Here is a 141,195-nt window from a genome sequence, read left to right as displayed (position 1 = left end):
GGTACAGGGTTTCCTATATTTAAAAAAAAAAAGGATCTTCAGATATTTGTGAACTCCGATTCCCATCAGCCCTAGCCAGAATGAATGATACTGAGCATTGATGCTCACCTTATCTCAAAGACACACTCTCTTATTTATAAACTCTACCTTAATTCTATAATCCTGTCATCTGTAGCAGCTGGATCAGATTTCCAATAGCTGTCATTTAATTTAATTGATTCCAGTGGAATTATATTGACTCATATCCTAAAGATTTATTTCTGACTAGGAAACATGTAGAACTATCACAGAAAATGTCTTCTTTTCTTTTTCTTTTTGCAAAATTGCTGTTTTTGTAGGACTCAGATAAAATAACTAGTACAGTAATGTGATACTTTATGACTGAATTAAAAAAGGCCAGAAATGGACTGAAATATCAACTTAGCTACCTCCATTGTCTATTCAGATTGTAATATATCACAGGCTTACTTAAATAATATAGCATGTAGAAAAGAAGAAATTGAAATATAATTATGCATAATTCTCCAGGTTACCTAACTACTCTGAAGTCAAATCTGAAACCCAAGAACAAAAAGAGAATCCATTGACTGCTGAAATGAATAAAAATGTTGTGATCTCCTTAAATGCAGCGGTACAGGCAAATCAAATCATCAGGAAACATTCTAGAAAGGCTTTTACTGTAAAAATGCTAAGTCTCTGGAAAGTAGGACATTCTTCATCATTTTCTTGACATCTTGACATTTCCCCACTGACACTTCATTACCTCTATGGGAATAAACTAGTTGTTTTTCACTATTGCATAATGAATACATCCTGGATAATTGGGGTTCCTGACATTAATTTAATGCATTGTGATATACTGTTCAGTGTTGGGCCACATTGTGCTCCGGAAGCCCAATGAATAGAATGAGGTGGAGTTAGGACACCAGATCTTGGCTTCTGTTTAATTGCTGATTTATGCCAAACACAAATTCAAACCTTATTTTTTTATTCCACCACTTAGAAAAGACTTGGTAAAGTTAAGATATGTTGTATATTCAAAGTAGGATAAAAATCAGCCTTAACTGATGGTGACAGGCATCAATACTCTGAAAATGTCATAAGTATTATCCACTGACCAATCATCTTTTTAATTTCTCATAATGCCCCAGACACAACTTTAAAGGTATTATTGGTGATTAATATTCCAGCAGATTCAGGCTCTCAATAATGTTCAAAGCGTAAGATTTTTCTTTTTTGTTCTTTTTGTTTACTCCTAGAGAATTGTGCATAACGTTAGTCTCAGAAACTAACAAAACAGCTGGCCATAGAGAGGTAATCCCAGTAATCACATTTAAAGTGGCCTCTATAAATCTTTTATACCATTGCAGACATCTCCTGAAGATCTAGCCACTCAACTCTCTGCACATGAACTCTTAAAGCATCTTCTGCAAATGATTTACAGCTGCAACATATTCCTCCCTATATGTATTATTTTCTACTTTTAAAAAAATCAGACTTCGTGGTACTTCAGTCCACAAATTGCAATCAGGGGAATATTTAAATAGCAAAACTAGAGGAGGACAAAATGAAAAGGGAAGGGGGAGGTTGTTTAAAATGTTCATTAATTATATGGTTTACCCGAACAACTTTGTAAAGACTTATAACAGTTAAACTCTCACATATAAATTGTACAATTTTGGAGGAAGAGAATGTTTTAAAATTGGTTTTAAAAATTGGCACTGCTTGTTTGAATGACTAACTGAATGTGACTAAGTGGGAGGCAAGAACTCTGCCACTAGACTTTAGTAATTTTATCAATTCTATCAATATCCGATACTGTGATTGATATATGTGCAGTTATCTTCCTCACTGCGGTTAAAGAAACAGAGGTAACAGTTTGAAGAAAACATTTAAATTATCTTAGGTATATAATATAAAACATTGTTTAGAAAGTTTGATAATCCCACCACACTAATCCTGGCTGGGGGACATAATTCACATGTGCTATGTTGAAGGAAATGTGCTATCAATGTTTTTAATGTGCTTGTCATTCCTTCCCAAATTATAATATAGGAAGATCCTTCCATGTATTTAGTGTGTGCCCACGTAACAGGAGTAGAGAACTTGAAGCCCTTCAGATGTTGTTGCACTGCAGTTCCCTGCATTCCTTATCATTAGCCCTCCTAGCTGATGCCAATGAAATCTAACAGCCTGGAGAGCTACTGATTCTCTCCATCTCTATTGTAGAAAAGAGCTGCTACTAGAATAGTTCTTACTATGTCCTATATTTCATAAAACATTTAATGTCCGCATTTAATTAGAGTTCTGTAAATAATATCATGAATACATCATGAATTCTAGAAAACTACACTGATAGAGCTATGTTTTGGTTCTGACTGACACACATGGCACAAATCTGAATTTGTGATACAGGAACACTGTATATCTCAGCAGCATGCATACCACGGCCAGCTTCACTTAAACAAAAATCTTTCAGGTTCTTTTTATCATCTTCAGCAATAACATCACCAATCTCACATAATGCAACAGCAAGCATTCTAATGTGCTGTGTACATAAAATGTATCTTAGTGAAGAGTTGTAAGAACTCTTCACTAAGACTGTGCAACTTGGATATGGTCCTGGTAGAATACATATAGGGCTTTTTAAATCTTGTGCTATGAATAGTGGTAATTATTCAGCAAATGGGACAAAAACCTCTTCTCCTAACTAAAAGTAAGGGATGGAGAAAGAGAGAGAGAGTCAGGGAACCAGCCGCTTCTTGTTTTGTTTGTTTGTTTGTTTGTTTTGTTGTTGTTGTTTTGGCTGTTTCCTTATTCCATCTCTCTCCCTCAATCTTAGATTTCTTGAAACAGGTTATCTGTGTTTTTCAATACCAATTAGCTAAAATTTCCCTTTTGCCCATAAGATTTATTGCAATGTCCTACCACTACTATTATTCACTGAGGAAAATTCTGGTATTTCATTTGGAGAGCACCAGAAGAAAAGCAACTTTCCTTCTCGACCTTTTACACTTGATATCATCTACCTCTGGTTGCTATGCATGATGGGAAGCTTTTTTTTAAAGAACAGATGTCCTCCTTCAGGACTATCTTCTCTTTCACCCAGGAAGTAGGGGAAGGCTACTGGTTGATGGTCACAGTTCAGATTCAGGAGTGGTATCCATGAGGTACCCACTGCTGTAGCGTCCATTGGCAACATTGCTCATTTCCATTGGGGAGGTGCTCCCAGGGCCCAGGTAAGAGCGATGTGCAGGCATTGGAGAAGGAGTTTCACTAGGAACTTTGCTCAAGATGAAACGGGTCTCATCATTGTCTTCTAAGTTGGATATGTCCTTCATCATACGCCCCTTTTTGTATGTGACCGACAGAGCATTAGAACCATCTGACAGCAGATGGAATTGGCGGAGGACAAAGACCACCGGCAGAGGAAGGGTGGCCAAGATGATCAGAGACACAAGTATGCCCATTGCCCATTTGGGGTAATAGAGAAATTTCTCCGCCGCCTGGAAGGAAAAGGAAAAAGTAATTTGGTATATATTATAGGTATTATGCATACATTAAGTTAATTAGCTTAGTAGTTCTTTGGAACTAAGGCAAGCATAAAACCATTCTTCATCCATCACCTTTTAGAGAAGGAACACTCTTTGAAAGGAGATGTTTACAAGAATGAAACTGCTACCAGTAAACAATATTCTTTTCTCTTCATTTTATATAGGTAAATTCTTCCTTTTCTGTGTCAAACTTCTGTCTGCTTCCTATTTACTATTCACTTTGGGCAGCTTACACCTCCAAGTATATAAAAATACAATTCTAGTAGTCTAAAGTCAGCTATCACTGGCAGAGTAAAAGCCGCAGGGATTCCTTTACCTTACCTTTATTCTCTCACTAATATATGTACAATCCTTCCCTATTGTTGACTAGTGAGGATTTATTTTATTACTATAGCCACCCAACTCAACCAAGTCTCTTTTGTTTGAAAAGTGATATGGAAAAAGTGGCTTTCATAATCTAGGACCATGTTCATAATCTAGGAAATTCCTGCCAAAAGAATAAATGCTTAAATCATTTTTCAGTCAGAGTCTTTGTAGTGCCCTGCCAAAACATAATTTTGGACTACTTTATTTTAAAGCGTATGAAACTGTGATATGTAAAAATGGTGCCATCTTGAAGGATTACATGAAGGGGGAGGAAAATATCACAGTGCTTTGGACCTCTAATATACAATCAGCATACTGTTGTCAGAACAAGAGTTCTTTTGGCTTAATGTACATGGGCCCTGATCTAGTATTTACATAATTTCATCTGCACTGAGGATTCAGTGGCTTTATTACATATTGTCACACTGTTTATGGTCAACTGATATGCAGCAGCCTATGCAAATAAAATGGATCGGTTTCATGCTGATGCACAGTTTATGGATTTGAAAATGTTGACGTATAATTTATGCAGACTCACCTCTTCTCTTATCCAGGCACTATAACCTGGTGGATTGACTGCTAGCTGAATTATACTGGCTGTCATCAGGCCAGCCATACAGATTGGTGAAATGTACTTCCATGTATAAAAATAATAGGCGGAAGGCCGGAAACCCAGCATTTCTGTTAATTCCTGCATGAATCTAAAAAGGGAGAAGGAAGAAAGCGAACAGGTGAAGCACAAATCCCAGATTTCTGTTTTTTTATTTCATACTGGATGGAGAAACTCAGAAATCAAGAAACTTTGCTAGCATTAGAAAACTAAAGAAGAATCAAGAAATCTGAGGATTAAGCTCATTATATAAAAATTGGTTTTAGAAGCAAAAGAAGGAAGAAATATAAGAACATCAGTTCCACTGATTCCTTTTAAAAGAACTCTTACTTTTTGGTTCCATAAATCCAAGCCACAGTAATGTTCTCCAGGATTACCACAAGAGTGAGTGGCAGCGTTGCAGAGTAATCATCAAACATGGTGACGAAATAGTTGCCTGAGCGTTGCACAAAGATCAGCCCCACGAAGAAAGCGAAAATGCAACAGCCAACTGTAAGGAGCAGATGACAATTGTTAACACACATAATTTTCTCTTAGATGCAAGGGCTGTTGGTCCGGTTAACATATTTTGTTATGTTTGTCCTATGGCTATAATTATACTGCCTAAAAAAATAGCGCACAAAATAATAAGTCCTAAATAGAAGTTCACAAATCATGAATATTGTCCATACTGCGGAATAAATGAATGCACTTCTATTGTATGTTTAGGCATGACAGAATTGGCACGTGCATTCAGTGGCAAAACAGGCAAATGAATGTAACAGACCAAATGCAGGATCCAGCTGAACTTCTTATATGTACAGTAAGAACTATCCTCTTATGCTAAGCAGTCCCTCTTCATCCCTATAGGGAAGCTAACTAAAGGCAGAACAGAGCATAGCATTTAGTCTTCCTGTGTTTAAAAACATGATTTCAGTGTGCATGTTTCCCTGAGAGTAAGTAGCCATTGCAGAAAATGGGGATTACTTCCATAGGAATTGCTTCTATGTAAACATGCAAAAGCTTGCAAACTATCATGGGACAAACAGTATAACTTATCTTTAGAAAAAGGTAAAACAAATTTTGCTATAAATAAGTCTGGGAGAAACTTGACTTAACGATGTGATGTATTGCAGAGAAAGCTCTTTAATTTTACCTGAGCAAATCAGCAGATGGCACATATCACAACACTTACAGATTAGAGATGCTTCCAGTTAAGAATGTGCAGATTGGGTGAACTCAAGATCAGGTTTAGCCCATAGACAATTCTCCCATTTATATGCTACATTTGGGCTGCAATTACATATATTATTTTATCACAGTACATTTCACTGAAACCAGGAAGATTTACTTCTAGTAACAATACATAAAATATGAGGCAGTCAGAAAATCACTTTCCAAACACAGCTCAGACCTACTCACCACAAACTGTTCTGTAAACCAATATTTAGTCCATTTGTTTCCTAATAACATTAACTCATGATCATAAGATTAACTTCCCAGATGCTGAAAGGAAAAAGCTATTCTTTTTAAAGTAACAGTGTTGATGGCAACATTGATTAAACATCTGAATTAGGATGTTGGAGGAAGAGAAAGGATACCTGCAGTTTAATGGGCCCAGAGTGATCAGCTCTAATATATCTCTTGAAGCCACAGGTTTTACAACTGCTCTATTACTCACACTGCAGTTTTCTCCATGAGACTCTTTGTATTTCCCTGAGAAGGGCCTTACCTGTTAATGCTTCTTTGCGCACTTTGAACATGTCAATGATGGGTGTGGTGATGCCAGCCATGGTCCCAATCATGCTCCCCAAACCCAGGTTTATCAGCATCAGGAAGAACATCACTGACCAGAAAGGAGAAGCTGGGAAGTGGGTCATTGCTTCTGTGAAAGCTATGAATGCGAGGCCAGTTCCCTGCACTGACTGTACACAGCCAAAAGAAGATGCTTAGGTTATTCTTGACAACAGAAAGAGTGTTATAAAAGCAGATGTGTGTATGTGTGTGTATTCTTGTCAATAGATTTCTGTCTGTAAAACTACAAGCTTTCAGAGCCAAACAGCCAATCACATATTACCCTCAGGTCCAATGAGGGAAATTTCCTATGTGGATAAGTAGAGGCAAAAGCAAGCATGTACTGAGGATTGCACAAGCATCTGCTGCTTTCTATATATACATGCTCTGCAAGAGAGAAAATAAACTCTGGCTTTATATTGCATGTATATCATAGATATGATGGGATGAGTATTTATTCCTCAAGTTTTCCCAACATCAGTAACTTCAAATGATCCAAGCACATTTATTCACCCATGGTCCGTAAGTCCTGAACCTCTTTCTTTCAATAGCTGTGGAGAAAGGAAACCCACGACTTCAATAAGTTATGGCCAACACATTGGGAAAAACTACTACACAGTGAGAAAATTCATGAACTTCCTTTCACATCAGGTTTGACATCCAATGGCATTTTCTTATCATAGATGTTTCCACTCAGTACCCTTGAAATGGATGCTAACTGGCAATAGATTTCAGAAACCTCAGAACATTAAAAACCAGTGACATATTTGTGGGTGGTGGCATTTGCTGTTGTAATTCTGTTACAATAAATTACATTAACAACAAAAACAAAAGGTATCTGAGCCATTCTGGATCTATGTATCATGTCTCTATGATAAACTAGCAAAAGGATCCCTGCTCTGCTATACCCTATATCAGGGGTGTCAAACTTGTGGGCTGTGGGCACAATGGACAGGTGATAAGATTACAGCTTCAGAGTGCTCTAGAGAAAGCAGATTAATCTAGAATTCTTTCAGTTAGGGTCAGACTTGGATATAGTACTAAGACTGCATTGGTTGATTACCTGTGGAGGGACTGGGTGGAGGTGCATCTAACCTAGCCCTCAGTCTCTAGTAGAACAAAGTGATGACCATGTCAAAAACAAACCACATTAAGAACTTATCATTATTTACAAACCAAACCAATATCTACAGTCAATTTATATAAGGGATTTGACATCTGGGCAATATTTGATCATGTCTTCATTCCGGAAGAGATATTGCCTCGGAAGAACTATAATGTTCATCTCCTGTAGTTCATCTCTTTCTTTTCAAAGGAATTAAAATGGCCCAAAATGCCAATCTTTAAACATACCTTGTTAAGCTCATCTTCCAACAGGCAGGGATCCAATCCCAGCTTCTCAAATTGATCCTTCTTCACTGTCTTTATCACAGCATACATTTCAGTGTAATCCTTGGCTGTGAGATGGGAGAAGTTCACTTGGGGTGGTATCAGGGCATGGCTGAGCATATCTGTGTTCAGATAACCCAGGATCTTCTCAGCATTCCTATGATAGAAAAATAGATGTACTTACAGAGACATTCTCCGGGTTTCAACATACAATGAATCTACCTACTCTCAGCAAAATAAACCATCATTTTTAGACTGATGTAGAAGAATTAGTTTTATTACTCCTAGCAATTTCTTCAGAAACTAAATAATGAAAAGATCTCTATGTCCTGTAAACTTGAGATAGCAATCCACTTGGACGAGAATGATAGATTACTGAAATTGCAGATCAGAATAAAGCTGCACCTCAGAAATGATAACTGTGTGTGCTGGAGTTCCCTGCCAAAATCACCTGGACAGAGAAAGAAGGGGGTACTTACTCAACAACACACTTTTCATTCATAACATTGGCTTTGAAGCCCAGTACAGCAAAAACAACCAATGTGGCCAAGATGGAAGTGAAGAAATTGATAAAGGAGACAAGGGCTGCGTCAAAGTGGCAGTTATTATCCTGCTTGTTGTAACTGGAAAAGGCAATAACTCCACCAAAACCTAGACCAAGAGCAAAGAAGACCTGAGTGGCAGCTTCTCGCCATACTTGGAGATCCAACATTTTATCAAGCTGCAAAAAAGAGAGACAGAAAGGTCAAGTCATCCCTGTATCTTTATTGGTGAGCAGGGAAACACCTACAGTATCACAACTTATAAACAAGGAGAAACAAACATTGTAGGTATACTTTTTGTATATATGCTGGCAAGTGTCCAATAACATTCTCCTCTGCCAATCGAATTATGGATGATAATGGGCAAATCCAAAGAAGGTGGGGCACTTTTAAGATCTATTTAAATGAGGCAATTATTTGTTTGGAGTGTTTATATATTAATGTTGCCCAATAAATTATATTTTCTGGGCAGTTTACAGTCATAAAACATACATCGTTTTTATATGATCTTTACTTGATGAATTACAATTTTGCTGTTTGATTAGTATTCTACTGTTACTCATTGGAACACTATAACTATAAGTAGCCATCAAATTACAAATTGTAAAATAAATTTGTCAATGGAGCAGCATCACAACTAAACTAAAAATAAGGATTACACAAAGAGTACTGTAGTGAATAAATTAAAGATAATGTAGGAAGGCTGACTTCAGATTCAATTCACCAAAGGTGCTCAATTTCAAAATTCCACTCAGGGGTGCAAATTTAGCACCTAGTTTGTCCTTTCTCAAAATTGCGTCTTTGCCAAGATCATGCAACTGCCCTCCACAGCTGGCACATAGTTCCAGATAAGGATGATATCTGCTTTGGGAGTTGCAGATGGCATCTGCCTGACAATCCAGGCATTCCAAAGCATTTTTGAAAACATCCCCAAGCAATATAAAAAAAACCTCACCCAATGATGCAGAAATTTTCATAAGGAAGATACTAACATTCTGGGATAATATCCAACAATTGGATTATTATTCCTACATATTTGACATGTACCAAAATTTGGGGGGGGGAAGTGCCTTAAGGCACAACTAAGAGTAGAGACAGAAAATCTCCCTTAAGTTTTAACTACAGGTAGTCCTTGACTTACAACCACAATTGAGCCCAAAATTTGTGTTGATAAATGAGACAGTTATTAAGTGAATTTTGCCCCATTTTATGACCTTTTTTGCCACAGTTGTTAATGATTGCAGTTGAATCACTGCAGTCATTAAGTTAATAACAGGGTTGTTAACTGAATCTGGTTTCCCTGTTGACGTTTTCAGAAGATCACAAAAGGTGATCAAGTGATCCTGGACACTGCAACTGTCATAAATATGAATGAATTGCCCTGCATCCAAATTTTGATCACATGACTATGGGGATGCTGCAATGGTCGTAAGTATAAAAAATGGTCACGTCACTTTTTCCAATGACTTTGAATGGTCACTGAACGAACTGTTGTAAGTCGAGGACTATCTGTACATTTAGTGACCCTCTGAAGACTCTTCTCCCTCAGCCTAATCTACCATATCTCTCAGGATGAATGTAGAGTGGAGAAACCTGGAGATCCACCTTAATAGGCACAAAGCCAACTAGGTGACTCTCAGTTCTAGGAAGGAGGTGAAAGCAAACCACTTCTGAAATCTTTCCAAAAAACTGCTGGCACCTGTCTGAACAATTGCTATGAACTAACAATAATGTCAAGGTATTTTAAAAAGTCTTTACCTTAGGAGTGAGCATATGTAGAATCCCATCAACTGCCCCTCTCAAAAGCAAACCTCGTATCAGGAAGCAGATCAGCACCACATATGGAAAGAGAGAGCTGAAATACATCACCTGAGGGAGAGGATGTGAGGTAAATCAGCAGTGGCATCGATAGGCATCAACCCTAATCAGTGTTTTTAATGTTTCACACTTTTCTATAAAAATGTTGGGAATTGCAATTTGATGAGATGAGAAAACTTATCTTCTGGATATTCCTAGCCTTCCTTGTAAACAACTATGATTTCCAGAAGGGCAGTCCACTAGACTCAGAAAAAGATGAAAAACATCTTGGAAGAAGATGATCACAACCCCTTCCACACATTGCCAAAAAATCAACATGGACATGGCCATACATTCACCAGTAAACAAGTTTGTGAGCCTCTGTTGAAATAAGAGTTATGGTGTCTTACGGCATTTTTAATAGGAATAAATGTATCAGATCCCTACATTGGTGAAGTAGCCACAGTCCATAAAAATTGTGACAATAAATTTGTTCAATCATCTTGTAGTGTGTGTGTGTGTGTGTGTGTGTGTGTGTGTGTGTGTGTGTGTGTGTGTGTAGAGAGAGAGAGAGAGAGAGAGAGATCCCTGAAAGAGCTGGATAATGGTGAATATCAGTGGTGTGATTCAAATTTTTTTACTACCGGTTCTGTGGGCGTGGCTTGGTGGCGTGGAGTGGCGTGGCATGGCGTGGCATGGCTTGGTGGGCATGGTAGGGGAAGGATACTGCAAAATCTCCATTTCCTCCCCACTCCAGGGGAAGGACAGTGTAAAATTTCCATTTCCACCCCACTCCAGGGGAAGGATAGTGTAAAGTCTCCATTTCCACCCCACTCCAGGGGAAGGATAGTGTAAAGTCTCCATTTCCTCCCCATTCCAGGGGAAGGATACTGTAAAGTCTCCATTTCCACCCCACTCCAGGGGAAAGGATACTGTAGAGTCTCCATTTCCTCCCCACTCCAGGGGAAGGATACTGTAAAGTCTCCATTTCCACCCCACTCCATGGGAAAGGATACTGTAAAATCTCCATTTCCACCCCACTCCAGGGGACGCTTATTGTAAAATCTCCATTTCCACCCCACTCTAGGAGAAGGATACTGTAAAGTCTCCATTCCCTCCCCACCCCACTAACCTGCTTTCCAGCTCCCTGTGCAGGGCAACAAAAGAAGACCCAGCCGATCAGCTGGGACTCGATCAGCTGGGACTTAGGAGGCAGCGAATAGATGAGGGCGGGGCCAGTCAGAGGTGGTATTTGCTGGTTCTCTGAACTACTCAAAATTTCCACTACCAGTTCTCCAGAACCGGTCTGAACCAGCTGAATACCATCTCTGGTGAATATAATCCTCATGGTTGCCATGGGCCTGTTCACATGCTTGTCTTTTAAATAACTACCAAAAAGCACAGGACCATGGAACATGGAACAGGCTTACTTGGCAAGTGTTGAGACAAAATCTTCATGTTTTCAGCATTCACTTGAACACTTTGGATGACTACTGATTTTAAAAGAAGGGCTATCAATCAATTCTAAAAGTCCTGTTATTCTCTGTTTCAACCCATCACCCGTGATATTTACCTTTCCTGAGGATTGGATTCCTTTGATCATAGCCAAGCCTACAATGCTCCAAGCTATCAGCAGGCATAAGGTCATTCTCCAGTTAAGTCCACCACTCTCTGAAATGGAGTTGGAAATGTCCAGGGCATCACGATACCAGAAGAAAGTAGTTGCAGAGCTTTTGTCACATTCCGGTTCTATGACTGCAGAGGATAAGAACTTGGGTTGAATAGATTTCCTACAGATCTTTGAGTTGGCATTTGATAGTGGCATGCCTCAGGTGTAGCTAAGTGAGGTAGAATTTATTTAGAACCAATCCGTAAGGACACATCAGGAAATAAGCCTAGAGGTCTTTTTCAGAAATGGACGTGGGGAGAATGTTGCTATCCAAAATTAAAGATTAAATAAATGGGGTGATTTATATTCACTATAAAAGATTCATCTATGTGCTGGGAGATGTTCAAAGTCTATTAAATGCTCCATTAACTTCCAAAGTATCTCGGTTGCATCCTTTGGGCAAAACTATTTCTTACCAGCTAATACAATCTTTTATTCTAGCAGGATGAAACAGACCTAAGCTATTGTCTTTTTCTTGGAATGGAAGCCTGGGCTGCGCTACACTCTTAACATCACAGAAAAAGAGAGCAACATGATTACTTTCAGATACAGGCAAATGAATACTTTGTGCTGCTCACAGAAGGAAGAAAAAAGGTGAGCATATCCCACTGTTCTAAATGGGATTAGCAGGAAGCAGCATTAAGTACTATTTCAACAATTATCTTTATGGCTTTTATTATTCTAATAAAAAGTAGACAATTAGAATGGAAATTTGCCTCATCTTCTTTCCCCTATACAGAGAGTTGCAAAAACTGGCTACTCACTTGCCGCTGAGCCATTTTTTAAAACAGGACATTCACTCCAAGGTAAAGGATACTGGAAGGATTTGAAAAAGTAGAAGATGCTCCATCCAATGATCACATTATAATAGAGTCCAACAAACAAGGAGACCTGGCAAAAGGAAATTGAAATTATGTCTAGCTATTACATAATAATATTTCATTCAAACAAAGGAAGAGGAACTTCTAAAGTGAACCCCAGAAAATGGCACATTGCCATTTATTTATTTATTTGTTTAGCATATCGCATACCTGGACTTTCATTATGAATAGTTTTGTGAACATATTTAATCTCTAAATTGCCATGGATCTGGGAGCATTTATATGCCAACAGAATGCTCCTGAAGAGCCAGTCTAATTCAGGGACTGTAAATCATGTTTTCACTCAGTTGATGGCATAGATCTGTTTCACCCATTGAAATGAATAGAGCAGTGTGCATGAGCAAGAAATGTGAGTATACATTAAATGTGACGCAGAAGCCTATCTGGGTGTTGATGTATTTTCTCCTTTGAATATGTGGATAATTTTGAATCAGAAGCAAATATGGAATAAGCTCAGTGCAGATAAGTTATATGAGTACTACAATAATATACATGTCATAGAATCCCTTTGTTTATAGAAGTTTAACCCACTGTATGGATCTTTAACCAGCATTTGTTGAGTTTAATATGGTCATAGAACAATCTGATTGAAAGATTGTGTTATTTTCCCATTTGCCAGCTGCTCACTGATTTTCAAAAAGGAGTAATCCAGCAGGGGATGTTCTGCCTTATGATCCTCCTATGGAACATTGATTGAAAAGATGGCAACTGTCAAACTATATAAGAGCTCTTGAGCTAAATGTAAAATGTTTATCAGGCAAAAAAAAATTTAAAAACCAAGCTGAAACAGAAATTTATCTTAATTAAAATTTGATGACCTTGACCTATTGCCATTAGATCAAAAGAGAAATCTGATGTTGAATAAAACAGAAAAAAAAAATAATTTGAAAAGATGAATCATTCTGTTTTGTATTGAATTTTGACTTCATGTTTTTTCAATTAAGTTGAATTTAATAATAATAGCAAGAAAGTGTAGTATGGAGATAAAATGCTGATAAAATGGTTACATTCTTCTGATAATTCTCAAATAACTGGTCAGTGGAACTTTTATGGAAGAGATTTTTGCTGGAAATTGATGGTGTTAAATTAAGAAACTCATGTACAACTTCACAAGTTGCCATCTTTTCCATTGAAAAATGGTTGCTCTCCACCAGTGCCATTCTCCTAATGAGTTAAATTCCAGCATTAACTACAATTTATATAATATTGTAAAATCCAGTAGGAGAATATGCAAAATAAACTCAATATTCTTCACTTCATCATAACTCCCCTAGTTTTCAGCATTATTTATTCCTTTTTAGATCTTCCAGCAAGATCATGTTTCTTTTGCCTCCATTAGACTGCTTGACATTTTAGGCATTTCACTTAGAAATAAATACTGAAAAGGATGACTTGTAATATTTCTCCAATACTGAATTAATTTTTTTGCAGTGGTAATGTACTGTCGCACAGTTGTTTAGAAGTTAGAAGTCAGCACATTTTATAAAATGTCTCCAACCTAAATGGCTCTTTTTTTTTCTTATGCTAACAGCCTGATTATTTCCTAAATTCTTAATCAGAAAAAAAATGGAGTTTTAGGAGAAGGCAATGAATGTTGATACACACAAGTAGAACATATAACGCATTTAACTTTGATGACATTCCCTTTATGACATTGTGCAGATTTTTGGTTGTTTTTTTTAAAGCTGTCCTAAACATTAATTTCAGATCCCTCATTGACTCCACATATCAACATATTTTTATTCTATTATTTCATAATTAGTCACCCTTAGCTATAAGTAATGACTTTATTTAAGATTATTGATGGCCAGTCAATATCTTCTTTTTTTCTCTGTTAGAACTTTGGCATGAATCAACAGGCAGATCTGTATAAAGCTGTATACAAAAGCTTTATTTTATGAACCAGTATAGAATGGAGTTGCAAAAAAACAAACAAACTTCCTAAATTTTAGAAGAATTTATTGAGCTAATCATCCCAGGTTTTTTCCTTTCCTTTTTAGCTGTTTCCGTTAGATAACTGGGAGTTATGAATTTTGGTCCACCTTCTGTAAATCATGCACAAATTTACTACTGCATCCGGATTTTTTTTCCTACATAATATTATCCACCCATTTATAGCCTGTATAAGACATATAAACTCATCCAATCACTCACTAAGAGGCTGGAAAATCCAATGCCACCTAATCGAGGGCAAACGTAATTCCACACTCCTATGCTGCCCCGGCGGATTCTCTGCCCTACGGCCAGTTCCAGGAAAAAGAGAGGGACTCCAATAAGGATGAGCAGGATGAGATAGGGGACTAGATAAGCACCTGAAAGGGAAAAGAATGTTTAATTAGAGACATTTCTTTTTCTGCTATAGATCACAAGAAAAAAATCATCTGGCCCTAAACACTTGTAGGCAGACCGAACAGCATGCATGAGGCAAAGGTTTAAAAACCTATTTGGGGTTTCAGACAGCAAGTGGCTTTGGTTAGCTCTTCAGAATGAGGCCACATTTTTATTCAGCTCTGAAGCAAAAACCTTGCTTTATCACATTGCTTCATGGCTTTATATGTTTCCCCAATGGGAAATAAACAAATGGCCATATCATCTTCTCTTTTAAAATTGCTTCTGTTTTAAAATTGCTTCTGTTTTAAAATTGCAGTGTTGGATCATTAAAGTCTCTCTGAGGAAATGACATCTACCACATTTCGGATAAATACAGGCAGTAGGATGTAGATTTTCTGCAAAGAGAAAGACATTTACATCAAGGCTAAAAGAAAAAGTAAGAGGGGCTTCTGGGTGTGGTGAGATGGCTGGTTAGTTTTCTCCACCAGGGCCTCCACAAGCAGAAACAGCACAGCACACCAGGAGACAGTTTTGAGAGGAAATTCTCTGTAGGAAGGAGAAATCAGGTGATCGCCCACTTTTTTCTTTTAAAAGCCTCTGCCAATCAGGCAACTCAGCTTGGATCATCAGAGGCATTTAAAAGAAAAAAAGCCTCTGCTGATTAGGCAACTCAGCTTGGATCGTCAGAGGCTTTTAAAAGAAAAAAAACCTCTGCCGATCAGGCAACTCAGCTTGGATCGTCAGAGGCTTTTAAAAGAAACAAAACCTCTGCTGATCAGGCAACTCAGCTTGGATCATCAGAGGCATTTAAAAGAAAAAAAACCTCTGCCGATCAAGCAACTCAGCTGGGATCATCAGCGGACGATCCCTTTGATGATCCCAGCTGAGCTGCGTGATCATCAGAGGCTTTTTTTTTACTTTTAAAAGCATTTTTTCAGCCGAAGAGGTTGTAGAAAAAATGCTTTTAAAAATTAAAAGAAAAAGCCTCTGATGATTGTGCGGCTCAGCTGGGCATGGGGGGGGCAGGGATTTTTGCTACTGGTTCTCCGAACCACCCACCTCCATCACTACTGGATCGGGTGATCCAGTCCGAACCGGGAGCATTTCACCCCTGCTCTGGAAGAACTGTTCCCCATGAGAGGAGCACAGGAACTGAGTTACTTGTGACCAATTGCCAGTTGAGCATCTTGGGAGCCAACAGCCAAGCGATTACAATGTGCCCTTAAGTGCTGTTCAGCCTTATAGACATAAGAGAGATAACCTAAATGGCAGTGAAGATTTTGGTGAATGGCTTACTTTTCAAATTAAGATAGGGGGTTGGGTAGATGCTATTTTAAGGCATTTCATTTTAAAAGTCAAAAGTTTAAGAAGATTGTGATCTAGGAAAGTTTCAAGCAGACAAAGGGGACAGAGATTTTTAAAAATAGAAGGGTTTTTTTTCTGACAAAAGTACCTTTGAAAATAGTAAAATTAATTAGATCACACCTTCCTGGGAATATTGTTTATTTTTAAGGACAGTAGTAGTTGGAAGATTTTACAAAACAAGAAGAAAAGAATAATATGAGCTATGTTGTGGGACTGTAACCATAGAGAGATAATTGGGACTAAAGTGTTAAGGATAGAAGCAAAACAGAAAAAAGGAAATGCCTGCCTTTTACTTTCAGCACAGTAATTGACACACTTTCATTTTTTCACCATGGCAACTATAAAGAAAGTTGCCAAACTGGGAGAAGGATGCAGGAGTTTATTAGAACAACTTACAGATAAGGGCATTTCACCAGATTGATTGCAGAAAATATAACATTAATGCCTTAAGAGGGACAAGATTTGACTTGAACAAAGAACAATCAACTAATATCTTTACTGAAGAAGGATTACAAACAGCTTGCCGTAATTTTAGTTGAAAGGTTGAAAGTAATTTTACATGAGTTTGTTAATGAAGACCAATATGGGTTTTTATTTAAAAAACATTGATGCAAAGAAGGCCTTTAACTGGCTTTTAATTGGATTATTTTGTTTAAAATTCTGAAACATATTGTATGAACCTTGGAGATAATTTTATTAAATGGGTGAGATCTAGCTGTACTTTTCAGAAAGAACAAATAATTGTTAATGGAGAACTAACAAAACTTTGGGTAATTCAAAATGGATGACAAGGATGTCCACTGCCTCCACTTTTGTTCATTTTGGTTTTTCAGGTACTGAATAGAGACATAAGATCAGAGACTTATGGGGGTTAATGTTATTTGTTAAGTTAATAGTTAAGGGTATTTGTAGATGATTCGGTGTTAGTTTTAGAAATTGCATTAGTGAGAGTAGAAACATTGGAACGTTACATAATCTTTGTATATTAGCAGGAATTGTACAAGCATAGAAAACTGATGGCAGAAAAAGACCTAGAGGTCTATTGAATCTGCCCTTTGAGTTTATTGTTTTTTGTTTTCTTTTTAATTAAATTATTATTTTATATTTAATTAGTTTTATTTATTTATTTTGTCAGATGAGTTTTTAATGTTAGAAATGGATATCGGATACATAAACCACTCAAGGGCTACAGTGATTTCAGCAGCAATTAAATTGATGGGTGGATGGATGAGTAAGCTTTTTACAATAAATATATGTGCATATTTGTAAAATTATCATCCGTTTCATTTTCAGATAGACATTCAATGATTGTGCTAAGCCATCATAAGCCTTGTCTGGTTCTGATTCAGTGCAATGTACATTTTATACATATTTTGTAGCACAGCATGTGATGTGAGCCCAGCCAGATGTGATTTATTTATTTAATAAATAATGGTTAAGCAAAATATTGCTCAGCAAGCTATCCGAGCCAATCAATGTCCTCATCAACCTCACATCTACCATAATCATATGCTGCCTTTTGCATTTATTGTCCCCCACAGCAGCTCTGCGCTGAAAAAGAATAATTCCTGGAAATGCTAAATGAAACTTCTTCATAAAAGATTCTTAAAATAGCAGCACTATAATTCTTAGGTTAAATGGACAGAAAAGAATTAACTGGGTAGATTGAGAAATATAAATAGCTGATCAGAAAATCTAAAAATATGAACGCTTAGAAGTTGCCCACTAACATAAAGTGAGCCCTCCCTCCTCCTATTAATATTCCAAGCACATTCAGCATCAGCAGGATTTTAAAAATCTCCCTCACATTCAGAATAGCTGGATAAGCAGTTTGAGGGGAGGAAAAAATAAGGCACCCACACAATACTATTGGTGCAATAATTGCCACAACTCTGCCCCTACCCCAAATCTTTCTCACCCCTGTGAATGCTCCAAACAAGTTGCATCTGATTAAAAGCATGTTTTCTCCCATGGTCACAAGAAAACAATATAACCCTGAAATAACTCTAAAGCATAAACCTTTACATCACTGAGGGACGCGATAGCTCAGTGGCTAAGACGCTGAGCTTGTCAATCGAAAGGTCAGCAGTTCAGCAGTTCGAATCCCTAGTGCCGTGTAACGGGGAAAGCTCCCGTTACTTTTTCCAGCTTCTGCCAACCTAGCAGTTCAAAAGCACGTAAAAAATGCAAGTAGAAAAACAGAATGGCAAGGTAACAGCGTTCCGTGTGCCTTTGGCCAATCCATGCCAGCCACATGACCACGGAGACATCTTCGAACAGCGCTGGCTCTTCAGCTTTGAAACGGAGATGAGCACCGCCCCCTAGAGTCGGGAACGACTAGCACATATGTGCGAGGGGAACCTTTACCTTTACCTTACATCACTATCTTAAGTGAATCTCCATAACATTCCCTACAGCAATAGGACCATCATTCATTGCTAAACTGCTTCTGAATGAAAGGATCAGTCAAATTTCTATGCAGGTGTGCACATATATATAATATATAAATCCTCTTTCTCAAAACTGTGCTTGGAAAACAAATATATGGTAAGCTTCCTTCTTAATACAACAGCACTCTCTGGTGGCCCACCAATGAGCAGGCAGCTAGAAATGTGGACAACCGTGAGGAAGGGCTGTGTGGCCAAGGTGAGCTTCATAGCGGTTGCTTAGGACTGCACACAATCAGTGACCCATAGGCTGAAAACACCTGCATAAACATATTTTAAAAATGATTTTACAGATGAAGCTTTGGGATGGCCTGATGTTCAGCACAAAAGGCTGAAGCACAACATTCAAGACAATGGCAGCACAATTTTATTGAGGTATACTCAATACAAGTGCTGTCAGATAACTGCAGTATGTTTGCATTTTGTATTATTTATGTAGAGACCAGACTCTCAGCTTTTAAATATTAAATCTTAGGGTAGCTAATAATAAACATGGTTTAAAATCAAAATGCTTAAAAATAGAACGAGAAACAAACGATTCACAGCAAATTAACAATATAATTCCATGCATCTTCTATTATTAGTGGAGCATAGTCTGCTGGACTGAAATTCAAAAGAATGAAATGAGCATCAGAAATGCAGGTGATTGAGTGCAAGTTTTTAAAAAAGGAGAGGAAACTGCAGATATATTATCGACATACAAACACACCATAATCATTCATTTAAAAAATCTGATATTAAAAAAGAAGTCTGTATCTGAGTTTAAAAGTTAATAAGGAAGATGCCAGGTGAACTCACCCGGGAGGTAGATTTCATAAAGCTTCAAATATACATGACATAGTAACCTTTTATTTTTTATTTATTTTATTTATTTGTCAAGAACTTATTAGGTAATATATATAAGTATAAGCATGAATTGAATACATAAAATAAATACAAATAGAGGAAACATTAGGACAGGGACAGTAGGCACGCTGGTGCTCTTATGCATGCCCCTTACAGACCTCTTAGGAATGGGGTGACATCAACAGTAGACAGTCTTAGGTTAACATTTTGGGGGTTTTGGGATGAAACCACAAGAGTCAGGTAGTGCATTCCAGGCATTGACCACTCCATTGCTGAAGTCATATTTTCTGTAATCGAGTTTGGAGCAGTTCTGTTAAGTTTGTATCTATTGTGTGCTCATGTATAGTTGTGGTTAAAGATGAAGTAGTCATTAACAGGTAGGACATTGTAGCAGATAATTTTATGAGCTACGCTTAGGTCATACCGAAGACGGCGTAGTTCTAAGTTTTCGAGGCCCAGAATTTCCAGTCTGGTGGCATTTTGTTGCGAGCACAGGAGTGGAGGACTCTTCTTATGAAATATTTCAGGACACGTTCAATTGTATTAATGTTCAATATGCAGTGCGGGTTCCAGACAGATGAGCTGTATTCGAGAATTGGTCTAGCAAATGTTTTGTATGCTCTGGTTAGTAGTGTGATATTATTGGAGAAGAAGCTATGCAAGATTAGGTTTACAACTCTTAATGCCTTTTTGGCGATGTTGTTACAGTTGGCTTTGGCACTTAGATCATTAGATATGAGTACTCCAAGGTCTTTGACAGAGTGAGGGTCGTCTACAAGGTTGTGTTCACTCAGCTTGTATTTTGTGTTCTGATTCTTTTTGCCAATGTGTAAGATTGGTTGAGATTTGGAGTTGCCAATTGTTTGACCATTCCGACACAAACTCAACGTCTTTTTGAAGGGTAGCAGCATTGTCAGTAGTGTTAAATATTTTTACATCATTGGCAAAGAGAACGCAGTTGCTTATGATATGATCGCAAAGGTCATTTATGTATAGTATGAAGAATGTTGGTCCTAGAACGCTGCCTTGGGGGACACCGCTATTAACAGGTGCAGGATTTGATAGGGTGCTCCCTATTTTGACCACTTGTTGTCTGATTGACAGGAACACAGCTATCCAATTATGTAGGGGTCCAGAGATGCCATAGGATTTTAGTTTTAGAAGTAGTTTGTCACTGAACCAAAGGCTTTACAGAAGTCTATATAAATTGCGTCTATTGCTTTGTCCTGATCGAGATTTGTAGTCCATATATTTTTGCAGTGTAGAAGTTGTAGATTACAGGATAATTTTTTTCTGAAACCAAATTGTTTATTAGAGAGTAGGATGTTTGTTTCTAGGTGGAGGGTAATGGATTGGTTAATGATTGATTCCATGATTTTGCAGGTGATGCAGCATAAAGAGATTGGTCTGTAATTTTCAACTAGGCTGGGGTCTCCTTTTTTGAAGATAGGGATGACCGTGGCTAGTGACCATAGGTTGGGTAGGGAGCTGGTCCTGAAGGATTTTTCAAAGATTATGCTTCAGGGTTCTGCTAAAGCAGTGGAAAGCTTTTTTAAGAAGTATGCACATAGTCCATCAGGTCCGATAGATAGAGATGGTTTTAGTCTGTGTAGTGCCTTTTCAACATTATCTTCTGTGAAATCTATTTGTGTTAGATTGTTGTAATTATTAGTGGTACGACTAGGGAATGTTGGGCATGAGCCATTGCTGTTTACAAAGACTTAGCCAAAGAATGTGTTGAAGAGGTTTGCTTTAACTGCTTCATCATTGCATTCTTTACCGTTAGGTCCTTTTAGGGGTGGGATGGATCTCGAGTCTTTAAGTTTGTTGTTTACAAAATTATAGAAGGCACGGTTGGATCTCATGCACAGGAGGTTCTCTTCTTGTTTAGTGTGGTAATTGGTGCTTTCAGTCTTTATTTGGTGGCATATATTTTTGTAGCGGCTTTTAAAGTTAATTTTAAAGTTAATGAAGACTCTGAAGGTGCTCAGGGACCAGATGGCAAACTACCCTATATCTATCTTCTTCAAGTCCATTATGGGGGAAAAATCATATAAATGCAGGAATAATTTTCCAACAAACAGAAATTCTCTATTCAAGAACATTCTGGTGGCACACTATGCTAAGATGGTCAGAATTAGATCAAAGAAATTCTAAGAAATCAGCAAGCAGATAAACTCTAGAAATAGATGCAAGTACCAAGGCATATACAAAAGAGGTAGAGGATCAGCAGCTACAACTAGCAGATATAATTTGGGTTGCACATTCAGCTGAACAATTGAGGTACTTCATTTCATGGAAATGTCCAACAAATGCAGCATCATTTTGTCAGCTCCTGAGCACAGTGTTCTAAAATAAAAAAAAGAACTGGCGACACACTTTCAGTAGAAAACTGTTCTCTCTATGCAGCATACGTATGTTGGATTATGCATGAAAACAATTTGAATGTTTTAGAAAAAAAGATGATATTATCTACCAAAATTAAATGTATTAATTACAAAAATAATGAACATTATTTTTATAACGTAAATTGCAAAATACAATGCACCAACATTTTTTGATAAAAATTATCTTGTCCTACATTTCTCTCCAGCTAATAAAATGCATTTGCTCTGAAGTTTTTTATTTATTTATCCAACTTCTATAGTTGCCCATCTCAGCCAAATGACTCTGGGCAGCTTACAATTCTTATGTTTAAAACACTCTCCCAATTTGCAAGATGTGTGTGTCTGTGTGTGCGCGCGCACACACACGCATATGGTTAATTTAATATTTATTTATTTGTTTATTTATTTATTTTGTTTGTTAACCATCTCGCACAAGAGTAAAAACAATAAAGCCATATAGACTCCCATATATCTAACTGAAAAAAAATATACAAATTTCAAATTATGACTAAAATTTGTGGAGAGAAGGCGTACAATGAGCAGGTGGGAGTGGAATCAGCTATTGGTCCATCAACCACCTCCAATGTGATGCATTAATATGTGTTAATTATGTCAATTATAATAACCACTCAGAGTACTTAACCAGAGTAGACAGGAAGGTTACAATTCAAAGAAATGAAGCACACACAGTCACATACATAAACACAATTCAAATGATTCCCACTGTATTAGCATTTTGAGAAGCCCTAAAGAGTAGGCTCTTTGCCCATGCCACTAGCAATACAACCAATGCCCTTTTCTTCCTTTTTGTTACCCTCCAAGTTTGAAAGTTGGACCACAAGGAAGGCTGAGCGCCAAAGAATTGAGGCCTTTGAACTATGGTGGTGGAGAAGACTCCTGCGAGTCCCTTGGACTGCAAGGCAATCAAACCGGTCAGTCCTAGAGGAGATCAACCCTGACTGCTCTTTAGAAGGCCAGATCCCAAAGATGAAACTCAAATACTTTGGCCACCTAATGAGAAGGAAGGACTCACTGGAGAAGTGCCTAATGCTGGGAAAGATTGAGGGCAAAAGAAGAAGGGGACACAGAGAATGAGGTGGCTGGATGGAATCACTGAAGCAGTAGGCATGATGTTAAATGGATTCCAGAGGATGGTAGAGGACAGGAAGGCCTGAAGGAATGTTGTCCATGGGGTCGCGATGCGTCAGACACAACTTCACAACTAACAACAAGAAGTTTGGTTTTTTTTCTTGTGCTGTTTTTGTGGGGTTTTTTTTACTTGTTTCTCATTCTTTACTTTTTTTAATCAATTATAAACTTTCCAGAGTTGTTGGGAGTGTGGGGGAGGCCATATAAATGTAATAATGGTTATAGTTGGTTACACAGCCAGATATTTAGATTGTGCTGTCCAAGATTTTTTGGTATGACATCCAATGTACATCTAACAAACAAGCCTTCAGTTTTTTTTTTTTTTAATGTTCGAGCTGTAAGTCATTGCCAGTTTTTATCTTTATCCACGTTCCCCTCAATCTTTTGTAAAAATTGACCATGTAATGCTTTTCCTTCATAGTTATATCATATCATATCATATCATTATATTATATTATATTTTATCATATATTATATCATATCATATATCATATCATATTATATTATTATATTTTTGATAGCCACTTTTCCTGTACATTTACCAAGTTCCAATTTTGAATTTGTATCAATGCTTGTTCTGGACTGTTTTTTACAAAATCAGCCAATGCACACTTTTCTTCTTCAACAATTTGTTTGACTTGAAGTAAACCTCTGCTTTTCCAATTCTGCAGGACAAGTATAATCTATCAATATCACCATAGGGATGTTATGTATATTGAATTGTCATCAGTTTTCTTGTTTTTTTGGTCCAAACTGTCCGGTTTAGCTTGTGCCCCATTAATAATTCTAGCAGTTTAGTGTATCACAGGTATGGTCCAGTTATTGATGACTTTGATGGTGGTTCCACCATTCAATTTTGTCTTTAGCAATTTTCTTGCTCTTTAGATGTATTCTTTAGTAATCACATTTTTAGCTTGTCCATGTTTGATGTTATTCAACTATAAAATGCCCAAGCCAACTTTTTGGGCACTAGGGACCAGTTCCATGGAAAAAAGCATGGGGCATCACACATGTCCTGATACATTACACAAACCATGTATTTAGATGTCATTTGCGTAATGATACATGATATTATAATAAACTTGTGTCATTTGTGAGATGACATGATGTGTGTGGCATCTTTGGGGATTCTAGTGGGTGCCTATTTATTTAACTCTTGTAAACCTACTAGCCTTAACTAGACTGTAAAATACACCAAAATAAGGGGGAAATGTCAAAATTAAAAGTAATGTTCATCTTTATATTTCTGATAAAGTATAGCATGAAAATATAAGCAATCACTTTTTTTCTTTCTGCTCCCCTGCTGGAAAATTAATGTTTTCTTTGCTCTCAGACATACATTAATAGATTACTAGGGGACCCCCCCCAAAAAAACAAGGTAGCAACAGAGTACTAAGCATGAGTTCTTAAATTCCATCCTCTCACTGACAGTAGGCAGAACCCATATTTTCTTTGTGTAGAATCTATGGATCATATTAACAGGATGCAGCCCATTTTCAAACTTGATCTTTCTTTTGCTAGCTTCTCCCTCCAATAATTTTGGAGAGTTTCAGAGAATTATCCTCCTGACAGATTCCCGAGCCATAATTTATTTCCAACTATCCAGTGGGTTGGAGAGTATAAAAAAGAACCACATAATATAAAATACATTAATTAAAAGATGACAAATTATAAATTATTATATATCTGAAATATAAATTAAACAGTTAAATGAATATTGTGCATCACAACTAACATGACAAATTTCAATCATAGAAGGCTGAACTGGGTTAATGTATCTAAAATTATTACTAGTTTAGAGGTTTTTAATAAAGAGGGCTTATTTAATATTTCTGAAATAATCATGGTTTGATTTTTTTTCACCATGGATTTGCTAGCATAATCAAGGAATCACCAATAAATCAAGCAAAATGTCCTTTGTGGATTCAGATGCTGTTTTTTTATCTAAACAAGTAAAACAAGTAAACAAGTTCATGATGGAATTACAAAATAATCTAGGGAAATAATCTGTGCTAACACATGAAAAGTTTGATTTTATAGATATTGGTTTTATTATTGTGAGCCAACCCAGAGTTGTGGGTTTGTTTGTTTGTTTTTAAATTTCTATGGTGTTAATCTCCCCTACAAGGTGATTCTGGGTGTTTATGATGGGTGGCAGGGACGGGTTTCAAACCCGTCACTACCGGTTTGCTCATGGTCATGGGCGCGCTCGCTTGTGTCGCTTCTGCGCATGCACAGAAGCATCCAGGTGGGTGGACGGAGCCTCCCACCGCCGCCACTACCAGTTTGCCCAATCAGTAGCAACCAGTAGCAACCCACCACTGATGGGAGGCAATAAACAGACTAAATACAAGCTAAATAGAAGGGAAAAAAAATACTTGAGCATACACTTAAAAGTAATGTGCTTTACCATACAGTCAAGGGAATAGTTGTTGCTCAGTAGTAGGTTATAAATGTTATCTGCTTTACAGAGAAAGTTGGAAAAGATTCTCCTCTGAAACTGAAGAGTCCCTCTGGGTTACCTAAGGATGGACAACTTCTGCCTTTCAAACCAGAAAATCTGGTCAGCCCAGCTAATAATGGAGGATGAAGGATGTACATGTGTAGTTAATATAACATGCGAATCATGGCTTTCAAGACAAAATAGCCTCCTTTCCTCTACATTAGAACAGAGAAGCAGAGCAGATGCCTTCTCTGCTGAGCAGTCACTTACCTCCGCCATTCTTTTGGCACAAATATGGAAACCGCCACACATTCCCCAGGCCAACAGAGTAGCCTATTTGAGCCAAAATGTACTGTAGCTTGTTGTTCCATGCTGGCCTGTCATCATCTGCTTCTTCCCCAACCTGCTGTTTGTTCCAGTTTTCTGAAGCCACATTTAAGACACTGTTTCTGTAGTCCACAGGTTCCTCCAGAGCCAGTAGATCAGCCACTGATTCTGTGACAGGCTCATTGCTCTGTTCTCGCTGAGTTACTTTGCTGCTCTTAGGCATTGAGATGGTCTGGTGTAGCCCCTTATAGATTAAGTACAGATTTATTCCAAGGCCCGGTGGAATAAAACTTTAAAAGGGCAAGTGCTGGCTTTGGGGATAACACGTCAGATCTGAGTCATTTGTGTGAGACCTGCAAAATAGTACAAAAAGGAAACCAAATTAAAATATGGTAGGGTGCATTACCACTTTCTCCACTGCTGACCCATCCGTGTGTGCTTCATCATTCTTCAATCACACAGTGCAGATGTGGACATTGGCTACAAGAGTCAATTGTCCATAAGTCTTAGTTTTCATTCTTAAAGAACAATTCCTAGTCCATAATGCTTGAAAAGATTTTTATTTATTTTTTTTGCTTTAATTTATATGCCGCCCTTCTCCGGAGACTCAGGGCGGCTTACAATGCGTTAAGCAATAGCCTTCATACTTTTGTATATTTATACAAAGTCAGCTTATTGCCCCCATAATCTGGGTCCTCATTTCACCTACCTTAGAAAGGATGGAAGGCTGAGTCAACCTTGAGCCTGGTGAGATTCGAACTTGCAGTAATTGCAAGCAGCAGTTCTTAATAACAGTGCTTAGTCCACTGTACTACAGGCAATTCTTGGTGGAACCATAAAAGATAGGGCTGGAGAGGGTATACAGGAGACATAGAATTTTTTGATAGAAGCCATTCCATTATATACAATATGCTAATGTATTTTCACAATAAGGACAGGTAGTAGCTTTTCTTGGTACGGTTATTGGGATAATTGGTTATTCCAATAGCGGTATCAAGTATTTTATTAATTTTTGAGAACATTCACTGTCTTGGGCATATTAAGTAAAAAGAGTATGAAAATTTCATTTCATTTCAAGCCCAAAGAAAGATCGTGCACCTGTTTTTCATTATTTCCAAGAAAACCTTGGATAGTTGTTTCAGTTTCTTACTGGTTTAGTACTGAAATTCAGTACGTGTGGGCTGGTGGGTGGGTTACAAAAAATAGGGTTTGAGGTCATACATGATCCAGTTCCCCCTCTCAGCTATAAAGCAACTTCATAACCATCCACTCTTTATTTTGATGCCTCCTTTTCCAATCAATGAAAATCTGAGGATTTACAGTAGTTTTTAATCTAACGTTTTTTTCCCCAAGTGCGTGCAATGCCAACAATGTGTCAGAAGCTATTTAGGTTAAAATACTGCAGCAGTAAAGAGCAGACCAAGCTTTGGCAGTTCTCGTGTAAGAGCAGCCAACATTAAAGTTATCTTTTTGTTGCTGACATTATCAGAGTAACTAGAATGGCCAGAAATCTTCTGTTAAACTGCCCGTGACGCTTGTACTACAGATAATATCTGTGAAGTGTTTGGCATTGCATGTGAAGCCATTGATTACTTGGCTCTGCCATTCAAGAACTATCATCTCTCAATAGAAAACCCTCCCCCAACTGAATAGAGCACAGAACTCTGCCTTTCAATGTATGCACAGAGTTCCTGATTCTGAACTATTTCAAAACGAATGCAGTTTCATTTCCCTGAAAACATATTTTAAAATGAGATTTTTAAAAAGCTGTTTTCACTAGCACTTTCCTGCTTGCGTATAGTTTGGAGCAACTGAGGCTGTTCCTCAATATAACATTCACTTTATTCTATAAAATCATAACCAGTAGGTCCCCATGAGTGTCAGTGGGCCCACCATCAGCCTCTTTGGTGCCCACAAGGCTTTCTGCTCCATCTGATATTCTACATATATATTTTTAAAACTATTTTTAAAATACAAAATTAACATTTCATATATAAACCCAAGAGGCATTGTTAGGAGTCTAGCTAGGGAATGATAAGGAGGAACCTACTACAGGTAGTCCTCAACTCATGACCACATTTGAGCCCAAGATTTCTGTTGCTAAGCGAGACATTTGTTAAGTGAATTTTGCCCCATTTAACAAACTTTCTTGCCACAATTGTTAAGTGAATCACTGCAGTAGTTAAATTAATAACAGGGTTGTTAAGTGAATCTGGCTCCCCCATTGACTTTCCTCGTCAGAAGGTCACGAAAGGGGGATCATGTGACCCCTGGGAAACTGCGACGGTCATAAATATGAGTCAGTTGTCAAGTGTCTGAATTTTGATCACATGATGCTGGAAATGCTGTAGCAGTCATAAGTATGAAAAATTGTCATAAGTCACTTTTTTCAGTGCCATTGTAACTCTGAACGGTCACTAAGTGAACTGTTGTAAGTCGAGGACTCCATGTAGTTAGCCTTCTAATAGACAGATATTTTGTCAGTGCCCACACTTACCTTTTTGTGAGAGTCCCCACAACCTGCTTTCAAAATTTCAAATGTATCCATCAAAGAAAAAATATGGTGCTTCTAATATAGGATAGGCAATTCAGAGAATCCAGGAATTGAATGAAAGTTTTGCATCTGAGAGAAATAGGAATGGATCTATGGAATGAACTGAACTTATTCCCATAGAAGCCCTGTGTTTTGGTTTTAATAAATCAGTCTTAATTTATTTCACCAGCTTCTCACCAAAAAGAACAACTAATATACACCATCTTCAATCAAAATCCAAGCAAATGTACTCAAAATATATGTGAAAAAGAGACCTATCCAGGATCAGAGAACTGAAAAACTATTGATTAGATTCCTTGTCCTCCTTAATGAAGAATTGCAGGAAAACAGAATACAAACAGGATTCCATGTTTAGTTGAAGTTACATCTGATTTTTAGCAAGTTTATTGGCCATATTTTGTAATAATTAAATGAACTTGATATTGATCACTGCAAGATCAAGGTAATGAAGACTAAAGCCTGTTTTACACTAATTTAACTGATTCTTCAGTGTTACATATGAATGAATTAAAGAATTAAAGAAACAATCTAATTTCCTTATAGTTTTGAATAATCTTTGGTGCTGCTATGGTACTATATTATGGCAATTATTGTGATATTAATTAAAACATTTTCATGAAATAGGACCTACTATAATATTCACTGCATATTTTTTCACCTTTTTAAAATATTCTGTGGTCTGAAAGACTTCATAATCTATTATAAAACCTGTAGAAACTTTACCAGTAATGCAAAAGACTGTTGAACATATTAACGTATATCTCATCTTTTACAAGTACATCAGGTTATTTCTTTTTAAATAATAGGAACATAGACAAGTTGCTTAACCTGGTTGCCTAATCTGTGGTTATATGCAGTTCTAGGCTGCACAAACAGAGGGATAGAAATTAGAATCAAGATCACTTAAAGTGTTAATACCACTTTATAATGCCTTGGTAAGGCCACACTTGGAATACTGCATTCAGTTTTGGTCGCCACGATGTAAAAAAGATGTTGAGACTCTAGAAAGAGTGCAGAGAAGAGCAACAAAGATGATTAGGGGACTGGAGGCTAAAACATATAAAGAATGGTTGCTGGAACTGGGTATGTCTAGTCTGATGAAAAGAAGGACTAGGGGTAACATGATAGCAGTTTTCCAATATCTTAGGGGCTGCCACAAAGAAGAGGGAGCCAAGCTATTCTCAAAAGCACCTGAGGATAGGACAAGAAGTAATGAATGGAAACTAATCAAGGAGAGAAGCAACTTAGAAGAAGAAATTTCCTGGCAGTTAGAACAATTAATCAGTGGAACAACTTGCCTCCAGAAGTTGTGAATGCTCCAACACTGGAAGTTTTTAAGAAGAGATTGGTGGGTTTCAGCACGTTCTGACCAGAACCGGTAGCAGAAATTTTGAGTAGTTCAGAGAACCAGTAGTAAAAATTCTGACTGGCCCCATCCCCATCTATTCTCTGCCTCCCAAGTCCCAGCTGATCGGGAGGAAATGGGGATTTTGCAGTAACCTTCTCCTGGAGTGGGATGAGAATGGAGATTTTACAGTATCCTTCCCATGCCACGCCCACCAAGCCATGTCACACCCACCAAGCCACACCCACAGAACTGGTAGTAAAAACTTTTGAAACCCACCATTGGTGCTCCAGCTTAATTTATTATACAATAGATCCTGCTCATTCTAATGGCTTGGCCGTTAGATAAAGTTTTAACATTATTAAGGATACAAAGCTGGTAACCAAGATTTTCTTGACCTTAGTAAACCGAAAGGTAATCTTGCATTAGTTAGGTTATTTGAGCACATACGAAAAGATGGATTTTCATGATGGAATTCCAATTAAACTAATCTTAAACAGGAAGAAAAAGTATGCTCTTCTTGTGGATTTATTTTCCTTTAATAATTTAGCTGCAATAGCAGTGACAGTAATGATCCAGTTTACTGTTTTCCCTGTAATGTGTTTTTTGTGCTTTGCAGATGGGAAGGTGACTGTTCAGTTGTTCCTAACACTGTGAAATAAGAAAAGGGAAACTGCTATTATTTATGCCAAAATATTCTTCTCATTGAGTGTGTGACATGGAAGCATCAATACTGTGTAACATTTTAAATCAATATCAGCATTCAGCAATAAGAGGAGAGAATTTTCTATCTGTTTCCTGGGATTAATGTTCCTAAATATCATAGCTATGGAGAGTTCTTAATTCTTTAGTTGTTCTTGTTCTGCTTTAGAGACTGCATGGCTTAAATATTACATCACACTAAGCAAAAGCTGTGCACCCCTGTAATGAATGCCACAAGCACTGAGAGAATCTAAACCTTTACCAAATTAAATTCTAGTGCACATTTTAATTTAATTTGGGGAAATTACTGCAATTGATTATATGTATCAGTCCCAGGTACTACTGATACAGCAAGTTCAAAGAATTGTTAATGTATCTTAGCAACCAGCGGCCTAAAATAGCATGGACCTGGATGCGAAAATGTGAGTTCTCAAAAGGAATGAAATAATGAGGTGACGAAGCAAAACAGCTAAATATTTTATTGCTAAGCTTTTTTATTCCCTTGTGAGGCCACAGAAATCCACTGGCACTTCACTTCTGGAAGTCATTGTTATTTGAGCTGGTTTTCACAAATACAACCAATCAAAATTGGTTATAGACTTATGCACAAAATTGCTAGACTTATTTGTCCCTTTTCTTTTAATAGATTCTTATATTTTTTTAATAACTCACATAAACCTATGAAACAATCTCAGACTATGCATTTGAAGATTTTGATCTGATTTTTGAAAATTCTGTACAAATATGTTCACTTTTCTGTTCATTATCCCAACAATATATAATGGGTTTTTTTCTCATCTTACATACATTCATATTTATTCCATATTTTATCAGAGCATATCATTTAAAAAAAAAATTTGCTGTAAAATTGTTGAACATTCCTGCATATATCTGTTTTTTTTTAAGATGTCCCCTCTCTGAATGTTTGAGAGGGGACATCTTATACTGCCTCTTCAAAATATTCCAAGGTTCTGTGATAAAGTCATTATATTATTCAAAAAGATATAAAATTTAGCTTTAAATTTCCCTTGGTCTGAATATCTCACTCAAGAATCATCTCAATGCACAGAGCAGATAGAAGATATAAAACAGCTGATAGTAAAAATGGTAATTATATTATTAATGCATGTTGTTTGTTACTGATATTCAGGAAACATATAATGTTTGGCATTCACAATAACATCCAGATGATCAATGACCTCAGCTGAAGGACAATTATTAGAAAGTGTTGCTTAAATTGTTTCTTACAGTTGGGTTGTCAAATGTTAAATAAATTTAACATTACAGCAAACATCTGATAATGTCAGGTATTCATATAAGTAGTTGGTTATTGTCCCCTCTAATGAAAATCTGAAAAATATATTTCACATTTTTACAGGTTTTCATTAGAGGGGTCAATAACCAACTACTTACATGGACACCAGACATTATCAGCTGTTTATTATTGACTACTAATAGCAGACTACTATAGCTTAACTGGCAAGAATCACTTATTCATAGACAGAGTAAAAAGTTGTTATAATTTGATTGTTTGCCACTTAAGAGTCACATTCATGGGATGGGCAGCTATGTAAAATAAATAAATAATCCATTCTTTCAGCCACATAGAAAATGCATTTGAGACTTGAGATAAGAAAAATATAGCAGATTCACACTAATCAATAAAGTTTTCTGATCAGAATGGAGCTGTCCTTGGTACTGATTCTTCTAGTAAAAGCTATTATTGCAGTAAAGAAATAATCTGTAATAAAAAGAATAATCAGTAGTGTGGCAATTAAAAGAATAACAAATGTATTATTGCGTAAATTTTCATGGATCATAGTTCACATTACCATAGTGAATCTGGTAAAAGTGGCAGTAATCCACAATATAAATTGTACACTCTTATTTTTGCTGCAAAACTATTATAGTAATCATTCTAGGAACCATCCTTTGGGACTAGTCTCCCTGTATTTCTCTTGCAATACACCATTTAAATAATCACTGGTTCCAATTTTTCTCTATATTATCCTATTTCTCTCTTTAATCAAATCCTTCTTGATGGTATATCTATTCAAATGCTTAATTATTGCAATTTAAATGACTTCTTAAAGCACATAATGTGCTCTTTTCTGTAATCATGGTAAAAATGCACTATTCAGAATCACACAATGCAAAAATAATGCTAGCATATCACAACAAAACTAACTTCAGTATCTCATTAGACTCATCCCCAGAAAAATACTGTATGTTCAGCATGTACTGATCATGCCTTATCCGCCAGTTGCGGCCCTTTCTGGACCGCGACGCCTTGCACACAGTCACTCACGCCCTTGTCACCTCCCAACTGGACTACTGCAATGCTCTCTACATGGGGCTCCCCTTGAAAAGCACCCGGAGGCTCCAACTGGTTCAGAATGCGGCCGCGCGGGTGGTTATGGGCGCAACTCATTGTGCCCATGTGACACCCCTCCTGCGCGAGCTGCACTGGCTCCCAGTGGTCTTCTGGATGTGATTCAAGGTGTTGGTTACCACCTTTAAAGCGCTCCATGGCATTGGACCTGGATACCTTTGAGACCGTCTTCTGCCACCAGTAACCTCCCACCAGCCAGTTCGCTCCCACAGAGAGGGTTTCCTCAGGGTGCCATCGGCCAAATTATGTCAGCTGGCGATACCCAGGGGGAGGGCCTTCTCTGTGGGAGCCCCTGCCCTTTGGAATTAACTGCTCCCAGAAATGCGTAAGATCTCTGATCTCCGTGTGCCCTCAAAACCATGTTGTTCCGCCAGGCTGGGCTATCAATTAAAGATTTTAATTGGTTTTAAATGGGATTTTAAATTGGGGTTTTATAAATTGGGCCTATTATTTAATAATTTTAATTATTTTTAAATTTTGTCTGTCTTTGTGTTTTTAATTAGGCTGTACACCGCCCTGAGTCCTTCGGGAGAAGGGCGGTATAGAAATTAAATAAATAAATAAATAAATAAATAATAAATGCAGAAGGAACAAAGTGTGGTAGTTCTTAAATAGTTAAAGATAAATCATTAGGGAGCAAGATGGAATTGGCTTCTTTGAATCACCACTTGCAACAGGTGTTTCCTGGCTTCAGACCTTGGCCATATTTTATTTACCTTCACTGAGCTTTGATTATTACTTTTGTCTAGTATCACTAGAAGCCTTTATATCTATTTCCCCCCTAATTCTATAAAGCTATTCATATACCATGGTGCAAATTACTTCAGTGTTATTCAACTTTAAAATGACAGCTTTTCTTCATAAGAACAAGATTGTATTTCTCTCCAAATAATAATGCAGGAATTCTAAGCATGTTATTGTAATTAGTAGGTACTGTTAGTATGACTAAAGCAATCTAATTTTCCCCCTTTCCCCATGAGTGTATCTATGCTGCGTGTAGGTTTTTATGTAACTATTGTCTTCTGAATAATTCCACTGCAATCATGTAGAGCAAATATACACGAGGAACCTCTTTCTACATGCTTTGTACCTACTTCTATATCCTAGCATATAGTATCAATCCAATTTGCTGCAAGAGCACAACTTTGAGGACTACCCTGCTTCCCTGAAAATAAGACATCCCCTGATAATAAGCCCAATCGGACTTTTGAGTGCATGAGGTAAAATAAGCCCCCCTGAAAATAAGCCCTCCCCAAAAATATTTAAACGTATGTGCAGCCGGTCCCCACCATTTCCTCTGGTTTCCTCCACGTGCCCCCCTGAATAAGACCTCCCTGAAAATAAGGCCAAACGCTTATTTCGGGGTTCAAAAAAATATAAGACAGGATCTGATTTTCGGGAAAACACGGTAGTTTCTAACACTGAGGTAATTGCAGTCATAATTCCTCTTATTTTTTAATGCAACTTTTCTTAACTTTATACTCTCCCGTTATGCTGGATTTCAACTTGCAGTCAAAACAGCTCATGGTCCTGTTTGATTGGAGATTGGGGGTGCTCAACATATTTTAAAGCCACCAAGTTAGAAAAAACTATTAAACAAATGTTTGCTAATGGTACTGACTGTAAAACAGCCACAGTAATATTAATATATCCGCCAGGAATGGAACAAAAAAACAAAAGTATTGACATAACAAATGAAGCTGAACAGTGAAAGAAAATTAGGCTGCTTTCCAATTTATTTATTTCAGCAACAATCCAGTTGGAGATCCACAATCAGATTTAGATAAGTGAGAGCTGTTCAAGAAAACACCCCATATAGAACTGCCATAAAGTCCTTTTATAGATGGAGATTATCATAAACCTACCATTATAGCTACATTTTGCATGTTAAGATGTACTCACAAGTTCATGTTTTAGGATGTATTGCCTGTGAAATGTCTGCTTTACAGCAAATGTACACAAAAGGCTATTTATTGAATGAATGTTGTACCTGCAGTTCTTAAATGCATGAGTAGGAATTGGCATGGAATTTGCCATAGTAATACATCTCAGCTGTCAGTGGAGGAAAGGTTTTGCTAGCCTTTTAAGATTAAAAAGATAACTTTAAAAACAATCCTTGATCAAATATCCAGGAGCACGTTTCACAGCAGTGAGTGATGGTTTTTCAATTATATGGTTTGTTTTTGCCTCTTCAGCATCATTAGATTAGAATAAATTATGCAGTTATGAAAATACAGGGTGTATCGAAAGTCAAGCCCTATACACAATTTATTATATAAATTACATTAAATATACAAATTGGTTGCATTTTCTTCTAAACACTTCCTTACTTGTTCAACACATGACCTTGGAATATTCCTAAGTGCTGTAATATTTTCTCTAAAAATATTAATAAAATGTATTGTGATTGACATATGGGTCTCGCTTTTATTATCCATATATATTAAATCTGTCTGCTTTGCAAACTTAAATGGATTGTGATATCCAAGTCTTTCTCATAATGTATTTAATTGATGCAATTTTTAAAAGCATAGTGTCTACACAGTTCCTTGATCTCACTATCAGTTTCACAGAATATCTTTCAAAGAAGGAACAATAATATTCTTCCACTCGCTGATGATGGAAATATCACCTTCAGAATTCCCAGCTAGTATGGTTCACAATTATGTTGATCTGGAACTAGAGGGATGTATTCTTAGCATATCTGATGGGCACCAGTTTGGGGAAATTGTTGAGAACCTAGAACCTTGAAGATCAGAGGGAAAGTCCTTCCTTAGTCATTAATTCAAGTAATCATGAGAACATAATTTCCCAACCCTACTTCTCTATGTAAAACATTAATAGTAATTACCTATCCCGCAAGTTTGTTGTAAGTATAAACACACTTTTTATAAAGTACTCATTTACATGCTAAATGCACATTTTTTATTAATCATTGTACTACTAAAAATAGAAAGTATCACAGTTTACACAACTCCACTGCTACTCTATTTTATTGATTACAGCCAATGCCTAATTAATAATGTAAAATATGTTCAGCTGGGAAACAATGAGTTAATTGAATTGGAAAAATATATTTGAATGCTTTCAATCCCCACTCAGAAGCTTTTATAAAAGTCTTTCCTTCCTCTCTCATTTAAAAGGAGAAGGGAGAAAATTCCACAGGAACATCAATGGTCTAAAAAAGAATAAGTGAGACAATTCATCTAACACAATCTATATTTATTTCTTAGGGGTATTATAGAGAGCATTCATGAGCTCCAACAATATGAGCCTGTTATTTGAAGGCAGTGAAAGCCACTCATCATATAACTTACTAAATGCTATGATTATATTTATAAAATGATACTTTTGACTTGAAGCCAAAGAACAAATTGGCATTCTGATGTATAAGACCATATGGCTCTTTCTATGGAAAACTGTCACAGGGATTAAGTGTTAAAATCAGGACATTTAACAGGAAAATAGCATCATCATTATTAATTATAGTAAATTTTAAAATTCCAGTGCTTTAGATCTATTAGCTATTACTTCCCAACTGTGCTAACATTGTTTCATATTTAAAATTAAGTACCATCTTTGTGATATAAAAACTAGCATTGTATTTTATTGTCCTTCTATTATAGGTAACTTATGAATTTTATTTAAGGCTGAAAACAGGATTGGATACTGTAATTATATACTTTCAGACAGAAGCAATTAGCTTATTTGATGTGTACTATTTTCCCTAGAGGTATAGCCTTCATAGTACCTGGGAAGGTATACTCCAGCTAAGTCTACATCCTTCTTTTCCCCAAGTTCATCCTAAACCTTATACCATCACTGATTTTGTATCTTTATCACAAAGACACTTTCCCCTTTACCCCCATCTCTACCCCATGAAAAGCTGTAGAGAATTCATAAATTTGTCTGTAGTGACATTTTAGCTGATCCTGAAATTCCACTGCAGACTTTGGAAACTATGTTATATAAAAGAAAGATTGTGTATGTATTAATATTCCCAGGATTAGTATTTTTTTTTCTACATGCCCCAGCTCATATTCCATAATTAGCACTATCCTGAGATAGAATTCCTGAAGGCCAAAATGTTCTGCTGCAAATACAAGACATGCAGTCACCAAAAGAAAAAAGGACACTTGTGTGGCAGGACAAGATAAGACAGGCAGATGGAGATGGTTCTGCTGAATTACGTGATGATTCCCACAGGCCCCCAGCAATGCTTCTGTATGTTTAATAATGTATTGGGCACTTTTAACTAAGCAAAATGCTGTGCCGTTTTTAGCTCACCCTCATCCCACTCTTGCCAGCAAAGAACCTTCCTTGTGTGATCCATCATTGTGGATCATTTTAGAAATTGGATCAAAACAGGATCAGTTCAAGCACACTGAGTGAATTGCTGAACCAATCCCAGAATTCATAGACCCTGTAAATATTGACTCTCACATTAAAGAATGGGCTCTTTGAAAGATATGCTGACCCAGTCACATGAAAGCTCTATTATTTCCTTGAGGGCATTGAACTGGACAGAGAAATCTTTTTAAAAGAGTATTTATCAACAGCTAAAATAGATTTCAGGCTAATAAGATATTTGGACTATGCAGCAAAACAGATCTAACTGAATAATTATAGGGAGGTTTATCTACCTTTACAATCTGCAATTTAAGTATGTAAATCATCAGTGTTGTTAATTCATAGTAATATGTTGCCCTGAAATTCATTTGTTCAGAGGGCTGTATTACCTGGATGCCTTAATGATGAACTTTTTTAAAATAGCCTTTCCAAACTCAGTACCCTCTGCCTAGGTTAGGAAAGGCTGTTTTCTGAATGAGAAAGAGGCATTTTGTATTCCTGATACATAAGTTTTCACTGTCCAGGCAAATCAAGGCATGAATAATATATAATTTTTAATGTTATGGAGTGAGAAATGGGAAATGTTGGTGTGAAGGATATATAATTGAGTAGCCACAAGGACACCAGAATCTGACACACATTCAGGGGAGAATGGAAGTGTCCATATATGGAGAGAATGGAAAATGTCCATATATCATTGGAAGAGGAGGGATATGTAAGGAACATTGGTAGCCTAAGGACACCTGGGTTTCAGAAGATACCATTTAAATAAGTCATCCAGGTCACAAAAGTACACAAGAACAAGTCCACAATAACATTTGATTCTGGCTCAGAGCCAATTCTGTTTAGACACAATGAAACAATCACCCTAGACAGTATATACTGGAGTATGGCATGCAACAATAAATGGAGGACGGAAGTATAGATACTACATGGCCTACTACATTTTCCCCAACCTAGCTTGATATTTTGAAATGCAGGTGAAAGTGCTATCTTGTCATCAATACTGAAGCCGTATTTAGTTGCCCATCTTGCATAGGGAATAGCAAGGAAGTACAGAGGCTTTCCATATTAATTTCAGACAAACATGTGATAGGACTTCATACATACCATTCCAACGGAATGTTTGTGTTCACATGATTCAGAAGACAAACAGAACCATAAACTAACCACACAAGTAACATTTCCACATATTAGTTACCATATATATATAATTGGCTAGACAGTTAAATCTGTGGTGTTGTATGACATTATTAGCCTATAGTAGAAGTAAAAGCAGTGACCTATATTTTAGAAAATTACTATTTTTTTAACTCTGTTTCTAAAAAGAAAAGACATTAAGGCCTGTAATTCCTAAGGCTGCAGTATATTTTATTAGAATTCACAACGTTTTAACTTTCAGCCTCTTAAATTGTTCTGCATCAGATTAAATGTAAAATACCTGCAGGTCTCTTTTCCTTCGATGGCTTCAGAACTGGATCAAATCATTTTACTGGATCAACAAATCATTTTACAAATGCACATTTTTTTTAAAAAAAAGAGTAAACCAAATATGTTAATACTCCCCCTCCTCCCCCATTCCAGTCCCTATTTAAGCTCCTCAATTGATTGCACTTGAATTGATTGGACTTCTGCTATGAATCACCAATAGGGAGGAAGGCAGAACTTGAGGCACAGGGTTTGAGCTCCATCAGTTTTAATTCAAGAGGGTGGACCGGTTTCTCCTTCCCTTCTCAATGTTAAGATCAAGGTCAAATACACCTCTGACAGCAGAGATGATCTTTGCACTCTTTCCTTCCTCCGTTTTTCAAATCTGGGTTTTCATCACAGGGACGGAGCGCTTCCGAGGAAACCGGAGACCTTTCCTCAGGCTTCAAGGAAGGGCCGTTTGCTCTCCGATACCTCCCTCCTGCTTTACTCCCGCGGCGTAAGGATGCGCGCCAAGGCCCGGGTCCTTCGGTTCCGCATCGCTTGTTATTTTTAGGCTTCAGGTGATGCGCACCTCCCCCCTTCCTTCCCTCCCTCCCTCCCCTCCCCGAGGGACTTGTGCCATTTTCCACCGGCAACCCGTCGGTTCTCCCCAGAAGATCTTCTTTTGCGCTCTCGCCTAGCAACTAAGAAGAGTTCCGTCGTCTATCTCCCGGGAGAAGCATGCGTGGAATATGCCGGAGGAGCCTGCCTGCCTGCCTGCCTGTGCTGGGGAAGAGAATCATCTGTGGAAGGCGAAAGAGGAAAGAAGCGAGGGATCGCGGAGCAGAAATCTGCCCCTACCTACCTGGGGAAAGGCGAAGACACCAGACGCCCCGTTTCCCTCGCTGGCGGACAGCCAGCTGCTCGTCCGCAGATCCGTCCGTCGCCCCCTATGCCACAACCAACTTCTCCGCGACGAGGGGAAAATAAACAAACAAACAAACACACAAACGCCCGGAGCGAGGGAGGGAAGGAGCTGAGGGGCTCCGCCGAGCACCTGCTTAGCGACTGGCCCAGGGACGGAGCGGAGTTGGGGCTTCGAAAGCGAGCGGCGTCAAGGCTCCAGGGGTTCTGACGCGCGCATCAGCTGCTCAGGTCTGCGCACCGCGCCGCGCCGCGTTTGCCCGACCCCCCCTTCTCTTTCTCCTCCGGCGGCTCCCCGCTCGCGTCCTTCTGGCCCGCTTGTGCGGTTCTCGCAGGTCCAGCCAAGCCCTTTCTGGTAGCGGTGGGCGGCGGGAGCAGCCGGCCCGGTTCCGCCTCTCCGGTTGGCTCGGTGGCTGGCTAGCCTGGAGCGCCTGGGTCGTGAGGAGAGAGCGCTTCGGAGAGGCTTTCTTCACGCGGGGAGGGGCGCAACGTCTTTTGCCTGGGCGGGGGTGACGTAGGTTTGAGTCACTTAGCGATGCGCGTCAGTGGGCACAGCGCGGGGCTTTTCTTGGCAACATCAGCCAGGCGTCCCTATGGGACGGAGCGCCAAAAAAAGAAAAAAAGGAAGAAAGAAAGGGGGGGCGGGAGCGCTGAGGCGCTATTCCCCAAAACCCAAATCAGCTGGCTGAGCAGGTGGCCGCTCGCACTAACGAGACCGTCGGCGTCCCCACACCTGATGCTTCGAGGGGGGGAAAAAAAGGCGGGATTTTCCCAGAATGCCTTGGGACTCTTTGGCACACTGCGGGAAAGGGTCCCCGATAGCAATTAGCCCGAGAGCTAACGTTGCCTCCTCAAGCGAGTGCGGGAATTGTGATGGCCGTTCAAATCGGACTTTTACTTAATCGTTCCTGCGAATAAGGAGGAGCTTTTTGGCAAACGTCTGTAGGGATTTTCTGTGTCATCCAGGTCATGGTTGTCCCGAAGGTGCTTTTTCAAGAGGCAACTGAACTTTCTGGTTTTTCTTTGAAGATCCTTCGCTTCTCATCCAAGAAGCTTCTTCAGCTCTGACTGGATGGTGGGGAATGGAAAGATTTATACTGCTTGCAGACAGCTGGTCATTTGCATTTTTTTTAGAGACTCATTGAGGCCATTGGAGGTTTGTTGTGGCCTCAGGGTCACCTGAATATTGCAAATGGGTATAGAACATTATTAGAACTGCTGGAAGTGTTCTGGTAGTCTGCAATTTTTCTGGAAAACTGTGTATACTCCTGCAACATTTGAAGGTGTTCATCCCAAAGTCTAAATAGCTAAATGTCTATGGGGATTCTCAGTCATCCAGGTCACAGTTGTCCCAAAGGTGCTTTTTTCAGGAGGCAACTGAACTTTCTGGTTTTTCTTTGAAGACCTTTCGCTTCTCATCCAAGAAGCTTCTTCAGCTCTGACTGGATGGTGGGGAATGGAAAGATTTATACTGCTTGCAGACAGCTGGTCATTTGCATTCTTTTTAGAGACTCATTGAGGCCACCTGAGGGTTTTATCTGTGACATCAGGCTCACCTGAGTAGTGCAAATGGGTGTGGAGCATGCTTGGAACTGTTGATAGAACAGTGTTGGACCCTGGAGATAGATGATGTCATATCCCTCCCCCTTTGTTGAGAGGGCTGTTCAATTTTGACATAGATGGCCTCTTTGACCCCTCTTTCAAACCAATCCAACCTGGCAAGGTGGATAGGAGGAATTTGAACCCAAGGTGATCCTCAATCCAAGAACCACATCCCATCAAGACTTTGCTGATTGGGGTTGATGGGAGTTGTAACTGAAGCCATTGGGAAGGCTGGCATGAAGCCCCTTCGTTGCCAGTTGGGCACCGTCTACATCTCTACTTTGGTCAAGCAAGCAAACGATCTGAGGGAAGACCACCCAAAGGAGAAGGAACACTACCGATGTAATCAATTCATTCTGATATCCCTTATCTATGATAGGCCAGCGTCTGCCGTAAATTGACCTGTTTGGCTTCATCCCTAGGCTGCTTCTCCGTTCATAGCTGGATTTTCAGGTTCTGCCTTTGCAATCCAAGATTAAACTTTTGGAATCAAAAGTGAATGGCTCTGAATTCTTCAAGAGAGAGTGAAGGAGGGGCTGGGGTTAAAGGGCAAATATGCTGGTAGTAGCATGTAAGTTCAAGAAGATAGTTATGTTCATAAATGGATGGTGCTTAAATGGAAAAAAAATTGCATTCTGTGATTTCTACTGCAAATTTAAAACTTAACACTGACTAGACTTGTCACTTTAGAAACATATCCCCCTCTCTTTGCCTCTTGTAAATAGGTGTCACATTTCAGGCTAAAGCTGAACTGTCAATCTCATTTCTTTACAAGAGAAAAGGCAGTTTTAAAAGCTCTGTGTTAAAAAAGTTTTGGGACACAAAATACTTTATTAGAGATAAAAGTGGCATATTGACTTATACTGCAAAGAGGAAATGCCAAGAAAATGCACAAATTACTGACTCATTGCATAAATCAATAAGCTAAAATCAAATAAACAGATCCTCGACTTACAACAGTTCGTTTAGTGACCATTCAAAGTTACAATGGCACTGATAAAAGTGACTTATGACCATTTTTCACAGTTACGCCCTTTCCAGTATCCCTGCTTCCCCATGGTCATGTGACCAAAATTCAGCCGCTTGGCAACTGGTTTGTATTTATGATGGTTGATGTGTCCAAAGGTCATGTGATCATCACCTTTTGCGACCTTCTGACAAGCAAAGTCAATGGGGAAGCCAGATTCACTTGACAACCGGGTGACTAACTTAACAACTGCAGTGACTCGCTTAACAACTGAAGCAAGAAAGATCATAAAATAGGGCAAAATTCACTTAACAAATGTCTCAACTTAGCAACAGAAATTTTGGGCTGTATTGTGATCATAAATCAAGGACCACCTGTAGTCTTCCACTTACTACCACTACGGGAATCAGAATTTCCATTGCTAAGCAAGTTGGTTATTAAGTGAGTGGTGCCCAATTTTACGTCCTTTTTGCCATGCCACTGCAGTTGCTTGTCAGGAGCCAGATAGGAAGATCACACATGGTGATCACGTAACTCTGGGACACTGCAACTTTTGTAAATACATGCTGGTTGCCAAGTGCCAGAATTTTAATCACATGACCATAGTGATGGTGCAATGGACGTAAACACAAGGACTAGTTGTTAGTCAGTTTTTTCAGTGCCATTGTAGCTTTGAAAGGTTGTTAAATGAACGGTTGTAAGTCGTAAAATATCTGAATAGCCTGGTATCTTGTGGGTATCTAGCCAAAATATCTTACTATAATAGCATCACCAGACAATTTCTTGATTCTGCTTTAAAAACTAAATATTAGTTTCAACATTAATAACATGCAGAAGTGTTAACACCAAAAATGAAGACCATCCAAGGAGAGAATGTAGAGAAGATTATTTACTTGGCAATATTTACTACAATATACATGCGTTCATTTAACTATTTGCCAAATTGTGAGCTTTTTTTTTTTTTTAACCAAAAGAGTGGAGATGGGATAAGATGAAACTATCTGCCTAGCCAGAAAGAGAGCAGACCAGGAATGCTTTATGAGTTGACATTGTCCTTATTGCACACAATGATAATTTTATTTCCCTGTCATATTTGCATGAATTTGGCAAATGCAATATACAAAAATAAATTAAATATATTTTTAGTACGCATGGGAACTACATTTTCCCCATGACGTAACCAAAAACAGTCTCACTCAGAATAGGGAGGAGCCGTGTTAAAGACTGCCACATTTTCAAAATGTGTCTTTCTGAGTGTAAATATACTATCCTTTTTCACTGATCACATGAAAATATGATAATAACTCTGATGGATCAAGCCTAGATACCAAGATTTCAAGTGAGAAGACAAAATCTTAAAAAGATTTGACAGTTCTGGGACAGGATTAGGCTAATTGTCCTAGAGTGCCAAAGCTGAGGGTCTACCAGTGCCACCCCTCCTTCCAAATCATTCTAAAAATTCAGATGATTTTATTAGGTGGAAGTGGTGCCATCAGTCAATGTGGCCTACAGGTGCTATATATCCCTGAGATTTTCAACTATGCACTCAAGTATGTATGTTCTCCCACACACATCTGCTGCCAAATTTTAGGCTTTCCAGCCTTTCTTCTTTCAGTTATTCAGTTTACATGCCTCCCCATTTCTAAAGACTACAGCTGAAGAAGAAGAAAATAGATTGTCATGTAGCTTCTCCTTCCTTCTATTAATAGTTCACACCTTTGCAAATGATGCTTTGGGCCATCTGATTTGAAGAACAATAAATGCTGGTCAACTGTAATGTATGCATTTGCATGGGATACGGGAGCTTGGACCCCACTGATTTCCATGTCAGGTCTCCAAAGTTTCTTCCAACAACTCTCCTGCAGCTCTGGAGAGAGGCAGTCAAGTATGTTGCCACCATCCACTCTATTCCAGAGAACATCTCTTTTGCCACTGATTTACCAGGAAGGAAGTAAATTGCAACCCCTTTCTTTTAGAATGGGGGAGCATGTGCTAAATTAGCAACTTCATAGACCAAGAAGAAAGCTGAAAAGGAAAAGAAAAAAAAAGAACAAATACTTCGTAATCAGGTTGATTCAGTCCATATCGACCCAAGATCAATGCCCTTCTAGTGTCCATCAAGCCTGCACACACCAGAACATGTGCCCAGCTATCAATCCATGAATAAATGGATGCCATACCTTATCAACTATACCAGAGCTGAGCCTAATTGCTGTGAAATCCCCTTAGTCCAGACCTAATTGTGGCTGGCTGGGGACTTTCTTCTGATGAGATTTTTAGGCAGCCTCTGAGGCACAACACAATTCCCTAAAGAAAAAAAGAAAGATGCTATTGTTTCTTTTGAAAAGCCTGCCTGAGGGAGAAATCCCATCCTTCAGATTTGGTCTCTGACATTTAGTTTTCCTAGGTCTCAGCTGTTTCTACCTGTTACCTGATGGACAGATAATATAATTTTGCTTTAGCCCTTTTGCATTTGAACCTGCTAAAGTGGAATTTCCCATTATTCAGTGTATCATGTAATGCATGATAGTTGTTTGCAGGCAGCCTTGAATACACTTGATGGAAATTCAAATGGAAGGGTGCAGTTCTATTAAAAATAGCAAAATATCTTCAAACAATCTTCTGCTACTAGTTTGAGCCTAAAAGGCATGTCTGCAGGATTCTAAGAAGTTGGGCTGAAGAGAAAGGACATTGCTGTGAATCACAACACTGCCTGACCTAGGCATATATTATAATCACCTTCCTGCCACTGTGTTACTGCATAACTTCGAGGATTTGTACATTTGTAAAAATAAGCCTATGCCTTGATCCACCTAAGACAAGGTGACAATTAAACAGAGCACTGAGATGCAGGTTCATAAATTTACAAATAGCAGTTTATAAATAATTTGTAGGATATGTGGCCGCCCTCTTTGTCATCCTGGTTCTTGAATCTTGCAGCTGCCATTTGTCTCCATGGCAATAGAATCATATGACCATCCACCATTCATTCATTGCAATTTTTTACAGAAAGGAGGGGAAGGAGCTAGGGAACAAATAACATCGAAAACTGAACATTGTCAAGAAGAACTTTCAAAACACAAAGAGAAAAGCACTGATCCTTTAATATTCTATATACATACCACTAAGGAAGAAGTGCTGTATGTTTTTACTTTCAGGTAAGAGAAAGAGTAATAATCTCACTCGTTAGAGCGAGGGCTACCAGATCTTAATCCCAACAGCCCCTTATTTGTAAGTGGGAAGAAAAGTGGGGCTTCTCCAGTTTCCTTGCCTGTACCAATCTGAAGCTTTTAAATTATAGAGAGATGCTGAGACAGAGATTGCAATCTAAGGCAATCACTTCTAATATTTGATGACCTTTAATCTTCACTAGTTCTTGCTTATAAGACAACCAAGTTATTAAACATGTTAAAGATACACATGAAGGTCTTTTCCACACCATCCAAGTATTTGGATGGGATGTTATCAGTAGTGTGATGAGCCACTTCCATCCCTGCCTCCAAATTCTTATCAATGCTCTACTTATCTTTCCTGATATTGCTCCAGTCTAGTGTGAGCCTTTTCCTAGTCTAGTGCCTTCATGTTGCTGCAGCTGCCGCAAAGTGACAGGAAATGAGGAAATGCAGAAGGAAAGGAGAGCAGTTCTATATCTCTCAATGGGAACTGCAGAAGCCAAATGAAAACATCCTGATAAATGCCTGGATAACTGCAACTAGTGAGAGAAATGCAGATAGATATGTAGTAAATAAGATCTAATTGGTTGATACATAATGGCAAAATCACTTTGCCAGGTACATTACTGGCCTTGGACTTATATGGCTGCTTGTCCAAATTCCAGTCATTACAATTATGCTATCAAAGAAAATACATTTGTATTTGTTTGAGAATTGCCAAGATTGGATCATCATAGTGTATTATTATTTTATACTGATTATATCTGTAGTTAGTACTGGTCTCAGATTCATTTTCACCAATTGGGGAATATAACTGGAATTGGTTTCATCCTATGGACATATCAGAAAATACATATTCTATCTTTCCTTTATGAAACTGCTTCAAACTGTGCATGTCCTAAATGTTTCCAGATTGATTTGGGAATCCATTTGCTATCCTTGCTTTTAGAGTAGAATCAATTTAAATTAAACATTTTGGCAGATCAAAGAATGTTTAGTGAATTCTCTTATACATAATCTCATCTAAAGCCTCATATGGAGGTTCAATCCACTTTTTACAGACTTTGCAACATGTAAGAAGCTGGTGCTGGTGCATGTATAATAGGAAACATCTCAGTAACAGTTGCTGGGAACTACGTGTAAAAAATTATGCTATTCTCCTCCTTTCTGCCTTTTTGTATTTCTGCTAGATGCCTGGTTGGCTGTCTAAGGAAAAAGAAGGCTGGACTAGATGGGCTTTAGGTCTAACCCCATGCAGCATAGGACTAAATATTTGGTTTTTCAGTTCAGATATCAAAGCATTCACAGGTCCAGTAATTCCAGTAATTCAAACCTGCAAAAGAATCATATCACTTCACCATATACTGTATGCCGCATTCACTCAACCTACTAAACTCTAAAACGGAGTTAAGAAAATGATTCCTGTGTCCACATATCATGCTCAGCCTAAACAAGAGATATTATTTAATGTCATGGCTTTGTTCATACAACATGCTAAGACAATGGCTGTCTTCCTACAATATGTTGGATCACAAACTATCCAACCCCCCCTCCCCCCCAATTTAGCTTAATTCAGTCAGGGTATGATTGTGGGAATAGGCATCAGGAAGTGCAGCAAGCTACCTATAAATATTGCAATGCCTTGTTTGAGCAGGCCAAAGTTCCATTTAAATCACATTTGATCTTTGACAATCACAAGGGTTTGCTACAAAGAAAAGGGGGTCAATCTATTTTCCAAAGCACCAGAAGGCAAGACAAGAAACAATGGATGTAAACTAATCAAGGAGAAAAGCAACCTAGAACTAAGGAGAAATGTGAGAACAATTAACCAGTGGAACAACTTGCCTTAAGAAGTTGTGGGTGCTCCATCACGGGAGGCTTTTACGAAGAGACTGGACAGCAACTTATCTAGAATGGTATAGGGTCTCCTGCTTGAGCAGGGGGTTGGACTAGAAGACCTCCAAGGTCCCTTCTAACTCTGTTATTCTGTTTTGTTCAAATTTACATTGCTAAAGATCATAAGAGGCTATGAGGAATAATTTAGCAGTGATGATGTTAATCTGGTTGAAAGGAAAAGTCCAGAATTAATTCATAGTTAATAAAGAAAGAAGAGATTTGAAGGTCATTATATTAAACTCCAATCATTAACAAGTGAAGGCAATGAAATGTGAACCAGCTTTGTGGCTACTGTTTTATTTTCCAAAAACAGCTCATGGCTTTTTCGTATGTGTTTCTTTTCCTGCCTTTGCTAACTAACTGGCACATTAAGCAAAGCAGATGGGAACTAATGTAGTACTTGTACAGGAGGTCCATACTGAATAAATTATTTCATGCTGGTGATCTAGATGCTGCCAATGTCCTTGGAAAAGGACAAGAAGATGGAGAGTAATCAAGATCTTCCTGTCTGAAAATCTGCAGTTTTCTTTGCCTTCTTTCATCCTGAGGTTTCCTGCTTAGATTATGCTTCAAAAAGGCAGCTCGTGTTTCACACAACCATCATGTGATTTCTTCTCCCCCCCCCCCCACTTAGTATATTTTAAGCTTCTCCCTGACGTCACACTTTTCTCCATCTCAACAGGATTTATTTTGCATTCAGGGATTAGATTGCAACCTTTGAGCTTGCTCTTTCTATTATTCTCATTTCAAGGCACTAAGGATGGATAAACTACAACATAGGCAAAGAGAAAAGTTTACATTTGACTTCCATTTTGTCCTTCTCTCAGCAGGAAAATACATTTCCTTCCTTGATCAGACCCTTTTGTATTCTGAAGGACCACACCAAACTTTCTTATTCTTAGTATGTGGTCAGAGTTGAAGGACAAAAGTTGTTTCAAATAAGACATATGCTTAACAAAATAAGCTAAGCCTTAACCACTTAATGAGCATAAAACAGATTTGTTTTTAATTATCGGGAGACTTCAATCAAACTATTTCTGAGGCAGAATTTTAGAGAGAATTTTTTAAAAAGAGATTTGGAATCTGTGTCCCTCCAGATCTTGCTGCCCCAAATACGATGTACTGTACAATAATAGGTGAAACTCAGAGTTGAAGTAGAGCAATGTCTAAATAATATACTATACTCCTGATTTTGAAGAGGAAAAGAAACATGGACTATTAAGCCATGAGAAAGCAGTGGGGGAAGTGAGAGACTGGGAAAGGAGAACTCAGTAGTAATTTTTATTCATATTGCACCAAAAGACTAACTAGATCTGTATATATTCTAGTACTTTCCAAATATGTTGAAAGTATAGTTCCCAGAATTTCTCAACAAGCATGGACAATGGGCCTGCCACTTACCTCGCTATGCTAAATGTAAAGGTTTCCCCTGTCCAGTCGTATCCGATTCTAGGGGGTGGTGCATTCTCTACTTCTTAGCCAAGGGAGTTTTGTCTGAAAACATTTCTGTGGTCATGTGGCCTGCATGGCTATATGCTGAGGTGCCCAGAACGCTGTTGCCTTCCTACCAAAGCGGTACCTATTTATCTACTTGCACTTGCATGCTTTCAAACCGCTAGGTGGGCAGGAGGTGGGGCAGATAACAGGAATTCACTCCCATTGCAGGGTACTCCAGTCTTGCATCTGGGCTGTCAGCTTTCTAGCTGACAAGCTCAGCCTCTTTAACTGCTGAGTCATTGTGCCCCCCCTTTCTGATATGCTAATGAACAGTAATCTCCAGTGAATAAAATACTTTAAAAAACAATCCTTTACTTGCAAACAAGCTAGGAGGACATTCTTGCAGCTAATCCCAACTCAAACCAGAATTCTTATTTGAGGCAAAAAAACCAACAACAACTAGGCTCAAATTATCCTACTTTGGACATATTATTACCCAACACTCTGGAGAAAGCTTTAATGTTGGGGAAGGAAAGAGAAGAGCATCAAAATGGATGGACTCGGTTATAATGGTAATGGCTGCACCATCGGGAGACCAGAAAGACCAGGCTAGGGACAGACTGTCGTGGAGAAAATCTAAGAGTCTATAATGACTTTATAAGAGATAGACTAAATAATGAGGAGTCAAAAGCACAAATAAGAACATACAGTACAGTTACGATAAACTTGATATATATTTGAATTTTTGTATATATGTGTACATGTTTTGTATGTTTTGTTGTGATTTGTTTTGTTTAGTTTGTACTTTCAAATAAAAATCTATAATAATAAAAAAAAGAGTCTATAATGACTTGATGGCACATCATCAATCAATCAGTTAGTCAATTAATTACCTTCTGAAAGACATCAGATTGAGGAAGAATGATTTCCTGAAATCTAATCAGTCAGGTTAGCCCTCAGCCACCTCTACTAGATCTTCATCATGTGTACAAAGTTAGGTAAAATTTTCCTCCAGGTTTCCCCAGATAATAATCTGAATAATCAGCGGCCAAAATTCTTTTGTGAATTGCACTTCCAAGTGGGCCCACCTCATTGCAGTGTCACGGCTGTACATTTACTTGCTTCCTTTTCTTCTAGATTTAGTTCACAGTAGACTATTTGCCCAACAGGAAAGTGAAGTGAGTTAAGGAGAAGCTGATCCTTCTTCATCAAGTTTTATCCATTTTCTTTTATTCAGTTCAGTCAATATCTTGGAGAAGGTAAGCAAAAGGACAGCAACAGTAAGGAAGAAATGTATAGCCAAGATGGTCTGGAAATCACAACTAAAGTTCTGCTCAGTTCTATCTCCTCTCTCCCTCCCTCCTTCCCCCATCTCTCTACACACACACACACATCCATATCTATCTATCTATCTATCTATCTATCTATCTATCTATCTATCTATCTATCTATCTATCTATCTATCTATCTTTCTTTCTTTCTTTCTTTCTTTTCTTTCTTTTCTTTCTATCTTTCTGTCTATCCATCCATCCATCCACATCTATCTATCTATCCATATCTGTCTGTCTGTCCGTCCGTCTGTCCATCCATCCATCCATCCATCCATCCATCCATCCATCCATCTACATTGCTCTCCAGTTAATAAAATGCATTTGCTCTGAAGTTATTTATTTATTTATCCACCTTCTATAGTTGCCCATCTCAGCCAAATGACTCTGGGCAGCTTACAATTCTTATGTTTAAACCATTCTCCCAATTTGATGTGTGTGTGTGTGTATGTGTGTCTGTCTGTCTGTCTATCTATCTATCTATCTATCTATCTATCTATCTATCTATCTATCTATCTATCTATCTATCTATCTATCTATCTATCTATCTGATTTATTGGCTGCCCTCTTACCACAATGTTAAAAAGATAAAACTACTTAAGTAAAATACTACAAACATATAAAAATACAAAATACAATAGCTAAAAGGCTTTGGATGGTAATTACTGCTGCCTGACCTTGCTTCATCCCAGCTCCAGTTAAATGTGGATAAATGTTGGGAGAAGAAAAGCAAAGAAAAATGTGGGTGGTGAGAGCTGGGATGACAGATTTCTCAATTTGTGTTTCATCCAACTGCCCATCTTTCTTCTTGGAGCTCTTCCTAACTGACAGCTTGATTCTGTTATTCAGTTTTCAGTGAGAAACCCCGCCCCCCCCAATATCGAATGTTAATAGATGGAGTGTTTTTCAGGTGTCAGGTACCCAGCTTCACCACCCACGTCACTTCATAAATCAACAAGGAAGATTGGATTGATCTGGTTTTATTCAAGTGGCTGGCCTTCAGCTAGTACAATCAACAGAAAAATGAAACATTTTGAAGAATGGTGTCTATTGTGAAAGAAAGCCAATCTGTTCTTTGGTTATCACGTTTGTTATTTGTACTCCCTCCAACCCACTAGGGTGTAAGCGGCAAGCAGTAGTAAGAAAGGGAGAGCTGCCCGCCCTCCTAAGCCAGCCTGCTTGCCAGAACTGGAATAAGAGTTACCCGCCAGTCCACACAGTCTCTGAAGGAAGGAAGAGGGAAGTGGTTCTTCCCAGTACCAAATGTCTCAGACCAGTCCTGTTACGGACATACGGACATAGGAATTTGCATGACCGCCGCAGATTGGATGGAATTCGTGGCGGGAAAAATGAAATGCTGTCAGTGGCCAGCCGGCAAGCCGGGGGGGTGGGGGGGGTTAAAAGGCAATCCGCGGCTGTTGCACCGGCAGTTCTGTACAATGAGCAGCTGAATAAATATACTAGAAAGGTTCTGGAGTCCCGTCTCTTCAGTCCCTTTTGTGAATGGTATCCTTGGAATTAAATGGAATAATTGTGTTGGGATTGGGATTGTATTCTTTTGAGTAACTTGCTGATGATATTCCTAGAAATTGAGCTGCCTCCGAAATAGAGCCTAACAACTATTAACAAATCTGAAGATTTGGGCTCATTACAGTACACATCAGCTTTATCTATCCATGATATGTAGCTTCTGAGACAAAGCCAAGGATGCTTGCCATGCTGAGACTTGCATTTAGGTTCTCTTCTCTTGTGCCATTTTGATGCCTGGGTTATGATGCTACAGAAATTAGACCAGCTGCTTCAGAACTTGATTTAAGTTATTGACAATTTTTTTTTCCCAAATACATTTGATTCATTTAAATGGTTTCGGTTTCTACCGTGGCATGTACTCCACTGGATTTGGTGTTTACAAACAGAACTAATGCATGCTAATTAAATACTCAGTTGCTGTTAATTTAATTCTATTCCTAGGGAAAGTTGCATAGTTTGATGGTGTTAAGGAAGGTAGAATACTGCTACCAATGTCTGGAGCTCTGTTATTAGAGCAGAGGCACATAGCAAGCTCAGTTCCTTTGATACCTTAAATCAGCATGCATCCCTTTTTAAGTGTCTAAAGTCAGATCTGGGTTGCTTCTTATATTACCCCAGGTCAGTGGTGGGTTGCTACCGGTTCTCCCCAGTTCTTGCGAACTGGTAGTGGAAATTCTGAGTAGTTCAGAGAATCAGTAAATACCACCTCTGCCTGGCCCCATCCCCAATCTATTTGCTGCCTCCCAAGTCCCAGCTGATCGGCTAGAAGGAAAAAAATCAGGGCTCACTTGACAAAGAAGAGAGAGAAAAAAACAAGACACCTTAGCTTTAAATTGAGAAGCCAAGAAGCCTCCCAACTGATCGGCTAAAACCGATCCGCTCCTTGTAAACCGCTCGGTGATGGTAGATTGGCAATTGAGGCCAAGCTGCCTGAAAGCAGTTTCCGATGCTCTCGGTGGTGGCAGAGCAGCAAAAAACTGTTTAAACTCTTGCCACGGTGCTTCAAAGGGCCGCCCTACAGCTGATCAGTGGTAAAAGGCAGTGTGGTGGTAGACCAGTGCGCTCCAAAAATAAATGGGTAGACCGGTAGGGCTCTGCAAGCAGTTAAAAGTCTGGTAGACCAATACCTCTGCTAAATCCTAAAGAATTGTTTGTCACATGACCCTCAAACCACATCCACAAAATAAGCCACGCCCACAGAACCGGTAGTAAAAATATTTAGAACCCATCCCTGCTTCACGTTATATGAAAATTAAATTGTACAGAGGTGAGGAGCCCTTGATCCTGCAGATATGGTGGAACCATTACTTCCATTCCAACCATATGGCTGAATTATTAATTCCCACTACGTTCAGCTGCGCTTTCGGCCAGGCTAGTCAAGACTGCAAGGGCATTGTACTACAGCTGCTTCTGGTCTGGATGTTCCATAGATCAGCCATTTTACGCACTGTGTTATATAGAGCTACTGTATGTTTCTCAACCTCAGCAACTTTAAGATGTGTGAATTTCAACTCCCAGGATTCTCCAGCCAGCGGGCTCCTTTTTAATATGACAAAGTATATAAATCTTCATGGCATTTATCTTACAAAAGCAAACTGGGCTCACTCATGTTATGGCAAAATGCTGTTTGTAAATGAAGATTTACAATTTGGAGTGTTTAAAAATCCATCCTATTATGGCTTATTCATCCTTGGGTAAGCCATGTGAATGCTGATGCCAAGGAAAGTACATGGTTGTTTTTCCATGGAGCCACCAGGAGTTAACGAGTTTCTTACTTTGTTAGCTGGAGCATATTCAAGGACATAGCAACAATTGGAGTACTTGGGAGAGCAAACTTTGGTGACCCAAGGGGTCATTTCAATGAACAATGTGGGCAACTGCCCAGATATGCACCTCACTCACTCACTCATTTGCACTCATACACCTCTTCCTTGCTATTGACTTCCAGTTACTTTCTGGATGCAGTTCAAGGTTCTGATTATTATCTTTAAGGCCCAGGGGCTGGATCCAGCCCGTGGGGTACTTAGATCTGGCTTGTGGGGCCACCCTGGAAACAGCGAAGGACTGGCCTGCAGTGCTTCTGCCAGTGAAAATGGAGCTTTCACTAGCAGAGGTTGCAGGAGGCCGTGGCAGCTGGAAATGGAGCTCGGGAGCCTGTTTTCTCTGGCAGAGCGCTCGGGCCACCACAAGTGCCCCTGACATGAGTGACGTCAAGCTGGCCACGCCCACCCCAGCTCCCCAGGTCAAACACAACCCTGATGCGGCCCTAAATGAAATCGAGTTTGACATCCTTGCCCTAGATGGCAAAGAGCCACATAATTTGCAGGACCACCTTTGCTTGCAGGTATCAATCTATCCCATTAGGATAGATAGGGTGGATGTGCTTTGGATCTCTTCCCTTAAATGTTGTCATGCGATAGGATCTCAGAGAAGTGCCTTCTTGATAACCAGCTTTTTTGAATAATTTCCCACAAAAGATTCAAGGAATCACTATCTTTTACCCTTTCAGAAGGCTGGGAAGACCTTTTTTATCAATTGTTGTGAGCTGCCTAGGATCATCATGAGGTAGGCACCATGTAAGCTGAATGAATGAATGAATGAACGCCTTCCCTTCCAAAGAGATTTTTAAGCAGGATAATCAAGGAGAAACTTTAGGCAAGGGGTTCCTAAACTTTTATATTTTAGTGTAATCTTAATATAGATACCTCCCCTAAAAGTCCAAACACCAAAATAAACACAGATGAACATTGAGAACAATATGAAGAATTTATTTTTTAATAAAGATGTACAAAATAAAAAAGCAAAGGTTGTTCACACTTCTGCTGGACTCCATTTCCCCCCCCTCTCCAAGGGAGGTACACCTATTTTGGAAAACCTAGTTTAGACTCTTTACTGTTGTAACATTATTAAGGTACTCCTTAACAGGGTCATTGACTCCCCCAAAGCACTAACCTATAGCGCAGGTAGAGTCATTAAAAGTTATACTTTCATTTGTAATCAGAATTGTGGAAACTTGAAAGCTTTGCAAGTTGACATTTGTTGATCTAGATAAATGGTGAAAACTCTTATTTTTTTCCCCCTTCCTACTATCTTGCTTAGCCTCCCAAGCTTCCCCTACCATTAGCAGGAAGGAATTTGCAAACTAATCAGCTTGGTTGACAAAGAGAGTCCCGGAGGTCTATGAGTTGCATTTGGTATAGTGGGGACCAGCTGGGACATCAAGCAAAGGAAGTAACCGAAAACTGGATGCACTTGAGTTGATTGTTAAACTGCAAGTTAATCAGCCAGTCTTACACAAGGTTGTGTTTTGTGTGCTTTTTAAAAAGTGACAGGCTGTAATTATACAAATGTGGTGATATGCAGAATCAACTCAGAGCAATGAGGACTTACTATTGTAAATTCATTATAGATGCCCACTTTGATAAGACTCTGGGCAGCTTACAAATACAACAAAAACTGTTAAAAACAAATAGGTAACCTGGACTAACAGAATCAGATAACATCAAATAGAACCAATGAGGGGCTCCAAAAACACGTGAAACTCAGGCCTGGGACCAAAGCCACGTCTTTAAGGCGTTTTGCAACTCAGAGAGAGGCACTGATGAAATCTTGGGTGGGGGGGGAGCAGGTTATTGTTTCAGAGGATGTGGGCCATGCTTCCTTAGTCCCATCAGATGACAATATTTAATAGAAGGGACTTGGAGTATACCCATTCTTCCAGAATTATTTCTGGAAATAATTAACATTAGTAGACTAATATTGGTAGCATACTAATATTAGTATCAGTATACAGGTAGCCTTCGACTTAAAACTGTTCGCTTAGTGACAGTTCAAAGTTGTGAAAAGTCACAAAAAAGTGACTTTAGCACACAGAATAACCAAAATTAAACTTAATACAGAATTATTAAACTTGAGTTCATATTTCTCATATTTCATATTTCTTAGGATGACCTGATGGCTGAAGCCAGAATCTCCTGCTTCCTTTCATTTTTTTCAACCTGGTGTACATTTTTCTTTTATTGATTGAAGAAATTTGTCTCCTTTCCTCCATCTTCTTGTATTTCATTCCGAGAAACACTGTTTTAAAAGAACAAAGTCTTTTATCTCTTTGGGAAGGGAAGCGGAGGACGGCAATCTCTCTTCTTCTAAGATGACAGATGCTATACCCAGATATATAAGTTGTATATATACTGTGCATATGAGCATCAGAGTAACAGAAAGGCTGAGAGAGTGAGACGCTGCAGCCTGTACATTCCCTATAGCAATCATATAAAATGTTAAATGGAAACAGGAACAAATACTGCATTCTTTGTCAAAAAATATGGATTCTCCTACACCAATGCATTATATATAGAAGAATTAAACTGCCATTATAGAACTGTGTCACACAGCTAACCTATTCTTCTTTTGTGTTCTTCATTTAATATGACAAGATTTATTGGCATATGTTCAGATCTGTTTAGTTACATATGATGAGCTCACCGTAATAGCTGATCCCTCACCAAGAGGATAAGCTTGGAAGAATTGACTTTGAAGTACCTATTGACAGGGAAAACTTAAGAAACATACATGCCTTGGGGAAAAGTATTCAAAGGACACACTGCTTCCTCCAAACAGCTCCCTTTTATAACAAGGCAGTTTACCTATGCATGTAAACATGCTTCATGCTATCAATAGTCCTGGCTCTGTCCTTCTGCATACAGTAAGTTGCTTGCCTTTACTCACCACTCCTCTTAGGAACCTAAAATCAACTTGATAGACCTTGTATCTCTTTTATTTTGAAGATCCTAACCCAGTTTCTTCTAGCAAGACTCCCCACAGCAATTGCAGCACCATCTTCCTTACAGATGTTCCAAAGTATTTCACTAGAACTTGAAAGAGCTCATAAGAGTGGGTTAGGTTGTGATCAGGTTTGCTGATTGGTTCTTTGATACAATGTGCTGTTTTTAAAGTCTCACCAAGTATAGGATGGATTCAGGACCAATAGAATTGTTTGATAATTTGTCTCTCCCTACAGTACTTTGCCTTGAAAAAGCAAGGTTTTCAGGAACATTTATTTCTTTTGAATTCTTATGGTCAAGAGAGATCCTCTCCTTCCAGATATTTGGAGTTGACATCACTCTCCCCCCCCCCCCAGTATAATCAACGGTGCTTTGCTTGATAGGCTCCAGAGACAGTCCTTGAGTAAAAATTAATAGCAAGAAAAGGCACAGAAAAAGCAAATGGTACTGATTTTCCTTAATGGTCATAATTCTAAATTCTAAATTTATAAACTTTACTTGGATTTTCAAAATCCAAGTGGATCATATCCCCCATTAAAGATATAACTGAAGCTACTAAGGATATAATAAAAGAAACCCCGATACCTGACTAAAGCATTACAAAAAGAATAAAGCATAAAATTCTTTAAGCGAATAAACATAAATAATGAATGTATAAGAGAAGGCACAGTAGAAACAATGCTTTTAATTAGTCATAAAATATCCATATTTTTCAGCCTACTGTTTCAACTGCTACATTGAAAGAGAAGAATCTCATTTCCTGTTCAAAGGTACAAAAAAGTAGGGCCAAAGTAAACAGAATAAAGTTATTGTAGCAATGTTCTGTCTGTGTACAAGACTGTTTTCTTTTAGTTCCCATAGGCTCCCTGTCTAATGTAACTTTAGCTCTATCATTGACAATTTCAGAAAAGCAAAACACAACAGGTACCCCTACACACTGCTAAATCAGCAGAGTTTGTGTTCAGCTGAGAGCAGGATTCACAACTTCTTTTGAGCTGTTACATAGTTTTGGGTGCATAACAAATAAAAAAAACTACTACATTGACTTAGATTTTGAGTGTTAGGATAGAGTTATGCACCAAAAACTGAAGGAGGCAAGACAAAGCAGTATGCGCAGCCAGGACAAATTTTGATTTCATTTACATTTAATTGAAATTACAATTAGCATGTTTATGTATATTTAACAATTTTCTAATTATGTCACAAACATTTACAATTTAGTAGCTATTTAAAAGGAATTGATTGGGACCCTGAGGCTTTAGGTCATGCACCTCTACCTAAACACAATAAATGAATGTGCATATAATCTGTTAGAGTTATATTATATGAACACCAAGCCTCACAGCTTGTTCAGAAGAAGCTCTGGCTTAGCACTGTATATGGACATCATTTAGAGTGATTCTGCATGGCCAACCCCCAACAGTCACAATAAAGATATTCTGGATTGTTCATCCTTGTTCGATTTGTATTTCTTTTATTTTTTAGGACACAAAACTGTGTACATAATGGTCCCAAAGTCACCCAGTCAATTTCATGCATAAAGGAATAGAACTCACACTGTCTTCATTTCTAGTCTGGCCAGCTCTTAATAGAAAGTAGAGGAAAAGATGGGGAAGAAGCCCCCTGAAAAATAGGGATTACTAACACAAGAAAAAATCATTTGTACCATCCATAAAATATTGTGAATAAAACAGGGAAACTGTACACACACACCCAAAAAAAGCCTGATGTTGCCACCTTCTTTTCATACTCTTGTAAACTGAATAATTCAGGATGGTTCAGGATAATGCATACGTAAACTGCAATACTTAATCCAAGTGAACAAAATGCTGGGTTGGTTTTTTCCATTTCTCAACACCAGCTATAAAAGAAATCGTGTTTAAGGTTATCTTTTTAAAGTTTGGCCAATGGTAATTGGTGTAAATTCCTAGAAATTTACTACTCAATTGTTTCTCTCCATTGGATTGAAAATAAGGGAGAGTGTAATTACAGAATCAAAGCAGAAGTGGCACCATGATTGCTATAATTAGGAAGCCAATTTACCTAGTAAAGTGGCTCTTGAAACCTGAGCCTGTTGCTGAAGAGGAGGAGGAAGAGGAGAAAATAAGATTATAGGCAGCAGAGAGGCTTTTCCTCAAGCAAAATGCTCTGCACTTGGCATACAGATTCCATATACTTAGTTAAACTCAGTAAAAAAAAATGACTTGGGCTGATTTGGACACACTTTTAAAAAACAAATTGTGCCTTGCCTGAAGTTAAGTTTCCAAGGAAGGAAGACATGAGAAAATGGCACAAAGATTAGTCTTTTCATATACTGCTAAAGCCTTACTCTACAAAATACCACTTTTTGTGCAGTATAGTCCCTCATCTCAAGAGATAAGGGTAGAGCTATCCGGCCATCCTCCATGAACTTTGTCAATTTAATCTGATTCTCTGAAGAAAGTGAAAAAGGATTCTCCAAACAGATCTTCCACACTAGCATAGATCTATTACCGTAAGGAAGCAAGAATGAGTCCCCTCCCCTTCCAGATTTAGGAGACTGGACATTGTCTTTCGCTCTTATACCAAACTGTGGAATCTGTCTCTTTCACAGGAACACCTTCAAAATTCTAGCCTTAAGAACAATGATTCTGCAGGCTTTCTCATGATTGATATTTACACTACACACAGTAACAACATGCAGAAAGAACAGCTCTGATAATTTTCCCTCTAACCAATTCCACCCCACTAAAATTCTTACACGTTCCACTCCAGTTCATTGGATTTAGAAGAAAGGCCCAATTCCAAATATCTGCATGATTAATGAATGACAAGAGTTAGGAAAAATGTTCACAAACTTGAGTGGGTGAGAAAGAATGGTAATGTATATAATATATAATTTGTAAATTCTAGCTTTGGAGTCATCTCATTCCCTTTACACAGTAATCATTCCTGCATTTACTGGCATACTGTGTTCTTGTGTGGGACAACTATTAAGTCTTGCTTGATTTGTAGGGATAGGTTTCTTTAAGTCAGGTCTGAACAAACAGTCCTGCCAGAGAACTGCTCTCTGGTCCAAGAAAAAAGAACTGTGATAATTTTAGTTCTTCCTATTCCCCCACTCTCCCTCCAAAGGGATATTACAATTTGGTAATAATTTTAATTAGCTCTTAAATTACCTGCAAAGCCAGGGCTTCAGTTTGTGAACCTCTGGCTAAGACAAGGGTGTCAAACTCAAGGCCCGGGGGCCAGATCCGGCCCATGGGATGCTTAAATCTGGCCCGTGGGGCTGCCCTGGAAACAGCAAAGAACCTGCCCTCAGTGTTACTGCCAGTGAAAACAGAGCCGTCGCAGCTGAAAATAGAGCTCGCAAGGGCCATGGGCGGCACTCCCAAGCTCTGTTTTCACTGGCAGAGGGTTGCAGGAGGCCGTTGCAGTCGAAATGGAGCTCAGAAGCCACATGAGTATCGAGCTGGCCACCCTGGCTGTAATACCCATGCCAACCCCTCGAGGTCAAACACATCTCTGATGCAGCCCTCAATGAAATCAAGTTTGACACCCCTGGGCTAAGCTAAGGAAAGATTGCACTTAGTGGGGCTAGATAAATTTTACCATAAGACTGTTTCCTTTGTCTGACAGACCAGCACTGCCAGGCCAAAATTATATCCTGATTATGCTTGTATTATAATAAGACAAACTTATTTGAGCGTCAAAAAGTCATCACTACGGTACTAAGAGTCTGAAGAAAAAAAGAGTATGTAGGAAGTGTGAATCATTTGAAGTGGCCTTTCCTATTTTTTATCCGGATTATCACATCTGACTTTTTATAGAAAACTAGCAATAAATCTTATTCAGTAAAACTGACTCACTTCCAACATGAAGTGCTTGTCCTTTCAGTTATGAAGATAACTCTCGTTTGAAGTAAAAACAATCTTTTCTTGTGGGCAAATGTAATACAGGTTGTTAAAACCCATTTTCTAAACAGGGTAAGTCATCCAGAGAGATTTCTGTACTATTAGAACAACTATCCTGGTGAAGAGAGCAAATAAATTGAAATACACAATTCCTTTTATACTTGGATGAAAACCCTCTTTCAAAATTATCAACAGTTATGATCTATTGAAGATAATGCAGAGATCACACTACCACTTCTGGTTTGGTACCACATTAATCAGATTTCACAAAATGTGTTTGAGAAAGACAGGTTATTTCCCACCTCATCCCACTCTATTAGTTATCAAGACTGCAACTTGCTTGTTCTCCAATTGGCCCCATTAACTATGAGGGCTAGTCATTGATAAATAAGTACTGACAAAAAAATGAACGAACAAAAACAACCCTTAAGATCGGGGCTGGAAGAATTTAAAGTATCATGTACTTACTGATATCAGAAATGAAACAAAACTATTTTTTACAACTAAACCAAATACATTAGAGTGCCAAAGAACTGTTTGTTTCTCAAATTTTCTGTAGCAAAATGTTTGCAAATGTTTGCACTAGTAAAACCATATTAAAATATGCATTAATTTTCATCTATTTACATTCAACACTGGAAAAATAAACATCCCCTTACCCTAGCTCTACCTACCTGTAAAAAAAATGTCATTAGGTGGAAAGCAGGCAAACAGCATGAACTGTCAAGATGCAACAACCTCCCAGCTGCTCATTTCACTTCCTGACTTCATGAAACCAATGGCCATCAAGGCAAAGCAAGAACTGACACATATCTCTTACTGGCAAAAATTGTAAGATTTTAGGCATAAACAAAGACACATGGAGAATATGATCCCAGAGGCAGAGAGACAAGAATGTGTAGAAATTGGATTACTGACCTGCAAGAAACATGGGAAATCAATTTTACCCCATCTCAGATGGGGTAGCAAACTAGTGCTATTTACAACTAAGCAGGGAAGAATACCCTATTTCATGCTAGCAGACTACATGGTAGGTCCATCCTTCTTAATATGGCATAGGAAGGAGATATTGCTTTCTTAGCTCTGGCTCTACCAAACACATTTAATTGCCATCACAATTGGAGAACTGCCAGAGATGAGAGTGACCTTATGAGTAGCAGCCCTTTGCAAATGCAGATATAAGAAAATGTTATCATCACACTAATACTCTTCATCAGATGGCTATGGAAGGATTTCCTATTGATTTCAGTGCAGAAGCAAAAAGGCATAACATTTGAAATAATAATGCCTTCAATAATTTATTCCTATATTACAGAGTTATACCCACTTTCTCCAGCCCATACTTTTCATGTAGAAAAGTGTGTAGAAAAATCCAGGAAGTATTAATAAGCATTTAATATGAGTAAGCACTAATCATAAAATAGAGGTATTTTGCTGTTTTAATGTTTGTTGCTTTTCCATGTAATTGTATATTACCATTATACTATTCACAATGCTGAGGTAAGCAAAAGGATACTCTTTTAATTGAAAAGTTAGAAATATCTAACTATTGTTATAACACAATCCTTACATTAGCTTCCTGCATGATTTCGTTTGAAGTGTCCTAAAGATTTGCTAAACTTAATTTTTACTCTTAAATAGATAAAATAAACTTTGGTTCCTATTGTTCTTTCTATGAGAGACACTCTACAATTTCAATAACTCAGTTAACCATACAGAAAAATTCGAATATAAGTAAATCAGGTTAACTGGAAAGCACTTCTGGTTTTGTAGTAGCCTTTTAATGCAACTCCAGTCCTAAACATATTTATTTGGAATATTAATTTTGTCAGGCCTTATTTCCAAGTAAATCATTTTTGGATTGCAATCCAAAATTATTACCAGGTTATAAAACCATATAGAAAACCAACATGCCACACAGAGCAGTATTTTGCTTGCTCCTGTTCACAAATATAATGAAACACTCACAAATATAACCAAATCCAATTGAAGCTATGGAAAATTGGTCTATCAGAACAGGAAATATTATCTCCTAGGAAACAGGTGTCATCCACCCAATTTACAAATGTATTTTATCACCTTCTTTGAGTAGATGCCTTGTCTTCAATCTCATTCCCGATGTAGCTAGCAAGGACTCAGCACCATACAAAACAGCAATGGAAACAACACACCTACTTCTCTTTGCTAGAATTAAATTGAAGTGGAGCATCCATGGACAACAGAGCTGTCTGGCTCTACAAGAGTAGATTGAGGAAACTGAGAATGAATATATCATGCTAAGTCAAATTGAGATGCCAAACACAGGCATCTGCACCTGTGCTGAACACTCATTTGTAAATCTTTCAGATTTCTGACAATTACAATAGGAAAAAGGATGTTTAGAAAACATAAACACAGTATTTGAATATTAATATTCAATAATATTTATCAATCTCAAAAACACTGAGTGTGACTCATTTAAAGTTTGATTCAATCTGAGGCACAAGTTGGGAAAACACCCATGATCAAAATAGTTGCTTTTTCTCTTCTTTCAAGACTGAGATAAGACCGAAATAGTGCTTACACACTATAGCACTTACACGCCCAACCTTGTCCCAGAAACTGAGGATTCTGTGGCACTACTATATACACATCTTATTTCCAGCTTCTATTCCTCTTAATCAGACCGTATCCTTATGTACTAGATAGCTTTCTACCCTTTTCTCTTCCCATCTGCACAGCTAAGAATTCACTTTTTCTCTTAGAAGCTAGTAAGAAAATGATGTCACTTTGCCATTCTGGGACAAGGATAGTGGATATAGCTAAAAAATCTGCCATTTTAATTTTGGAACAGAATAGTTGTCCATGTTTAGTGAACAACAGTATCGACATTTGATATTTTGCCACAACAGGCCCAGAGCTTAAGCTGTGCTACTCTATAGCAATCCATAACCAAAGCAGCCCCAAAGATGTAGGAAAGCCATTGTCAGTTACATGCTGCCACCTGGAGGAAAAAGGAAAAACTGCTGGTTATATGTCACAAAACAATTTTATCTCCTCTATGCTTGGTTGACTGTAGATCAGGAACATTATCTTTGGGCACATGTAACAGCTCCGTGTCTTGAAAGATTTTCCATTTATAAATCATCATTGCAACAACTCCTCCCAGCAGATAGGTCTAGAAAAAACTTCCCTTTCCAGCCACAAGTCATAATTCATTTGGAAATCTTCAGGCAGTTCCACCCGCTGACCCAACACACTTTGCAAACAGTTGTCAACAGGTAGAAAATCAGGATTGTTATGTGCCCGGTCATAGCGTCGAGAGTTGAAGCGTTCTATACTGGCCCGTAGAGCACATTCTTCAGCTTGGAAGTCCCATGGACGTGCATCCAGATCTGTGGAGGTCATGAGGCAGACAATCAATGAATGTGATTAACTGAAAACAGCTACACTGCCACATTAGAAATGTTCAGACAGCTTACAAAGAGGACCTAGGTGTTCAGTGAATAATAGTGACAGGCTTGTAACCCACTGCTGCATCTCAACTCAGTTGTTCAGGGACAAATTGTATTTTATGTAATTACATAAAATACAATTTGTCCCTGAACAGCTGAGTTGAAATGCACAGCAGTGGGTTACAAGCCTGTCAAAGGTGGCTTACATGAGTGATAGAAGAGGAAAGGCCTACAAATGAAATTATTACTTGAAATTATTATTACTACAATTATCACTTTCTCCTTTTGGATCTTCAACTGAAAGAGGACCAGGAATAAGCACAATATAACTAACTTTCAGATACAATGTAACTGAAAAGATTGACATGAGAAAATACAATAGAATTTCTCTCAAAATAATTTATAAGAAAAAGACAGATTTTTCCCAGAGCTGAACCTTTTCATTCAAAACAAGTAATCCTCGATTTATGAACATAATTGAGCCCCAAATTTCCATTGTTAAGCAAGGGAGTTAAGGGAGCTGCACCTTTTTATGACTTTTTTTTGCCATAGTTAAGTGATTTACTGCAGTTGTTAAATGAATTTGACTTCCCCCCATTGACTTTTTTGTCGGAAGCCAGCTGGAAAGTCACATATGGTGATCACCTGACCCTGGGACATTACAACTGTCATAAATACATGCCAGTTACCAAATGCCCATATTTTGATCACGTGACTGTGGGGATACTGAAATGCTGTAAGTGTGCAAACCAATCATGTGACTTTTTTCAGTGTCATTGTAACTTTGTACAGTCACTAAATGAATGGTTGTAAGTTGAAGACTATCTGTATTGTGGAATGATAAATTACAACTTTAATCCTGTTCATTTTTTTTACAGTATATGTATTGTGCTATGTGGTTCCCTGTAATTAAATACTATTCCATGGGGAAGAGGTATATTTATCTGCCTAAGAAAAACACATATGAGGCAATACCATTTGCTGATATGCTGCACAGGGAAATTAGAGCTCTCCCATATTATGTTCCTTTGGAATAGCACTTTGTCCCACTTCCTTTCCTAGTTAACCATAATTGTATGGTCTATGCTTCTGAATTTGAGGCTCCAGTTTTTTGTCTATTTTCATGAAGAACACATTTAAGAGGCTTCAGTTACTTTCAGTCCTGCACACCAGCCATTAAAGCATCAACAGTGCTTTACAACACAGACCCTAAATCCTTGACTTACAACCATTTAAAAAGAATTCAAAGTTACAATGATCTCAGAAAAAGTGACTGACAACCTGGTATTTGCACTTATGATCACTGCACCACTCCCACAATGACGTGATCTCAATTTGGTGCATGGCAATTTTTTTGCATTTATGATTGGTTGTAGCTTCCTGTGGTCATGAGATCATAATTTGCAACCTTTTTTTTTGCCGGGTTCTGGCAGAAACACTCAAACACTCAACACTTAAGCTGCATTTGCTTAATAACCACACAATTCATTTAATGAGCATGTGATTTCCTGAACCACTGTGGTGACTTAACCGCTGTAAAAATTGTTGTAAAATTGGGTCCAACTCAATTTATGACCATCATGATTTATGATGGAAATTCCAGTCCCAATTGTGGTTATAAGTTGAGAACTACCTCTAGAGCTTCTTTCATGACAGTTTCTTGCTCATCACAGCTAAATAATATTGATAGAAGAGTTCCAAAATGCTACCATATAGGCTCCCAATATTATTTATTTACCAGGCTTCCAACACTGGAGACACTCAAGAAATATTATTACTATGGATAAAATGCATATATTTTCTCATTTATGACATCTCACACGTAGCACACCATCTTTTTTCAACAACAACAATAATAACTGCTGCCAGAAGACCACCCAGACTGACTATAAACAATGGCATGACAAAGTAGCAATGGTGCACTGGAATATCTACAAGCAAGAACTGGTGGGACCACTAGACAATAGACAAAGTAATAGCAAATGGAAATGCTCTGGGACTTTAGAATTCAAACAGACAAGCACCTGCCATATAACAACTCAGATTTAACAATTGTCAATAAAAAAGACAAAAAATTCTGGTTAGTGTACAGGGAAGTGTCTAGAGAGAGCAGAATTGAAAATAAAGAACTAGAGAAAATTGCAAAATATCAAAACCTGCAAAATACAAGTAAAATGAAGATGGCAAAAGAAAGCAAAGATAATACCAATATTAAAAGGCTCCTTGGATGCAATGCCAAAACATCTGTAGCACCACTTGAACACCATAGGAATTGATAAAAATTACTTGAAATAACTTGCATCCTGCGACAATATCTTCAATACCATAAACGATAACATTTATTTATCCCATAACAGGTGGATAAAAATGCCAAATCCAAACATCTGGCTCATTTGGCATAATATAACCTATGTGGGCTTTTAAATTTTGCTCTTCACAACTAACTTAACTGCAAAATTGATTTTCATTGATTCATAGCACCTTTCCCAAGGCTGTGATGATCTATAAAGTTATTGATGAAGCTATAATTTGTCTTAGCAAAGTATTGTTTCCATTCAGAAAACAATATATCATTACAGCTCATTTAGAAGAGAAGTCTATTCATTAAGGGACATGGACTGCTACCAACAAATCAGCATTCCTGAAAGGTTTACAGTGAGGTTGGGAGGGTAGAGGCAATGAGAGGAGACAGACGCAAGATATATACCATTGCCATAAGCCCAGTCATCATTGAGCCGATGTCGCACTTTTTGGTAGATTGCAGACATAGTTTTCATGTTGCTTTTCCTCCACTGACGTCCCAGGTACTTTGTCTGCACTTTGAGAAGTTTCAATACATAGAGTTGCATCATGGCTTGTTTTACTTTCAGGGCTCTTTTTAGAATGGGAGCAGACTTGAAAACTACCAGCATCTGGAAAGGTAAAGTAGCAGATCAGTTGTCTAAGTTACATTGTTGCCTCTGTCATAATTTATATGCCCAGGATCAAGATTATGGTAAACATCCAACAGTGTCTAGAGTACAGCATCATACATAGAAAATTTATATAGTGATAAACAAACATATGGAAATATTCCATCTTACCATGGTCCTAGAGTGTTTCCACTTTGTTAACTTATTCAATATCCTAAGAAGATTAATGCAAGAAAATAAGTTCCGCCAGCAAAACTGATTATTGTCTCCAGCTTCCTGTAAGGGAAAGCAAAAATAAGTATTACCAAAACAGAAGACTTAACAGAGCCAGCAATAGTAATGGTATTTCTGTCCGATTTTTGCATGTGCCTCCCAAAATAAAACCATAGGTAGCTTTGCTTACCAAACTTTCTGCAGTCAGCTCTGGTAATTCATGTACCACACAATATGGATAATCCAAAACAGAAATGCTGAAACATAAGAATGCCTGAATGAATTGCTAGTGATGTAAGATGAAGAAAGTTATCAAGTTAAAGACCGTGTGATCCAATGGTCACCAATGGCAGAATCAGATCAACTGGTGTGCAATAAAGCAAAGAAAAATATCAATTTTACAGTTAAATAAAATTGTAGATGTTCTACTGATAGATTAACCAGTATTGATTTGCCCAGCCCATTATCTATTTTATTAAATATTACTAAACCTTTTATTCCTACAAAATATATTGAACTGGCTTTGTATATAGTAATATCTGCTAGAATACCTTATGATTCTTATTGGAAAGCAGAAATAATTTCTTCTGTAGAAGATTGGCAAATTAGGTAAGTATGCATTATTCATAACTTCCAGTTATGAAGAGTATTTGTGGAGATTAGTAACGTTAATTTTCATTTATCTTTCAGCCATAGCTCGTTTTTTTGTTCAAACAACACATCTCTAAGCTATTTACTACAGCCATGTCTTCATCAGGCCTTTCTCAATGGCATATTTATTATTTATTTATTTATTAAACTTATTTGCCGCCCATCTCACCTTAGAAGACTGTACTCTATATTCCTACTTGAAAGCAAAAACCTGGGAGATGACCTGTTATTTTTTAAATATATATTTAGTACCATGCACATCAAGGGTGGATTCTAAATTTTTTTACTACCGGTTCTGTGGGCGTGGCTTATTTTGTGGGCGTGGCTTGATGATCATGTGACAATTATTTAGGATTTAGCAGAGGTACTGGTCTACCAGGCTGTACCGATCTACCCATTTATTTTTGCAGGCACTGATCTACTCATGTATTTTTGCAGGCACTGGTCTAGTCATGTATTTTTGCAGGCACCGGTCTACACATTTATTTTCTTTTAACACTGATCAGCTGTAGGGCGGCCCTTTGAAGCTCTGCGGCAAGAGTTTAAACAGTTTTTTTTCTCCTCTAGCCATCAGCTGGGACTCAGGAGGCAGCAATAGATTGGGGGTGGGGCCAAATAAAAGGTAAGAATAACGGGGGGGGGGGCAGAACCGGTTCGGTGATGTCATATCGTCACCACTACTGGCTCGGCGGAACCGGGAGGAACCCATCACTGATGCACATGCTATTTTTACATATGCAATGCTCATCATTCCCACCTACCTATTCTTTGCTGTGATGTATGACATAATGTTCTGATTGAAGAATTTCAATATAAGTGGAATGCAGTTGGCAAACACTAGATGTTGAGCCATGTATTCAAACTGGTGAAGAAAAACAGAACAGAGTATGTTAGGGAAGCAAATTCTTCCATCCCCTCATCCCATTTCCAGTGATATTGGTTCACACCAGTGCATACTTACTTGATATACATGATTCAGTTTAAAATGCTTGAGCAGCAGCAGCAGAACAGCAGAAATAGCTTTTACAATAATCTCTTTATGTCTATTCACATCAACGCCCAGCTTCATACTCTGTAACACAGTTGTTCTGGAAACCAGACCAGCAGTATTAACTTTTGTGATTGCTATGTTAAATGTAATAGTAGATATATCATAGGCAGACTTTAAATTTTGGTTCAGCTATTGTTTGTTTCTAGGTTGCAAAGCCTTTTTTTTCTTGACAAGAGGTTAAATGAAAATCCAGTCTATGATTCTACCAGCCCAACGCATTCAACAATAAAAATCTGCTATACTTTCCACTACTTTTCAAAAATAGTAAGGCAACACCAGAACTCCCATTCAAGGAAGGAACACTTGGTGTCTCTATTTTTAGTTTCAGATATGCTTTTTCTTTAACTCAGCATTTAGTTGTAGTTTTATTTATTTAAATTGCCCTCCTTAGAGTCTTTTTAAAATTGTAGTAATATTACTGCATGTTTTATTTCAATATATCTGATTAACTTAGCAAGCCATTTTGATCTTACATATAAAGTGATGCAAAAATTCTAAATTAGTAAAACTCTAAATCAGAAATAATCACATCGCTATCTGTTTAGAATCTTCTATCTTCATCCATTACATGCACTGCTTGCTTCTGGCTTATGACTAAAACTTACGGCATCTCCTCGGGCAAAACATCGGCAAGGATATTGATGGAATCAGTCTTGGCTTTGGAGGTGGGTGCTGCAGCAAGCAGAATCTTCAGCAAGGCAATCTAGAAATCATAGTTAAATGTTGTAGCGAAGACTTTCTGAAGCATGCATGGGTAAGGAAGAGGGGACTTCCTAAATACCAACAATGACAGGATATTAACAAAGTGTGCATATATATATATATACACACACACACACAGACACACACACATACACACACACACTTATATATATATATATCAAAGAAGCCTTGACAGCTATCCAAAACAAATATAACCACCACCACCCCCAGCACATCCTAGATCTGACCAACCACTGCCTATCCAACACATACTTCATCTATAACGGACAAAAATACAAACAAATAGAAGGAGTACCCCTGGGATCACCCCTCTCACCTGTCATTGCAAACCTCTACATGGAACACTTTGAAACCCAAGCTCTAGAAAACTCTGATTACAAACCCAAACTCTGGCTCAGATACGTAGATGACACCTTCATAATCTGGCCACATGGGAAAGAAAAACTGGACAATTTCCTCACACACCTCAACAGCCTACACCCCAAAATACAGTTCACCATGGAAACAGAAGCTAACAACCAACTTCCCTTCCTGGATGTCTTAGTCTACAAGAAATCCAATGGCTCCCTAGGACACACCATTTACCAGAAGAAAACACACACAAACCGCTATCTGCACGCACTCTCACACCACTACCCAGCACAGATCAACTCCGTAGCCAAGACACTCATCTCCAGAACAAAATGCTTAGCTGACGAACAACACCTAAAAACCGAACTATACACTCTCACTAACGTACTAACATCCAATGGATTCCAAAGAAATAAGATTACCAACCTAATCCAAAAAGAAACCCCCACTAAAATCCAAGACAGAGAACAAGAAAACGGCAAAGCCCTCCTCCCATACATAAACGGCACCACAGACAGAATCAGCAAGATCCTCCACAAACACAACATCAAGACAGCATTCTGCACAAACCGAAAAATATCCACCATCCTAAGAAACCCCAAAGACAAAATTGAGTTAGAAAATCAAGGAGTATATGAAATCCCATGCACTGCCTGCCCCACCACATACATCGGACAAACCAACAGAACAATAAGTGCACGCATAGAAGAACACAAGAACTCAGTCAGAAAAGAGGAACCAACTTCTTCCCTGGTCCAACACCTTAAAGCCACAGGACATGATATTGACTTTAAAAAGACCAGAACTATCGCCAAAACTGAACACTTTAACAGCAGAATAATCAGAGAAGCCATCAAGATAGAAAACGCCCACACAGCATGAATAAATGAGATGATACCTCCCGCCTACCAGCCATTTGGAAACCCGCCCTTATTGACAAACGAATCCCTAACACAAAGAATGACACCAGACCCACACTCACGAAAACCACACAGGATGTCACCACCACACATCCATGCAAAAAGCAAACGAAAACCCACACCGATGATGAGGCATGACCACAAACCAGAAGCCAGACCACAGCTGCATCATTAGCCACTTTAAACCCCTCCAATCCATACACGAAGCAAACTGACACCCATCATGAAGATGTGGCACGACCACGAACACAAAGCCAAACAACAGCAACACAGCTCACCAGCTCAAATCCCCCTGCAACTCAGACTAACACGAGCACAACCAAGCCCCCACCCAAACAGAACACACCCCCATCCAATCAGAGCACAGCCAACCCCTCATCCAATCAGAGCATAGCCAAGCCTCCAACCAATCAGAACACACCTCCACCCAATCAGAACACAGCCAAGCTCCCACCCAATCAGTTCACACCCCCACTGGCAGTTAAAAGGAAGAAACAGCTGTGATCACACATTGCTCCTAGAAGCACGAAGCCGAAAACACCAGCCTGAAGATGACAAATGATATACATATATATATATGCAAAAAATTAAAATCTCGGGTGTTTTCCCGCGTCATATTAATAAGTTAGTTAAAATATTTAAAATTCTGATTAAAATCCTAGCTTAAAATCTTCTAAAAATCCTTACAGAGCACTCTGCAAGGTCCTTTAAAACCTTAGCTAAAATCCTACCAGTAACTTTGAAAGTTTTTCTTATAGCAACGTTTTGACAGGCTTACAACCCTGTCATTTTCAGGCTCTTATCTAGTTTAGAAGCTGTGGGTGTGTTGTGAAGTCGGAGCTTTTCTATGTTTGCTGCTGCTGCTGACATATGCTGGTTAGTCTGTAACTCTATGTTGTGATTGGAGAACAGCAGTTTTTCTTCCTGCTTCCTCATCCAGGCTGTTTGGCTGCGTGTTACAGGCCTAACTTTCTCAGGTTCTCTATTATTATCTGTCTGCTGTAGAATTTAGAAGATTTTAAGCTAGGATTTTAATCAGAATTTTAAATATTTTAACTAACTTATTTAATATGACACGTGAAAACACCAGAGATTTTAATTTTTTGCATATACACACCCGCGAAAGTTTAAGAAGACACACACACACACACATATACACACACACACATACATATATACATACACACACATACATACACACATACACACACACACACACACACACACACAATCTCACAAAGATGTTTAATCAAGACTAGAATCTGTACAATGGAATGCTAAAGGAAGCAGTTAAATTTCTGCCACAAGAAAATGACAGTGAGACAATACAACATAATTAAGAAACAGAGACAGAAACTTCTTAAGAGAGAATACAGTATATACACACAGAGACTGCAACTCACCATGTATTGAGGCAGGCTAGGAAGAAGACCCTGGTATAAGATTTCAGCTGGAACTTGCTCAACTTCCTCTTCCCCCTATTAAGACAAGCAGATGATTGCAACTTGTTTTGTACCCACAACTCAAAGTTAACTGGCATATTTTGAATATTTCATTCTATATCAGAACAAAGCCAAAGCAACCTTTGACCCCAAAAATGTTTTCCAAAGGCAGACAACAATTTCAGAGCATTTTGACATACAAACAACTGTATGCAGAATGGAACAGCAATTCTTGTCATGGGAGATAATGAGCTCTGTGGAAACTCTTATTTGAAAAAGGGGGAAAAATGCTTTTTAATCATTTATCTTTCTGTCATTTTGCAGACTATCTTACATGAATGCAAGGAGGAATAAATGATAAAACATATTAAAAAATAAAAGAACTAGGTCACACACAACATCTGCAGATAAGAGTCAATGATAAGTCCAGTTCTACAAGAGAAATATGTTTTCTTCCCATTACTCTCTTTTTTTCCCCATACAGAGGGTGTCTTTCCCGCTGCCCTGAAAGAGGCGGTGGTAAGGCCTCTCCTCAAGAAGCCTTCCCTGGACCCGGCAGTATTGGCTAATTATCGTCCAGTCTCCAACCTTTGCTTCGTTGCGAAGGTTGTTGAGTGTGGTTGCGCGACAGCTACCCCAGTACCTGGATGAAGCATCGTATCTAGATCCGTTCCAGTCGGGCTTCAGACCTGGGTACAGCACGGAAACGGCATTGGTCGCGTTGGTTGATGATCTCTGGAGGGCTCGGGACAGGGGTTGTTCCTCTGTCCTGGTCCTGTTAGACCTCTCAGCGGCTTTTGATACCATCGACCATGGTATCATGCTGCACCGGCTGGAAGGGTTGGGGGTGGGAGGCACCGTTTTACGGTGGTTCTCCTCCTTTCTCTCTGACCGGTCGCAGTTTGTGTTGACAGGGGGGCAGAGATCGACCCTGAGGCCCCTTATATGTGGGGTGCCGCAGGGATTGGTTCTCTCGCCCCTTCTGTTCAACATTTATGTAAAGCCACTGGGCGAGATCATCCGTGGTTTCGGGGTGAAGTACCATCTGTACGCTGACGACACCCAGCTGTACATCTCCACCCCGGACCACCCCAACGATGCCCTTGAAGTGATGTCCCAGTGCCTGGAGGCTGTACGGATCTGGATGGGGAGAAACGGGCTCAGGCTCAACCCATCCAAGACCGAGTGGCTGTGGTTTCCGACGTCCCGATATAGTCAGCTGGCACCATCGCTGGCTATTGGGGGCGAATCATTGGCCCCCACGGAAAGGGCTCGTAACTTGGACGTCCTCCTGGATTCACAGCTGTCTTTAGAAGAGCACTTGACGGCCGTGACCGGGAGGATTTTTCATCAGGTTCGCCTGATTCGCCAGTTGCATCCCTTTCTAGATCGGGACTCGTTATGCACAGTCACTCATGCCCTCGTCACCTCTCGTCTGGACTATTGTAATGCTCTCTACATGGGGCTCCCCTTGAGGTGCACCCGGAGGCTCCAACTGGCGCAGAGTGCGGCCGCGCGGGTGGTTATGGGAGCAACATGGAGCTCCCATGTAACACCTCTCCTGCGCGAGCTGCACTGGCTCCCGGTGGTCTTCCGGGTGCGCTTCAAGGTTCTGGTTACCACCTTTAAAGCGCTCCATGGCTTAGGACCTGGTTACTTACGGGACCGCCTACTACCATCAACAGCCTCCCACCGACCAGTACGCTCCCACAGAGAGGGGCTCCTCCAGGTGCCGTCGGCCAAACAATGTCGGCTGTCAGCCCCTAGGGGGAGAGCCTTCTCTGTGGGGGCACCGACGATCTGGAATGAGCTCCCCCCAGAGATACGGAGGATTCCGGATCTGCGCACCTTCCACCGCGAGCTGAAGATGCTTTTATTTCATCAAGCTGGCCTTGCCTAAATCTTCTCCCTTCTAAGTGTAAATTTTAAATTTTTAATGTATTTTAAAATATGGGTATTTTAAATTATGGGTATTAATTCAGCCAAATTTATTTAATTCATTTTATTCGATTTTAAATTTTGTATATCTATGTGTTTTATTTCATGGCTGTGCACCGCCCTGAGTCCTTCGGGAGTAGGGCGGTATAGAAATTCAATAAAACAAAAAACAAACAAACAAACAGATGTCTCTCTTCAATATTAGCATTCTTCCTATGACACTTACCCCTGACAAGGGAGAACGCAGATACTCCTCTTCCATTTGAACTTGAATTTCTGCAATAGATGTATACTTGTGCTATAAAATAACAAGACAGAGGAAATTTACTTCATAAGCCTGAACTGATTGGACTGTCAAACACTGTCTGAGAAAGTAGCAGCAGCAGCAGCAGATGGGATGAAACTGAAAATGAGCATCTCTGTGAGAGGTTCTCTAAACCTCAAAATGGAAGAGCATGGGCAATCGGAAACTCACCAATTTTAGAGTTTTGATACTCTCATGAATTGGTCTTGGCAATCCCACTACGGTGTTGGTGTCACTGGAGTGAAAAAGGAAATTGAAAAAGTCAGCTGATAAAAATGTTTTTTAAAAAAATGGTTATTTTGTTAAACCTGCAAACGGCTGTGTTACAAACAACAATTTTTATAGAAAGACATGAATTCAGCCCATACCATATTTTTCAGAGTATAAGAAGCACTTCCCTCCCCAAAAAAGTGGGTGAAAATTTCAGTGCATCTTATACAGCGAATGTTGCAGTGGGGGGTGTGTGTGTGTTGGTGCGGCGCCAATCAGCTGTTTTAGAATGGGCTACGGCAGCGGTGGTGAACGAGCGGCAGCAAATGGGCCACACTGGCAGCGAACAGGCCACGCAGAATGGGCTGCGACGGTGGCAAATGGGTTGCGCCAAACGTGTGGTGGCAAATGGGCCATGCTGACAGGCTTTATGAATTTATTTGAAAGAGGGAGCAGAGAATCCAGTGCTGCGCATATTGTGCAATAATAAAGCAGAAATTTATACACACGTTACAATAATAGCACCAGCAATTTATTTAAGACAATAAAACTTCATATTCTGGTATCATAACGTATATATACATTTGTACACACATATAAACACAATTCGAATTACCAACAGTTAAGTTTAGTTTAATGGCCAACATGCAAATTAAGCTACTTTAACTCACCTCCCCAAGGTATAGCCAATGAATTTGCTTCGACTAGATTCCAGAAACATCTCAATATCTTTTTCCCTACAGAAAAGAAACCAAATCAACATTCAATCAAACTGAGCAGAAATCTACTGTAGGGATTAGCCAGTGCTGGCTTTAAACATACTTCCAACTCTATATCTAAGAGCAATTGTACATAACACATATATCCTTCTTACTGTAATTAGCCATCCCTTGAATTCATTGAAAGCAGCAGACATTGCATATATCTCAACAGTTCTTTTTTGCTTTTAGTACTTTCAAGTACTAAAAGTACTTGGGGCTGTTGGTTTTCTTGACTGAAGATGGTGATTGAGAGATCCTATAGCAATCTTTCATAATCCCAAAACACAGTGCATTCGAAAAGTATTCAGACCCCCCTCACTTTTGTCTATTTTTTTATTCTGCAGCCTAATTCTAGAGTTGTTGAAATTCATTTTTTCTCATTAATCCACACTCAGTATCCCAAAATGGCAAAATAAAAAAAGAATTTTAGATATGTCTGTAAATTTACTAAATTTATTAAAAAGAAAAAACTGAAATATCACATTTCATAATCACATAAGTACAATAGGAAATGGATAAAGTATTGCCCAATTCAAGCATTCCCCAAATCACCAACCTATAAAGATTGTTAGTAAACACACAGCTTATTCTCATCATCTGAAGCTCAAGAAGCTGATCTTTAAACTTAAAAGGTTTTTCTTCATTTCAACAATCTTGGCTAAGGACTGACCTGACTTTGGGTGCCCAAGGCAAACCTTTTGGACATGTCAGTCGGTCAGTTGGAGGGTGCTGCACAGGAGGCGGCATCACTTCATCTCTTTCAAGAGGAAATGTCTCCCCCTCAAGACTATTGTCTTCATCATTCTCCTCCTCATCTTCTCGGGAATCATCAGCTTTGTAAGGATCTCGCTCATTGAATGCATCTAGATTATCCTGTTTAATAAGAGCCTGGAGGAACATTCAACGAGAGGCTAGTTAGCTCACACTCTGTATCACAACACTATTTGTGTCTACTGCTAAGCTCTCTGATTATTTTTTAATATAAATTTTCTTACTAATTACAACAGTAAAAACTAACATAAACTAAATTAGAGAAAGATAAGAGAATGGAAATAATAAAAAGTGCAGGGAAAATGAAAAAATGAAGAAATACATAAAGTGACTTTCGATCTTCTTCAACCAAATTTAATAACTCTTCACTTCCTATAAAGTTAAACAGATTTTTCTTAATCTCATATCAAATCCCTTATCTATAAGCAAATCTATAAAACATCTCGTCTGTCATTTATAGTTCATGCTGTACTTTCTATAGCTTGATAGATAAAATTTGTTCTACATCTGTCATTCCTTCATTATCTTTGGTAATGTAACCTGACATTATTACTGACAGTATTGAAATTATAGTTACTAAACCTGGCTCCATTCTTTAAAAATGTCCTTTCTGATGTTATAATGTTTTGTATTATTTTGTAAGCCCCATTATTAACTGACAAAAGGCTTGTATATTTTTTCTTCTGCTTAAATTTTTAATCCTAATACCCAATCTAAAATCATCACGATGTTTTTTTATGACAGGGAATTGCCAAGATAGCCAAATAGAAGTTGTTTATTTTTTATATTTAATTCTAAAATCTTCTAGTAAAAATCAATATTCCAAATTTATATAGACTCCCAGTCCATTTATAACTTTTTAGATTAAAAAATCTTGTTTAGCTTTTTGCTATTTATTTCAAATTCTTTCAGTTCTTGTAATTAATTTTTCTTTGTTCAGAGTTGATGATAAACTAACATAATGAAGACTTCAAACCTGTCATTCTGAAAATTTCTAACTGCTTTAATAAAGTTAATAGGCAATTATCAAAAATGAAAGTGAGATTTCAGAGTTGTTTAAAAGATTCTGCTACAGTTGTGAGAAAGATGACTGATCCTATCATCTTTAGGCACTTGAACCTGTGGAAAACCACAATCCTGTGGTCTCCTCCTTTTCATGAGGAGCATTTGGAGCATACATGGACAATCTCCCATCATCTCCTTATCCAGAGAGAGTTCCTTGGTCTTTGCTGACACTGTTAGTTCTGCAAAAGGTTGCCATATAGTTCACCATACCTCCCTCAGAAGTTATTAAGTTCTATAGTTCTAAAATTCACCTTGTGTTGCCGCCGATCCCGTTTCTGCTGCTGCTCAATCAAATCTGAAGCCGATGCCGGAGGTGATGCAGCTCTCATGTTGCGGATCACTTTTATGCTATCCTCAGGAAGTGGAGGAAGACCAAGCATCTCTCGTTTCTCTGCTTTCATATCCTGAAGCTCCTCAAATCCTCCAAGGGTGCACTAAAAGGATAGCAAATATACTGAACTTGTGGTCCTTGTGATTTACTCCTCAGATGCCTGTCAGCTAGTGAGCTATCAAGATCATTGTATTTTTTGTGTAATTCTAAAATACTTCTATGATGTGCAGTCTTGTTATGTATTATAGTAATTCACTTAAAATTAATTTATCATCCTCAGTGTTTTGATTTTTTTAGGCAATTTTAGAAATAATTATGTGTACTTAAATACAAAGACATTAAAACAGGGGTCCCCAACCTCTGCTCCGTGGTCCAGTACTGGGCCATAGCTGTAGCTAATACTCAAACTGCTTCACAATCCCTTTTCCAGTTAACTTTTAAAGACTCTTGTATGAGAAGAACCTCCAAACCAAGGATTTAGATTACAGTGTATTCTTTCTGCCTGTTAATGACCAGGACTCCTGGAAAGGCAGGCAGCAACTGAAATAATATATTTAGGAATGATGAAGGAATAAGGCTTTCCCTCTACCCATAACAGCTCTGTTACAATATGGGAAAGAGCACCAGTCTGTCAAAGGATATATTATTGCTGGAAAATGAAAACTATTTACATGAGGAAGTTTTTTTCACCAGTGTGATAGCATTTTCCAGGAAATGACTGAACTGGAAATTGTCAAGGGGTCAGAGGTACCAGCATGGTGGCAATGGAGAGCTATGATGGAAGATGTTTTTTTTTTTCTTTCTTCCATTCAATTGTGTTGGATTCTCAGAGACTGCTAGAACAAGTCCCTGCAATTTTCTTGACAAGGTTTTTCAGAAGTGTTTTACCACTGCCTCTTCTATAGCTGCCTCCTTTCATAGAAAGTGACCACTCGGCTACGGATTTCACCAAGTAGTTTCTCCTGCAATTCCTATCTAAACCTGAAATTCTTCATAAAGTATATATGCTAGCTAAGTGAGTGTGTATTGTCTTTTGTTAATATACATTGGCAGATCCTAATAAATGAATCAGTGATCTCATTTCATATTTACAGCAATGTCATCACTAATGTAATAAAAATGTCAATGGCTGCTTGAAGTTTGCAGTAGGGGTGAAATGCTCCCGGTTCGGACAGGATTGCCCGATCCGGTAGCAATGGCGGCGGGTGGTTTGGAGAACCGGTAGCAAAAATCCCTGCCGCCACTCATTGCCCTGCTGAGCCATGCGATCATCAGAGGCTTTTTTTTTTTTCACTTTTAAAAGCATATTTTCTTTGGCCGAAAAAATGCTTTTAAAAGTAAAAAAAAAAAGCCTCTGATGATCGCGTGGCTCAGCTGGGATCATCAGAGCCTTTTAAAAACATTTTTTCTACAATCTCTTTGGCTGGCGAGGTTGTAGAAAAAATGCTTTTAAAAGACTCTGACGATCCCAGCTGAGTTGTCTGATCATCAGAGGCTTTTTTTTTCTTTTAAAAGCAAAAAAAAAAAAATTGCTTTTAAAAGAAAACAAAAGCCTCTGGCAATCAGGCAACGCAGCTGGCATCGTCAGAGCCTTTTAAAAGCATTTTTTTACAACCTCTTTGGCTGACGAGATTGTAGAAAAAATGCTTTTAAAAGTAAAAAAGTTTGCCATGCCCACCCAGTCATATTGCCCCACCACCACCAAGCCACGCCCACAGAACCAGTAGTAACAAATTTTACATTTCACCACTGGTTTGCAGGTTTAGCTTCATGGGACCACTTGCATTTTTTCAAGCAATTGTTAATCAGGTGGTATTTAGTTATGTAATGAACATAGGTAAGCAGCAATAGCATTCTTCTAGCGATACCTCAACAATTTTGGCAATAGTATAGGTATAATTTTGAGTTACTTTGGTGTAGTGTCTAAGGCATCAAGCTGGAAACTGAGACAATGTAAACTCTAGTCCTGCCTGGGGCATGGTATCACCTGGATGACCTTGGGCCAGGCGTTTTCTCTCAGCCCTAGGAAGGAAGCAATGACAAACCATTTCTGAAAAAACTTGCCAATAAAACTACAGGGATCTGCCCAGCCTGTCTCCGAGAATCGGTCACAATTGAACATAAGGAAAAAAATAATATTGTAGAAGGAATAAAATAAACCCAAGGCATTGCAGTGGAAATGTTTTCAAATTTAATAATTTATATTATTGTATATTATATTTCAATGTATTTGTGCAGAGAATATGGCTATAGGCCACATATATACTAGCTACTAAAAATAACTATCTGTTTATTTCTTTCACTAACATACAGAACAGAGATATTTTTCTAGACACTGTTCAGGATCTTGCCTCAGCCATTAATGTTTGTAATTAATACATGCATTACTCAAGAGTTTATTTATTTATTAAGAGAAATTATATACCACTCCAGTCACATGGGTCTGAGCACTCATAAAGAGGGTGTAAAAATTTGAGAACTTTCAGTGGTTGTAGTTGTTTTCATCTAGGACAAGGAACATACAAATGGACTATCTGGACAACCTCACAATGGCTTACACATATTGTTGAATTATAATTAATACTATACATACTAATTATTCTATATTAAAAATAACTTTAGACCTAAGTATGTTCCCAGCTTTAAATTACAATATTGCCATCACTTTAGCATTGTACCAACCACCAATCTAAAGCTATTAACAACCAACCTATTGAAGCATCATATATTTGTAAACAGGAGCCTCTTACCAGGACAGTCTTCCAGAGCAGCAGCAACACTTTCTTCATAGGAAAGTGTGGAGCATGGCCACTGCAGAATTTGGTGACCATGCCAAAGAGCATCACAGAAAATGGCTCATTGTTATATAGAGGTGCCCCTGAAAAATAATATGTTGGTAACAAACATGTTATACGAGACCCTTGAATTTTTGTGTTACATATTTGAACATCTATGGAGATATTCAGTCACCTAGGTCATGGTTGTCTCAAAGGTGCCTTTTCCAAAGGCAATTGGACTTCGTTTTTCCTTTGAAGATGTTTTGCTTTTCAGTCAAGAAGCTTCCTGGATGAGAAGTTAAATGTCTTCTCTACTGTCAACCCAATAAAGCTTCTAGCTATTTGCCACATTTTTTCAGAATAATTTTCTGCTCATTCTGTGTTCTTGTACATAGTTTAGTTCAGTTAAATAATATATTTATATTTGCAATGATGGCATTCATTTAACTCCAATAGTGTAATTAATGTAATCATTCTCCATGCGTCAAGATTCATCCTGCTGTCCTCATTCTTGATTTATGAGAACATGCAGCAACAGCAGCTATGTGTGGGTGGTGGTTTTGCATACAGAAAAGAGTGGGACTCGCATTATCACCATACTGCTTTCCCCACCTTGTCTGCTCCAATGAACACAATAATTCTGGGGACTAGAAGGAATCAAGGCCTCATGGAAAAACATGCCTATCTGCTTTCTTCACTCTGTTCTCAAATGTGTGAAATATTGTTCCACAGGAAGCTAGAAGGCAGATGCTAGCATCAAAACTTAGAATTTGATGTTTATATGTATTATATCACATGATACAACAAATAACATTAACAATGGTCCATGATTCCTCATACAGATGTTGTAGTTTTTCCCAAGAGTAAATGAAAAAATTATCTGTCCTATGGTGCCAGGAGTCAAAGACTTAGCTCGATCATCATTTTAAAGAATATTTCTTAATAAGCAAACCATGGTTAAGGCAATGTATGAGTTCAGTTAAAATATTCAATGGAAGCTTGGGGATCATCTAGTTGAGACTTTTGTTCAGTGTAGGTATCTATAATTACAACATAATCCAGTGGACAACAGGTAGGGTCACACAGCATACTAGGCTAAAATTTGGCTAGTCTGTAATTCATTATGTTGTATGACAATAACTCTGTAAGTTAACTCAAATTGAATCCAATGAACTATGAGATTTATTGGAGAACTGAATGTGGACCTATGCCAAACTAGTTCAACATTCTATCGACATCATTACATTTTGCACACAGAAGATCCCAGGTGAACCCATTCAGAAAATATGCAGAAAGCAAGGGGGAAAAAACCCTTTTTTCCCCGCCTGAGACTTTTAAGAGTCAATGCCCATCACAATGGAATTGCATACTGGACTACAGCAAGGAATATTAATCCAGAAGTGGGAACATGATAGAAGGTTTCTAAGCTACATATGCAAATCTGGGTCTCAGTTCCGCACAAAAAAATTAGGATTAAAAGCAAGCCAGATTTTTTAAAAAGCCACACTGATTGGCTACACATTATACAAAGCTTTAATGGTTTGATTCTGGATTAATGCATTATATAAACAGCTAGCTATAATTTTTTCAACAAATTACTGTTAATTTGTTTATTAGTTTAGTTTGATATGAGAAATAGGGTAAAGCGTCTAGCTAAATTTCTTCTTAGATAATTGTTCAAGGTGGTTAAAGCCTAGGTTCTGCTGGATATTTAACATACTTACCTGTAGTAAATCTCACCTAACTCAATAACACTGTTCTGTGAGAAGACATATGTAAGACTGCACTATAAATTTGGCAGCCTTTAAAGATGTTCTGAATATAGTAGTAGAATAGTAATAGTAGTAACACAGTCTCAGTATTGAAGCTTCAATGATATCTGAGGAGGGATCAAAATTTCTTGGGACTTTCCTCCTGAAAACTGCCAATTAAATTTTGTACATCACTCTCCTGAAACCCTTCCAGGAAGAAGGATGGAGAGAAGCTTTGAGGTAATAATGTCAATGGCTTTTTCTCTGCGCACAGTCCAAATGAGAAGAATGCCTGGGAGCTGCTGAGACAAGCAAAGCAGGCAACAATGATAGTGACTGTGAAGGGCAATGGAAAAGGAAAGATTGGAAGCAACAATGAGCTGAGATTTTAGGAATAAAGACCTGTTTTATTAAACAATATGGGGATGCTGACTCTGACCATCTGGCAGCACTGATTAACACAAAAGAAAAAAAGTTCTCTCTCATATTAGCATAGCCTTTTCTGACAACAATATAATCCTATCTTTTTGAACAAATGCTATTTAACTAGCTAAATTCTGAATCATGAGCAAGAAGAGACGACGTACCTAGCTCAGCTCTGAAGGTCTGTCTCATTGTCTTCCACTCAGGCTTATCTCCTTCACAGTCCTGACGGACAGTCTCCAGAATAAGGTACATAATGTTCAGAAGCACCCTGCAATCAAAGACTGAACAGGTTAGAAGGAGAAATTCCTGACAACACTGTTGGCTTCATTGAAAACTACTTTACAAAACAATAAGCAAAGTAAATGATCCATCCCTCACAATGTTCCCATGCATGACACTGAGGCAAAAAGATGTTACATTCGAAATAACAAACTTCATGGTAGTAGCTAAACATTTTATTTTTGGTCCTTGTCATTATTTTGAGGATTGCTGTTGCTTAGCAACCTATATTTTTCTAAGAAAAACACTCTCTTTACAGAAAAAGTTCCTACACAAACCAAGGGCATGCTAGTTTTTTTTAATAGTCAGATGGCCCTTTTTTAAATGGACAGTGGCTACAATGGATAATATAACGACATCTCTGAAGAAGTCACAGCTTAAATTTGACCCACTCTTCATCTAAATTGTGGCAAAATTTTTAACATTAATGTTAAAAATGTTAAAAACATTAATGTTCTATATAAAGAATGTTGGAGGCTTAAACATAACTATTTTTGTTGGTTTCCCACCAAGAATGCTAGGTAAATACACCACTGAGATTTGGTGGTTTGGGGAGATTCTATGCCTATAAAAATGGGGCTCAGAAGTAGGATTCACTAAGCTGTGTGATTTAAAGCTTTGCAATATCTTCTGAGAAACTAGACTGTTGTAAAGTCATAGTGAGCCCAAATATGAGGAAGTGATAATCATGTATCATATACAAAATATTCACACTAAGCATGTTCTATTCAGCATCTCATCTTAATCTATTTCTCTTCTTCACTGCCCCAATAAAGACATGTAGTACGTTATGACAATTTGAAAATCAGATTTTATTAATAAAAATATATCAATCCAACATGAAGCCAAAAAAAGGATATAACATTCTTATCAATACAAGTTATTGTAACAAAAAAAAATCTGAGTTTGTTCATAAAGCATACTGATATTCAATGACTCACCTCAAATCCGTGCTATCAGCCAAGGAGATAGCAGGCTTCCTCACTGCACTGCTACAGGCAGCACTGTTACTAGAAAAAGAGAAATAAATTTCTGCTTTCTAGGCCACACCACCTTCTGAAACCAATGTCACATTGGATATTAGACAAACAATGGCATGGGTACTGTGAGCATACTGCAAAGGCATTCACCCTCTTCTAATTCCCTCTCTTATCCAACAGCAGTTACTCAATGCAGTTGTTAATTTGATTATGTAGAAAAAATTCAGTGAGAGAGAACTCATGTGCCTCATAGTATAAAACTACTAGAAATTCAGGAGCAACTTCTAGTTACCTTTGAATAATCAATTAGGAACATGTTTGATCCTATTAATGTAAAAACAAGGCTCTGATTAACTATGTTAAAATTGTTCACTTCTTCTGTCCTCTCAACTGCCCTCATTCTGTAGTAACTATCAACTCAGTTCCAGACATGCTTATGGCAGAAACCACAGACTATCTTTTCCACAAATTAAGACTGCATACATCTCCCTGTTCAAAACTATGTAGGCAATCTATGGATTATTATGGCAATTGGGACCAGAATTTCCATCACTAAGTAATGCGATGGTTGTAAAGCGCAACATCACATGACCACATCACTAAGCGACGGCAATCCTGAAAGTCCCTCTTCCTGTGTACGTGGGTACTATGGAGTGCCAGCAGGACACTAATTGTAATTATGAGTCAGCTGCCAAGTGCCTGAATTATGATCATGTGCAATCACGTGGTTGTAACTTCAAGGACCCCTCATTCAGCAACATCACAACTATTAATCAGTACTGAATAAGTGATTATAACCTGACGACTACCTATATATTTTTGTGTCTGTTTTTAGCCTTTATTTCCTCTCAAAAGACATGCACACACATTTATTTTAACAGGTTTTTTTAATTGGTCCAGATAGTTTCTAGCTCTCACCAAAGTTATCCTCAAAATGATCAATTCCAGATAACTTTTCTTTGTTCTATATTAAAAGTAACAAGGAGAAAAGGAGATACTCTGAATATTGTTTCAAATAAGTAATTTGCTATGAAATAATTAGATAAAACTGGATGAACAGATGAAAGGTTAAGTTTGGCACGTTTCCTTCATAAGCTGCAAAAATATACTGTATATCTTGATGAGGCAGATCATTATTAGGTTATCTAAACAGCCTGCATTCTTTTCAGAAGCCCAACTGTCACAACATGAAACTCACTCAATTTCCATGTTCAAAAGCTCCACCAAAGCATTAAATGTTCCAACTTCAAGCAGAAGAAAAATGTTGTATCGCATCCAAAACTGAACCTCCGCTTCTGAACTACACTCATCAAATGTGCCTGAAATAAAAAAATATATGATGCATTTCAGGAAAGATTGCCCTTGTTAGATCACACTGAAGAACAGAGAAACTACAACATTCAAATAATAAAAGAAATGTAAAATAATATTAACACAGAAGCTATGGTATCAATTTTCCAAAAGTATGTGGAATCACAGCCATTTCAAACCATTTCTAGGACTGAACTGGAAATTTGTTATAGAATTAGGTAATAAAACATGAGGGTTGAGCAGTTTTCATTATACTGACTCCCTATGGACAATATACAGATAAGCCTCTGTTGAAATTAAAGCAAGATAATGCATCTATGTTATTTATTATAAAACTAACTAGAAATCACCGATTTTTACATTAAAAAATTGAAGGGTCTTTTTGCACAGTTGAGGCACAAAAATAAATTTTTACTACTTTTGGTCTGTGATTGTATTTCTAGAATCCAGTTCTAACATTTGTGAATAAAAATGAAATTGGTCCAGTAATTCAGTTTTCATGCTGAATGGAAATATAAATTCTTTTATATTTAGGGTAAATACCAATAAATAAATTTTGCTGATTTTGTTAGCATTTCTTTGTCATTATTGAAAGAAAACATTGGTGTGAAAAAAATCTACTAAAATATCATAATTAGTAGGTATTTAAGGCTAAGTAGTTTCTCTGAAAGATACAAGCATACCTTGTGCAACATAGAGGATGGCTCGAGCTACCCTGAGCCTTTTCTCCCGAGCTGTGACCTCAAGGCCATCAAGAAGTCTCATGGCATGAGTACGATGTTGCTTAGTGTCCAGTTCTGTCCACTTTTTATCCAAGACTAGAAATACAAGATATTTGAAATCATGACACTGCTTTGACCTCTTTCTTCAAAAAAAGTAAACTGTTTGCAGCAATAAAAAATATAATTTTGTGCAAAGGTCATTAAAAAGTGGTTGTAATTTTAAGTGCTTTCAGCTATTTCCTCCAAGATCTCAAAAGCTTATGTAACATTAATAAAATGTTGTAACATTTTATTTATGAGTTTTTGTGACTTTACAAGATTGTGGCCAATTGTAATTAACAAAATTAGATTTTGATTTTAATTTTGGACAGCTTCAGACTTTATTTTATGGTATATTACAAGATCTTATGTCATAGGTCCATGTTGCTCATCCTTGGGCTAGAGTATTTATAGCACTATCAACAAAATTTAATTGTTTCTATAATATGTAAATATGGCCAGAATCTGGCAAAGATCTGAACGGATCTAATTTTACATTATCCACAAGCTAATGAATAAATATGCCGTTCATATTATTGCCACATTTTAACATCAAATCAAAACCAAACAAGAAACTTCTATCCCACCCTAAACATTACAGATCACAAAAAAATCTGTAGTGGTTGATAGTTCAGTTTCAGAAATGCCAATCCTTTTCATGCAGACACACACAAAATCACAATAAGCATTCCATGCTGATACGGTCATTTTATTTATCTAATACAACTCACTGAATTCCCCAAATTTTGGAGCTTATTATAATTTATTTAAAACAAAAATGTATTAAGGTTTTGTTAAAATAAAATGAAAGATTCATGAAAACAAATAAAAACATATTTGATACTAAAATGATCAACCTTTTGTTTTTTAATCACATTTGAAATACAGCATATACAGACTAAGCCTGAAGACATTCCAAGAAGGAAAAAGGAGGAAAAAGAGGTAATTAGTTTTACCATGCAGTCTAAAATCTTCCTCAAAGCATTTTCTGTTGAGTTGGAATTCAGGACCTTCAGTATAACTGTACAGTTCTGCAAAAAGAGAACAAAAGTCCATTACTTTATAACACTAGACATTTATTTCACCGTGTTGCGGTGGTTCTCCTCCTTTCTCTCTGATCGGTCGCAGTCTGTGTTGACAGGGGGGCAGAGGTCGACCCCGAGGACCCTTGTATGTGGGGTGCCACAGGGGTCGGTTCTCTCACCCCTTCTGTTCAACATTTATGTGAAGCCGCTGGGTGAGATCATCCGTAGTTTTGGGATGAAGTATCATCAGTATGCTGATGATACTCAGCTATACATCTTCACCCCGGACCACCCCAATGATGCCCTTAAAGTGATGTCCCGGTGCCTGGAGGCTGTACAGATCTGGATGGGGAGGAACAGACTCAGGCTCAACCCATCCAAGACCGAGTGGCTGTGGTTTCCGACGTCCCGATATAGTCAGTTGGTGCCATCACTGACTATTGGGGATGAGTCATTGCCCCCCACGGAGAGGGTTCGCAACTTAGGCGTCCTCTTGGACTCACGGCTGTCTTTAGAAGAACACTTGACGGCTGTGGCCGGGAGGTCTTTTTATCAGGTTCGCCTGATTCGCCAGTTGCGTCCCTTTCTGGATTGGGACTCGTTAAATACGGTCACTCATGCCCTCGTCACTTCACGCCTGGACTACTGTAATGCTCTCTACATGGGGCCCCCCTTGAGGAGCACCTGGAGGCTCCAGCTGGTCCAGAATGCGGCCGCGCGGGTAGTTATGGGAACAGCATGGCGCTCCCATGTGGCTCCCCTCCTGCGCGAGCTGCACTGACTCCCTGTGGTCTTCCGGGTGCGCTTCAAGGTCTTAGTTACCACCTTTAGAGCACTCCATGGCTTAGGACCGGGGTACTTACGAGACCGCCTTCTGCCACCAATAGCCTCTCACCGCCCAGTACGCTCCCATAGAGGGGCTTCTCAGGGTGCCGTCAGCCAAACAGTGTCGACTGGCGGCCCCCAGGGGGAGAGCCTTTTCTGTGAGGGCACCCACCATCTGGAACGAGCTCCCCCCAGAGATACAGAAGATTCCGGATCTGCGCACTTTCCGCCGTGCCCTCAAAACATTCCTGTTTCAGCAGGCCGGCCTGGCCTAACTTTCCCTTTATATTGCTTTTGATTTTATTTTAAACTGGGATGTCTTGAATTATCTAGGACCAGAGTGTTTAGTATATTTTAATTGGTTTTTTTAACCTTTGTATTACATGTATTTTTATCGTTCGCTGTTCACTGCCCTGAGTCCCTCAGGAATAGGGCGGTATATAAATTTAATAAATAAATAAATAAATAAATAAATAAATAAATAAATAAATAAATAAATAAATAAATAAATAAATAAATAAATAAATAAATAAATAAATAAATAAATAAATAAATAGCTAGATAGCTAGATAGATAGATAGATAGATAGATAGATAGATAGATAGAATGGACTCTTGGCAGTTCATTTTAAATCAAGTCTATCATCCATTTAAAAAAAATAGCACTGAAAGATAACTTGCCATCTTGAACTGCTATCAAAGTTTAGTTTTACCAAGCTTAATTGGGCTCTAGTAGGGTGCATCATCCCAGACAACTCTGTTCAACACCTAACATTAATAGGCAGGCAGGAAAAGAAGATGCTAATCCATCATAGGTAACACAAAGCATGATTTGAAAACAGATTTTAAACAATGGCTCCACATGTTGCTTAATAGCCGGCCTATAATAATAGTTTAGATATTCAGATCTAATTCTCAACTATGTATTGTTTATGTGTTATGTCTCAAGATATATTTCCCTTTTATGGAAGTACTATAAAATAAGACTAGATTCAAAGTAGTATGAAAGAAATTTCTCCTTATACTAAAATGACAATCTTAATGAAGTTATGGGGGAATTCTCCAAACAGCATAATAGATGATGTTGGAGTTAAAGAGGAACCAGTTCAGATGATGTCCTATCAGCAATTCACAGGATAGCATAGAATATTGACAAATTGACCACTATTTAGAAAGTTGACTAATACTGAGAAGCAGAAACAGCACATTTAGCTGTGGTGACTAAGAGACTTTGCTGAAGTTGAAAAATAAAGAAGAGTATCCCTAAAAATAAACCATCAAATAAAAATATCAAGTAAGTGGACTCAATCCATAAAGCAAACATTCTGGAAAAAAGAGATTTAAATTCTGCAGAGATTCCTGCCCAAATCCTAATGGACTCTTTTATAAAGCTGGGGGGGGGGGGGCTGGAGGATTCCTACCTTTTTTCTCAAGTTCCTGTATTTTATAATTCCTTATTTCTGATATTAAATAACATGTATTTATTTTTCACATTTCTGAACCGCCCATTTCCCTCGGAGGGATTCCTGATGTGGGGGGTAGAGAGGAGAATATTCCATAGATGGGGGCCCCACAGTCAAAATTCATTAACCAATGCGGTCTGTAATATATACCTTCCCTCCTAACCCGGTGGGAGGGCTGATGTAGTGGGATGAGTCATTGGTATGAGTCTAGTTTCTTTGATTGTGCTTTGCAGTTAAGGGACTTGACAGTTTGTACAACTTAAATCATACAAGTAGTACTTGACTTATAATCACAAAGAAACCCGGAATTATGCTTATAGCTGTTACACATGTAAGTCAAGGCACCAGACACAGTTTTACAACTGGTTTTACAACAGGTATAAAGCTAGTCACCATGGTCATTAAGTGAATCACATAATCGTTAAGCGAACACTGTAGTCATTATGCAAATTCAGCATATTCAGTGAGGGGGTTTTTTGCCAGGACATGGCAAAAATGGGGTAGATCACAATTGTGTGACCATGGGATACTGCAATCGGTCATAAATGCAAGCAGGTTGCCAAGTGCCTGAAGTGTAATCATGTGACCATGGGATTTGCAGGAATCATAACTTTGAGGATGGGTTGTAAATAGCTTTTTTAAATAATCTGTCATAACTTTGAGTGGTCATTAAGATACCAGCTGTAAATTGAGAACTACTTGTACAAAAGAAATGCCAAATGAAAACTTTCATGTGAATGCTACTTCACTAAAACTTTATAAAGGAGTCCTCATAAAAATTATGCAATTTTAACTAGTGACATTGAAACCGACAGTGGAAATTATGCTACATTGCATTTCAGGTTAAAGGACTGGATGGACACATTCCTGCTGCACCTGTCAGTCACTCTGAGCTGCACCATGATTCAGAAAGTAATGCTTGTTGCTGACAGCTGCTTACAAGCATACCTAACTTTGTCCATTTTGAATCTGAAGCCTACTGAGTCCTAAAAATTATAGCAACTGGTTTAACTTTTGTTTTATATGGGTCACTGAAAGAAAACTGTGCCAGATATAAGCAAAGAAACTCAAGCAATTCCTGCTTTACCTGAGAGTTCAGCGGTCCACTTGTCGGCATCTGCATATTCAAACTCAAAGTCTGGTGATTCTGAATAGCCCTAGAAGAAGATGACAGCTTAACTAAACTGTTTTCCAAGGCTGGTTATTTTTATTTTTTTTAATTAAAGAAGCTAAAACCTTCCCCATATAGCTTCACTGTTACCATGGTAACTCATGTACAAAACTGGTGCTTTCACTAGGAATGAAGCACAGCTCAAGTCCAAAAAACCTCCTGTCTTTATTTTTTTACTCTCACCCAGGACGATTTGCTACTTTGCTCAGTCACTTATGCCCCATCTAGGCTTGCCAGAGCAAACACCCTCTGCAGCTCTACGGTGCCGCTCTCCCCTCAAAACCAAATTCACTAATTTTAATGGGCTATTTCCAGATGAACACCTTCATTCTTCAGCCGCCCACCCCCTTGTAAATTATTTGTCCCCAGACTGAGAGGGGGGGGGGAGTTATTTTTTCATTGTATTTCCCCCTTTTTCATTGTGTTGTTATGCATCTCGAACACATTGTCTTTTCAGTACAATAAGAAGTATGATATAACTACAAATTCTTGACATTCTATTATTTAGATAACTAGGAAAGAGCTTTTTTTTTTTTAAAGGAAGAGCTCTGTCGTGTATAGAAGCAGGTCAGACTGACAAACAAAACTCTAGCCTGGTGTTTCCCAAGCTTGGCATTCTTGTGAATTGAAGTCCGCTTATCTTAAAAGTTGCCCGGCTTGGTGAATCCTGTTCTAAGGGGCTACCTGGTCAAGCCTTTTCTTCCGAGCGAAGGAAGGCAAAACTCGCGCGGAGGCGGCTGAGGGGGCTTTGAAAGAGAGACTGTTAATAAAAAAAAAAAACAACCCAGGCCCGTAAACAGAACGAGGACTCCCAAACCAATCCTGCTCGCCCTTCGCAACTCAGAGACCCCCGCCAAATCAAATCATGGGGGTTGGGGGGGGGAAAGAGGCACTCCCTCAAGGCGCCTTGGCGTCGTTCCCCAAGAGGCAAGTGGGCGAGTCCGCGCCGCCTCCCCACCCCGCCTAACCTCCGAGTCTTTACGCTGGTTACGATTAGGCTCCCGGCCTTTCCCTCCCGGCGGTGGCGGGGGCGTCGTCGTGGTGAGTCCAAGTCCTCCGCTCCGTTGTTTGTTATTGACGATGAGCAAGCCCGGACCACCACCGCAGCCCGGCTCCATCACGACGGGCCGGCAGCTCTCGCGTAAATTGAGAGGCGCGGCGCGGGAATCGCAGAGGAAACGTCACCATCTTGAGCGTGGCGGTTGAGGGGCGGCTTTGTCAAGGTGCCATCTTGAACGCTGCGGCAGTCAAGCGAAGGTACTGTGTAAGGGAATGCGGGGCCAATGGCGGAACGTCGAAGTCATCTTGGTTGCCTCACGCCCTTCTCAGACCTCCCCTTCTGGGGTTCCCCTCCCTCCCGCCCAGAGCCTTTTAGGTGAAATTGTGGCTGGTAATCCTGCGTTGCCTTATGAGTTTTAGTCAACGGAATCTTTAGTCCTATGTATTCTGCCGAAATTAAGGCGAGAGTTACAAGGTCTGGGTTGCAAAAATCCGAATGACCGTTGGAAAAGTTAACCCTTTGCAATCTCGGGGTCGTGTGGATTTTTGCAATTCAGGCAGACTTGCAGGTTTACCTTAAAGAGTGTTCGTGTGCAACAGAAATATAGTAAGATTTTAGCTTTTTTTAAAAAAAATTTTTTTTACTGTTTATGCTATTGCTTAAAAAAGCATTTTTTTGAATTTTTTTTACCGTTTATGGTATTGCTTAAAAATACCTTGTTATAATGACATTTGCCAGGGCAGCGAAGCCTATCCCGTATAAATTGGGACGGCCACTATCTGGAGTAAATAAAATCCAAGCTCTTTTCGCTGCTACCCAACCCGGTTTTGATACAGTAACCCTATTAAAATATAACAAGACGAACACAATTGGTTTTATAAGTTGGTGGGTATTTATGCAGTGCGAACATGGTATCTGAAATTGGGCTAATACACACACACCAAGAGAAATATTGTACCTATATTAGTAGAGAGTACTTTCTGATTAAATGTAAGCGTTTAACGGAGCTCAAAATTTTGTGCCTTTTATTTTGCAGCTATGAAGAGTTAATTCATCTGTTAACACCCAATTCGCAATTAAGTGATAAGACATTTTGTTAACACTAGGCTTTTATATTTCTAGGCAGAGGGAAACTTACTGGAAGTCAAGCTTTAGGTATACCAGATGATGAAAAAGTTTTTATTCATATGTGCTTCTTAAAGGCTATATTATAAAGTTTTCAAGTTCCAAAGAAAATAGCAGTACCATAAAATATGGCTGTATAGTGACCTGGATTTGAAGGGTGAAATGTGATGTGCAGGCAGTTTTGGGAGAAGATACATTGCTTTACAGTGTTCCCTGAAAGCTGCTGAATATGCCTGCCAAATTACATTTTGCTCTTCAAATCTGTATCACTTCACAATCCTGCTGAATAATCTGTTTTGCTGGCAGCAAAAGGAGCATGTTTGAAATATAATTTGGGATAATATGGCTGATTTATCTCTTAAAACTTGTCTTTGCCTCCAGCTTTGTCAATAAACAGGTATGTGTTTTTATGGTCTCCGGTTCAAATGTACGCTGGAAAAATTCTTTTACAAAATGTATAAAGTGCTGGGGGGGAGGGGAGGCATGTGTCTAATTGGCTCTTCTGTTTTACAGGCTGCTACAATATGACTACATCCTGGCTACTGTTTCCTTTTGATAGTTTAAGTTGTTTTCCAATCTGGGCAAATTCCAGATGTATTAATTTAAACTCCCAGAATTCTTTGCAATAGCATGCTGATTGGATAATTCTGGGAGTTAAAAGTTTTACACATCTGGAAATTGCTTACAGAAACACTGTTCGATGTGAACATATTACCAGCACTGCTATAATAGTATATGTGTAGCATCAGACAGATGTGGTAAATGAAAACACCAGAGGTTGAATAAAGTCGGTGTGCTAAAGGAATATTTTGAGAAATAGGACTGCAATCAACTGAGATTTCTTTATACTATGGTTACACAATTACTGCAATTTAGGGAAAACGTTTTTGCTTCCTAATTTTTATGATGTTCACACACAGTGGAATATGCAGTTGAATACAAGTTACTTCTGTTTGCCTTCAGGTCATGCTTTCTTGTACAGGAGAAACCAACATTCCAAAACATCCACATGTTAAATATGCATTACATTGGCTTGTGGAGTAGGAACAACATTTATAACATTATACTGAATTTTGAAGCAGTAGAAAGAGTATAATTATTAGTATTTGTAATGTGGATTCAGCCACAGATAGTAGAGAGACAGCATGTTCCTCAGCAAAATCCTCAGTTTGACTTGATACTGCCAAATCAAGTCCACATCTTATCATAGACAAGCTATTGCTACACTGGCCAGATTCATCCTTGGTTTTATGGCTGCAGTTTTTAAAATTCCCAGTATCAAGTCATAAGTTCTGGTTACTTCTGAGTGCTTCTATTCACGCTTCTTTTTAGATTCCCAAGTCATTTCTATTTCTAATTGTTCTGTACCTCTTTTCTTTTTTCTTATCAAAGGATCTCCAAAATATTCATTTATAATTTTTGACCTCCATATTATTTTAGGGTTTCGTGTACTTCTTTAGTCTTGCAAAAAATTTAAAAAATCTAACACTTAATTCTCAAATGCAAAGATCTTCTAGATTTAACTTATCAAATTTCTGTACCACCAATCACTCTTGCATGCCTCTGAAGGCTTTTACAGGCCTTTACAGTTTAGAACCCAAAAGCCAATTATTAACTTTTCTGGGCCCTAAAATCATCAGAGACCGGGTGAAAGAACCACTTTAAGAGTCGACCTATAGTAACAGAATGTTTGCTTCAGATGAATTTATATGAGACATTTTACATTTCCCAGAACTTTCGAATCTTGTTGCATCCTCTAAAATCTGTTAGCCCCCATTTTCATTCCCTGTTCATTGATTAAGATGCAGATATTTATGCTGCATCACATTTTCTGTATTTCTATAGTTTTTATCAGATAAACTATGTTAACAAATTTTAGAATAGATTTCTTATTCCAGAGTTGAAAAGCTAGAGTGGGAAATTGAGAAAAAAAAAAAAAACCACCACAGAACTTCAGAAGTTAGCAGTGGGAACCACCTCTATACTGGTGCCAAGAAAACTGCATGACTTTTTCCATGACATCACCAAGAGCCAAGTTCAACTTAAGGACATTTCATTTTTATTTCTGCTCAGCCAGGTGGCAGCATGTAGCTAACCCAACTGATCTAGAAGATCTAAGCAGGTGAATACTTGGTTAGTATTGGATGGGAAGCCAGGATGAAAGCTAAGGTTGGTAGGGTAAACTGAGAAGGTAAAATCTTAGGCCATGGCAAACTGCTTCACTGATATAGCTGTTAAGTCACCAGCTCAATTGAAAGACCACTTTAAAAAAAACCATTAATACAACAAACCTGGACTTTTCAATAATATCTCAATCTGTACATAGATGATATGGCAAACCTACCATTTTATCTGAAAAAGCATGAGCAGAGGATGATTCAAAACAGTTTTAGGTTAAGCATGAATTTATATTCTTTGTTTTGAACAGCATATTTTTATAGAAGTGAATATTCAACCAGTTTCCAATCTATAAATCTTATCTTCGCTGAACTTCAATAATTTTCATTAAGTTATTGGATTAAGTTATATACTATATAATAAGACTACTAGCAATAACAGAAAAGAACCATGTGGATGAATGAGAATTAGCTTAGATCTACTGCAAATGTTTTCTAGAAAGATTTAAACACTGATATTTTCCCTTAATGTTTTGTAGTTTCCAAGGATAGCACAACACAAGTTATTTCTTCCTCACAAAACTTGCTACGGTAGGAAAGGATAGGTATGCTTCAAGGCAGAAAAATATAGTACAGGTTGTCCTCGACTTATATTCACAATAGAACCCAAAATTTATGTTGCTAAGTGAAACATTTGTTAAATGAGTTTTGCCCCATTTTACGCCCATTCTTGCCACATGGCAAGAATGGTCGTAAAATGGGGCAAAACTCATTTAACAAATGTGAATCATAGCGGTTGTTAAGTTAATAACATGGTAATTAAGTGAATCTGGCATCCCCATTGACTCTGCTTGCCAGAAGGTTGTAAGAGGTGATCACATGACCCGGGGACACTGCAACTGTTATAAATATGAGTCAGTTGCCAAAATTCTGAATTTTAATCACATGACCAAGGGGATGCTGCAATGTCTTAAGTGTGAAAAACAGTCATAATTCACTTTTTTCAGTGCCATTGTAACTTTGAATAATCACTAAATGAACTGTTGTAAGTTGAGGACTACCTGTATATCTTCCTCAATCCATATTTATTTTACTCTGTTCAAGAGAATGAATAGGTTATCAGTTATAAAGAGGTAAAATATAATATGGTATTACTTAAGCAGAAGAAAAGAATACTGAGGTCAGAGATAGCTTTCTAATCATTTATTCAGACTTTGCGTAATGATTATTGCTCATTTGCAAGGATTATTAATATTGCATTCATTAAAAATCATTCATATACAAAATAAACCTATCCCCATCTGGACTAATGCTATAACATGCTCCCTCTGATTGAACTGAGGTGTTGCTAGGTATGAGAATTTATTTCATGGCTTATACAGAGATGGAGCCCTTAGCTAAGATATTTATTGACATTGCAACATAGAGGCAGAGAAATGGAATGAAAAAGCCCTCCTAAACTTCTGGAAGCCTTTCTGGAATACACTCTGCTGGATTTACCTAATTCTGTTATAAGAAATTGTAAGAGTGCTGTGAAAAGTAAAAAATAAATTCAAGATATCATCCCAATGAAATATTTGGGGAAAAAAGTTTGTTTGTTTAAGCTGGGATTATCATACGATCAAGAAAACAATAATTTGGCCTGGCCATACTTAAAGTCAGATTCTGAAACTGAGGGAATATGAACATCTTGAGGCAGAGTTTAGTAGAAGCTCTTCTACTAAAAGTCAATGTCCTGCATCATTCTGCAAGACTAGTAGATGTCACTATGCTACTGCCAAAAAGAAATACTTATTTGGATACTTATTGAGAGAGCCATTTAGAAACAGAGAGTAAGCATGATGGATGTGCAAATGTTTGGGGTCTCAGTGTCCTCATCAAATTGTAAGTGCTTTACTCTCTTCAGTGAAGGACTAGCTACCAAAAAGTCTTTATCATACAATAGTGGGGCAAAATTTATGAAGGAGCTAATAATGACACATTCAATATTTACATCTAGTTTTCCACAAGGATTACATAAAAAGGCAGGAAAAAAAATCAAAATTGGTCATTATGTTCACAAAATCTCTGGCTCACTGATGCTATCTCTTGATACTTCAGCAGATCAGACCCCAACAATTGGCTTGACTCACCATCTTTCACTTAACATTTGCTTTTCCTAATCCTGAAGCTCCTCTCCCCATCTCCTCCTCCATTTCATGGCACTATAATATGAAACCCGGGCTGTACTATAATCTCACAGGAGAGATACCAGTGCATCATATTAACTGGATAGAATATACTAATTACTAGGATAAAAAAATTAAAGCAGCAGAGCACTTGAAATAGTAGTGCCAATGGAAAGGGATCCACCTTCACTATTCATTTGGTACAAATGGAGCCTGAAGATGGAGGGAAGTGCCTTACACAATGAGTAACTCTCCCTAGGATCTTAAAATTTACCATAAATGATCATGCAAATGTTTCCTGTGCTATGTGAATGAAGGAATGGAGAACATGAGATGCTATCTCAGTTCAAGAGGGCCGATCTGGTTGTTGGTGGTCCCAAAATTCTGCTAAGTATTAACTAAAATAGTCTTGCTAGTTTATCAAACCAGAAGCAAATTATTTTTTTAAAACCACAGCCTTTAAGAATATGATATGGGTACATCTTGGTTTAAACAGCAAAAATAAAATAATTGAAAATTCAAATGCTATAAAAATGGATAGCCATATCCATTTCAATTCAGTTTAGCACCCTAGCAACTTAAAAAGAGAAGTTAAAACTGCCTACATTTAGTATAACCAGGCATGCAGTTATACACTTGAAGTAGGAAAAAATATCTTAATTGATCATAAATAATAGGTGATATTGTCCTACTGAAATCAAGAGGACATTTTCCACATAAAGAATGAAGATTAGGCATTTGTGGAATATACACCTATAACCCAACTGGCCACAAGGTGTCAAGTCTGTTCCCATGGAGGAGAAGGAACACTAATGTAGCAGCTAATAAATAGGGGCTCATTAAGGCAATTTAGAATTTGCAATTAATTTTCACACAGAAAAAATAGTACTCTTAATATTCTGCAGTTCTACCAGCTACAACTAAGGTGCTCTGAAATTTTTAAATTAAAAAACAAAATCACATGAAGAGAATGCCCCACATCACCAATGGAAATCCTCTCCCCAGTACCAGAGGAAGAGAATTAAAACCACATTACTTCTGTGGCGGTGTAGCAAGGAATCCCAAATTGTTTGCAGGATCAATACTGAGACAGGGAAATATTAAAAAGAACTGGACAGGATAATATAATCACATGAATAAAACAAAAGTCTTCCAAAGTGACACACAAAAAGTTATTTAAAAATATTTCTGCTAAAGCTCTTGTGTATATTATGTGGTCTGGTTCTTCAGCATTATGGTCCATTAGTACCTACAGCAAAGGACAAAAAAAAAAAGACAAAGTTAATCAGAGTGCAAGACCAAGTACCTTTTGTGCATCAAATTTGTTGCCAAATGTAATCTTTCTTTGTTCAATGCAAAAAAAAACCAACAACCCATAGTTGGCACTGTAAACAAGCCAATTTGTTTTACATTTTATCTATGTTTAAATAAACATTTCAGCTTTTATAACCACATTATCAGGGTTAGGCTGGGAAAGATAAAAAAGCCAACAACAATAGCTTATCACTGAGAAATGATGACACTAGTCTATTTATTCTGTTGTAACAAAGGACACCATTAAGTCTCTTTCTCATTTTAACTCATGGAGATCTTACCTATAATAGTTTGGTTTGAAGGGCCCATTCTTATTGAGTCCCAAATATTTTGCTTGATCATCTGTTAGTTCTGTCAGATGAGCGTCAAATGATGGCAGATGCAAGCTGGCAACATATTCATCTAGGAAGGTCAAAAACAGATAGCTATTAGTTTAAGCTGTTTTTTTAAAAATTGTTTATACTGCCACAAAGCTTTTAAGAAGCTGATCTGGAAAATAGTCCTCTCCATCATTAGTCTCTAGATGAGGCCATCTGCAAGGTCTAGCAGAGCCATTATTACAGATTGCATAAACACTGAGGCAGAAGGATAATACACTGAGTATTTTCTTGACTTTTGTTCCCTCATCATTCTAATATGGATCTTTTTATTTTTTTAGATTTTGATTTTGAAATGGAAATGATTTAAGAGGTAAAAAGATCTTGATACTTCCCAGTCTAAACTCAATATTGAATTTTAAAAAATTCTAATTCTTATCTAAGATCTAAACTGAAGATGTTTCATTAATGTACTAATCAGCAACTTATTAGTGCCCCATGAAAACAATTATTTATGCAATTTCTTCAGATTTTATGCAATTTCCTTTTTTCAAATTTCTTATTTTGGTGCTGGCAGTTCTTTTAAATACATATCCTACTATGACAGTTTTAATTCCATGCCAAGTTTATATTAAGTTCAGAATCTGGATAATAAAGTACAAATGCACTAAATAAAAAGTAATTAAATACTTTTGATTAAAATAACTATTTATAAAAACACTAGAATTAAAATGGCTTAAAGCTCAATGGTCTAATATGAAATGGGTAGGTAATACAAATCACAAGTATACCAAACAGATATGGCTTACATTTCAAGGTCTCTTTCAATACAGAAGCTATTGTTCAATAATCAATGGATTATACTTAAGAAGTCACAGATTATTTGCTTACCCATCTTCTTAGGCAACAGATATACATCTTGTTTGTATCTTCCCTCAGGAGCATTGTAAAGCTCAATCAAAGCCAAAGCCTATTAAGATCAGAGAGATGCTGAAATTAACAATAACTGCAGAGTTTATATTGAGGCTCTGATATGGCCAGTGATAAAGACATTTAGAAATATTAAATATACTTTAAATGCTGGATTGTGAGACTCCTAGCATTTATCGATAACTGAAGAAAGTGCTAAAGTACTATTATATATGTAGATCATCAGACAGATGGATTTTTTTTTAAATTTTAGACACAATACATTCTAAATGAAAGGGAAGTGATTAATATCTATATTTTGCCCAAAATGCACAAGCAGTGATTTGGGAAAAATGAGAACATGTTAAGTTAACTGTAATTATTTGAATTAAGATATGTAACTGAAGCTATTTAACACAAAAAAGCTCTCCCCCTTAATATACTTTACTTTACTTTACTTTTATTAGACTTCTATACCGCCCTTCTCCCGAAGGACACAGGGCGATGTACAGCCATATTAAAACACATAAAATTTACAAAATTTAAAAACCATTAAATCAAATATACAAAAATTTGGCCCACAAATTAAAACTAACATACACCCATTAAAATTCATATTCATATTAGGCCAGCCCGGCTTGTTGAAACAAGAGGGTCTTCAGGGCGCGGCGAAAGGTGCGTAGGTCGGGGATCATACGCACATCTAGGGGCAGCTCATTCCAGAGGGCTGGTGCCCCCACAGAGAAGGCTCTCCCCCTGGGCATCGCCAGTCGACATTGTTTGGCCAACGGCACCCTGAGGAGCCCCTCTCTGTGGGAGTGTATTGGCCGGTGGGAGGCTGTCGATGGCAGAAGGCGGTCTTGTATATATCCCGGTTCTAAGCCATGGAGCTTTAAAGGTGGTGACCAACACCTTGAATCGCACCCGGAAGACCACCGGGAGCCAGTGCAGCTCGTGCAGGAGAGGTGTCACGTGGGTACGACGAGTCGCCCCCATAATCACCCGCGCGGCCGCATTCTGGATCAGTTGGAACCTCCGAGTGCTCTTCAAGGGGAGCCCCATGTAGAGAGCGTTACAGTAGTCCAGACGGGACGGAATGAGGGCATGAGTGACCGTGTGCAGGGCATCCCGGTCCAGAAAGGGACGCAACTGGTGTATCAGGTGAACCTGATAAAAAGCTCGCCTGGCCACGGCAGTCATATGATCTTCCAAAGACAGCTGTGCATCCAGGAGACCACCCAAGTTGCGAGCCCTCTCTGAGGGGGCCAAGATCTCGCCCCCAATAGTCAGCGATGGAACCAGCTGAATATACAAATCAAGTATGTTTTCAAAGGCATAAGTACCAAAACAATGCACAATTAACTGCCTTTAAAGAAGACAATTCGGGGAATGGAATGATGGTTTCATATGTAGGCTAATACTACAGATAATCTATATTATGTATAGATTTCTTCTATTTTCTTTCTTCACAATCAACACATTGCAAATGCAGACTAAGGCAAAGTGTCTAAGTTAAGTATTGGCAACTGAATACCTGAGTGGTAGCCGTAATGGACAGGACAAAAGTAGGAACAGTTGAACAGCTTAGATTGAGAAGTCGCCCCTATGTTAAAAACAAAAACAAAACTCTGAAATAATTGCAAGTGGTAAACATGGATTAGAGCCATTAAAACTGAGGACAATATTTTAGTTTCAATTTACTTTACCAAATACCGTGTTTCCCCGAAAATAAGACCGTCTTATATTTTTTTGAACCCTGAAATAAGCGCTTGGCCCTATTGCCATGCGCTCAAAAGCCCAATTGGGCTTATTATCAGGAGATGTCTTATTTTGGGGGAAACAGGGTACCTACTGACAAGAAATGTAGAGTTGATCTGAAATTATTAAATAATATCTTAAATCTTTTAAATCTGGAAAAACTGAGATAGTCTATATAGTTTGGATATAAGGAAATTAACTCATCATTGGGAAAATAATCAATTTCAGATGTGAAGATTAACTGAACCCAAAAGAGACCACATAATCTAGAAATAAGACTCACATCCACATCGATCTTGTTGGCTTTGCATTTCTGCATAATTGAAATACCCTGAATTGTACAGAAAAAACTTTCTGTACATGCTTTTTGTTTCAGTTCCATAATTGTTTGCCAGAATAATTTATTCTTATTTGTAATCATTTATAGCTAGATACACCACCATGCTATTTTTCATTATCTTGGATCTTGAGAAATAGTTTAAGACATACCTGAATCTTTCTACACATACCTCAGCTAGTAGAACAACTCTTTTGCCATCAGGCCAGATTACATGATCCACCTGAGAACGTACCCGCTCCCATGTAAGTTCTGGAGTACGAAGACTAGCCTAAGAAAGGAAACATTCAGAGAGGTTTAACTACAAGATTTCATTGGGAGAAGAGAAAAGAGAAACCAAGGATAATAAATACTTACCACATCAATTTCAGTGTTGGAATGTCCCATGTTACATACAATGCAACTATTCTTCATTCGATCCAAATGTTCTCTAGTCACCACATTCTTATTCCCTACATTGAAAAAAGGCATCTATAGCAAGCTGATGATTTACTTTAGCTATCCTATTTTTCCTTGCCTGTCCCTACATTTTTAATTCCAAATTTTACATATAGAACAAAACAGCAAGTTACATAACTAATATTTCCCAACATTTTGAAGATTCATACATTATTTTAATGCTGAATTTTGAGTAGGGGAATCTAATTTTTAACCATCCAAAAATAGAAAAACAATTTTAAAATTTCACTGCTGGGGAAATAACATTAATTTAAAATAGGAACATTACTTGTCTTTCTCAGAATGCTTTACCTGTGCAGGTTATGACTACATCCATCTGACGAATTACTTCATTGAGTTTCACTACCCGAAATCCATCCATGCTACCACACAGAAATGAAAGAATAAAGGAACACTGATCACAACACTGTAAAACAATAGGATGAACAATTTGTCCATCTAATCAACTTCTCAAAATAGAATAAATTAAAAACTCATTGTCAATATTGCACCATAACTGAATATATCTATTCTTAAATTGTTATTTAGATGATGGTCTTGTTCAATAATTTATTTCATAAATAAATTGATACAAAGGTATTTTTAAAGAGATCAATAAAAATAATTTTACTGTTACCGAAATGTAAAGGAATTTTTCATATACATTTGTAAGTTAGATACAGTACCTGAATTAATAAAATTAGGTCTGTTCTTACTAATACTGTCAAAGAATCCAAACCATTTTGTTTTGCTATGTTTTAAAGAGCAAAAGACGAGAAATATTCTATGAACTACACAGATTCCCACATGCCCAATGGTGAATTACTACACTTCCAATTCTCAACAACCAAGTACCATTTTCACAATTTGGTTATTCATTTCATAGATTTCATTGTCTGAAACAGCAGCAATAGAATAAATAAACCAAAGTAGCCCACAACAGCTAGTATCAGGTTAAGACTGATATTACTTGATTGCTTTTGTGTACACTAGATATACAATACTGAAACTTTGTTCACATAAAACAGTATTTTGCCAGCTATGAAAAAGCAAATAAGAATAAGAATAATTTTATTTCTATACTGCCCTTCTCCCGAAGGACTCAGGGCAGTGTACAGCCTATTAAAAGCACAAGACAAACATCAATTAAAATAATTTAAAATTATTAAATAATTCGGCTCAATTTAAAACCCCAGAAATTTAAAACATCCAATTTAAAATTATTATGTTGATAGCCCAACCTGGCGGAACAACAGGGTCTTGAGTGCACAGCAAAATACCCGGACGTCGGAGATCTTACGCACTTCCGGGGGCAGTTCATTCCACAGGGCTGGGGCTCCCACAGAGAAGGCCCTCCCACTGGGTGTCGCCAGCCGACATAACTTGGCCGATGGCACCCTGAGGAGACCCTCTCTGTGGGAGCGAACTGGCCGGTGGGAGGCTATTGGTGGCAGAAGTCCGTCTCGAAGGTACCCAGGTCCTATGCCATGGAGCGCTTTAAAGGTGGTGACCAACACCTTGAATCGCACCCGGAAGACCACTGGGAGCCAGTGCAGCTCGTGCAGGAGGGGTGTCATGTGGGCACAACGAGTTGCGCCCATAAAAATAAAGTGCATGACACTCTTAAAAGAGTAATATATAAGTCAGAGGTTCAATACTCAGCATGATCTGAGTCTTTCTAGAATTCAAATTCCATTCCATTCCATTCTATTAAAAAATAACTGCAGAAAAGTTAAATAGCCACACCTGTTAAATAGTTATTGTAGCACAAAGTACCTTTCTGGTAATGAAGATGAATCCAACAGAAAGGATCCCCACTTCCAATAGCTAGAAAGTAGGACCTAAGACTTCTTCCTATCCTATGGATCAGCGGTTCTCAACCTGGGGGTCGCAACCCCTTTGGGGGTCGAACGGCCATTTCACAGGGGTCGCCAAAGCCCTCTCTCGCTCCCACACGCTTTCACTCACCCTCACTCTCTGCTCTGTTGGATCGCCGGCCGTTCGTTTACCCTGCCCACTCCCAATCTATTGCTGCCTCCTGAGTCCCAGCTGATGGCTAGAGGAAAAAAAAACTGTTTAAATTCTTGCCGCGGGGCTTCAAAGGGCCGCCCTATAGTCAGTGGTGGGATTCTGCCGGTTCTAGGGGGTTCAGCCGAACCATTTGTTAAATTGCTGGCTTGCCCCGCCCCTCCGCACCACTATTTATTGCCAATAAATAGTGGTGGGCGAGGGGTGAGCCAGCAATTTAACAAACAGTTCGGTGTTTTTTTGTAATTTTATTGGCCCACGGAGCTTCAGCATAGGCTAATTAGCCCTTGATTAGATCGGCTCCCGACTCTCAGCTGATTTGGTCTCAGCTGTTTTGCTCTACTGCTTGCTCTGCTGGAGCAGATTTTTTTCCCCCTAGCTATGCTGAAAAACGAAACTGAAAGTAAAGCAGGCTGTTGGCTTTGCTGTTGCTGCAACCTTGGAAAATTAGGCAGGCAGATTTCTTTTCTTTTTCCTCACCAAAAAAGGTAAGTGCAAACAATGGGAAATTTAGGGCAAAAGAGGAGAGTTCAAGATTTTAAAAGACAAAAGAAAAAAAGCTCTATTTAACTAGGGAATTGTAATAATTGAGATACTATTAATTGTATATTGTGTTGAAAGCAGAAATGGTTAAGTTGTGGTTTGGAGGAATATATGGGGGAAATTATTTGGTTTATTATTATTGGTAAATCTAATTAATTGATTTGTAAGAAATTGGATTGCATGGAAATAATTGGAATATTCATGTTCATATTGATTAATATACAAAAAAGGTAGTAAGAATGCTGCACGAGCATAAATGTGAGGATGGTCATAAGTGTGAGGACCAGTCAAAAGTGCGAGGACCTGTCAGAAATCACTTTTTTCAACCTCTGGGTAGTCCCTATACACATAGCCATGGCCACCCGGTCACATGACCAGCTAGCCACGCCCACCCAGTCACGTGACCTCCAAGCCACACCCACAAAATAAGCCACGCCCACAGAACCGGTAGTAAAAAAATTTAGAATCCACCCCTGGTTGGGGGTCACCACAACATGAAGAATTGTATTAAAGGATCGCGGCATTAGGAAGGTTGAGAACCACTGCTATGGATGAAACCCCTTCCCTTCAGTTATATGCATTGACTTCAAATGAGTACTTTTCCCCATCTATTTCATCAACTATTTCATAGTAACAACTCGTCACTGGCAGAATACATGGGAAACAAGAACAATGTAAAACTATTAACCAAAGCACAGGAGTACAATGTGTATTTTGAACCTGGATATTTGGATTTTCTCTAACTTTATTCACCTCCAGTACAGTGGGACTGTTGAGTCCATCTTTTTTTGATAGCTAGAAAAGTATTTCATGATAAAGCCTAACTAGTTTTCTTAGTTACCAAAGATGAAGCTGACAGGAAAGAACAAGTTACCATGTACTACCTTCAGCATAAGTCGTCATAATTGTTATAACCTTTTTTGTAACACTGGGTACCTCAAAGCTGCATCTGTTTAGATGGACTTATTTATTTTATAATGTATAAGAAAGGTGGTTAATTGATCATAGACTGCCTGTCTACAAAATGTCTAGTACTGTTGCTAAAGCTGTTGATGTAACTGCCTCCTTATTAAATCAACTGTGATGCTGGAAGGGGCCTTCTACTTCTGGCTGGCTGGTTATGGTAAAACAGTACATCTTCTAACTGATCTGCAAATAGTGGATCATATACTGTGGATCATGTTCCTCTTCTTTGATCTCATTTGAAGGAGACAAATGACCAGCCCTTCACACTCTTGAGTTATTTATAAAAATAATAAAGGCAAGATAAAAAAATCTTAACATAAAAATTTTAAAAAAACCTCTAAAGTATACCTAATATGGATTCTTAAAAGTCTTGCATATGCCATATCCATTATTGGGGGTGGGGGATGGGGAAGAAAGAATGTAGGTAAAAATAGAGTTGACCTTGGTTATAAAGCAGGAATCTGGTTGTACCACCAATTTCTTGCTGGTAGATTGGTTGCTGGTGCTATCATTTGCCTTTGCTTTGTTTTGCATCAGGAAGCTCTCAGTTTTTAGCTTGGCTCAGCTTTTCTGGGCTAGCTTTGAAGCACTACTTTTTCTCTATGTTTTAAACTTCGGCTGCCAAATAGCATCTTATCTGTTGCCTATTATTGCCCCACTCATCAGCTTGAAGATGGCTGGTCAGAATGGCTTTGTTATCCTGTGGGGCAGGAAGAACTTTTATGAGCTCCCTTCTATTTAGAAGAGATAGATTTAATCCTTTCCTTAGGATCCATCTACAGTGATGAAGAATTTTATTACATTTATAAAAGTTAATGGGCTGCATGTAATTTTACTCCTTTGTTTACAGGACAGAAAAGCCACAATTCAGTCCTAAGTTGTAGCCGTGCTCTTGTTCCAAATGGTGGCCAAGGCCTCCATCAAACTGTGCACCAGATCTTCAGGAACAATCTTAATCACGAAGCCCTTAAAAAATTAATACGGGAGTGCATATCTACTGAAGATTGTACTTCCTTACAAAGATAGCTTTGATTTTAAGTTCTAGATAGAAGAACTTTTAATAATCGGTTTCATTTCAACCTTCCGAAGTAGTCACCAGAAGACCAACCAAAAATAATAAAGACAGCTGAATGATGTCAGGGAATAATGCTTGTAACAGTTCATCTCTTACCAGGCTTGAAGTGCACAGATGGGATCAATCTCTGTGATATGAACAATTGCTCCCAGAGCCTTCAGAGCTGCACAGCATCCCTTTCCAACCTGCGATACCCAAAAAGAAACACAAAATCAGAAGCTGGAAAACAATGTCTTGTCTACCTCAAAAGCAACGGTAGGTAATTATGAAACTGGTTTGAAATTTCTACACTAAAATTCAAATGTATATAATTGGTGTATTGATTAATGAACATTGATGGACTGGCAGCAAAAATACTCGGGTAACTTGTAGCCTCCCCCTTAATAGTCGTCTTCCTGTTGATATAGCATGAAGATGTTACTTCTATTCATTCCTTTACTCATAGCTGCAGTACTACTATGGTATTTACAGTACTGGCTCATTGCATAAAATTATATGATTGATGCAATTAAAAATGGAATTGATAATGTTTGCATTTGATTCCAAATATATGACATTTTTTTAGAAAAAGTATTGTTTATTTTAATTGGATTAGGCGCTCGTAAATACCTGGGAAAGAGAAACAAAATGAAGAACCTGGAAGCTCAGCCCTTTATATTCTTGTCTTACAAACCATAAATATCTTGGATATCACCATACTTATCAGTAAAAAAAAAAAGTTTCCCCATCAACAACTTTGAAAAAAAATTAAAATATTTAAGTTAGATTTATTTTCTGAGTTGGGAAATGTAATACTACAATAGAGAGAGGAAACAGGAGAGAAAAGGAGTATTTAAAATAAAATGTGGCCAAGAAGTTATCACTTCCTCTGCTCAGTTTATTACTAAGGCCTAGTTCATGACAATTATCAGTTTAATCACATAATGAAGACTCACAACTTTGAGGAAAAATACATGCCAATTTTTGTTGTATAAGAAAAAATAAGGGAAGGAAGGGAAGGGACAGAATGGGATGGGAAAGGAACTGAACCATTTTAATATTGATTTTGAACAGCTGGAAAGTATTCCAGATTCTTCTTGTTGTTAAGTATTTTGCATAAGCAATCACTTGCACTACTGCCATGAATTATTATATAGGTTGCTGTTGTAAAATTTTAAAAACGTTCAGAATTCCACATTGCCATTTATAAAGTACCATGCTGAAATAGTACATTCCATTCACATGTTAAGATTATCCTGAATATAACTGATGTATTTTACATACATTATTAATAGTAGTGATGTAAAAATAGTCACTAATAGCAGCTTGCAATTACTCTGAGTACCTTACAATTACATACACCATTTTCTGTTACAACACAATTGCTTGCTAATTGTGCTTCTATTAAGCAAGTATTACTAGTAAAAGGCAGATAATGAATACAACAAATAATGAAGGTTGTACAAAGCTAGCTATTTGCTTGTACTCATGAGAGCTCATAAAAGGACATTAGGATCATGGATTGCTTCTAATACTCACCTCACCATAACCACACACAACTACTTGTTTTCCTCCAAACATAACATCCGTTGTCCTCTTTAGACTACAGAAAAGAAAGCAACCCATTGTGAAAACACTATTCTCTTAGATTGCTCAATAAAGTAAAATTCACAGTCACTGTGTATCACAGCAGTGTATTGATTTAAACTTCTGGCAGAAAACTGAACATAAAGTTATGACACAAAACTTGAATATTCTATTTTTTTCCCCCCAGTCCAAACTCACCCATCCAAGATGGACTCTCTGCAACAGTACAAGTTATCAAATTTCTGTTTGGTGACAGAATCATTTACATTCATGGCAGGAACACAGAGTTTTCCAGCTTTTGATAATTGGTACAATCTGAAAAAAGAAGGGGAGGATGGAATATTTCCAAATTAAAGTAAGATGACCATATCTTGGCTGCAAATGTTTGGATAACCCCTAGTCAGTAGCAAACAGTTACATTTTTCTACATTGTTCTGCTGCCATCTAGAGGTCATTTGAATTTCTGCAGCCCAGATATGGGCACCCTAATTAAAAATCAGATAAGAAACCTAATGATCAGAAAGAGACATTGTTACAGTTTTTGGTTAGAAGCAAAGCTCAAGAATTTTAAATAGCAATAGATATGGGACTCTATAACAAATTATCTTTTGAATATGCACAGTGTTCTAATTATTAAAATATCAGAATAGGGAAGAATTATGAAATCTTCAAGATTTATTTAGTCCAATATAATTAAAGCTTTAATGAACATAGTGATATGTGTAATAGTGATAGTAATAGCAAATATCTAAGGAAAATCTTTGTTAATGCCAATTATACTGAGTTTATGAAAGAATAGCTGTATTACCTTAAGGGAAGCAAAAACAGCCATCACCCAAGGAAACATATTCTTTATCCATTAATTCAATTTTGAGTTACAGCTCAGTGATAACACAATTATTTAGTCTTTAGTATTTGTAGATACTGCTGTAGATATTCTTCCTTGGCTAAAGTCCAGTGTAGATGATACTGAACTAACTGACACTATTGTCAGATGTGGTATAAAACAATGTCTTATGCTTGTCAATTCATCCCTGAGTTACTACTGGAAACTTAGTACAGGTTGCATTTCCCACAGACATTTAAAACTAAAACTGTAAGAGAAAGAGAACAGGAGTAAAAAAGAATTAAATGTGAACATAGTAGAGTACCTCCAACCATTTCTTAAGTTAAGAGAATATTAAATTGAACATGTTAATTACTTCATCATAAGCCCAGAATGTGGTATAAGCAATTAAAAGGAAGAGCTGCTTCATTTTTATCTTAAAATAATATAAAGTTCCATGTATTATTAGGGAAATAAATAAGGAGCAAATGTGCATATTGACTTAACATTATTCTACCGTTCTTCACTATAGCTTTATTTCACCTGTTTCTCACTCTTTTCATGAGCTATTATACTATAGGGTTTAGAGAATTTTGTGCTTACAAAATTAATAGGCCCAACACAGCTAAAACTTCATATTTAAAGAACAGAGAAATTCTTCTTTGTTACCTGTGCACACCTGTCACACTCTCTTCCACAATGCCTCTGATCTTCTTAAATACATTGGGATATTTCTTATAAACCCAATGAGTCAGATCTCCACCATCATCCAAGATCTAGAAATATGGGAAATATAATTAATTCAGATATTCTATTATTGATTCATCTAACTGATTCATCTAATTGACATTGAACAGGTTCTCTTGAAATGATGCCTTTTATAAAATGTTCTCTAGAAATTCACCATTGTGCTGCAATAGCCTAAATCCGGAGAACCGGGCAATTAGTTTTGTACAAACAGGAATGACTAGATTTAAATATTCTGCATGTTAAATAATCACCATCTGAGATCACTGTATATTGTTCCCTGTGGGTTAAAGAAAAAAGCAGTATTTCCACTCAGCGTGCCAAAATCTTGGGCATTCCTGAAATAGCATTTCGATCCTCTGGGAAAAGACAACAAAAATGAGAACAGTGGAATTTTACTGGAATGATCTATTACCATATTTGGCTGCCAGGTATCCATATTTACACAGCAATCAATACACCACCAAAAATCATCTTCAGATTCTCCTTTCCAGGCAAACACAGCAACACCTAACAAAACAACAAAAAAGGGCCAAATGAATTTTTAAAAGCAAGGTTTCTTGCATTTTGCCCTAGCTAAGCATACTATCAGCATGTAGCAAATGTAACATGCTGTTACTTCCACATACTTTAGCTATATGAGTGTTGAAAATACTTTCCATGTTTTGCAAGAGCTACATAACAGTAGATTTGCCTACTTTAATTAGACTAATGATTTTCTTGTTTTGAGAAAATTTAAATAAACAGGTTATTAGAAAAGGTATTTGTTGTTACATTTATATATCACACAAAGCCAAAATTCATTAGCAATTGTTTTCTGAACAGTAAGCTAGAGGCAAACTATACAGATAGTCCTCGACTTACAACAATTTATTCAGTAACCATTCAAAGTTACAATAGCACTAAAAAAGTGATGTGTGATTGGTTTTCAGAATTAAGACTATTTTTTTTTGACAATTAAGACTATTGCAGCAATTCCCATGGGCATGTGATCAAAAATCATGCACTTGGCAACTGACTCATATTTATGACAGTTGCAATGTCCCAGGGTCACCTTTTAAAATCCTCTGACAAGCAAAGTCAATGGAGAAGCCAGATTCACGTAACAACTTTGTTACTAACTTAACAACTGCAGGGATTCACTTAACAACTGTGGCAAGACCGATCGTAAAATGGGGCAAAACTCACTTAACAAATGTCTTGGTTAGCAACAGAAATTTTGGGCTCAATTGTGGTCAAAAGTCAAGGACTATATTATGGTTTATTTCTATACATGAACAAGGCTTTAATAACCAGAACACACATAAAAAAGCAATCTATCATTAGAGGTCATGCTAAGCCATCGTGTGATTTGTTTGCTTGTCGTATGTTTAATTGGCCATTTTAATTCGTTTGTGTGAATCAGATCCCAAACATTATGGTGACCAATATGTTTAAAAACAGAAGTGCATCATGTGTTTTTTCCTTTGGGGAAAAAAGTTATATTAAAGCAATCCATCAAAATCATTTATAGATGGCTTTAGGCTTTCTTAGAATTATACAAGTAATAGTGGTCAGACAACGAGTCATTTGTTTTTCAAAAAATCCATCAGAGCAGATTCTTGGCAGAATGTGCAGAAAATGGAATGGTATAAAATATTTTATGGCACCCAAAGACCAAAATATTCATTGCAACATGAATGTTCATAGGAAAAAATGTATGCAGAACAGAGTAAATAATTTAAAACTAATAAGTGCCCTTTACTGTTACCTATTCTCTTATTATAGATCCAAGGAAGTCTACCTGACTTTGAAATGTTTCTCGGAAAAGATCTGGCAGATTTCCCAACACCTTGGGCATATAGAGAGAATTTATAAAAATATTAGGAAAAGGATATTAGCAAAGTACTCTGACACTATTTTTTCTACAGTCTTAAAAACAAAGTGAGGAATACAGTTGTATTTCTTTCAATATAGCTAATGCAGTAGAGAAAATATTTTAAACTACTTTTCAAAGAAAATTATCTGAAAAGCCTAAATTTGCCATCATTTTTGTAAGTATCACATTTGTTTATTTTTGTTTCCTTGCAATGACATCCTTGATTAATGCCACAGTAAAGTTGTAAACAGCATCTTCCTAATTAGAAAACAAGTATTGTGATAGATAGTATTAACTATTGTAGCCACTTAGCATTGATCCATTAGCTCCATGATGGCGAACCTATGGCACGTGTGCCAGAGGTGGCACGCAGAGCCCTCTCTGTGGGCACACGCGCTGTCGCCAGCTCTTTGGCGGGTTTCCGGCATGTGCATGGGCATGTGCGACAGCCAGCTGGTCTTCCCACGCACTGGAGCACTGGAAACCCGAATACCAGCTGGCCGGCACACCTGTTTTTTGGCCGTTTTCCAGGCTGTTTTCCGGCCATTTTTGGTCCAAAAACGGCCTGAAAACAGCCCAGAAAATGGCCAAAAAACCAAGGATGTGTGCGCTGGCCAGCTGATCTTCGGGTTTCCGGCACACAGGAAGACCAGCTGGCCAGTGCGCATGCACATGCCAGAAACCTGAAGATCAGCTGGCCAGCGTGCGCATGTGCATCGGCCAGCTGGTCTTTGGGTTTCCGGCACTCCGGCACGTGCATATGCACACGCATGCAACCATGTTCTGGTTTGGGCACTCAGTGCCGAAAAGTTTAACCATCACTGCATTAGCTGGTCATTTTAATCACAGAATTAAAGGGTTTTTTTTCTATACAGCTTCCACATCCACATAGGTAACATACCTATGCTCAGTCTGTTACAATGATAAATAATTAAGTTTGTTTTAATTAAGCCATCCTTCAAAATAATGATTTTTTTTCATCTGAATGAAATCCACTTATTTTTCCTGAAAATATGAAGCTTATTACTGAGAAGCTTCAGAAAACAATTTTAGTACATGAAAAAGTTAAGTATCTTCTTGCATAACCAAATAACTTGGTACACTGTATTCTTAAATCCTGAGATCATAATGAGTAAATATTGCAAAAATGAATACATAATTTCTAACTCAATACTCACCAGCCTCAGCCAATGCAGCAGCCACCTCATTTTGAGTAGAATAAATATTACAAGCAGACCATCGGCATTGAGCTCCTAGTGCACAAAGAGTCTCAATCAAGACCTAAGACATAAAGCAAACAGCATCAAATTAAAAAGCTTCAGTAATTACTAATTGGATTGGGGCAATAAAAAACTCAGAATGAAAAAGTTCACAAACCATTAGATTCCACAAGTTTAATTTCACTTATAGACCACCTGATTCTAGAGGTTTAATTAGGCTAGATTTGTTAATTAATGCCACAACTCCTTGCTTCTTTAGAACATAAGAAAAGGATTATCTAAAATCCAAGCCATTTATTTCCAGTCCTTTGAGCTATTCAAGACTGCAGTTCCAATTCAAATAATTGTAGTAATCAGTTAAAACCCACAGTAAATCATCAGCTACTTTAGATCCAGGAGGTTCCATAAGGCCAATTGTCTTTGCAGAGTACAAATATTTATCAAGATGATTTAGTAATTATATTACCCCCTTTGTAGAAATGAGTTCCCTTGTTCCTCTGGAGGTGACAGATAGAACCCAGAAAATAGTAAAGATAAAAGAAGACTAAGATGCAAATAGCAAAACAGGTGCACTCACTGCAGTCTGTGCTGTGATATGTGTACATCCCACTATTTTAGCTCCAGCCAAAGGTTTTTCCCCTTGAGCTCGTTTTCTTAGTGAAATCAGTGCGGACATATCTAAAAAAAACCAAAAGTATCTTTAACAACCCCCCATGCCAATTACTGAGCAAACAATAATCTTCACTTCCTAGAAGGAATTATATGTATGTAAAAAGCTCCTAGGAAACAATTGTTCTGGAAAGAGAAATAAACAATTTGCCCCATTGAGAAAGATCTTGCATCCTGTCACTTGCAGACCATGCCTTTGGCATATTTTCTGAAGCACTTTCTTTAAAAGGTTATAGACGAGATACTTCAAATCACCTTTTCATCTGTGAATCTAGATCTCTGAACAACCCTAGTGTATATCTGAAAAATGCCAACCTGAACTGAACATTGCCAAGGAGTGCTTAATTGCTCAAAATGGAACTATGTGAATAAGATCCTATTTGTTAAACAAATAACTAAAAAAATCACACTGATCACTTCTTGCTGTTCATAAGGATTGTGCAATACTACTTAATTAATAGGATCCAAAACTTTTGGCCTTGTTTATAAATTTACATCATTTGTGGACATTTCCAAGAGCTTATTTGCTACCAAGGTATTTGCTGACTAATGGAATAAAATTTATGATACCCAGAGAGAAGCTTTAGCAATTTGAGCTTTACCTTGCTCAGCAATCTCTATCTCTCGGCGCCCAAACTCTGCTTGCTTGATGTTCTTAACACAGAAATTACTATTGCCTTTGGAATTAGTTTGCTGCTTTTCTCTTGGAGAAACTTCATCATCAGAGCTATCAGTGTAGGATGCCGCTATAAAACAACATTAAAGTGTCCAATGAGAAGAGAATACAGATAAAAGAACCTTAAGTCAATGATTATGTTTCAGTATAGGAAGTAACCAAGTCAAGACTCTTTTCCACAATATGGGTATCTACTGAGTTCCATTATTAGTGATATTGTAATGAACCACTTAACAGTTACACTTATCCGAATAAGTGTAGGGATAACAAGGTCAGGGATAGGAACATTTATTTTTTAAACCAATCAGCCTCTGAGAGCTGCAGGGGATCTGCTGACATGTCTATGCTTTTAAAAAAATAAATTTTATTTGAATAATTCACAAAAGTCACATTAATAAATTCAGCAGCGTGACACTGTCTCTCTCTTTCCGTGTGTGTGTGTGCGTGCATGCGTGTGTGTATTCAAAGATTACAAGGAAGAAGTTGATAGGCCAAATATGCTTCTTGAGCTAATACTTCTGGATCAGCAGAAGATAAATCAAAGGAAAATAAATATTATTAAAAGGGAGACACTTACCAGAACTGTAGCTGTCTGTGGAAGACTGTGAAATGGAACGAGACAGGGATCTGCGACCAGTCTTTGTGGGAAATTTACTGAACTCCTGCATATCATCTGCAAACTGGATTTGCTATACACAAAAATTAAGAAGTTACTATTGTTTTTTTAAAGGTCAACAAGCTTAATTCTGCAACTATTAAAACATAAGCAACGTAAGATCCCATAATTTTGAGCCGAAATTATTTAATTGTTTTTAAATTGTTTTTAAATTTTATATGCAATGTTTTATCTTGGCTGTACACCGCCCTGAGTCCCGCAGGAGAAGGGCGGTATAGAAATAAAATTATAATTATAATAATTATAATAATAATAATAATTCTACGGTATTCAATACAAGTCATATTCCAAAGAAGAATGCTTCCTGTACAGATATAATATGGCATTTTATGTCACCAATAAATATAAATAGATGACATATCAAGATTTGTGATATTCAATTAATGTAAATAAAAATTCATTGCAGAACGAAATAGATGACACCATTCTATTCAATAAAGCTACGGTACTTTGTAGCAAGACATTTGCTATTAGCAGACAATGTATCATGTATGCCTAATAATAAAAACAAGGATGATTACATTTTGTACTACTCCAATTTGCACCTATAAATACAATTTGTCTCATACAAAAAGATACCATATTCTTAAGCTTGTTCAGTTATATTATTCAACCATGAACTTGGAACTATTCATGTAATACAATAATATAGAATAGAATAGAATTCTTTTTTTGCCAAGTGTGATTGGACACACGAGGAATTTGTCTTTGGTGCATATGGTCTCAGTGTACATAAAAGGAAAAAAAAATACATTCATTAAGAATCATAAGATACAACACAGTGATAGTCATAGGTTACTAATAAGCAATCAAATCATACTAGATATTTATAAACTAACTATATAAATATTTTAATAATACATTAGATTATAATATAAAAATAATCATTAAACATATTTACATGTTTTGAATGGAATATCTGATAAATATTTTTCCTGTAGCTATTATTTAATTAGAGTATTTAGCCGGAAGACATTTAACTAAGAACTTATGAAATCATCTACCTTCAAATTCTAAGGACACGGAGAAATAAATTCCAATCACCATAATACAACAACTCATTTATATATTGTATGTTCTCATTAAAACATAAAAGGATGAAACTGTGATATCGTAACAATAGCATCTGGTTGTGATTAACTCACAATCAAAAGCATGAGAAATATCTCAAGACAAATATGTACTCCATAAAATGCTTGTTTTCACATATCATACTTAACAACATTGTGGTTTTGTTTGTATTTGCTTAATATGCTATGTGAACTCAGCAAATAAATAGAATATGAATTGTTTAGAGAGACTGAAAACAATTTTGATATTAGTTTACTGACTGCAATTGTGTAGTAAATGTGAATGCAGGGTGGATAAAACTCAATGATTTTTTTTTAAAAAATCAGATTTTTTAAAATTTTATCAAATTTATTTTAATAAAATGCTTTTGGAGCAAAAATCTATCTAAAGGTAGTTTTCTATGTAAGATACATAAATAATTTAGTTTATTTAGCATGAACTGGTGCTTAGTTATGTAGCATGAGGCTGTATATTCTGCAGCGTTGGGACTGTCGGTAAGTCAACAGGTCAGAGGAGTAGCAGAGATGACAGTTGCTCTTTAAAAATTATGATTTAAATCGAGTTGATTTAAATCAAGCCTTTTTACTAGTGATTTAAATCATGCTTTAAATTAAACTTGATTTAAATCAAATCCACCCTGTGTGAATGAGTGCAATTTCATGAATTCATTTATTGATCAACCTAACCTGTAAGGGTGTGAAGTAGTATGACTTAAAAAAAGAATGAAAAACAAAACCAAAGTGTTTAACAATCAACAATGAAGCACTAGCTCTGACTTTCTTCACCTCCAACCACAGGGTTTGTGATTGTGTCAAGCAGACTTGTTGAGGTTCCGTTATGAACAGTACAGACTAGTCCAACAAGTTCCATTCATTTCTCTAGGGTATAAAAACTAGTTTCTGGGCAAAACTTTAATTATTAAAATCTTTATCTACAACTGTTTTCCTTAGGGCTGTATTCCAAAACCAATTACAAAGTTTTTAACATAGTTACTTTAAAAATGTGAAACTAGTTTCTTATCTTCGAATGTATCTACTTCAATTGAACATTTTGTCTGAAGATACTGGATATCTCAACAGGCTGTTTAGTAAATGTTTCTCTGCAATCATCTCTCTTTTGGAGATGCAATTCAAGAGTTGGAATATTAAATGTTGGAAACACTAGGACTGTCAACATTTTAGTATAATGGCAATATTTGGAATCTGCAAGAACAAATTGAAGATTTCTTTGGCATGAAAGATAGACCAAACATATTGTATAACTTGGAAAGATAAATGTGCATTGTCAATAAAACACTATTTCAATTACAGATAAAAGGCAATACGGTCAAATTTTTGGACCAAAATTTAGGCATTTATTAAATTAAAGTTTTATATCATAACCGTGTACCATGAGTATATATCTGCGAATGCATGTATACTTGTTCAATGAAATGTATTGAAAAAACAATACATTATGCAACACATCCCAGTCCAATCATGCTGATTTGGACAGATCTAGAATTTGCTGCAGGAGTCTTCCAAGTCTCATCAAAGGAAATCTAGGTCATCCAGTAAATTTTGAGAATAATTTAGAAACAAAGATAATTTGGCTCAAAAGGCGAATATGTAAAAAAAAAATCAGAAGGGAATGTACTTTTCTAATGAATAGCACTAGCTTCCAACTACAGATTAAGTTTACCAGAGTTCTGTTTGGTAATTCCAAGCAGCATTCTTTTGGGAGAAATGTAGAAGAAACTTATCGGCTGCCTCTCCCATGTTTACATCAATTTGAAACTGTGTCTCTGGCAACAGAAGCATGCACTGCTTTCAACCTTGGGTATTAACTGAGAGTTTTTTGTACCTATTGCTGCCATCTGGGTGTAGCTGCTGCTGACGCTAATTCTCCATCAGGAATTTGAATAACTCTTTCCAATTAAATTTCAAGTTATCTCTACAGTTTCTCCTTAATCACTTGGGCCAGGAGACAGAACTCTAGGGATATGCAAAAATACTCAGAATGGGCTTGAGTATTTGGAACTTGAGCAAGCCTATCCTGGGGTCATAATATTCAGAACAGTATATTTTGGGGTCAGAATGTCCCATGATCAAACATTTTACATAACCCTACAGAGTTTCTTTGTTTTCAAAAGCAGGGACCAGATGGTTATTTCAAAGAGGAAGGTATAATGTTCAAGAACAGGCAGCCAGGAAGCTGGAAGGTAGATCTGGCTCTTGATAGTCTCCTGTCCTCTGCCTATGTAAAAGCTTAGTAAGAACCTAGGAGCTTGTTCCAAAATAAGAAGCAGAGGGTGTGTTAATCAACCAGGCAATACATCTATGGACATTCTCAGTCGTCCAGGTCATGGTTGTCCCAAAGGCATGATCATATGACTGCAAAGAATATAAACCCTTCCATTTTTCATCATTCAGTCAGAACTGAAGAAGCTTCTTGGATGAGAAGGAAAATGTCTTCTAGCAAAACAAGAAAGTCTAGTTTCTTTCAAAAAAAAAAAAAAAAGCACCTTTGGGACAACCAGGCAATAATCAAGGACGAAGCTAAGGTTGTTAGCTGAGTAGTAGCAAGTCATCTTGACCTCACCACAGGCTTAGCCATAAAACATCATCATCTTAGATCAGTCTCTCCCAGGGGTGGGTTCTAACTTTTTTTACTACCGGTTCTGTGGGCGTGGCTTATTTTGTGGGCGTGGTTTGATGGTCATGTGACAATTCTTTAGGATTTAGCAGAGGTACTGGTCTACCAGGCGTTTAACTGGTTCCAGAGCTGTACTGGTCTATCCATTTGTTTTTGGAGGCACCGGTCTACTCATTTGTTTTTGAAGGCACCGGTCTACTCATTTGTTTTTGAAGGCACCGGTCTACTCATTTGTTTTTGGAGGCACCAGTCTACTCATTTGTTTTTGGAGTGCACTAGTCTACCACCACACTGCTTTTTAACACTGATCAGCTGTAGGGCGGCCCTTTGAAGCCCCGCGGCAAGAGTTTAAACAGTTTTTTTTCCTTCTAGCTGATCAGCTGGGACTTGGGAGGCAGCGAATATTGGGGTGGGGCCAAATAAAAGGTAAGAATAACACGGGGGAGGGGCGGGACAACCCAGCTCCCGAACAAACAGAACTGGTTCGGTGATGTTATATCATCACCGCTACCGGCTCGGCCGAACCAGGCCGAACCGGGAGGAACCCACCACTGGTCTCTCCCAGCTTTAACATACTGTACTTGAGAAAGTTGATAAAAGAATCAAGGAGAGTTGAATATATAGCAATTAAAACTTTGAGGAAGAGTGGGACAATGATATGAAAGAAATATTAGTGACTTTAATTGCTCTGATCATAAAAGGCTATCTAGCACCAAAATTATTATTTGCAAATATTTTACACAGAGGCTTCTCACATGCTAAACCTTCACTGAACCTTTACTGAATCAGAGTTTACCACCATAATCTGACATTTGCTTAACTGTAACACATTTGAACTCTGCAGTCTTAAAACATCTGTTTTGCCTAAAAATATTATCAAAGATAAATAAGTTACTAACATCTTCAGCATTGTTTCAATTTTAAAATTTAACAAAATGGAGCTGAAATATAATGGTTATACAATATCACATTTATTCCTTTGGTATTAAAATGGTACAGAGGTTAAATTGTTAGACTTTTACTGTACTAGGGAGTCCCATCTCAGCCATGGAAGTTATTGGATGACTGGGCTAATCATTTATTTCAGACTAATTTAACTCACAGGATGTGTTGCTGCAGTGATGAAAAATGGACTTCTGTCACTTGGGTTTCTGTAGAAAAGATGGAGATATAACTCTAACAAATAATAAAATATAGTCTATAAGTCTTTCTTAGGGTGGAAATACAGTATCTTCAAAACTGCAGAACAACAGGAGATTGCTATTTCATCCAAAGATTCTCTTACTTAAATTGATACTTTTACTCATATTTACCTTTTATTTATTAATATTTGCCTAGAATAAAAAGAAGCTGCACTTAGGTCTGGTTATTAAGTTGTGTAATAAGTGGATGTGAATGTAAGAAACTTCTTCCTCTAATGAAATCAATCACCAAACCCACCTCCATAATCTCTGCATTGGCTTAACTGAAGTTCACTTGAACTCTGTGGTTTTGAAAAAATCTGCTTTCCCTAAAAATATTATAATCAGACACAATTCATTCAATGATCACATTGCCTAGTTATAAACGTTCCAGTTGCAGAGTATTTCCTACATTTGTGGCTTAGATAGTTAGAATTTAGTAGTTTGCTTCAATAAGAAAAACTAACAAACTATTCCTATCACTATAAGTAGATATTTTAGATTTTCAAAGCCAAGAGCATTTTTAAAAATGTCATCTTATTATTGGAACTCATACTAGTTTTAAATCTGGAAGTTGCTTTCATAACTGGGTGGAACATCATTTTAGCAGTAAAGAAAATATTTTTAATTCCAAAGCTTCAATACAAAGCAAAGAAAGTAATTTTGTCCTTGCCTAGAGTTTTAATTCTAAAGATTCAAAAATCAGTATCTCTCTTACTTTGTAGGACACTCTAACTTTATAAATCATACTAAGAGATATATGATTATATTAAAACATATTGTCCAACTATTAATTGCTATTTACTAAGATGATTGTTACAATGATGATTTTTGCGAACCTAAAAGCTATATTGTCAATTGCTAAAAGTTCCATGTGCTTTCAACTTTCAAATAAAATGCCTGTTTTGTTGCGTAATGTCAATATTTTAGCTATAAAAATAGTTTCTTAAAACCAATAGATGATATAGTTAGATAGCTAGACAACAAGATTTAGATTTAGGTTTCAGATTTTCAGAGGATATTGTCACTTTTCTTTGTCCTGGAAATGCTTGGCAAATATCTGAAAAATTATTTTAAAAGCTGATTACAAATCTTAACAAAGAATAGGTTGATGTTTCAGAAACTAAAAGTAAGAAAAAAACTCCAACGATTTGCTCACTGAATTCCTAGCCCCTATTCTTCTTATTAATTTTGTGCTTCAGATACTCAAAACCTCTATTTGCTATACCTACAAAAGAATGTTTGCCCAGAGATTGAAAACATAATCATGAAGTAACAATATGGTCCACAAGCATACTCAACTGAAATATACAATCTAAAAAAAATGACAAACAAAACGAAAACTTACTGTCACTGGTGTAATACTCACGGATCGTTCTTCTGACTAGCTAGAAACTTAGCTGTTGAAGGTTCAACAAGACTATTTTGGGCAATTTAGCATAACTAATTTATTAACTACTTTATAGACTTCTTAAGGAATTAAATGTTTACTGCAGGGCAAAAGAATTCTAAATTTGCAATAGTAATTTTAATAGAAAACTAGACCGCATACATAATGCTTATTACTGCAAAGACTTTTAATTGCTTTGTTGGTGGGAAGAGGACTGAGGCTAAACCCATTTTAATTTAATAAGTGGCTGACAATCTATGTAATGCCAATTACTGAAACTACAATACTATCCTACACCTAAAGTATATACAGATTTTTTTTCTTCCGTTCAATTATGTCTGATTCTTGGAGTCTGCTTGGACAAGCCTTGGCAATTTTCTTGACAAGGTTTTTCAGAAGTGGTTTGTCACTGCCTCCTTCCTAGGACTATGAGAAAATGTGGCCCAATATTACCCAGCTGGCTTTGTGCCTTAAGTGGAACTAGAACTCATGGCCTCCTAGTTTCTAGCCTGATATCTTAACCACTACACCAAGCTGGCTCTCATATGGAAACTACATAATTCCAAAAACTAATCTACAGCCCTCCTGGAATACAGGAAATTAGTATCGCAATGACAAGAAGTCATGCTTCCTCTCACATGTGCTAGTTTTCTAGTAACCTAGATTACAGTTTACCTAGAATCAACTTTAGTGTTTTTGGACTTCATTCAAGCACTTGCACAGCTTCTCATGACTCAGCAGGAAAGAAGAAAAGTTGAATGTCATCAACATACTGATGACACTGACCTGAAAACTGACAAATGCCTAAAAATTTCATGGCGACATTATCAAGACTAGAACTCTGACGTCTGCTACAACATACATACAATGGGGCCAAATTCAGGTAGTCCTCGACTTACAGCCCTTTTGTTTAGTGACCATTCGAAGTTACAACAGCAATGAAAAAAGTGACCTAGGACTGTTTTTCACATCTAAGGCCATTGCAGAATCCCTGTGGTCACATGATCAAAATTCAGAGTTTGGCAACTGGTATATATTTACGACAGTTGCAGTGTCTGGGGTCATGTGATCATCTGTTACAACCTTTTGAGAAACAAAATCAATGGGGAAGCCAGATTCACTTAACAACCATGTTACCAAGTGCAGATTAACAACAGTGGCAAGAGAGGTCAAGAACTGTGGCAAGAAAGGCAAAATTCATTTAACAATTGTCTTGCTTAGCAATGGAGATTTGGAGTTCAATTGTGCTCGAAAATCGAGGACTACCTGTAGAAATTTTCCACTGCCACACTCTGGAAGCAGGTAGAAAGAGAACAACTGCATTTCCTGGAGACAATCCTGGCTGGTGACTGAATGCAGGAAAGAAAACATCTACAGGCTCCAAGGTTTTATTTTGGAAAGTATATGCTTTTAAGAAAAATGTGTAGGTTGCAGATCAGTCCTGCTGCTCAGTACAGAACTGGCTCTCTACATATCTGAGATTACTTGTATAATTTAAGCACATTAAATTTCACTTAGAACAAACAGAACACATCTTAACTCAGCATGTAGTTTCTTTGTGACTTATTTGTTTGGCACATATGGTACTTACAAAATAAATTACACTAACTGACCCCTTTGCTTAGAATCAGAAAATAAGATAAAGACCATTAAAGAACATAATAAAACAACAAATCCTTTTGTTCCTCAATCGTGTTATGAAATGCAAGTGTATAAACATCTACCTGTAATAAAAGGATAGGAAGAAATACTAACCTGGAAAAAATAAACCAAGATGTGGGAGCAGAACTATAGCAGAACAACAGAGTTGGAAGTTCTAGTTTAACCCTCTGCTCAAGCAGGAGACCCTATGCGTTTTGAGACAAATGTTTGTCCAATCTCTTCTTAAAAATCTCCAATGATGGAGCATCAACAACATCTGAACTTCTGATTGTTTTGTCAGAAAATTTCTCCTTATCTATAGGAGAAATTCAAATATCAATCTCTCCTTGATGAGTTTCCATTCATTGCTTCTTGTTCTCCCTTCAGAAGCTTTGGAAATAGGTTGACCCTCTTCATGTAAGTTTGTGTAAGAATGAATGTAACATGTAAGGGGCAATATATATCAATTTGGAGAGTACAATACAGGACAGGACAGGACAGTCCTGCTCAGCTGACTGGGGAATACTGGGGACTGTTATTTAACATACCTGGAGAATTTGGGTTCAAAAAGGCTGTCTGGAAATGCAGAAAAATAACAGAGGTAATTGATTAACCATGTCATATGCTAGCACTGAAGATGATAATAGTTTTATAAATGAGATTGGAATATGTGTGTGATAGTCAATCAATCAATCAGTCAGTCAGACAGACAGTCAGACAGAGAGACATTCTTCTCATTCAGGGGTAATAAATATATATTTACAAGGTGGCAAAGACTTAGCCAAATTATTTCTTCTTCTTTCTCAAGAAGCATCAGGCACTACAACTAGCAATGGTAGTACAATGATGCTGAAGGAATAATATCATTGTCTGTTACCACACTGCTATAGAAATTTAATATTTTAGATTTTTCTAATATGACCTGTTTTTCTCTCTCCTTATAGCATATGTGTTCTGATACAATCCTTTCCTTTTTTATATTTCAAGAGAATTAGACTTAGACTTACACATCTCCCCCCCACCACACACATACACCTCCTCCCCATTTTATTGTTTTACGCAACTGATGTCAGTAGTTCAAACTTCAGAACTCAGACTAAAACTATTACAATTTTTAAAACAAAGGAAGAACATTTCCAAATCCAGAAAGTATAGCATGAAATTCTAGTGCTACAAATTTAAAGCTGCATAATAGTAGTAATCAAACTGCTTAAGTAGTCATTATTTCATTATGTTACCACTTCTGCCAAAGCTTGTAAATGGATTTTCTTTATCATACTTAGCAAAATGCAGAGTGATCTTTACATCAGTTCTGCTTCTGTAAACCATACAAATACACGATAGTTTCCCAATCAAGTAGAAACTAGAAGGTACAGTATTCAATATGATAAAAATGGGAATGACAGGCAGATTAGCTTGAATTTTTCTCTACTAAAATCTGAGCTTATGTTTTGGAAACCAGCCATTTTAAGCTCTGTTTTAAAATTTGCATAGGCAGTGGGTTTAGTCTCTCTCTTCTCTTTGCTATTATCAAATTACTCCCTAGTAATGGCAATAGTATACAATTTGTATAATAAAAAAAAGTAGAAGGAAAAGGATTATATATAATTAGATTTGTCCATTCTAAGAGTCCATTCTAATTATAATTATAGAAATTTTGCTGGACAAAGGTAGATTGCACTTGTAATTCGCATACACACATATACATAATTACATACATACATACATACATAAATTCATTAACTATATCTATATCCAAAGACTACATACAAAGGGAAAGGTTACAGTTCTTACAATACAAATGATTCTTAAGCAGCAAGAGATATGATCCTAGAAAACAAAATCTAGGATTATATTTTATGAGGTTTACCAGTGTGGCAAAGATATAAGCAAAATAATTTCAGAAATGGGCAATGCTTGAATAGCAGATAGGAAGAAGAGGAGTTTTCTGTGACAGTACAATCTCAGGTAAACCTTAATTTGTCAATTTTGACATATGCTGTACTGGAGAAGACAATCACTGTTGACTTTATGTTTGCACTGTAAGAGTTAAAAGGGAAACCAGACCATCTTACTTTTCACTATATCAAATCTTTGGCCCCCATCAAAATGTACATACTAATGCTAATTTTACTGATGCACAGATAGAAACTGCCCAGGGGTCTTACATACCCTCTTTTCCCCAAAATAAGACATCCCCTGATGATAAACCCAATTGAGCTTTTGAGTGCATGGCAATAAAGCCAAGCGTTTATTTCAGGGTTCAAAAAAATATAAGACAGGGTTTATTTTTGGGGAAACACAGTAACAACCAGATAGCTGTTTAAAGCAATTGTTTTTAAAATGGAAAATATCCATAACAAGTTAATGTATTTGTGAAAAAAGTGCTAGAAAGCCAGATACAGATGAATAGATTAAATTTAATAAAAAAAACTGATGAATAATAATAGCTCATTGACAGACACATCAGCAACGTAAAAGTTAATTCTTGAAAGAATCACACTGAAGGAGCTTCTTATATATTGAAGCATAAGTTGGTTTTATAACATTAATAGAATAAGAGCTGAAAGATACCTCCTTCATGAACAGTTTGTCCTTCTTGTCGAAGAGGTACACAATGGAAGTAGGAAAGAATCTAGAGAAATGAACCTTGCTTTTTAAAATCCTTTTAAATATAGACAATGTGGTGGCATTTGTTCTTAAAGGAATGTACAAACCATATTGTTCCTGCAATACAACCTGACCGAAGTCCTTTCCCTCAAATATCGATCTTCTTCATCAAATCAATGATACTCATATAGGAGAACACTATCATGAAACAAACGAACACCAATAAAAATGTGTTTTATTTCAATGAATTGTTCCATGTTCTTAAATCTACAGAACTTGGTAAGTTCCAAATTTGAAGTTATGGATATTTCAATCTATTGTTAGCAACCACCTCTTCCCCCAAGCTGATTTAAAGATAACCTGCAAGTTGAAAGGGAAGGCCCAGTCAACCTTTGCAAACGAAAACCTTTCATTAATAATATTCAGGCATCACATATCTGATGCAGGAACATGGATGGCTGTACTTCTGGTGAACTCTCTTCTTGTAGTGCTTCCAACCTCTTCTCTGTAGGATGGCAACACTAACAAATCTATAGACATTTCCTAAGAGCCACAAAAGTAGTCAAGTAATATCTAAGCTGATTTTAACCTTCCTATTTAAGTCAAAGAAGTACAATTATCTTAGTTTTACTATATAAATGTAGATAGCACAGATATCACTCCCAATAATAGTGAATTTTATTTGTATAGCACAGGCTATAACAAACTAAGAACCAGGTACTAACATATGCTTGTAAGTGATTGTGTTTGCAAACATCAGCACAAATTTCTCCCTAGGAACAGCTGCAAACCAGGCTGTAGCCCCAAGAAAAATATAGTTAACAAAGAAAAATGATTTTGTAACAATCTGACCAATACATAGTGCAAGTTAGATGCTAGCATTACTCACAGAACCTTGCAAACAGGACAGCAAAAGAAATAATGAGGGATTCTTACATTTACATTTGCTCCTCATGGACAAAGGCATAAATTATAGAGAATATTTTGAAATCTGCCTTCAAGAACTGCTGAGGAAACCAGCTGATTTGCAACTGAATTAAAACCATTCTCACTGGAAAGTTCTGAATTGGTAGATAGGTTAGAAGCTAGTTCTACTGTATATACTGTATGTATACAATTGTATACAGATACAATTTCCATATTTATCTTATTTGTCTGATGCTAGATTTCAATGAAATACTGAGTCATTGGCGTAATTTAGAATTCCAAAATTAAGTTTTATCAGAAGACAGAACCTGCTATCATCACAAAATCCTATCTCTTATAGTAAAACCTTTGTTTTAGGATAACCCGAGATACCTTATTTCTCATTAGCTGAAATTAATTAGCCTAAAAGAAAGGTTCTACTTAATTCTTTCCCCTTCCCTTAGCCCAGAAAAAAGAAGGAAAACCCTCTTTCTGACTTCTCCGATCTAGATGGGTCATCTTGAAGTGAGAACTTGTTGGCTTCTTTTTCTTTTATTAAATTTCTCAATTGTAGGCCTAAAGGTCTCTTGTCCCTAAGAACTGAGGAAGAAGGGCTCCTGTCATTCAGGAACTTGCTACTCAAGAACATTATTTTTTCTTTCTTCCTTTCTTTGTTCAGAAAAAAGCTAAGCCAGCTTCTATAGCAACTGGCAGAAAAAAAGTAGCAAAAAAGCCTCATAAATTATTAAACATTTCAATCTGGATTCAGGCCTTATGTTATTGGGTAAGATTTGGATGCCTGAATGGATCCTAGACAAGGAGCGATGAAGTGAGAATGCAATTCCTTTTGATTCTTCTTGACTTCCCATGGTTACCTTTCGACCACTCTGAATGGAAGGTGTTCAGGATACAATATTACAATTCTACTGCTTCTATCTGCAGAAGATGGCCCTGGGTGACATCTTGGTCTAGCAGAATGAGTCCCGGAGGGTTCCCATTTTGGCATTAATAGTGGGACTGGTGAGGCCACTGGTGCCTTGGCATGAAATTCCAGAACTGGCAGAACATGCTCTTATTTAGCCAAATGTAACTCCACTGCACTTACCAAGAGAAAATGGCATTTTCTAAGATTTTAAAAACTGGATAGCCTCATAAGGGAGAATGCAGTCTTTCAGCATATTTAAGCTTAAGCAGAATTATGAAATGAGTTGTTTTGATAAAATAATGGCAATATTTTGCAAAGCTATTGTTTGTTCTGATCTGACTGTTCTAGAGATTCCTAAAACCAAGATGGAGGAAGTTGAAGAGTGTTTATACAGTGTCAGAATACTAATGGAACACAAATATGCCTAAATATCCTACAATTGTCTTCAGTGAATACATTTAAGACTACTGAGTAGAAAAATCTGATTTGGACAAATGCTCAGAAAGGAAATTATATAGCAGGTAAACTAGGTTTTGAAGAAAAAGGAGCAGAGAGAAAATGGAGTCTTGCAACAAATTTAACCATATATAAGTGGTAAATGGTTTTTCATCTTATTTAGAATTCTTTTGTGGCTTAGCAAGTCGTTATGGACCAGACCATGATTCAGTTTAGTAAGAAAATATAAAATATGGATTAATTCAATAAGCAAGTTATATCTGTTGTTTGACTAGTCAAAGAATGGATGGCTTCAAATACTCCCGGACTTAACCCCATAAACTTCAGTTCCACCAATTACTGACAGGCAGCTCACAACTCATCAATAATGTGATGGAGAAATCATTATAAGCAAAATAAAAATGATGATTAATTTTCAAAAAGATTTTCAAAGAATTTAGGTCTATTTTGGGCCTTCATGTCATTCCTGACTCCTTGTAACTATCTGAACAAGTCCATGCAGGTTTTGTTTTTGTTTTTTGGCAAAATCTGCAGAAATTGTTTAAACCTTTTCTTAGGGCTGAGAAAGAGTTACCAGGCCAAAGTACCCAGCTGGTTTTGTGTCTAAGGCAGAAATAAAACTTACCGTCTCCTGGTTTCTAGCTTGGTCCCTTAAACCACTATACCAAACTGAATGACCTGCTATTATTAGTTATCTGGAAATTCTACAGGCATTCAGAAGCATTATATTTTTACTGATCAGTAGAAATAATCTGTAGGTGCCCAATAATCTTCACTTCACTGCTGTAGATAATACTTTTATCTTTTTGTCAGAAGACTAAGTAAATGAAAGAACAGTCAATTGTGTATTGCAATGCTTGTACAGGTATACCTAGAAATAGAATGTATAGCAACTGTCAATAAAATAAAGAAATTATTAATCGTCAATTAGACATAATTAATTCCAGTGCCAGCCTTCTCTTTTGTGGCACAGTGGGAGAGGTAATAGAGATTGGATAAACATAAGAACACAAATGATCCACATGCATTATTTCGTACACGCTTTTCCAATTTCAAAAATGATTTTCCATACCACATATATATTTCTATAAACCTATGCCTGAAAGAAAAATTAAGTTATTCTTGTACAGGTTGAAAGGGTGTTTTTAATTACTTAATGGTTAGAATGCAGTACTTCTGCTGATTGACTGCAGTTCAGCAATTCGAGTCTTGCCAGCTCAAGGTTGACTCAGCCTTCTTTCCATCCTTCTGAGGTTGGTAAAATGAAGACCCAGACTTTTGGGGGAAATAAGCTGACTGTGTAAACTGCTTGGAGAGGGCTGTAAAGCACTGTGAAAGGGTATATAAGTCTAAATGTTACTGCTATTGCTACTGATCTTCATTACCAAATATAATCTTCATTTCGTATAACTTCAGAAAGAGGCACAAAGTGGAAGTAGTCTCATGAGGCAGAGGATAGTAATAGTTTGTTGTGTCACTGAATCCAGGCACAGACAATATGTTGTGACCTAGTGCTCACAACAGTCCATGGTAATACTATCCTTATAGAGCTGAACAAAAACTGCATGAAATTGTGAGATATCTTGTCTGGTTATGATGGGGAAAGTAATTGAAAGTAAATATTTCAATGTAAACATTACAATACAGCTGAAAGTTGTAAAAAAAAAAATCACAAGTAGAAACCCCACCACCCCCAATTTCCCATTAATCCATTTTTCAACAAGATGCCTGCTTTCCAAACCTACAACCCTTCCTTTTCAAGTGTTAATGGTAACTTTGGGAAACTTACATGTAATGTTGGAGCACTCTGCATCTGTCTCACCCACAAGATTCTCTGCATACATCATCACATTTCCAGTCCAGATCCTGGGCCAGCTATTTTTTTCTACTACAAGCTTTAAGTGAATAGAGTCTGCACAGCAGTAAGCCTGTTACCAAGGACACAGTATTGATCAGAGCACATATTATAGTTCAACTAGCTCACAGTGACAGTACTATAAGGGCCAGGACTTTAACTAGGCCAAAGGAAATCTGCCTTTTGTAAGAGTTTTTAAAATCATAATAAAAATATTGAGATCAATAATATGGGCCTATTTGGTAATGATGGTGGTATATGGAAGACTGTAACTTAAAATGTAAGAGGACTGAAAGGGAAGCATGAATGAAATGAAATGACTGAAATAAATAATTATAGATATGTTGTGTGTCAACAAAACTAAGAGAACAGTGAAAAATATAATAGATCTGAATGCCCAATCTTTTAAAATGATGCTTGATGGAATACTGTAGTGAAAAAGACTGAGCCTAGATACATCTACATTAATATGTAGATGAAGAAGCAAATATGCTATCCAAATAAGTGCTTGTAGTCGTATTCATTCTTTCAAGCTAAAATATTTTTCTTGCCAGGGTCAACACCTGGTGACTTTACATTGGGTTTTCTTGGCAGCAATATTAGGTGTTTTACTTGGCATGCAAAAGAAATCGGTGCTTCTCATGAGAAAGATATTCCATGTCTTCCAAAAGTGCTTTACAGTATGATCCTTGGAAAAACATGTGGCTGCTTTAAGATGTTAGGTTCAAATACTAATATTTATATTCTCATAAACTCCAAAGCATTTGAAGTTTGCCACTGATTTTCTGATTGTCTCCCTTTCAAGTATTGGCCATTTTCTGAGATCAGTCAAAGTTGGCTAACCATTGCCCCTAGCTGTACATGGATTCTTTTATAGGAATTCAAAAAAATAGCATTATGTATTAAAGCAGGTTTTAATACTGGTGCCAAGAGCTTTTGACAATTGTAATAGGAAGAGGGAAGTAATACAAACAATCAAATAGATTAAACCAAAATACTTTATAAGAGGTCACAGGAAGAAACTACATTTTTCTTATAGGAAATAAAAGAGCCAAACATGTCCGACTCAGTAGTTTCTATGATTAGCTTTTGCAAAAGGGTACCATAAAAAAGAACCATATTGAGAAATTGTTAGCCTCTCTCATTACTAAATTTATTAAAGAAGGTAAAATCTTATTTGTTTTGCAGAAATCTTATTTGTTTTGCAGAAGAAGGAAGCCCTGCGGCACCCATTGCAATCCAAGGAAACTGTTTTAAGGGACAATTGTTTCAATTATAATGCAATCTTTTTTGGGTCTTACAAGAATACATTCCTGCATTAAGGTTAATTAGCTAGGAGGAAAAAAAAATCACAGCAGCATTTTACAAAGGATCTGAGATAAATGTGTCTAGTACATTCTACACAGATTAAATTCAGTTAACCAATTAAATATTGCCTTATATATGGCTACAGTCTGCTTCCTTGGTGCCCCTATTTGTTAGAGTTCACCCTGAATGATCTTTTCTCATCAGTTTGCACTGTATTGTACTGAGACAAACCTGAACCATGGCATTAACATTCTCCTTGGCATCACAAACACATCAAAAGCTTCAGCAGAATTTTCTGATGCCATCACACATTACTAAAACAAAACTGAAAGAAAAGCAGACTATTGCTTTTATGGTAATAATTATGGAGAGAGGTCAGGAAAGGGAGCTACATTTGATAGGCCAGAGAGCAAAGAGTAATAATAAGTTTCAGAGTTTCCATTGCCATAAAGAAGTTGAGGCACATTTTGTTGCCTCTTCGTATTTTTCAAGTATCTTTTGTGAATTAAAATGGCTGACTAGATTTAATCAATAGAAAGTTACTCTTTCCCCTACAATCTGAACAAAGTACAAATCTGCAACTTAAGGTTTAGAATTCAAGTAGCATGTTGTGTAGTTACGCAACAGATTATTATGCTATTATTTTCTTATTTACAAGAAATTCATTCCAACACACACAGCTTTTTTTTCCTTCCAAAGGAATTTTCCTTAACACCACTGCACTTGCAGGATCTGATAGCTAATGCTTTTCATATATTTTCTTTAGAAAATTTCTCTGTTTGTACTTTATTTTACATTTAAAAAGTAAAAATGTATTGGCCACTCATCTTACCAAAGGGTAACTCAGGGAAGTTGTGGTATTTAATGGCTTTTAAATAATTTTTAAATAAATTTAATTCTGACATGTCACAAAAGGCTAGGCATTATTTTTAATCAAAAATTGTTCCTGCCTATGAATAGTTGGAGAAAAAATATGAAACTTTCTACACATGCCACAGCAGCAAGGCTTTTATATACGTAACGGTGAAAAAACTGACATTGTTTATTATGGAAGAATGGATGGTGAAAGTAATGGAGCTGGCTGGAATGGCAAAATTGACAGATTCCATCAGAGAAAAGACACTGATTAATTTTAATGCTGACTGGAAACTTCTTTTGGACTTTTCATGAACAGAAAAAAAATGAAATTATGACATATGGATCTGATGCTTGGGTAGCAGAAAACTGGGTGCATGTGGTAAACTTAAAGTAAAATTTATAATATCTGCTGTAAAATAAAGTTGGAAGTAATTTCTTTCTTTATTTTTTTCTTTCTGCACTTTTGGCTTTGTTTCTTTTTTCACTCTGCACTACTTGCTTTTTCCTACTTCAATTATTAGTTTGCTAGTTTATATTTTGTTATTTGAAATTTTTAATAAAGTTATTAATAAAAGGAAATTGTTCCTAGGATAAATCATATTTGTAATATATTCCCAGTAGAAAGGGCCTAGTTCCTTAAACATAAAATTCGGTCAGGCTGTAATTCTGTGGCAAAGTATTCTGCAGCGTTCCTACTGCCTCTATCTCTTTTGTGTCTATCCAAGATAAAGGAAATTATATTTCTCCTCCTCAACCATCTTGCAACTAATGGCCATGATTCTCCATATACTTACTCTTAAAAGAACAGATGTGTTTTGAATTAAATATGCCATATATCTCTGTTACGGTAAAAATATTATGTAATATGATGATTGGTTCTTACAGTATTCTTACAAAAGCCATAAATGTTAAAAAGCTTTTTAACATTTATGACTTTTGTAAGAATACTCTAAGAATCATCATATTACATAATATTTTTATTGTAACAGGAATATTTAATTCAAAACATATCTGCTCTTTTAAGTAAGTGAAGTTCAGTATTTTTTCTGTAGTTTTAAATGTTTAGCTTTTCAAAATGGAAAACACTTTTTGAGTGGTAAGAGAAAAACTGAGGATTATGACTCTACCAGTAGATTCTATGGTAATTTTCACACTAGTACTTAGAGCATCATTTAGCCTTCATTGACATGACCTAAAGCCTGTGTGCTATTTTTGGCAAAACAATGGTTAAATGGCTCAAGAAGATCTTATACCAATGATGGCGAACCTTTTTGGCACTGAGTGCCGAAAAAGGAGCACTTTGCTCGTTAGGGCCACAACCAGGAAGAGGAGCTGCCCAGGGGGCATGCGCATGCTGGATAATGTACTTCTGGCTTCCGGCGCGCATGCAAGTCTTCCGGTTACTGCCGCACATGTGCATTCGCTAATCAGCTGGCCAGCATGCATGCTCACACCAGAAAACGGAACACCAGGTCTTCCGGTTACTGGCACTGCTGCACACACGAAGGCCAGCTGATCATCGCATGCGCATGTGCGCCAGAAATCCGGAAGAGGAACAGGCAACATCACGCGTGCCAGGTGACATGGCTCCATGTGGCGCTTCAGGCACATGTTCCATAGGTTCACCATCAAGGTCCTATACAGTAAATTGCAATAATATAAAAGAAATATTTCTTGAACTGATGTATTTCATTCTTGCTCATCCCCAATCCAATGAAATTGTTCATTTTATATATGATGGGAACATACAGATTAAGTAATTATTTTAAGGGGTCATAGTACTGCAAAGTTTGGGAACCTCTGTTCTAAGCCATTCTTGGCAAGAATTTGGCTCAAAATCATAATTAACATTGTGGATAAGGTAGAAAGTTAAACTATAAACTGAAACCATGGTAATAATAAAGGTTAACTAATTGTTAACTTCCTCTTCGTGCCATCAGACAATAGAGTGGTTATAGAGAATTACTGCTTCGCCAGCAGAATCTCTTTTGCTCTGATTATTTTTTCATCCCTTCAGGTGAACGGAAGATTCTATTAAGAAACAAAAGACTGTGGGAAGCATGAGCTGATTCCAAGCACAGTAGAGGCACTGACTCCATAATCAGAAAAACTGGAAATTACTGGTACCAGCCAGTGCAAAGGTGGCTGGGATACCAGCCAAGTAGAACTGCAAATTGCTGATGACATGTTTCCCAGTGTTTTAGCTGAATTCCCATCAATCTATCAAAGAACCTGGGTTCTACTAAGGTAGAATAGACCCATTTCTCTTGTATGTTTGTATCCATTTGCCATTATAGTTATCAGTTAAAAATTTTAATAACTTAAAAATGCATAATACTGATTACAATCCTGCTGTAAAATAATGAAGTCTAACTAGGACTGCAGCAGTATGTATCACTGGAGAAACTACTTTACCCTAAGCACTAACCAAAACACTACAGCCAAATAATGAGAGAACTAATTGGTGCAAAATCTTATTTTATTTGGCTCCTAAACTCAATCCTCTGAGGTATCTCGTTTTGCCAAGATACTTAGAACCTTTGTCTCATTGTACATTAAGTAGGATCCATTAGGCCTCCCTTCTTTTCTGCTCTCTGCTTTCTCTAAGGAACTCTTTCCAAATTTAGAAAATATATATTTTTTTTTTGCCCAACTTGGTCTATTCTGCATACCATTAGTAATATGACTGAGAAACATTTATCTAAGAAATGCACCATTAGTAATCTCTTACAGGTATGCATGTCCTTTAACTATCCAGAGCTACAGAAAGGCCTGCCATTTTTTTTATTTTAGGCATGAGTTTCACTTATAGCATTCTGAAATTAATTGCATGTCAAAGTTACTCCTATTTGGGGATTTCATCAGAATCCTTTAAAAGCATAAAAATTAATGACATTCTTATATTTCATGGATATTAAATTCCCACTATGTACCGAACAATGAAGATTCTAAATAAAATTGACAGGTATAGTGTAGTGGTTATAGTATTGGGCTGAATGTAAAAAAGCTTGTTCAAAACCACTGAATAACTTTGGGTAAGTCAGTTTATTTTCAGCATAACCTACCTGACAAGGTGAGAAGGGAAGGAGTGCGATGTACAATATTTTAAACTCTTGAAGGACAAGTGAGATATAAGTCCATCAAATAAATACATAACTAAAATACAATTGTATTTTCAGTTCTCATAGAAAGCATTTCTGATCACGAAATATAATCGCCATAGTGTATATTTTCTGAAAAAAATCTTACAACAGAATAATACTTTGTGTTAAAAACCATGTATGTATACCGTATTTCCCCGAAAAGACCTATCCTAAAAATAAACCCTAGCTTGATTTTTATGTGTGTGCCTAATATAACCCCTACTCCAAAAATAAACCCTAGCTAAGACACTGCCCATTCTGTCCCACCATCTGGTTGCATAAGGTGGAGCAAGATGCATGTGTAAAAATCAAGCTAGGGTGGGGGTGGGAGGGTGGAGCTGCCCCACATACCCCGCATCCACTTACTTTAGGATCGCTGCAACTAGGCCTCCTGCACCCTGACACCTGTCACGCAGCTGCCCAATTTCTTCTGCAGGTGCTTGCAGCCACTTGTGGCCAGACACCACATGGCACATTGCACTGGTCCGCTGCTCATGGAAGGCTGCATGGCTCATCGTGTTGATGCCACCGCTTGTGGCAGGAGGCCGCATGGCATGTTGCTCCGATGCCACTTGCTGCAGGAGGCCGTGTGCTGCATTGTGCTGGTGCCGCCACTTGTGGCAGGAGGGCACATGCTGCGTCATGCCACTGCTGCTGCCTGTGCGCGCAATGGTGCAACACAGCACTCAGCCTCCTGCTGCAAGAGGCGGCCCCAGCGCAATGAACCACACGGCGTCTGGCTGCGAGTGGCCACAGAAGTCAGGCAGCAGGTGTCGGGGCATGAGAGGAGCAACAGTTGTCTGGGCATGGGAGGCCTGGCTGCGGTGGTCCTAAGGTAAGCGGGTAAGACATCTCCCAAAAATAAGACCTGGTGCTTATTTTAGGGCCCCCCAAAAATAAGACCAGGTCTCTGGAGAAACACGATAAGTATGTATGCATGTAATTATGTATGAAATAAACCTGGTCAATTTGGAAAACTAGAAATATAGTTTCTAGCTTCTAACAAATATATACTATGCAATCGATAGATGAGCTAAACAGGAATCTGTTAATTTGAAATGCAGAAATCTAGGAAAAGATATGACCAATAGACATCGTGTATACTTCATGTGCCAAAAGGTCCAAGTGATATGATGAATTTAAGAAGCAAGACCCATAATTACAAAAAAAAAATGATCAAGTATCACAGTTTACATAAGGGCTCATCTATTACTGCAATATACCAAGAAAATCTTAGTCCACTGAACTAAACTAGCTTAGGTAGATTTCTAACTGCTGAAGTGGCCTTGAACTTTCTGAAAGGTTTGTTTAGTTACCAAAAGTTATGAACATTAGTTTTTATACAAACCTGTAGCTACAGAAATCAGTAAGATTCATCCCTCTGAAGTTGGAGAAAGCATTCTGAACCTCTGACTAGAAATTGCAACACTGAAAACTTTCTCCTGCTGCACCATTAAATTCTGAAAGCAACAATTCCTGATGTCACGAACTAGGAAACAGTGGCCCAGGGAGGACTTTTAAAAAAATCCTTTCCAGCTATTGGCAAGAAATTGGAGTTAGGGGCCTCTTCTACAACTGCATCCTATAGTAAATAAATCATACTGGTTTCAAAAGGGTTTACTGTCTGGTAAGTATGTGAAAAGATAATGTAAGAAAATTTATCAGTATAGCTACAACATAAAACATATGCAAGCAAGAAGTATTTACGCTGACAGCATTCCCTATGCTCCATTATTTTTTTTTTTGAGACAGATGTCAGCACAAGATTGGATTATATGCTTTCTCCATAATCTGAACTCTCAGGGATGTGGTCCAGATATCTCTTTGCACATTACATATCAAACACTAAATGTAGTTTTTGGAAATAAAGGTATTATGGGATTCCGCTAGTTTTAAAATTCTAGTTTTGCATAGGAAAAGCCTCAAGCATGAGAAAGTTTTGTTTGTAAAATCAGAACCACGACTTTTCATCCTAAGGTTACAAGAAACATTTTGGTGATATAAGGTTCAAAATGGTCAGACCAAAGCAAGCCAATTATTAGTTAAATAAATGCTCTGTATGCAAGCACTTTTAAATTTTAATGAAACATAGATACTATGGACATTAAAACATTCAATTTTCAATCATAAGATCATTCCATTAAATGTCAACATAATCATGCTTTTAAAAAAGAAATTACATCTTTAGATGAAACTTTTTCAAATATTCTTGTACATTATTCCAGTTTTGAGTGGCAAGTTGTACTGCAAAATTTAGATAAGTGCAGAATGTAAAGATAAATACATTTCTCATATCTTGGAAATGTGAATTAAATTTGTTTGTTTACAGATATAGTTCACAGAAACAACAGATATCTATAGCATAAATCCTAATCCTTAAGAACCTAATTTGACAATGTTGAAGGAAAAATATCTCAATTTTTTTCAATATTTAAGGTTTTAGGAAGATTTATTGATTTAGTTTTACATTCTGGTTCACAGAGCATTAAAGCACCTTTTGATGTAACTCCTTTAGTCACTGTCAACCTATTGAATTTACTACCTGAAAGCTCACAAAGGGATCACTAGTATTTGTAAGAGGCAAACAAAACTTTCCAAATAAAGTAAATGAAACAATCTTAATAAGTTCAACTGTCTCTGTCCCGTCTGCTGCCTCTGAAGTTTTTGCTCTGTGCTCTATTCAAATATAAATTCAGTCATGCACTAAGGATCTAGAGAGGACTCAATGTTCAGCTCAGACAGAATTCCCAAGCAATTCTAAATGGAGAACTTAATTGTGCATTATTGAAGAGGTGACAAGGGCAGCTTTGCTAAAAGCAATTGCTGCAAAGAGAAGGTGAGTTTTTAAAAAATGTCTAAAGCAAACAGGAGTACAAATTAAGTTCCATTTAAGTTGTGCAAAGAATATGTGTGCAATTTTTAATGGACAGCTCTGGACCAGCACATTTAAGGAAGAGATAGGCTCTACAAAGAATAGAAGAACGTGTGCATTAATCCTGCACTATTAGTTTGTGGTTAAGGCAGCAGGCTAGAAACTGGAATCATGAATTCTAGTTCCGCCCTAGACACAAAAGCCAGTTAGGTGACCTTGGGCTAGTCACTTTCTCTCAGCTCTGGGAAAGAGGCAATGGCAAACCCCTTCTGGAAAACCTTGCCAAGAAAACTGCAGGGATTTTATCCAGGCCATCTCATAGAATAGGACATGATAGAAGGGAAGGGAGGGGGGAACCCTGCAATGATGTAACAGGAACATACTTGGGGTTTATGATACAAAGATGCAGCCTGGAACAGCACCCAAACTATGAAAGACACATTGTCACAAAGGATGTCTCCAAACTTCAGAACTGTAGTACTGTCTGAATATGGGGAAGTTAAACGTTTAATCTTGTTAGAGGACAGTCCGTGTGGATCCCGGCCCCACATTGCTTCTAGGCAGAAGTGTGATAGTGGTGCGGGCAGTATCATACCCCAGGCACCAAGTTCCAATTTAGTATCCTGCCTAACAGCAGGGTTTTCCACAGGGTGGGAAAGGAGGAGGAGAAATGCCTTAATACAGCTGCGGTACCTAGTCCCGCCTGGGCCTGAAAAGACTGAACACCCCGGGGCGCTTTCAGCAGTTTGCAAAGAGTCCAAAGCTCCCACAACCTGAGCCACCGCCTGCCCAGCTCCAGAGTCCCGTCCTCTTTCTCCTTCGTGGAGGGTTTTTTTTTTTTTTCCTTTTCCTTTCCTTTCCCTCTTCTCGATTGGTGCCTGCCACCCCCCCTCCCTTTTCCCTTTCCGCCTCGCGGGATCTGTTTTCGGGGCCGGGTCTGATTCCCAGCCAGCCCCCCCTTGAGGGACAAATCCAAAGGGGGAAGAGCTCCTCGGGGCATGTGCAGAGGGCTAAGCCAGCCGCACGCCCCCAGCCCCATCCCAGGAGGTCAAGAGGAAGGAGTTTCCCCCATTGAAAGGGCATGACTTTCAGGGGACGCCAGTCCCGGCCGGCACTTCACTTCTCCTTTCCGGGCCCGAGTCGAATCCGATTCCGACCCCACCCCACCCCCGGGAGACACCCCCTCCCCGAGCGCCCCTTCCCCCCCCCCCGAGTTTGCTGCTTGTCCCCCGGCGGCCCGCACCTTCTTGGGCGCCTTGGTGACCGTGGACATGAAGGAGTATTTCTCCGCGTCCTCCATCTCCTTGGCTTGCTTCAGCTCGTCCCCTGCGGCAGCGTCTGGCACGGAAGACATGCTGGAGGAAAGGGGGCAGGAAAGGGGCCGCCGATCGCCCAGGCCGAAGAAGCGGACTGGGGTGGGTGGGTGGGACGTGCCTTGCAGCCGGCTTCCCTTGCACGGGCTCCGCGACCTCCTTCCACGATCGCCGAGTCTGCAGCCGCCGCGCTCCGGCAAGGGGCGGGGCCAGGCCAGCACCTGCGTCAGCACGCACCCGCGGGATCGCCCACTCGCGCGCTAAGGCTTCGGGCGCGAGAGGCCGTAACGCAAAGGGCCGGGCGCCGAGGCTCTGCAGCGCCTCCTGGCGGAACTTGGCGCTCCTCCGCTGCTGTCGGGAAACCTCGAGGTCCTTTTGTTTCGCCCTACCAAAAAAAAAAAAAAAAAAAGAGCCAACCAAGTGCTCGACGTCCAGGTCCAGAAATACTTTTAACAAGGCAAAAAAACCAAGAACGCGGACAAAAATGTCCAAATTAAGATGTGGCGAAAAGGAGTGTGTGTGTGTGTGTCGGTGTCTTTTCTCTTGGTGAAAGATAGTGGATGCATAGGCTCAGTAGGAGGCTTATATCGATCCATTGTTTTTGCTGCAAGAGTCTAGAATAATTCTGAATATTATTAGGCCTTTTTTTCCCCATCTTTTTATCAATTATTTCTATATAGATAATAATACAAGTAGCCTATGCAGCAATTATTCTTTATACAATATTTATTTATTGTTTATTTATTGGTTCGATTTATATGCCGCCCTTCTCCGGAGACTCAGAGCGGCTTACAATGCGTTAAGCAATAGTCGTCATACTTTTGTATATACCTGCTTAGTAGGGCTTTTGCCCCTCCCACCAAGCGGTGTTCTTTTTTATACAAAGTCATTTTATTGCCCCCACAATCCAGGTCCTCATTTTACCTACCATGGAAGGATGGAAGGCTTAGTCAACCTTGAATTGTTGGTGATGAGTTGATTTGATATGTCAATTTCAATAATGGAAAAGGAATTAGAGGTTCCTTCTTTTGCATAGCTATTAGGAAGAGATAACATCAATATAAAAACCTTCAATAGTTCTTAAATTATGTCTTATTCAAGAATAAATGAGTATTTAGACATTTGAGGCCATTGTAATAACATAGTTTGAGTCAAGTTAGAGGTTAATAATGAGATTAACGTTTTATTTAGGCACATACATTGTCCCAATGTAAGTGCCTGTACATGTACTATTACATGTTTTAATTCAATTATGAAACAAGGTTTATTATTCTAAGATGTTCCTATTTCCATATTGAAATTGACAGAGTGGATTCTTCATGCCCTTGATTTCACTAAAAGAGCTGGGCAGGTGGATCTTTCGCTCTGTCCACTTAATGACCTGGAAGATCACATAACAACTGAAGCCAAAAGTGCCAAGATTGTGGTCGCTGAGCAAAGCAATCATAAGGCCACCTCACTTAACAACTGCTTCACTCAAAGACCAAGATTCCAGTTCCAATTGTGGTCAGAAGTCAAGGACTACCTGTATTACTTTGTCTTTGTTTTGAGTCCTGAAGTGAAACTTGTCTCTAATTAATTTTTTTTTTTACAGAATCTGTTCTATTTGTCCTATTAGAATCCAGAGAAGCACTGTTTGCAGATGATGGCTTGTATCATATTGGAGGAAGAGTGTCTGAAGGTGCCTCTTATTTTATATATTTGTTAAGGCCTGTGATGGTGCTGTTGGTTTAGATGTTGAGAATAAAGTTGATAATTGGGTTTGCTGCGGGCTTAATTGTCCTGTTGCTCTTTATTATTTGAAAGAAACTTCTTCAGGTAGGGTCTGTCTGCAAGTTGTCTCTGTGCAAGTCTTGACCTGCCATCCAGTGCCTGAGAAAGTGCAGTGTCACTGTCCGGTATGGGCTGCAGCCTATTAATAATGTATTTGAGTGATATGAGCTGTGAAAGTAAATGAGAACCAGTGGCGTTCTCTTTCTATGGTCAGAATTTCAATATATCTTTTGTGAAAATTGATCTGGCTGTATTGATTTGTCTACTCATTTCATTGGGTGGGTAGTCTAATCTCCGGAATCAGGCATTCATTTTAATTCCATCAGTTGAGCATTTCTGTCAACTGGAACAGAACAAATGTGGTTGTATAGAGTCTAGTTATAGATTATGGATTTGGTGGTGTGTTCTGGGTGGCAGTAGGAAGCATGTAGACTTGCACGACAATCTGTAGATCTATAGATTTCCTGTGTGATGTTTAATATCCATTGTGTAGCTTTACAGTGACATCAAGGCAGTAGATTCTTCTTTGGATAGGTCTAAGTTGAGGTGGATGGAAGGGTGTAAATGAGCTTCCCCCAACCTTTTGGGCACCAGGGACCGGTTCCATGGAGAGAGTTTTTTCCGTGGACCAGAAGGGGCGTGGTTTTGCGGGCTGCCTGCATCCCACAGATGGGGCTTCGCTTGTTTGTGTGGCTTGATTTCTGGCATGCCACAGCCCAGGGCCGGTCCATGGACTGGGGGTTGGGGACTCCTGGTGTAAACAGTTGAAATCATGATGGAATTTGATGAGAGTTTCCTTTCCATGGGTTCAAATAATGAAAATGTCATCAGTGAATCTCACAAAAGGAGGGGCTTCATGCTGTAAAGTTAAGAAAACATTGTTTTAAGGCAGACATGAAGATATTGGTTTATTGAAGAGCA

At 37.8% G+C, this 141,195-nt stretch overlaps 3 protein-coding genes and 1 long non-coding RNA gene across 5 annotated transcripts; 1 reads left to right on the top strand and 3 right to left on the bottom strand.

Moving 5' to 3' along the window:
• Positions 1-930: 930 nt before the first annotated feature.
• SLC6A17 (solute carrier family 6 member 17) lies at positions 931-40,097 on the bottom strand. The gene is made up of 12 exons (XM_034414791.3): positions 39,495-40,097; positions 25,820-26,229; positions 14,736-14,893; positions 12,465-12,591; positions 11,605-11,786; positions 9,993-10,103; positions 8,172-8,413; positions 7,657-7,849; positions 6,242-6,434; positions 4,861-5,020; positions 4,459-4,621; positions 931-3,506 (listed from the first exon to the last, which is right to left on the bottom strand). The coding sequence occupies exons 2-12, from the start codon at positions 26,097-26,099 to the stop codon at positions 3,138-3,140; spliced, it is 2,178 nt and encodes a 725-aa protein (XP_034270682.2). The 5' UTR covers positions 26,100-26,229; positions 39,495-40,097; the 3' UTR covers positions 931-3,137.
• A 16,835-nt stretch (positions 40,098-56,932) lies between these two features.
• Positions 56,933-91,141, bottom strand: STRIP1 (striatin interacting protein 1). 2 transcript variants are annotated; one of them, XM_034414789.3, is made up of 21 exons: positions 90,974-91,141; positions 89,922-89,991; positions 86,479-86,553; positions 85,445-85,579; positions 84,649-84,769; positions 83,412-83,480; positions 82,353-82,459; positions 79,988-80,115; positions 77,158-77,340; positions 75,741-75,958; positions 74,981-75,046; positions 74,271-74,334; positions 74,022-74,093; positions 71,819-71,893; positions 69,027-69,124; positions 68,332-68,458; positions 68,132-68,232; positions 66,910-66,976; positions 66,678-66,782; positions 66,302-66,506; positions 56,933-63,534 (listed from the first exon to the last, which is right to left on the bottom strand). In XM_034414789.3, the coding sequence occupies exons 1-21, from the start codon at positions 91,121-91,123 to the stop codon at positions 63,287-63,289; spliced, it is 2,484 nt and encodes an 827-aa protein (XP_034270680.1). In that variant the 5' UTR covers positions 91,124-91,141; the 3' UTR covers positions 56,933-63,286. The 2 variants fall into 2 exon arrangements, with proteins under 2 accessions (XP_034270680.1, XP_034270681.1); XM_034414790.3 differs by having other exon boundaries at positions 83,412-83,474.
• Positions 91,142-91,165: 24 nt separating this feature from the next.
• Positions 91,166-134,335, top strand: LOC117664057 (uncharacterized). Its single transcript, XR_015733068.1, has 3 exons — positions 91,166-91,262; positions 106,200-106,355; positions 133,191-134,335. It is a non-coding gene; the product is annotated as an uncharacterized LOC117664057 (long non-coding RNA).
• AHCYL1 (adenosylhomocysteinase like 1) lies at positions 95,436-138,814 on the bottom strand. Its single transcript, XM_034414787.3, has 17 exons — positions 138,432-138,814; positions 114,240-114,351; positions 113,589-113,732; positions 112,895-112,995; positions 112,276-112,378; positions 109,655-109,749; positions 109,162-109,268; positions 107,865-107,981; positions 107,619-107,682; positions 106,197-106,285; positions 101,801-101,871; positions 101,408-101,502; positions 101,223-101,321; positions 100,490-100,558; positions 98,938-99,016; positions 98,011-98,131; positions 95,436-97,664 (listed from the first exon to the last, which is right to left on the bottom strand). Exons 1-17 carry the CDS (start codon positions 138,540-138,542, stop codon positions 97,658-97,660), a joined length of 1,584 nt encoding a protein of 527 aa, XP_034270678.1. The 5' UTR covers positions 138,543-138,814; the 3' UTR covers positions 95,436-97,657.
• Positions 138,815-141,195: the final 2,381 nt, after the last annotated feature.

Source organism: Pantherophis guttatus, chromosome 3 (assembly GCF_059756535.1).
Source record: "Pantherophis guttatus breed Tessera chromosome 3, ASM5975653v1, whole genome shotgun sequence".
Lineage (NCBI taxonomy): Eukaryota > Metazoa > Chordata > Lepidosauria > Squamata > Colubridae > Pantherophis > Pantherophis guttatus.
This window is presented reverse-complemented; position numbering and strand designations above follow the sequence as displayed.

Excerpts from the sequence above, each read along its gene's own strand:
- SLC6A17 (XM_034414791.3), bottom strand. The coding sequence starts at position 26,099 with ATGCCTAAGAGCAGCAAAGTAACTCAGCGAGAACAGAGCAATGAGCCT. Across the intron at positions 12,592-14,735 it reads TTGGATTTTCCAGCCTCTTA|GTCTCCTTGTTTGTTGGACT; the intron begins GTGAGTGATTGG and ends TCCTTTTGCCAG. Across the intron at positions 4,622-4,860 it reads TGGATTTATGGAACCAAAAA|ATTCATGCAGGAATTAACAG; the intron begins GTAAGAGTTCTT and ends CTCCCTTTTTAG.
- STRIP1 (XM_034414789.3), bottom strand. The coding sequence starts at position 91,123 with ATGGAGCCGGGCTGCGGTGGTGGTCCGGGCTTGCTCATCGTCAATAAC. Across the intron at positions 89,992-90,973 it reads ACCAGCGTAAAGACTCGGAG|GGCTATTCAGAATCACCAGA; the intron begins GTTAGGCGGGGT and ends ATCTTCTTCTAG. Across the intron at positions 84,770-85,444 it reads CATCCTCTATGTTGCACAAG|GCACATTTGATGAGTGTAGT; the intron begins GTATGCTTGTAT and ends TTTTTATTTCAG.
- AHCYL1 (XM_034414787.3), bottom strand. The coding sequence starts at position 138,542 with ATGTCTTCCGTGCCAGACGCTGCCGCAGGGGACGAGCTGAAGCAAGCC. Across the intron at positions 114,352-138,431 it reads TCACCAAGGCGCCCAAGAAG|CAAATCCAGTTTGCAGATGA; the intron begins GTGCGGGCCGCC and ends TTTTGTGTATAG. Across the intron at positions 98,132-98,937 it reads TCTGTTGCCTAAGAAGATGG|ATGAATATGTTGCCAGCTTG; the intron begins GTAAGCAAATAA and ends TGACCTTCCTAG.